The 144,179-nt window shown below is 44.6% G+C and overlaps 2 protein-coding genes across 2 annotated transcripts; one reads left to right on the forward strand and one right to left on the reverse strand.

Annotated features, from left to right (window-relative positions):
- The first annotated feature begins 17,696 nt into the window (after positions 1 to 17,696).
- On the forward strand, positions 17,697 to 93,127 carry HDGFL3 (HDGF like 3). The gene is made up of 6 exons (XM_080809281.1): positions 17,697 to 18,099; positions 66,994 to 67,070; positions 72,950 to 73,088; positions 73,426 to 73,584; positions 77,307 to 77,453; positions 90,703 to 93,127. Exons 1-6 carry the CDS (start codon positions 18,016 to 18,018, stop codon positions 90,706 to 90,708), a joined length of 612 nt encoding a protein of 203 aa, XP_080665407.1. The 5' UTR covers positions 17,697 to 18,015; the 3' UTR covers positions 90,709 to 93,127.
- On the reverse strand, positions 92,598 to 119,788 carry TM6SF1 (transmembrane 6 superfamily member 1). The gene is made up of 10 exons (XM_080809280.1): positions 119,612 to 119,788; positions 114,714 to 114,817; positions 111,469 to 111,566; positions 107,599 to 107,702; positions 106,082 to 106,164; positions 105,363 to 105,484; positions 103,513 to 103,617; positions 101,478 to 101,570; positions 101,168 to 101,287; positions 92,598 to 93,523 (listed from the first exon to the last, which is right to left on the reverse strand). The coding sequence occupies exons 1-10, from the start codon at positions 119,701 to 119,703 to the stop codon at positions 93,332 to 93,334; spliced, it is 1,113 nt and encodes a 370-aa protein (XP_080665406.1). The 5' UTR covers positions 119,704 to 119,788; the 3' UTR covers positions 92,598 to 93,331.
- Positions 119,789 to 144,179: the final 24,391 nt, after the last annotated feature.

Below are 144,179 nucleotides of genomic sequence, written 5' to 3' on the forward strand. Positions count from 1 at the left end.
ATAGTACCTTTAGTCCCTCTGTTGGCAACTTCTTCCTGCTTTTCGAACAAGCATTTTCACTTTTTCCACTAAGCCGTTTCAATTAGGTAGCCAGCTGGGCCCCACAGATGAACTCTGTTTTGGGGTGAGAGGAAACTCACACACCAGGAGGTTGGGATGAACAGAGGTTATCTTGGAGGCTGTTGACAAAGATAAACAGGTTTATCACCTCTGAAGCTGGCAAAGGTTTTAAAGACGGGTGTCTGTGAATGTGTCGAGAAAGAGGCATGTTCCGACCAGTCAGAAGGGTCCGCTGATAAACTTTTGGAGGTAAGGTTGATGAAAAATTCAAACGCACATAGAGCGCACCCTTGAACAACCAGGGTAAGTATGGACCCACTTACACGCGGAGTTTTTTTGATAAATACAGTACTGTAAATGTATTTTCCTTTTGATTTTCCTAACATTTTTTCTATAGCTTACTCTATTATAAAAATACAGTATATAATACATAAAACACAAAATATGTATTAATCAACTGATTCCGTTATCAGTAAGGCTCCCAGCCAACGCTTGGCTCAGTAGTTAAGTTTTGGGGAAGCCAAACGTTACACATGGATTTTCAGCTGCATTGGGGTGGGGGGGTTGCAACCTTAACCCCTGCGTTGTTCAAGGGTCCGTTCTACCTGTAACCCAGCAAATTTATTTTTAGGAATTTTGTTCAAAAGCCTGCAATTGATCCTTAAATGAAACAAGCAAGTTCTAGACCAGTATGTTTAGTACGTTTAGTACGATACTGTTCGTGATTTTTGCAAATAGAAGATGTTAACAGTGAACTAGACAGTGAAATTGGGTAAGGACTAGTGGGATGGGGTAGAGGGGAAATTTTGCTTTTATGTACTTCTCTCTGTGTTAAAATTAACACAAAGATATTACTTGACATTTTTAACTAAGTTTGAAAAACTATTTTTTATTGATTCCAAGGTGTTAATGATGTTTTCCAATGACACCGTCTATTAAGAAAACCAGGCTCAGTCAGTGGAGTGTGCAACTCTTGATCTTAGAGTTGTGAGTTTGAGCTCCACATTGGGTGTAGGGATTACTTAAAAATAAAAATCTTAAATAAATAAACATCATCATCAGATCATTAAGCCACATGTGATCAGAACAAGGCCAAAAATAGAGACCAGGTACCTCTCACCAGAGCTTGCCCCTAGATCGCCAGGAATCCATTAATCAATATTCTTTTGATTAGATTACTTTTTAATCAGGTCCAATTTATTGCTTTGATATGAAAGCACATCCAGGGTCTTTGTAAGACCGTGGACACAGGCCGCCTTCAGCATACTCCTCAGAGCGCGTCTAGCACGCCTGTCTAAAAAGAAAGTCTTCGTCATCTCCCCTTTTCCTTTTTAAGTAGTTACAAACCCTTTCCAGTTGGTTTTGCATGGAAGAGCACCAAAACCTTGCTCCTAACAGTAGGGTCTGCCCAGCTCAGATGATTGCCAAATGCAAATGAGCAGCCCCTGAGCCACATTCGGCTCCTGCCTATGTTTCATTGTCCCACAGGGTTCTGGTTGCTTTTGTTTTGTTTTGTTTTGAAACATTAGAAGCCATAGAAATACTTGGACCTCATTCCAGTGTGGTCACAATGAGTTGCGGCCAAGCATCCTTTCGGAGAGCCCCCACCACAGCCCCCACTGTTCCTTTTCTCACACCTAATTTTTCCAGCTACTTCTTGCCTCTCCCTGAAGCCATTGGAGTATAACTGGTTTGGTAAAAAATCCAACTTATTTTATTTTTTACTTAAACGAAATTTAGCCCATACCTCGCTGGTTCCTAAGTACTTACAGAAAGTAACCCTTCCATGCCCAAAATAACCTTATGAAAATGATACTCCTATCAAGCCCATTTTACAGAGGAGGTAACTGAGTCCCGGAGAAATTAAGTAACATGCCACAAGTCACTCCGCTAATGAGAGGAGGAGCCAACATTTCAGTGTAGGTAGTCTGGCATGCTTTTAACCACCACTATGAGAAATAGTTTTATTTTTTTCTTCTTCTCTGGGGAAACCCCTTTCCTACTAGCTAGAAGACTCCTTCTCAAACTAATTCCCTAAATTCAGGGAATTTTGTTGGTTTTTTTTTTTTTTTTTTTTTAAGATTCAGTGTAGTTGCCTTTAATGTGTCAGTCACATATCTGACTTCGAGCTCCCTCTCCACCTCTCCAGCCCATCTCCCTGACCGGAGTGGAGGGAAGAACTTCTTCACAAACATCACACCGCCCTCCAGGGACCCTTCCCGGTCCTGCCATCCCCTGTGGAGAGGAAACCTGTACACTACTGTGTAGCAACCTCTCCCAGTCTCCGCTCCCTGGAGCGCACCAGTCCTATGAGTTGTTCCAAGAGCAAAGGACCCGGTGGGTGTATTTGTTTGGGATGAGCTGTGTCCTCTGTCCCCCTCTTGAAGACTCCCGATTTTGTTAGATTTATGGCCCTTCCGTAGATTCTCTAACATAATTAGAAGCTCTAAGAATGCCCACAGTAAAGATGACGTAACGGTGCCTTCACTAAACATTTCCCAGACTTATAGGACTATGAGATTCTTTCTGCCCTACACTGACTCCTGTGCCAGGCACAGACCCAGGACACGGAGAACATTGCCCTGGGCCCTGCCTATCACAAATAATGTTCCGGGCTCCGAGCAAAGTTTCTGTCCATCAGTATCCCGCAACCTAAAACCAAAGGGGACTAAGTCAAAACACGAAGGTCTGTGGGTAGCCCTGCTGTGGTGTAAACGGTAAACACAGACTGGGAGTGTGGAGAACATCTGAGTGGGAGAAGCGCTTACACAAGGGAAGAGAAAACATGAAGTTGTCAAAGCCTCTGGGAGCTTGACTACAATACATTTTTGCATAACAAAATATCTTTTCCAGGTAGAACTAAGCTTCCTGTTTTTCCATTCTTCCGCATTTTGATTCATCCTTGTACTGTGCATTAACAAAGGTACCAGCCAACAGTTGCTCCTGGCCACTGAAGAGCATTTTGCAAGACTATACACGTAAAATGAATCTTTTTTTTTTATTCAATTTATACATATTTTTAAAATTCAATTTATACATATATATGTATGTGTATATATATATATAGATATAGATATAGATATATATACACACTAATATAGTGTATTATTAGTTTCAGGGGTAGAATTTAGTGATTCATCATTTGCATGTAACACCCAGTGCTCCTTCTATCCTGTGCCCTCCTTAATGCCCAGCACCCAATTACCCCATCCCACCACCCACCTCCCCTCCAGCAACCCTCAGTTTTTTCCCTAGAGTTAGGAGTCTCTTAGGAGTTTTCCCTAGAGTTAGGAGTCTCCCTCTCAAACTAATCATAAATGTGTATATGTCCTTAACATTTGTTCTTTACCTTAGCATAAAATAGACACGTTATGCTTGAATGAGAAACTGGTTTATCTTCGTGAAAATATTTTATAAAGATTAGGGCCCTTGAGTGGCTCAGTGGGTTAAGCCTCTGCCTTTGGCTCAGGTCATGATCTCAGGGTCCTGGGATCAAGCCCCGCATCGGGCTCTCTGCTCAGCGGGGAGCCTGCTTCCTCCTCTCTCTCTCTGCCTGCCTCTCTGCCTACTTGTGATCTCTGTCTGTCAAATAAGTAAATAAAATCTTTAAAAAAAGAAAATATTTTATAAAGATTAATTAAAGTTCAAATTAAAACATTTCGGTTTTATACAAATAAGTACGTAGCATCAAAAATTGTGGAGGGCTGTTTTTCCAAACAAAAAAAAAAAAGAAAAAAATATACAGAGGACCAACAGGTGCTTGACAAGGTGCTCAGTATCACTAATCACTGGAGAAAGGTGGACCACCGTGAGAGATGAGAGGTCCCCTCACCTGTCAGACGGCTAATATCAAAAAGTAAAGAAATAACAAGTGGTGGGGGAAGGGAGCCCTCCTGCGCTGTTGGTAGAACGCAAGTTGGTGCAGCCGTTGTGGGAAGAGTACAGAGATCTCTCCAAAAATTAAAAATAGAACTACCCTGTGATCTTGTAATTCCACCCAATGATTGCACCTAGTAATTACCCAGTAATTCTGGGTATTTCTCTAGAGAAAACAGAATCACGCTCTCAGAGACGTCTGTACTCCCAAGGCCATTGCCCCATTATTCACAGTAGCCAAGATGGGGAAACTACCTAAGTGCCCACCAACGGATGGATGATTGCAGAAAACGTGCAGGACGTGCGTGTGTGTGTGTGTGTGTGTGTGTACACACCAGAAAATAATTCACCCATAAAAAGGAAGGAAATGCTGTCATTTGCAACAACATGGATGAAACTTCAAGGCATCATGTTAAGTGAAATAAGTGAGGCAGAGAAAGGCAAATACGGTATGATCACTTACACGGGGCCTCTATGAACCTGTGAGCGATGCTGCGGTGACTATGGGACTACAGATATCTCCGAGAGAGTCATTCTGGGTTTGTTCCCGAATCTAGATATTGCCTAGAGAGTATTGCTGGCAATTACAGTTGTTATCGTCCCAGGAGAGCGGTATTTCTCCCCAGTGGAGTAATTCTTTAAAATCACCCAAGAATTATGGTGATATATCACAGACATTAGTCATGTCTAATTCAAGATTATTACCAATAAAATGCATGTTATACGAATCTCGTTTTTGCTGAAATGAAGACAAGGAATTACAGGTCATGGAGTCAATACAAAACAATTGATTAACCGTGTATGCCCTTAGTTTGTTACTCACCCAAACGTCACTGGACCATCCACAGAACAGCCAGACGTGCACAATAACAGTTATATTCATTATCTTTGTTTTTTTGTCATTTTCAATCACTTACAGACCATAGCTGCTTACACATTTTTCATTGTTATCCTTTTGAAGGTTCATCTGCCAAAATAGGGGGCAGAACGCATTTCATCTGAAAGTGTGTTAGCCTGATTTATAAGTTTTTAAATATTTTCACTTGATACGTGGCTTCACTTTCTACTCTCGCCCAGGGTCTCTCAATATTAAGAGCAAACCTGCTTATGACTGTCCTAACGGGCAGTTTTCTGCAGAACATTCACTGGGGAAGAGTTAATGTGTAGACATCGAAGGTCAGAAGTACCGTTTCTGACTCTTTTCCGTGTTCCTCTCACCACCGACTTCTCTCACTATTACTTTTCTCTTCATCAAACTTTATTTCCTCCACAGTCACTAGTTTTCCTGATTGATTCATGGACTTTTCTTTCAAAATGGCCATCATTAGCCTCAAAGCCTTTTGGTCCTATGGTGAGTTCCTGGGTATACGATGCTCTTAATTCGATGTTCTGCATCATCAGCCAAGGTCCCATGTTGCATCTTTCAGCCCCAGGTGACTTGTATGTGTTGCATATGTCCCCATCGTGGTTTTGGTACCCGTGGCAGATGTTACTAGCTAATCACAGAATCTTGATCCTGGATACAGTTTCGGGAAGCATTCTCCTGCACAGTTAGGAAGCCATTACTAATAGTTTAGAGTTGACACGGTGAAACCTATCAGCTGCCCTTGGCCTAGAGCTGAGTCAGCTTGTTTAACAGGTGCTGGGCATCCAGGAGTGAATGGAATTATTTCTCTCCTTGAGAAGTTCAAAAATTATTACTAAGTGGCCCTTAATGATCTGGAAATTTATATACCTTCTAAGAATTAACTCTAGTTCTTGAAGTCACTTTGAAAGCCAGAAATCCCCTTCATTTTAAATGGAGTTGATTTTGGAATTTTTAGCCATGGTCCAAAAACCCAACATTCATTTTGTTTTATTAATATTTTATTTTTTAAAATAATCTCCGTACCCAATGTGGGGCTCAAACCCACAACCCCAGGATCACGAGTCGCCTGCCCCACTGACCAAGACAGACAGTTTATTTTGGAATAAACTTGGTTCAAATATGGAAACTAAAAAGATGTGGAAAAAACACAGGAACAGTGCGATTAATTGTGGAAAGGTGAGCAGAATTGTGTGAATACTCCCCCAGATGGAGAAAAAGAATATAACCAGCCCCCAAAAGTCTCTTGTGCCCCTTTCCTATAATTATCTGCATCTTCCTTCCTAAAGGTAATTGCTGCCCCAAATTCTAATACCAAAGGTAAGTTTTGAATTTTTTGTAAGTAAAATCACACAGTATTGATTCTTTCTTGTGTCCGGCTTCTTTGTCCAATATTATAAGGTTAATCGATATTACTGCTTGTGATAATAATTTGTTCCTCCTCATTCCTATGAAGTGTCCGTTATAGGACTATTCTTCGGTTTATCCAACTGGATTGTTTCTAGGTTTTGACTGTTAAGAAGAATGCTTCTAAGAAAATGCTTGTTCATGACTGTGGTTGCACATATGTTCACATTTGTATATCTAAAGAGTGAATTTTTTTCATCTTTAACTTCAGTGTATCCTATCTTAAACTTTAGTAAATAACGACAAATGGTTTTCCAAATGGGTTGGACCAATTTATACCGCTGGGAGCAGCATCTGGAAGCTTCCATTACCCCACATCCTTGGCAACACTTGATATTGTTGGTACTTTTAATTTTAACCTTGCAGGAGCATAGTGGTATTTCATTGTGACTATATGTTGCATTTTCCTGATAACTAATGATTTGAGAAGCTTTTCATTTGTTTCCTTGTCCTCTGTCCAAAACCTTCTGTGAAGCACCTGTCCAAGTTTTTTAACCATTTTTCTTTTGGGCTCTATTTTTTTTTTTTTTAAAGATTTTATTTATTTATTTATTTATTTATTTATTTATTTATGTGTGTGTGAGAGAGAGAGAGAGGGAGGAGGGACAGAGGGAGAGGTGCAGCCGACTTCGTGCTGAGTGCAGAGCCCAAAGCAGGGCTCCATCCCAGGACCATAAGATCATGACCTGAGCTGAAATCAAGAGTCAGACACTGAACCACCCGAGCTACCAGGCACTTCTGGGCTGTTGCTTTTTCTTACTGATTTGTAGTTCTTTTTCATATTCTAGGTATAAGCCCCTTCATGATTACTTGTCTTGCAAATATTTTCTCACACTCGATAGTTTATCTTTGTACTGGCTTAATGTTGTCTAAATTTCCAGTTTTGGTGTATGTCAGTGAATCCAATCTTTCCTTTATCGTTATTCAGGGATTTGGGATGAGGATATCCTATTTAAGACAGTTTTGCCTATCCCGTATTTGTTATTTTATTCTTCTACTTTTCACATTTAAAACCAAAATATACCTGGAATTGATTTTTGCATAGTTTTTTTAGATAAAATTAAAGAAATTTTATCGACCTAGCACTATTTATGTAAAAGGCAGGACTTCCCCCAAAATGTATTTTTCTCATAGGTCAAATATCCGTATATATGTGGGTTGGTTTCTCTAATGGTTTTGTCTCATTGTTTATTTATCTTGGTGCTAAAACTTCACTGTCTTAAACACTTCACCTTGATAAATACTGATATCTGATAAAGTAATTCCTCCAAATTTGTTCTTTAGTGTTGTGTTGGCTATGCCTGCCTCTTTGCCTTTCATATATGTTTTAGAATCAGACCATCATTTTCCACACACACACACACACACACACACACACACACACACACATTCACACACACGTGAAATCGTTGGGCTTTTAATTTGGTTTGCTTGGGATCCATAGATCAGTTTGGGAAGGATTAACACATTTATAATGTTGACTCTTCCTATCTAAGAAAATAGTATCTCTTTCCATTTAGTCTTCTTTTATTTCTCTAAAAAATATTTTATAATTTTCTGTGTAAAGTTCCTACAGATCTTTCATTAGATTTACTCCTACGTAGTTGATTTTTTTTTAACACTGTTGCAAATGTAACATTTCTAAAATTTCATTTTCTAGTTGTTTATTGCTGGTATACAGAAATGAGATTGATTTTTTTCTACATTGACCCTTTGTGCAATGACATTGCTGAATTCACTTAGTCTACTACTAATGTTTATCAATAGATTTATTTAGACTTTCTACATACATAATTATGTCATCTGCAAATAACAGTGTTTTATTCTTTTTTTTTCTTACCTTATTTCACAGGATAAGAATCTTGAAAAGAAGCAATAACAAATATTCTTGTCTTGTTCCCAATCCTAGGGGAAAATTTCAGAATTTCACCACTAAGTAGGAAGTTTGTTATAAGTTTTTAGTAGAAACCCTTTAATCCATTAAGATTCCCAATCTATTTCTAGTTGTTATTTTTTTAAAATGCATGCTGAATTTTGTTATTTTCCTGCATCTCTTGAAAGAATCATGTGATGTTTCTCCTTGAATCTATTAATGTGAATGATGTTGATTGATTCTCAAATGTTAAACAACCTACATTCTAGGCTAGATTCAAATTTGCCAGGATATATTATTATTTTTGTATACACCAAGATTTGATTTGCTGATATTTTGGTTGAGATTTTTTTTTCATCTATATTATAAGAGCGATTGGTATGTACTTTTCCTTTTTGGTGTTGTACTTGTTGGGTTTTAGTATTAGGATTGTGTTGGAGGGTGCCTTGCTGGCTCAGTTGGCAGAGTGCGTGACTCTTGATCTCAGGCTGATCTCTATACCCGTACAGGGTATAGAGATTACTTAAAAATAATCTTTAGGGGCACCTGGGTGGCTCAGTGGTTTAAGGCTCTGCCTTTGGCTCAGGTCATGATCTCAGGGTCCTGGGATCGAGCCCCACATCGGGCTCTCTGCTCGGCGGGGAGCCTGCTTCTCCCTCTCTCTGCCTGCTGCTCTGCCTGCTTGTGATCTCTCTCTCTGTTAAATAAGAAAAAAAAAATCTTTTTTTTTTTTTAAAGATTTTGTTTATTTATTTGACAGACAGAGATCACAAGTAGTCAGAGAGGCTGGCAGAGAGAGAAGGAAGCAGGCTTCTCGCCGAGCAGAGAGCCCAATGCGGGGCTCGATCCCAGGACTCTGGGATCATGACCTGAGCTGAAGGCAGAGGCTTTAACACACTGAGCCACCCAGGCGCCCCTAAAAAAAAAAAAAAAAAAAAAAAAATCTTTAAAAAAAAGATTGTTTTGGCCTCATAAGACGAAGTTGGGAAGTCTTTTCTCTGCATTTGTGTGAGATTGGCACTATTTCTTCCCAAAATGTGTGGTATGATACACCAGTAAAGCCATCTAGGCTTGTAATTTTCTTTTGAGGGAGATTGTATTTACAGATGAGATTTCTTTCTTTAGCAGATTCAGGATACTCACATTTCTCTTTCTTCTTGTGTCAGTTTTGGTAAGATATATTTTCCTAAGGCATTGTCAGTTTCATCTAAATTTTCAAATGTATAGGCATGAAATTTTCTATCTTCTGCTTTTTATTATTTTAAATATCTGTAGAATTTGAAATGATGGCCCTTTTTCATTCCTCAGTCTTGACAGAGGCTTATCCATTTTAGTCCTTCTGGAAAACCAGCCTTTGGCTCTGTAGATCTCCTCTATGAGATATATATAGATATACGTGGGTATGTGATGATATATATATAGATACAGATACAGATCTGTGTGTGTGTTCATGTAGGCTCCACACCCAGCCTACTCTATTCCCAAGCCCAACTTGGGGCTTGAACTCAGGACCCTGAGATCAAGACCTGAACTGAGCTCAAGAGTTGGATGCTTAACCAACCGAGCCACCCAGGTGCCCCTATCCCCTCTATGATATATTTTTACAGCTTATTAATTTCTGCTTTTTGTTATTCCCTCCCTTCTCTTTTGTTATTGGGGGGGTTTACGTTTTTGTTATTTTTCTAAGTTCTTGAGATAATGGATAAACCATTGTTTTTTATCCTTTTTTTCTTAATATATGCATTCAAGACTTTCTAAACAGCTTTAGCTTTATCTTAGAAGTTTAGATACATTGTGTTTCCAGCATTATTCAGTTCAAAATGTGTTTTTATTTCCGTCGTGATTTCTTTCTTGACTCATAGGTCATTTTTAATTAGGCAACAAAAATATTGTTTATTTCCAAACATTTGGGAATTTCCTAGTTTCTCTTTTGCTGTTGATTTCTAGCTTAATTTCACTGTGGTCAGAGAATATACCATGCCTAATTTTAAGCCTCTGAAAGCTGTTGGGGCTAACTCTATGAGCTAGCATATGGTCAATTTTGGTAAATGTTCCATGTATATTTTAAAATGCTGTGATTCTGTAGATATTTGGTACTGAGTTACAATAAGATTATGTTTTTTACTTGTGTTATTGAGCCATCAATCTTTTTACTGATTTTTTATCTACTTGTTCTATCAGCTCCCAAGAAAACGATATGGAAATCTTCCATCATGATTGTGAATTGGTTTATTCTCCTTTTATTTCTGTCAACTTTTTGCTTTATATATTTTTGAGGCTGTGTTATTAGTGTATACAAATTAAGAATTTTATTTCTTCCTGGTGAATTGACCTTTTATTTTTATGTAATGTCTCTTTATAGCAGTATTTTTCCAATTGTGGCTATTGACATTTTGGGCAGAATAGTTCTTTGTTGGAGGGACGGGGTGCCATCCTGGGTCCTGTAGGATATTTAGCGGTATCCTTGTTCTCTATCCAATAGATGCCAGTAGCATCCCCACGCCCAGTTGTGACAATCAAGAATATCTCTGTACATTGCCTAATGTCCACTGGGGGGCAAAATCACTCCTGGCTGAGAGGCACTGATCTACAGCAATGCTTTGTGTCTTCAAGTCTATTTTGTCTGAATTAAGAATGGCATTTTCTATTGGTATTTGCAATAGAAAAACTTCTACTTTCAACCTTTCAATATCCCTACTTGTGATGTGTCTCTTATAAGCAGTATTATGTTGACGGATTTTTTTTAATCCAGTCTGACAATCTTTTTTTTTTTAAAGATTTTATTTATTTATTTGACAAAGAGAGAGGGATCACAAGCAGGCAGAGGGGCAGGCAAAGGGAGAGGGAGAAGCAGGCTCCCTGCTGAGAGTGCCGGACATAGGACTCCACCCCAGGAACCTAGGATTATGACTTGAGCCAAAGACAGATGCTTAACTGTCTGAGCCACCCAGACACCCCCAGTCTGACAATCTCTTAATTGTAATTGAAGTATTTGTCCCTTTTGCCTTTAATGTGATCCCTGTTGTTTGGGTTTAAGTATGTGATATGACTATTTGTTTTATATTGAAGCCATGTTTTATGTTCTTTGTTATATCCCTGTTATGTTATCCTGTGTTCTTTTTCTCTCCTTTCCTGCTTTCTTGGGTTCTGTATTATTTTACTCTTTTGCTATCCTTCCCATTAGTTGAGCATTCTTTTATTATTCTCTTAGTTGTTGAGAGGTCACAACGTGTATCTTTAACTTATGAAAATGTAATGTTAGTACTTGGGCCACTTTCTGTGTTATTACCTTAATACTTTCTGTATTAGGACCTTAGACCTTTTTATTCCATTTCCTTCAATCTCACACTTTGTGAATTTTTATTTCTCCATAAATAGAACCAAAGTAATTCATCATTTCTTAATTTCATACAGTCACTGTTTATTTAGACTTACTCGAATATTCCTGTTTTCCATTGTTCTTCATGTCTTCCTGCGTCTCGCTGTCTCCATCTGGAATTATTTTCTTTCTGCCTGACTGGCTCCCTTTAGTCTTTCACTTAATGCACATCTATGATTGCTGAATTCTCGAAGTTTACACTTGCCTCACAATTGTCTTTCTCTTTTATTTGAAAGACAGTTCGCTTGGTTTTGGGATTTCAGGTTGTGGTTATTTTCTTTTTTGTTGATGAATCAGTTATCAGTCTTTTTGCTGCACCATTGAAGAGAATGTAGTTTTGTGTTTGCCTTCTCTTTGCCTATGGGTTTTAATTTTACTAAAATGTTCTTGGGTGTGGTTTTCTTTGTAATTATCAGGCCCTCAAAATACTTTTAAACCATGGTTTAATAACTTTCGTCAGTTTTATTTTTATTTTTTTAAGATTTATTTATTTATTTATTTGACAGAGAGAGATCACAAGTAGGCAGAGAGGCAGGCAGAGAGAGAGGGGGAAGCAGGCTCCCTGCTGAGCAGAGAGCCTGATGCGGGGCTCGATCCCAGAACCCTGAGATCATGACCTGAGCCTAAGGCAGAGGCTTAACCTACTGAGCCACCCAGCTTTCGTCAGTTTTAGAAAATTCTTGGCCATCGTGGCTTCTGATACTGATTCTATCCCATTCTCTTTTTTACCTCCTCATCTGAGACTTCATATTAGACTTTCTAATCATATCTCACAGATGGAAAATACCTTATAAATATCAACTAGTATAAAGCTGTTGGGCTATACTATGTTATTTTCTGGTGTTTTTCCTTTCTTTTTATCTCTCCGGGCTTCAGTCTGAGTATTTTTCTTTGTGGTCTATCTTCCACATCACTAGCTCTCTTTAGCGGTATCTAACCTACTATTAAACTCTGCGTCGGTTAGTTATCTCTTGCTACATAATAACGTACTCCAAAATTTTATGGCTTGAAACAACTGCCACCATTTTTTTGCACATGGTTCTGCAATTTGGGTAAAGTTCAGGAGGGACAGTATGTCTCTGGGCTAGACATGCTGTGGGCTAGAGTAGCTTAACTGGGGTTGGTGGATCCAAAATGACTTCAGTCACATGTCTGGCACTTCAACGAGGGAGACCGGAAGAGTTGGGGACTGGCCGACGTCCCCTCACTGTCTCTCTGCATTCTTTCATTCTGTGGGGTCTCTCTCCGTGTGCCCTTCCCCTCCCATCCCAGCAGCGTATTTGTAGGTATTCACATGGTAGGTTGGAACTCCATGAGGGTGAAAACAGAAGCTGCTACCCCTCTCAAAGCCTAGAACTAGAACTAGCCAGGCATTGTCTCTCCCACATCCTTCACCCACTGAGTACCCCGTCAGATGCTTGGACTCAGATATCGTACTCTCCCCAGACTCCTGCAACCCTGCTCTGTGTGGCATGGTCTTCACTCCTTCCCCAACCTCCTGGTTCTCCATGGCTCCTAGACCTAGGACCTAGGACAGAGACAGGTGCCTAGTGCTACTCAACAAATATTTTTTACAATAAACAGAGAAAAGAATGCAAACTGGATGCAGTGCTCTCTTCGGCAGCGCCATGCTGATATTGGAACCAGGCTAGCCAAAATGGTGGCCAAAGCTGCAAATTCTTCAAGCCTCTCATGTCTCTTACATCTTGAATCTCCGCCCCCACAAAAAGCTCAGTAACTCACTACGTCCTCCAGTTTGCTCTCAGCCAGGACAGGAGAGTGAGAGGGTGAGCGTGAAAGTAGTCACAATGGAGATGGCCTTTGGACTCTGGGGGTCTGGGCGTAGAGTTCCCAGGGCCTGAAACAATCCTCCTTTCCTTCTGCAAATGATTCTAGGTGGCTCGGGTAGTATCTTCAGAGACCATACAACACCTCTGGATCAGAACCAGGGTGGTCTCTTCTCCTCGCCTTAGTGGCCTGAGTATAGCAACGCAACTGACCCCAACCCTTGACCCCTACCTTGTCCTATCATGTCCATGTTGACTTTAATGGTTCCTTCTGCCGACCCAGAACGGTCCTGTGCTCACCGAGGGGGCGTACTCGGTCTCACCGCAGGTAGTACAGGACAGCCCCTCCGCTGACTCTCAAGAAGGTGTCAGTATGTGATAGCCCTTTCTCTTTCAAGGAATGTGAGACCAGCTCCTCGGGGACACTTGAAAGACGACTCTAGTGGCAATAGTAGTAGAAATGAACTCTGACGCAAAGTGCAGGGAACTCCCTCGGACACATGGGTGTGTGTGTGTGTGTGTGAGATTAAAACCAAATTTTCCTAACTCCCTTTCCACAGTTCTTTCCACCGCACCATGTTAACAACAACCACCACCACCACAAATATCACCAAGTAATATTTAGTGAGTCCTTACCATTTGCCGGGCATTGTTCTAGGTGCTTTCCAGATATAACCTCATACGTAATTTGGGGAGAAAGAATCGATTTTAGGCATCAGAGAGTGGGTGGAATCTGGGGGACAAATCTGAAGGAACTATCGGAGTTTTATTAGGAACTTGAGTCAAGATACGAAAGGTGAAGGTGAAAGCCAGACGAGGTCAACAAATCGTGTGGATGTGTGTGAGCGAAAAGAGGAACAGCAAAAAGCAGACCAAAGTGCCAAGAGCAGGGCGAAGCAGTAGCCCGTAGGGATTTTAGGATAATAAAATCAAAAGTGATCAAAGGATGTTGATATTATTATCATTTGTGAATTGAGTTCTTTCCAAGTTTCAGAAGCAAAATTAATGTGTTCTATTCTGACATAGCAAAGAGACCAGCTCTTGGGGCCAAACTAAAATAAAATACATCAGACTCTTAATGGTCTTAGTGGTATCTCTAAAGGGTTAGTTATTATCTGTTAAATATTTGAATAGAGCATTGTTCTGGAATCGCCACAGGAACGGGCCTTTGCATAAAAGCAGAGGAACCAGTCTGAAAGCCCTGTGTGCAGTGAAAGCCACAGGGCAATGCTTCAACCCCACAACGCTGCGTCGACAAGGTGGTCTGCACCCAGCCCGGCTGCGGAGACAGATGGGCTCTGAGCCAAACGCACGAGGAGATTCCCAGGACCAGCCCGAAGCAGCCTGGAAGGGGATCCCCTGTGCGCTTGTTATTGACGCTGCCTCGGTCAGGGCACCACAGGCAGGCAGACGACGTGTGCTGAGCCGTGAGACCAGGCGTAGAAGAAACCCTGAAACCAAAGCCTCGCTGGGAGAAATCTCTACATTTTCAAAACAAAACAAAAACCCTATCAACAATCCCCTCTTTGGCCTTTGTCTTCAGCCTCTCCCTTGACTGCTTCTCCTCATTATAAACTCCCATTTCTCCAATCTTTGACCAAGTGGCCAGTCACAGCAGGACAAGTCACCCTTCATGCATTCTTGAGAGACCTTCTCTACTGCCGGGAATGAGGTGTCTACACTTCCTGCCTGTCACTCACGTGTCAAGCCACTGCTCCCTGGTTTCGTCCCATCACCGTTTCAGTGACACAGTTCCCACCAAGGTCACCAAAGACATCTCAGTCACCGGATTCAGTGCGCCCACCTCCTGCCTTAGCTCCCTTGACCTTCCTGTGGCATCTATCTGGACAGGTCCCACCTTTTGGAAATTTTTTTTTTTTTCTTTTCTTTTTGGCTTCTCCAGCACTACTCTCCTCTTCTTTTTCTGCCTGACCCTTAAAGGTTCATGTTACCCGGCTCTATCCTTGGCCACTGCTTTTCTTATTTGATGCAGTCCCCTGGGAACCTCCCACAGGGTTTCAACCGCCACCTGTACATTAACGTCACTCAAATCTCTACATTCTGCCTCGCCTTCCTTCTCTAAGCTGTACATTCTGCTGCTCACTAAACACCTCTTTCTGGACGCCCCACGGAAATTTCGACACACAAAACCACTCATTATCTCATCCCCAAATTGCCCTTTCTTCATGGATTTCCTCAACTGAGTGCCAAAACGAATCATCCTGTTGCTTAAGCCAGAAACCAGGGAATGGTTTTTTATTTCTTCTTCCTACCCAGTTGCCACCCAGTGAGTCACCAAGCCCTGTCTCAGCCCTTCTGTCTCCTGGTGAGACCACCCCCCCCCAAACTGAGCCTGTGCCTCTAGAATCTGACCCTCAAATCCACCCCCACACTGGCCTCCGGAGTAATTTGTCTGGCCCCAAACCACTGACCACGTCCCTCCTCTGCTTAAAGTCTCCCGTGGCTTCCAACTGACAGCCTGTCTGTTCTCATTTCTTCCCTCTCCCCCGTTGCCACGCTATGCCCACAGGGAGGCCAGACTGGAGGAGGCAAGCAGCCAAAAGCTAGGGCTTTGGCAGCTAATCAGAGGGATTTCGGTTTGACATATGAGGATATAGGAACCGTTCTCAGGTTCATGAGCAGGGCATGATGACAGATACACAGGACAGGTCATAGAAGTGGGAAACACGTTCACAGACTGCTAGGAATCGAACGTTGGTGTCCTCCCCAAACTCAGATGCTAAATCCTAATGTCCCATGTATTTGGAAGTGAGGCCTTTGGGAGAGGATCAGGTCATGAGGGTGGAGCCCTGATAAATGAGATTAGTGCCCTTATAAAAGAGACCCCAGAGACCTGCCATGCCATGCCCTCCTCCCCCTCCTACCTGTGGAAGAACCCAGAGTAAAGACTGTCCTCAAGAAACCAGGACGTGAGGCCTCACCAGTGGACAGACTCACCAGCACCTTGTTCTTGGACCTCTCAGCCTCCAGAACTGTCAGAAATCATTCCCCCCTCTACGGTATTTTGTTGTAGCTGCCCGAAGGGACTGACGCTGGCTACCACAACGGAGAGAAAAGGACCTAGACTGGTCTTCTCCGGTGAGAAAAGAGGACAGGTGAGCCTGCGGGACCCATGGGGGAAGGCGTGATATCTAAAAAGGAAAGTCACCAGACACAAGTAGTAAGGAAACGCATGAGTAGGTCACGTCAAGCACTAGGAACAACGTCAACAAGCCTCAGGAAGTCTAGAGACTTCAAAGCCCCATTACTGGAAGCCCAGCACCAGGAACAGGAGCCGGGGTTGGTCTGCCAGGCAACACACACACACACACACACACACACACACACACACACACTCTCCAAAGCAAGCGAGGGAGGCAGGTACTGATGGAAATGAATAGCTTCTATAAAAGGGAAGAGGAGGAAAGCTCAGAAGAGGGGACAGGTGCGAACGGGAAATGAAGGCCACAGGAAGTAGGTGACACTCAAGGGCTGCGCCAGTGACTTCTCACAGGTGGGCTTCGACGTGATGGAAGAAGCAGATTCATCATTAGGCAGACTGAAGACACGTTGTCCGAAATGTTGCCAGGATTGGAAACAAGTGACCCGCCAGAGTTAAGTCCCTTTCCCCAAACTACAGGCCTGCGAGACCCACGCATTGGAGAAGCACGACCGCGCTTGGACTCCGGAGTCCTGTAGGTCCGCGTTCGAATCCCGCCCGTGCCGCCAGGCAAACGAGAACCACCGCCCGTGACTCCGGCCGAAGAGCCTGCCCTCGGTGGGCCACAGTGCGTTAGTCAAGGGCAGACCCGGGGCGAGGACCCAACGAGGTCGCCGGCTCCAGAGCGGGGCTCTTTGCAGGCAGCCTGATGCGCAGGGCAGCGGGTCCCCTCGCGCAGCCGTCCCCCAGGCCTGCAGCGCCTTTGTGCCCCACTCACCGGAGCGCACCCGCAGCAGCGGCCCGCGGGGGGCGGCCAGGCGGGGGCCGGGCGTGAGGCCGGGGGGCGCGAGGAGGTGGGGGAGCGCCCCCCTAGAGCGGCGCGGGCCGGCGGGGAGGGGGGCGGCCAGGTGGTGATTGGCTGGGCTGCGGCAGGCAGCTCCCGGCCCAGAACAAAAGAGAGCGGGCGGCGGGCGTCCCCCGGAGTAGGCGCTCCCGCCCGCCCCGCGCGGGCTTCGGTGCTGGGGGAGGACGCGCCCACCGCCCGCCCGCCCGCCCGCCGAGCAGCCGGGCTGGCGCGCTCGGTTTCTGGGCGAAAGCCGGCCGTGTACCTAGGAATTAACCGGCCGGCGCGGGAGGGGAGGGGAGCGGGAAGCGGGGCGGGGGGGATGCTGAGCGCGCGCGAGAACAATAATAAGATCGTGTTTGCGGTCGCTGCCCGAGGAGGAATTCGGAGGAGGCGCGAGGCCCGGCGCTCGCGCCGCGCCCGGGAGCCCGGGAGGGAGGCCGGCGGCGGCGGCGGCGGCATGAGGCAGGCGACGCGGCGCCTGTGAGCAGCGCGCGGCGGCGGCGGGGACCTCGGCGCGGGCGAGAGCCGAGCGGCCGGGGGCTCCCCTCCCCCGCTGCCGGGCCGTGATTTGCCGGGCCTGCTGCGCCCCCCGCCCACCCCTCGCCTCAGCCGCCGCCTCGCCGCTTCCCCTCGTCGGAGCGGCCGCTCGCCCGCCCGCTCGAGGCCCGCGGGGAGCGCGGCGCAGTCCGTCGGCCCACGGGGGGGCGGCCTCCCGGCATCTTCGCGGCGACCAAGGACGACCGGGGGAGGAAGCGGCCGGGATGGCGCGTCCACGGCCCCGCGAGTACAAGGCGGGCGACCTGGTCTTCGCCAAGATGAAGGGCTACCCGCACTGGCCGGCCCGGGTGAGTACGGCGGCCGCGGGCGGGCCCGCCCGCCCACCATTTTCCCCTTCATGATGGCGCGCCCGCCCCCTTCCTCCATCCGCCTCGGCCCGGAGCCCGGCGCCCCGCAGCCCGGGCGCCCCGAGCCGGCCGCGGCCGAGGCTGGAGGCGCGGGCGGCGCTGCGCACGAAGGCCGTGCCCGGGCCGGAGGCGAGGGTTCCGGGCCGCGCCCGCTCCCCGCGAGGGCGGCCATCCTTCCGCCCCCTCTGGAAGGCGGCTCCGGCCCGGGCAGGCCCGCCGCGGGGAAGCCGGGCAGCCGCGGCGCGGGGGCGGCGGGCCCGGGCGGGAGGCAGGGCTGCGGGCAGGGTCGCGGGTGGGCCGCCGGGTCCCGGGCGAACGTCGGGGCACGTAGGGGAGCGTGATGCAAATGGCTGGCGGCGGGCCGGCGGGGGCCGCGGCGGCGAATCCTGGAAAGGGCTGGTGGTCATCCAGAGGCCAGCAGGAGCCTCTTGGCAGCCGTTCCTCCATCCCTCGGCGCCTCCTTCGCCTTCCAGACTTGTTGAGTTTCCCCTGAGCCCCGCCGGCCGCATCATTGTCCTGGCGTCCGCGCCTGCCCGCCGCCCGTCGCTCCGCAGACCCACCCGGAGTAGCCGGGAGCTCGCGGCCCGGCCCCGGCTGGTGGGTCGGCGAAGCTCCCGGTGCCTTTTCACCTCCATGTTTGTTTTAGGTCGGATCCCAGACCTTCGCCTTGGCCTCCCGCTACAGCCCACAATAGCTCTCTCCTCCAGGTCGTGGCTGGCTCTTTCTCTCGAAAGCATCTGCGTGTAATACACAGCCTTAAATTTTTTTTTTTTTTTTTAAATCGGGCCCTTTGGGCGAGGAGGAGATCAACACTGCCGTGTGTGCTTTGTGTCTTAAAAATAAACCCCGTTTACTTTTGATTTTTATGCTAGTTGGCGGTTAGTTGTTTGAAAGGAGAAATAACCGTGAAAAGGAGGGTCAGGGCATCTTGGAGGCTCTGTTGGTATCCTTGGGGAACAGAATAGACGTGGGAAATACTGGCATAAATAAGAGTGTGAGCTCTAAAATGTTGTATTACAGTCAAGTGAAGGTAGCTAGACCAAGGGGGGAAAAAACCACCCATTCACAAAAGGAAGTGACATCACGGGTGGCCAGGCTGAAATTAGTGAAGTTGAAGTAATGGGTGGACATAATCACTTTTTTTTTTCCTGTATTTAGTTCCGCGATTGTAAAATAGAAAAAAAAACAAAAACACAAAAAACAGTTGGCCTGGGAATTGGGGGGCCTGGTACTGGGTTTGGGCTCTGTTATGGACTAATCATTTCAGCTGTCTGAACATCCATTTCTGAAACTATAAAATTATCATCTCTAGGATTCCTTCCAATACTAACAACCTCCGGTTTCAAGTGAGGTTCAGGTTCCATTAGGCTGTGATAATAACTTTGGAGAGTCAAAAAAAAAAAAAAAAAAAACCAAACCAAACAAACCAAAACTTAAAATTTCATTAACAAGTTGCTTACTTAGGTTGGCCTCTGTAGTAATTTTGAAACAAAAAAGTGCAATAGAAGTAGTCCTAGTTCTATATTTAATTGCACACGAAATTCCTAGAAGTTGTAATTCCAAACCAAGGCAAAATGGAAAATAAAATGAGGAAACAGAATCAGGTTGTTAGATAAAATAAGTACAGGAAGGAAAAATCTGTGTCTCTTCCCCATTTAACATAAACTCCTCAAAGAAAGGACATGTATTTTCTTTTTTATAAGATGCTATTTTATAGTGAGTGGCATGTTATAATTTCCAAGGAAAGGTAAGGGTTAGAAAAAGATGTGAGTCCCTACTCTGGTAGTTACCATGTTGTATGCTCCATGGATGTTTTCATGTTACTTCCACTCCAGGTCGCTAAGGCATTATCCCCATTTTACACCTAGCTGTAGATGATGTTACAAAATGCTAACTGGAAAAAAAAAATCCTACTTCTTCATATTTCAAATACTGTCATTCGATATGAAGGCGGTCTTGTGGGGATTAGATTCTGTATGGCCCCAAGGGATCAGACAGACCTAGAAGGAAAAACATGGGGGAGACAGATTTTGGGAGGACTCTTCTGTCAAAGAAGGTCCATGCTTGAATGGAGAAGCAACTTCCCTGCCGTAGGGAAGCTGTTGGGTCCTAGGCAGCCCCTTGTGAGGAATGTGGGCCGAGAGGATTCACTCCTCTAGCAAATTTGGTCAGGTTGGATTCCGCTTTTGGCCGCCCTTCATACTTTGTGATCTTAGGCATATTCTGTAATCTTTCTAAGTTTTAACTTACTAGCCTGCGAAATAGGCATAATTCTCACCGCATAGATTCAGTGTGTGTAAAAGTACCAAGCAGCTGTGTTTGGGTGTTCCTACCTTTTTTCCTTTTTGAATTTCTGATTTTCCCCTTGTATCATTACACTGTTTTTAATCTTCAGCTTTTGAGTAGATAGGTTATTTTTTCCAACCTTTTGTCATGAATCATTTCAAGTGTATAGAAAAGTTAAAACAATTGTCCTGTGAACACCTTTATATCCATCACTTAAATTCTACAATTAACATTTACCGCACTTGCTTTATCTTGTGATTCATGATCCATCCCTCTATCCATACAGCAGTCCATCTTATTTTAATGCATTTTAAGGTAAGTTGCAGGCATCAGTATAATTTACTCCTAGACACTTCAGCATGCATTATCATTAACTAGAGGTCAATATTTTTTATAGATCCTTTTTCTTTCTTTCTTCTTCTTCTTTTTTTTTTTTTTTTTTTTTGCCTTTTGAGGTAAAATTTATATAAACTGAAACACATTTAAATGTACCATTCAGTGAGTTTTGATTAATGTATACGCTGGTATAATCCAAACCCCTTGTAAGATATACGGTAGTATCAGTACCCATGAAAGTTCCCTCGCGGCTCTTCCCAGTTAATTCCTGTCCTCTTCCCTGTTCAGATGCACTATATTAGCATTCAGTAGCCAACTAGCTGTTTCTAACACAATATATTTTATATTGCATATGACTTAAAAATACAAGTTTTATTTGTACCTAAGGATTAACTAGCTTGATATTAAAAATACTTATGCTAAAATAAGAGTCTCTGAACCCTATTGATCATGTGCTCTATTGGTAAAAATCCCTAATATATATGAATTTACTTTAAATTATATCTCCATGTAAAATGCACTATTGCTACCTACATTGTAAAATAAATACAAAAGAAAGCAGATGACAGATGATGTAATTTATGTTTTAAAATTCTTATTAGCAAAATATTGATAGTAATAGATTAAGTCTGTATTTTTAAAAATAACTTTTGGAATATTTTTTGCCTGTTTCTTGTGAGATCTGACTAGATAGTCAGTTTTTCTAAAGAGATTTTCTATAATAGAACTGTCAGCTGGGCCATTTCCTTGTTTGCTTGTGCTTACATTATTGGTATTATCTTTGCAGGACTCCTTTTAGCCACTTGTTCATTTGGCAAGAGTTCATTTAGAAGTGAATATTCCATAATTTTGTTCAACCAGGCACTCCCAAGTGGCAGTAAATCACAGTGTGCCCAAAGTAAATAAATACAACCATCTGAATAAGGACACTGGTGTCCATTTATATGTTAAATATCTGTAAAATTTACTTTGTAGGTAAGAGAATAAGAAACTAAAATAGAAATTGTACTATTTTCTTCTCACACCCTTCCCCCAAATTATCTTGTATATCCTCTGAGGTGTGAGCACTCTCTGTATGTTACCCCTGCTATGAAAAATGGAAGTAAAAAGCAAAGCAAAACAAAAAAGTCGCCCAAACTCTAGTATTTCAACCAAGAACTCTTTCTAAATTTAAAAACCTTATGAGATCTCTCCAGCGTTACTAATAGAAGAGTAAATTGATAGAATCACTTGGGAAAACTGGCCCAATCTACCATAGTTAAACACACACCTATCTTGTAATTGAGCAGTTTGTTCTAGGCATATACCCGAGAGAAGTGAGTGTTTATGGCCACCAAAAGGCTTGTACAACAAGGCTCACCTATGACAGCTTTATTCATCATAGCAGAAGATTGAAAACAACCCAGACGTCCATCAGCAGGAGAATGGCTAAACCAAACCGTAACGCATTCATGCGGTGGCATACTGCTCAGCAGTAAAAAGGAACAGACTACGGAGGCCCTCAAACATAGGGCTGTATTTCAAAATTTGGGTTTGAGTGAAAAAAAGCCAACATGAATAGATTCTGTGTGATAGCATGACCATCGAAAACAGGCAAAAGCTGGATCAGTTCGTGGTGGGTGGAGGGGATGTTACAGACTGGGAGGAAGCTCTGAAAATGTTCATTATCCTGATCTGGATGTGGACACACTAAACCTTATCAGACTGCACATTTAAGATTTGCACACTATCCTGTGTGTAAGTTTTACCTCAATTTCATACTTTGTATGAAGTGGGAGAAAAGAGTCTAACACTTCAGACTTCATGGATTGAATTTGACCATTCTTAGCTTTCAGTGAGAATTTTATTTTTTCTTTAAGGCTTCAATGCTACCAATTTGCATCTTCCTGTTCCCTTTTGACTGAGAAACTTCATTTACTACACAGCTTTCTGTTTACGTTTCTTTTTAGTTCTGGTTTCTGCCTGTCTTTGGTTTAACTGTATTAGTTTTTCTAATCCTTTCATGCTAAATCATTGCTTGTATTTTTAATCTAGCTCTGACTTCTTACCTGATAAGTCGAGAGCTAGATAAAACATTTGGGGGCGCCTGGGTGTCTCAGTCAGTTGGGTGTTTGCCTTCAACTCAGGTCACGATCCCAGGGTCCTGGGATTGAGCCCCATATTGGGCTCCCTGCTTGGTGGGGAGCCGCCTTCTCCTCTCCCTCTGCCCCTTTCCAGTGCTCCTGCTCTCACTCTTAATCTCTCAAATAAATGAATAAAATCTTTAAAAAAAAAAAGGCACTTGATCACCATTCTAGGACAGCTTGAAGAGCTAAACTCTTAGCTAAGCTTTTACTGAGCACCTACTGTGTGTAAGGCACTGTGCTAAGTATAGTTTTTCATTTTTCTACCAACAGATTAAATTTTCAACAATTTGAAAATATTATAATTACATAATTAAAGCTTCCATACTTTTTTTTTTTTTTAAGAGTTTGTTTATTTGACAGAGAGAGAGGGAACACAAGCAGGGGGAGTGAAGAGGGAGAAGCGGGCTTCCCGCTAAGCAGGGAGCCTGATGCAGGGCTTGATCCCAGGACGTTAGCATCATGACCTAAGCCAAAGGCAGACGCTTAACAACGGAGCCACTCAGGCTCCCCTCCATACCTAAACACTGATTGAGAATCCTTAGTTCTGATCCGTAGTACTTTCAGTTTCTTTGCTGTTGCTAAACTCTGAACCTTTATTTCTGGAGACCAAGCTACATCATTTCAGGGAATGACTTGAGACTTAAATCCTTTGTAATCTCAACATGAAGTAAGATGTTTATATTCCTGTTTCTTTGGCATGAGTCCAGAGTAGCCCGTCATTGGTTCGTCCCTCAGGTGGAGTGGCAGGGATTCATTCAGCCTTTCCCTGGGGACTATATTCATGATGCTGAGGGCCTGGCACGTTGTCTCATTTTCTTCTGCTTAAATCTGGGAACAGATAGGCAACTTAAACCCTCAGTATCAATATGTACATTTGCTCCCATTTCAACCAGCTGAATCTGTATTTCTGGCACGTCCCCTTCGCTGTGCCCTAATGACTCCTGTTTCCCCGGGATTTGGAAAATGTTAATTCTCTGAAGCCAGGTTTCTACTATATGAGATTGTGTTTCATTCTTTTGGAAAATGACTGATAGTTTAAAATTATATGACTGTCTTGAAAATATCTATTAGCATAAGAAAAACATCACAGGCTAGTAACTATGGTAAACCTAATAGGGGAAGAGCCCAAATGCTCCTGTTTATTGGAGAAAGTTACCTTCTGTTACAGAAGATTATCCAGATGTTGAATCAGAATCCAGTCTACTTGAAGCCGTGATTAGTCCACTGCCAAAAGGCTTCTTAATCACTTAGAGCCTTGCTTACTGGGAGCATGGTCTGTGGACCGTTAACCTGTCAAGGACCAGATAGGTGCAGAAATGGAAAGTAAGAATTTAGAAAAAAATTTTTAAGCAATCTGGTAGAGTAACTTCATGTTTATGAATTTAATTTTTAAAATGAAGTTTATGTTTTCTGTGACTTTATTTTTCTACTATTTCATCTTTCATGTATTTTATAAAAATGTCAGTCTGTAACAAATTAGAAATTTAAAAAAAAAATGTCTTTCACCACAGAGTACTGACTACAGAGGATCCTTAAAGGTCAGTAGTATTCCTTGCATCTAAAACAATCTGCTCATACGATAAACTTTTTTAAAAGATTTTATTTTGGGGACACCTGGATGGCTCAGTTAGTTAGGCATCTGACTCTTGACTTCTGCTCCAGTCGTGATTTCAGGGTCATGAGATTGGACCCTGCATGGGACTGTTTGCTGGGCATGGAGCCTGCTTAAGACTCTCTCCCTCTCCCCCCAACACTCTGGCTCACTTGCTTTTGCTTGCTCTCCTAAAAAGAAAAAACATTTTTTAAGTAGTCTCTACACCCCACAGGTGGCTCGAACTCACGACCCCAAGATCAAGAGTCACTGTCTCCACTGAGTCAGCCAGGAACCCCTGCTCATATTGTAAACTATTTTAAACTGTTTTCAGCTATTTAAAAGAGAATGGATTGACTTTTTAAGTATCTCATCTGTGTAAAAAGTTTTTATTACTTAAGTAATAATATTCATTGCAGAAAGATTACTATCCCTCTGCCTTGTCATAAGCATCATGAATATGAACCTACATGTATAAGTACATCATTTTTGTAGTTCTCTACAGTTTTGTGGCCTTTTATCCCCATTTAAACACTATATCTTAGGGAACTTTCAATGGCAATGAATATATTCCTATAGCATTTGTAATAGCTGTCTGGTAATTTATGGTATAGACCTATTTGTTATAAATTATAACCGGTTCCTTTATAGGTACATTTAGGTTATTTCCAGCTTTTTTTTTTTTAATTTTTAAAGATTTTATTTATTTATTTGACAGAGAGAGAGATCACAAGTAAGCAGAACAGCAGGCAGAGAGAGAGGGGGGATGCAGGCTCCTTGCTGAGCAGAGAGCCCAATGTGGGGCTCGATCCCAGGATCCTGAGATCATGACCTGAGCCGAAGGCAGAGGCTTTAACCCACTGAGCCACTCAGGCGCCCCTATACAATTCAGGACTCTGGGATCATGACCTGAGCCAAAGGCAGAGGCTTAACCCACTGAGCCACCAGGCCCCCCAATTTCCAGCTTTATATTATAAAATAATACTCAGAGAAACATGCATTAAGCTAAATCATTAGTTAACTTCCTCAGGACAAGTCTCTGGGAATTTCTCAGTCAGGTGGCATGTGCATGGTTTAAAACTTTGGATTTACACTGTCACATTGTCCTCCAGAGAAGTTTTGACTGTCTTACCCAGTAGCAGAATAAGAGAATACCTGTTTCCATACATATTCATTACAAGTAAATTTAAATTTTTAAATTTAAAAAAAATTTTTAAAGTATTCATTTTTAAAAATTTTTTAAAATTTTAAAAAAATATTCATTACAAGTAAATTTAAATTTTTAAATTTTTAAAAGTATTTGTCAGTTTAATAAATACAAATATTTAATTGAATTAATTTATTTGTTTACATGTTAGGCAGAGTATATACATATATATATCATATGTGACATATCAAATCATGTATCATATATGTCTTGATTACAAGTGAGGACAAATATCTGATAAAGATAAAGAAAACCAAGACTTAAGAAATTCACCTAAGGTTACGTACTAAGTAAGTGTGTTAATCCCAGATCATTAAGAATGTCACAGGAACATAAGAAATGTGATGACAAGAGTAGGTAAAGGGACTGAAGACGCATTTGGTGGTGCGTAAGACCATATATGTGTATATGTAGTACTGAGAAGCGGCTGGGAGGCCGGCACTCTCATGTCCGAGAACATTTATTGTGACATTATTATATTATTACTATTTTTTATTATTATATATTATTATTTTTATTACATTATTTTTCTCTAGTCTGTATCTCTTTGCAAGCCCTTTGACACAAGGCAGTAAAAACCAAGTAAGGTATTAGTTATGCATACAGAGAAAGCAGAGACCCGTTAAAATCAATTCCGAGTGAATAGTATGGTGTTGACGTAGTGTAGGTTCTAAAACCTTTATGTGTGAGAGGATACATACACTTTGAATACCAGGTGGAGCAGTTATGAGAGTTACTGGTTCAGTAGAGCCTAGAAGCTAAATCTTAAGAACTACTACTAGCCACTGTATTCTTAATCCCTGTAACAGCATCTTCCTGTGTTATTTCACTGCCATTCATACATGTAATAGCTTCTCAGCCATGTTAGTAGGTGAATTTTTCTATTCTATTTTCTTACCAAATAGGAGTTTGCTGCATTTAGTCAGAAATAGCTGTATAGTCACAGGGAACCACACAGAGGTAAAAAGAATGAAGTAATCTGGGTGCCTGGATGGCTCAGTGGTTTAACGTCTGCCTTTAGCTCAGGTCATGATCCCGGGGTCCTGAGATTGAGCCCTGCATTGGGCTCCCTGCTTGGCAGGAAGCCTGCTTCTCCCTCTCCCACTCCCCCTGCTTGTGTTCCTGCTCTCGATGTCTCTCTCTGTCAAATAAATAAATAAAATCTTTTTTAAAAAATGAAGTAATCTGATAACTGGTGAGTTTTAAGCCTTTAGAAGGGATATCCTCCAGGTATCTGAGTAAGATTTCCTGTGATGTTGGAGAGAACAGTGACACCAGGAGTTAAAATACACATACTTCATTCCACCACTGTCTTGGCTTGTCAGGTTTGGACATCTTTTTTTATTATAGCCTCTTTGTAAAATAGGGAGGATGATAATTCTTATTTTCTTTCTCATTTTTCCTTGGAATCAAGTGTTGAAATGTACATAATATAAGTTTGCTAAAAGGATCATAGACCATATATGGGGAGGTGTGTGTGTGTGTGTGTGTGTGTGTGTGTGTGACCATATATATATATATATATATATATATAGTCTGCCTAACTTGTAACCAGACATTAATTCAGTTACAGATTTGTGTTTATTAATACCACAGTGTCATATAGGCCATATACCAAAGTCCTGCAGCTAATATCATCCTCAGTGGGGAAAAACTGAGAGCTTTTCCCCTAAAGTCAAGAACACGGCAAGAACGTCCACTATTACCACTGTTGTTCAACATAATACTGGAAGGCCTTGCCTCGGCAAACAACAAAAAGAAATAAAAGGCTTCCAAATCAGCAAGGAAGAAGTCAAGCTTTCACTCTATACTCTATACTCTGGTACTCTATATAGAAAACCCCAAAGGCTCCACCAAAAAACTGCTAAAGCTGATACATGAATTTAGCAAAGTCTCAGGATATAAAGTCAGCCTACAGAAATTTGTTGCATTTCTCTGCACCCGTAATGAAGTGGCAGAAGGAGAAACCAAGGAATCCATCCCATTTACAATTGTACAAAAAACCATAAGATACCTAAGAATAAACCTAACCAAAGAGGTAGAAAATCTGTATAATGAGAACTGTAGAACATTAATGAAAGAAATTGAGGAGGACACAAAGAAATGGAAAAACATTCCATGCTCCTGGATTAGAAGAAAATATTGTTTAAATGTCTATACTACTCACCCAAAGCAATCTACACAGTCAGTGCAATCTGGATCAAAATAACACCAGTATTTTTCACAGAACTAGAACAAACAATCCCAAAATTTGTATGGAGCCAGAAAAGACCCCAAATAGCCAAGGTAATGTTGAGAAAGAAAGCAAAGTGGGAGGCATCACAATTCCAGACTTTAAGCTGTATTACAAAGCTGTAGTCATCAAGACAGTGTGTACTGGCACAAAAACAGGCACATGGATCAATGGAACAGAATAGAGAACCTAGAAATGAACCCTCACCTCTGCAGTCAACTAATCTTCTACAAAGCGGGAAAGAATATCCACCAGAAAAAAAGACAGTCTTTTCAACAGATGGTGTTGGGAAAACTGGACAGAAGAATGAAAGTGGACCACTTTCTCATGCCAAACACTGAAATAAATTTAAAATGGATGAAAGACCTAAATGTAAGATAGGAAACCATCAAAATCCTAGAGGAGAAACAGGCAGCACCGTCTTTGACCTTGGCCACAGCAACTTCTTACTAGACACGTTTCTGGAGGCAAGGGAAGCAAAAGCAAAAATGAACTATCGGGACTTGATTAGGATAAAGAGCTTCTGCACAGCAAAGGAAAGAATTGACAAAATGAAAAGGCAGCTGCTGGAATGGAAGAAGATATTTGCAAACGACATCGGATAACAGGCTAGTATCCAGAATCTATAAAGAACTCATCAAAATCAACACCCCAAAAATAAATAATCCAGTTATGAAATGGACAGAAAACATGAACAGACATTTCTCCAAAGAAGATGTACAAATGGCTAACAGACACATGAAAAAATCCTCAATATCACTCATCAGGGAACTACAAATCAAAATCACAATGAGATACCACCTCATACCTATTAGAATGGTTAAAATTGGGGCGCCTGGGTGGCTCAGTGGGTTAAAGCCTCTGCCTTCGGCTCAGGTCATGATCCCGGGGTCCTGGGATCGAGCCCCGCATCGGGCTCTCTGCTCGGCGGGGAGCCTGCTTCCTTTCCTCTCTCTCTCTTTGCTACTTGTGATCTCTGTCAAATAAATAAATAAAATCTTAAAAAAAAAAAAAAGAATGGCTAAAATTTACTCTGGAAACAACCGATGTTTGTGAGGATGTGGAGAAACGGGAACCCTTTTGCACTGTTGGTGGGAACTCAGACTGGTACAGTCACTCTGGAAAACAGCATGGAGGTTCCTCAAAAAGTTAAAAACCAGAGCTGCCCTGTGACCCAGCAATTGCACTACTAGGTGTTATCCAAAGGATATTAAAAATGCTGATTTGAAGGGGTGCATGCACCCCAGTGTTTATAGAAGCACTATCAACAGTAACCAAATTATGGAAGGCACCCAAATGGTGCTTTACACACACACACACACACACACACACACACAGGAATATTACTCAGCTGTCAAAAGTGAAATCGTGGGGCCCATGGGTGGCTCACTTGGTTGAGTATCTGACTTTGGCTCAGGTCATGATTTCAGGGTCGTGGGATCAAGCCCATGTTGATCCACTAAGAGTGGAGCCTGCTTCTCTCTTTGCCTTTGCCCCTCCCCCTATTTGTGTTCTCTCTCTCTCTCAAATCAAATCTTTTTAAAAAAGGAAATCTTGCCATTTGCAATGATGTGGATGGAACTAGAGTGTGTTATGCTAAGTGAGATAAGTCAGAGAAGGACATATACCATATGATTTCACTCATGTGGAATTTAAGAAACAAAACAGATGAACATAGGGAGGGAAAGAAAAATAAGATAAAAACAGAGAGGGAGGCAAGCCATAAAAGACTTCACTGTAGAGAACTAAGGGTTGTTGGAGGAGAGGTGTTGGGGGGGGGATGGGCATTAAGGAGGGCACTTGTGATGAGCCCTGGGTGTTACATGTAAGTGATGAATCACTATATTTTACTCCTGAAACCAGTATCATGCTATATGTTAACTAACTTGAATTTAAATTTAAAAAATTGTGTTTATTAAATTTCTATTTGCTTTCCCTTCTTTTTCCGTAGGAATCATGTTGTTAAGATGAACCAAATCTAACAGTTACCTACCAGGAGAGCACCAAACTCCTTGTCATACAGTGGTAGAAACCTAGTAAAGTCTCAGTGGATGTTCTTGTAGTTGGCAGGTGTCTTTCAGTAGTTTTCTTGTGGCTTTATAATACTGACTTTGCTCTAGGCTCTGAGCATTGTGGGCATTTCCTCCCTCAGATTCCCGAGTGTGGTGGGCCATTTCTGGAGGTTCAAGCTTAAGTCTTTGGGGGCAGACTGAACTGGACTGCGTTGGCACACAGAAAGGATCTGTGAGAAAACTACTTTTCCCACTTGAGCACAGACACTTGAGCTCTGAGTGGACTCTCTCAATCTGATAGTCTATAAGGCTGCCCGGAAGTAGATGTTATCTAGTTGTCAGAGTGGAGAGAGTCCATGCTAACAACGAAGTCGCCTCCACGGGGACTGGAAAATTCTTGATAACATTAACGTCTCAGTTTCTGTTGCAAAATATATATAAGATGAGAGCTGTTAGAAAGGCTGGATTTGTTCGGTTCAGAAGTGGTTGCCAATATAAAAATGAGTGTCACAGAAGATTCAAAAATTTTTATGTAGGAAGAAATGTCAAAAAATAAACTCATGTCTTCAGATCTGTTTTTCCTTTTTCTCTGTCCCTGAAGTAGAACTTTTGTGCTAGTGGCATCTTTAACTTTGGAGGAAATGCATATTCAGAGGGAATGGTATGACAGATCCTTGGTTCATTTTTTTTTTTTTTTAGAGTTACATATGTTGACAGATTGAAAACTAATTCCCTCTAGACCTCTGTTCGACTTTTTTTTTGAATTTTCTTTCTTTTTTTTTTTTTTTTTTGAATTTTATTTATTTATTTGACAGACAGAGATCACAAGTAGGCAGAGAGAGGAAGGGAAGCAGGCTCCCAGCCAAGGAGAGAGCCGGATGCGGGGCTTGATCCCAGGACCCTGGGATCATGACGTGAGCTGAAAGCAGAGGCTTTAACCCACTGAGCCACCCAGGCACCCCTCTGTTTGACTTTTGAAATGAGATCAACTACTTTCAAACAAGACATAAGTGTTCTTATTTCCCCTCACTGAACTGCTACATGAGGATTCCGTCAGTAATTTTGAAAATGTTTATTTAGATCTTGAAAATGAGTCATTGTTGCTGATTGATTCTGATGCAGTCTAGTCCGGTGGCTTTCAGACTTGTACTATAGTAAGAAATAAAGCCCGTAGTAAGAAATAACTACTAATTTCATACACACACACATACACACCAGTAATAAGTTTTCACCAAATCATACTATATGTGATGCATTCTGATATTTTTATATTTTTATTTTGTATAAAATCAGGTTGCAACCCACTAAATCAGTTTCACTTCCTACAGTTTGAAAACCACTGGTCTGTCTGGTCTGTTAGGCCAAAGGGAAATTAATCTATGTGAGTTTTATGTGTGTGTATATATATATGACAGTAGTTGGATTTTTTTTTTTTAAGATTTTATTTATTCATTTGAGAGAGTGAGAGTATGATCCAGGGGGAGGGGCACAGGGAGAGAGACAAGGAGATCCCCTGCTGAGCTGGGAGCTCAGTTCCAGGACCCTGGGATCATGACTGGAGCTGAAGGCAGACACTTCACTGAGCCACCCAAGCGCCTGACGACAGCAGGAGTTTTGAAACAAGTTAGCAGTCCTGAGCATTTGATTTGTGCTGTAGCCATGGTGTGGTACTTTCTGAGGTGGGTGTAGTCTTGGGACTAACGTTTCTAGTGGTTCTGTATTTCCTTTTAAATCACTTGTCTAATCAAAAAGAGACTTCCTTGCTATTATTAGATCAGCCTCAGTAGAGAGAACCTAGTCTTGATGGTAGTAAGGCATTCTTCGGTTTCCGTAAAAGGTGCATTTCTGAAAAGGTGTAGTAAACACAGTTTAGGATCTCACATCCGGCTGGTTCACTCACACAAAGTAAGTACACATCTGTTAGAAAACACCCCCACTGTACCGAATGGAAGGATCCCGGAGCTGGAAGGATCCTATTAGGTTAATCTTTGTGCTATGCCAGATCCTCCAAGCTCTGCTCGTTCTCCAGCTCAGTCCCTCTGTTGCTGTGGGGGTCCGCTGGCCCTACCCAGTGGGAGGCCAGGTGGGCGGGGAGAGACAGAGCCTGTGATAGAGTTATGAAATATGATGGTTTCCACTGTTTGTTTTTAATAAGCTCCTTGTCTGGGCGAGGATTTATTTAGCTACTAGGGATCGGGTAACCCAGAACAAGTGTGTCCCTTGTTTTATATTGCGCTAAGAGCAAATTACAGAAGTAGAGCAGTTCAGCGGAAGTGGGCAGTTGGAGCCGCCTGCTGGAGTGACACGAGAGGATAGTGACAGGGGATGCCTCCTTTGCCCCAGTGCACTTGTTCCTCCCTCAGTGTTACTGTGCACTCGGAGTGAGCCCGGGACCTCTCCATGTCCTCTCGCTGCGTCCACTGCCTCTCCTTACCTAGATTTCACGTCCGAGATCACTTGGACTCTCCCACCCTAGTCTCCTTTTCTACTTCGAGACATCCTAGAAGCCCCTTCCTGGGTCATCCGTATAGTCTGCCCTGTCTGCTCCAGCGGGGCCTCCTGCAGCCAGCAGGCCGTCATCCCAAAGGGCACAGCCCAGCCCTGCCGCAGATCGCTTGCTTCTAGGTCCTCAGTGCCCCTGTCCATCCTTCTTGGGTGTTCCAACATCCCTTTACTGCTCTCCAGCTCAGATGTCTCCCGCTCGTTTTCAGCACATCATTTTACCTTCGTATTCCGTATGTTCATTTTCAAGGTGCAGTGGAAGAGTGAGGGCTTAGTGGGCAGAGGAAGTCACGTCTGCATGGTGCCTCTGTCCCTCAGCAGACAAATGACCTTGGGTAGCTTACCTAATCTCTTGGCCTCAGTGGACTCTTCTATAAAATGGAAACAGTAAGGACTTGTTTTCCGGGTTGTTTCAAGGATTTTGAACATAAACAGCCTGGAGTTTAACATGATTAAAAAATACTTGTTTCCCTCCGGTTCGCCTGTTCCCTGTGCTCCTTACTAAAACCCTCCTCTTTCTTGGTTCCACCCTTTTCCTTCTTGCCTGCAACATTCAGTAAATATTTTTGGAATGTTTGCTATGTCTCAGGTGCTCTAATAGGTCCTGGGAGTAAGGGACTTCAGCTGCCTTCTCCCCTCCACTCGCTCTTTCTCTCCTGGCCAGAAATAATCCTCTCTCCCGTATTCTAGGCACTGCTCCCTCTGCTTTCCTTGGTAGCCAGGCTTCTTAAATAACTGACCTTACTGTCTTTCTGCTGCTTTCCCAAAGGTCACCGTGATCTCCCAGTCCAAAGAACACATTTCAGTCCTCCTTTTTTGCCTCTGTGGAATTTAATACTGCCTTTAAAAAAATTCTTTTCTCTTGGCTTCCTTCCTGTATTTCTCTTCTCGAAAGGTTCTTCCACTTCTCTGACTGTGCCTTTGCAGGATCTTCTTTGTCTTCAAGCCACCATTTAATATCTTCTAAACCCCGTTTCAGGCCCAAAATCAACTGTTGTGGGCTTTAGACCCATCCATCCATTTACCATCTCAACAGCTCCATCTAGCCATCTCTCGGGTACCACAGATTCATTGTCAAAACGAATCTAGCTGCCCCTCCCCACCTAAATATTTCTGTTTCCGTGAGAGATTACAATTCAGACAGTCACCCCAAAAGACAAAGACCTCGATTATCCCAGGTGCTCTTTTTCCCTCATCTCCCACATTTTACTGGTCACTAACGATGTCTAGATGGCCATGCAAATGCAGGCCTGCTGGTCGTTCAGATAGAGAAAAGTGGTGTGAAATCTGATTCATCACACAGCCCACAGCATAGTAAGGATGCTAAATGCAAGAGAACCGAGACATACTCACATTGTAAACAGGATATAATTTCAGTAAAATAATGATATTAAATTGACATCATTAGTTTGGATTTTATTGATGTTACTTCATTTCTACTTAATATATAAATTAACCTTGGTTTTATAGTATATGGTTATAATATATTGTTGCTATATTTGAGCATGTTTTAGAACATTATGATAAAATTTTATGACAGCTGGGGTTCTACAAGATTTTGTTCCCTTTAAAAATAATTACAAACGGGGCGCCTGGGTGGCTCAGTGGGTTAAGCCTCTGCCTTCGGTTCAGGTCATGATCTTAGGGTCCTGGGATCGAGCCCTGCATTAGGCTCTCTACGCAGCACGGAGTCTGCTTCCTCCTCTCTCCCTCTGCCTGCCTCTCTGCCTACTTGTGATCCCTCTCTGTCAAATAAATAAATAAAATCTTTTAAAAAAAAAGTTTAAAAATAATTACAGGGGTGCCTGGGTGGCTCAGTGGGTTAAGCCTTTGCCTTTGGCTCAGGTAATGATCTCAGGGTCCTGGGATCGAGCCCTGCTTCAGGCTCTCTGCTCAGCAAGGAGCCTGCTTCCCCCTCTCTCTGCCTGCCTCTCTGCCTACTTGTGATCATCTCTCTGTCAAATAAATAAATAAAAATCTTAAAATAAAAATAATTAAAATTGCCCCTTGAACAGTAAGGGGGTGGGAGTTAGGGGCAATGACCCCCATGGTCAGAAACCCAAGTATAACTTTTGACTTTCCAAAAACTTAAGTACAAGTAGCCTACTGTTGACCAAAAGCCTTACCAATAACATAAACAGTTGATTAACACATATATATGTTTATTCTTATGATAAAATCAGAGTATTGTTAAGAAAATGATAAGAGAAATTACGCTTACAGTACTGTATTAGAAAACCTCACATCATATATATAATGTGGGCCCTTGCAGTTCAAATCCATGTTCAAGGGGCAGATGTAATTTAAGATGCCACGGATTAAGAGACCTCAACAAATCAGAATGAATTTGTGACAATGAGGGACCTAGAGAGAAAGACATATAAGGACATAATCAGGGATTTGAATGTTTAGTCAAAGAAGGAAAGATACATGCTGATAGTGATTTTCAAATATTTAAGGGACTCACATGCAAGAAGAAATAGGAAGTGTGGGATAGCAGAAAGAGCGTCTACTTCGGAGCCAAAAGTATAGGTTCAAATGAAGCTCTACCACTTGATGATTGTGGTCTTGGGCAGATTACCTAATCTCCCTTAGCCTCGGGTTCCTTTTCTCTGAAGTGGACTTGGTATCACCTCCCCCCACGAGGTTGGTGAGAGAACTTAGTACCTGACACATAGTTGAAGCTAAGCCAATATTAGTTCCTTCCTTTCTTGGGTAGTTTTTAAAAGGGTGGAACTAGAATATGGGATAGAAATTGATCTAAAAGTAGGCTTATTGCAAGGAAGAACAGTTAAGAGAAAGTCTTAGGACTAATAATCGAGAACTTATATGCCATTAACTTCATCTGTCAGCACGTAACCCCGTGTGATTCATGTTGATGCCCCTTCTTTACAGATGAAAAACCTGAAGTTCAGAGAGATTTTAAGTATCTTTCCAAAGATTGCCCAGTTACAGTAAATGATAAACCTGATCCCTGGCTCTAGAGCCTGTGCTCTGAACCACTACAGTGCACGGTGTGTTCTGTCTGTGGCAGTGCATGTATATTCAGCCACTCACTCACTCAATGCTGTTTAGTGAGCACCTACTCTACTGCAGGCACTGTCCCCCACACAGGCAGAGTGCCCAGTACAGAACATGACAAAGAACCTGCCGTCCAGTGATTATTCTCTAAGGCAAGAAAATAGTTGAAGGGGACAGGAAGTGCTAGCAGTGGTACAGAATGAAGAGAGGATCTTGCTGTGTTTTATGTAAGAATGTTCAGGAAAGCCTCTCATAACATGGCATTTGAACAGGGAACCGAAGGAAGGGAGGAAGCCCTGTGGATATTCATTTTAGGTAGAGAAGAGCAAGTTTCTCATAATTAATCTTTTTTTTTTAAAGATTTTATTTATTTGACAGAGAGAGATCACAAGTAGGCAGAGAGGCAGGCAGAGAGAGAGGAGGAAGCAGGCTCCCCATCGAGCAGAGAGCCCAATGCGGGGCCCGATCCCAGGATCCTGGGATCATGACCTGAGCCGAAGGCAGAGGCTTTAACCCACTGAGCCACCCAGGCGCCCCTCATAATTAATCTTTTTATGAAGAATAATTATTCTGAACCATTTTCACTTACTTGTTTTTCTAGATTGACTTTAGCAATACCTTGAGTTTCAAGAGAAATCACAATGGAATTTTAGTTGGAAGTAAATTAAATTGTAAATTAATAGGAGAAATGGCCCTTTTTCTGTATTGAAACATTGAAACATGCCTGCCAGAGGTATGGAATGTTTCTGTTTTTTTTTCTATCTCAGTAGAGTTTTGTGGTTTTTCTTCCTAAAGGATCCGCACAGTTTAAAAAAATTACTGGGTGATGTTTCCTGTTGCTGGTGCTTTTATAAATGGGATCTGAGTAGCTCAGAACAAGCACCTTGGTGTCCCCCTGACATCGTAGCTTTCTCCCACACCTAGTGTGCTGGCAAATCCTCTTAATTCCAACTTCAGAGTATGTGCAGAATCCAAAACTTCCACAGCCGCTATCCTTATCCAAGCCAGTATTGTCTCTTAAATATGTTATTTGAGTCAATTTCTAGCTGGTCTCCCTTTCCATTCTTGCGCTCTGAAGATCTGTTCTCAGCGGTGTGGGCACTGCCACATGTTAAAACGAGTGGACATGCAACCTCCTCTCTTCTCTGCTCCAGTCCAGCCTGGGGCCTCCTCCCTGCTCCTTAATGTGCCAGTCATGCTACTGCCTCAGGGACTTTGCCCAGGCTCTTCCTACATCCCTCCCAGACCGCTTCTAAGTCTCTACGTAGGCGCCAACGAGAAATTTTACCTTCCGTTTAAAATATAACCCCATCTTCATCCTTGGCTCTGATTTTGTGTAGCTCTTTATTTACATTCTTATATACTAAATAATTTAGTTATTTAATAGAGTTATTTTTTATTTTATTTTGCCCCTTGGTTGTTGGTGTATCCTTAATGCCTATAACAGTGCCTGGCTCACAAAAGAACTAAATATTTGTTGAAGGACTAAATTCAGTCTTTTTCTTTTATATTTTTCAACCTGGTCTCTGATGATACATGCCAGAGCTTTTTATTTTTACTTATTTGTCATCCTGCTATACTTTATTTTTCAAAAAAGATTTATTATAGAGAGTGAGTGAGCGGGGAGAGGGGTAGAGGGAGAGAGAATCCTGAAGCTGGCTCCTGCTGAGTGTGGGGCATGACACAGGGCTCGATCCTAGAACCCTGAGATCATGACCTGAGCTGAAGTCAAGGGTCAGCTGCATAACCCCGAGTCACCCGGGGGCCCCATTCTACTGTACTTTTTAATTCTGTTTTTCTAGTGATATGCTTTTTCTTAAATCGTACGCAGATAATTCTTTTGTCTTCTCTGTTTCAATATTTGTTAGGTGGGGTGGGAATTCTCATAATATATTAACTAGAACTTTCAGGACAGTGTTAAGCATTGGAGATAATTGACGTTCTTGTCTCCTTGGTTTTTAGGAATACGTCTTATTTTATTACTCTGTGGTTTTGTCTGTTTTCAGATAGATAGTCTTTATCATGTTGAAATATTCTTGTATTCCTGTTTTTTGAGGAATTCTTATAAAGAAGTTACATTTTGTCAAATGCCTTTTGTACCATCCATTGTAATAATCACAACATTTTCTCTTTTAGCCTTTGTATTAGTTATTATAAACAGATATTAAATGTTAAATTGTACTTGCGTACCTGGAATTTACCTTACTCTGTCCCAGTATGGATATGTGTGTTTCTTTTTTTGTTGAGATATTATTCAGATACCATAAAATTCACCCTTTAAAATGATGTAATTCAGTGGTTTTTATTACATTCACACCTTGTACAACCCATTGTTGCCAACTCCAGAACATTTTACCACTCCAAAAGGAAACCCTGTGTTCATGAAGCAGTCATTCCCCATCTACCCATACCCCTGCCGATCACAAATCTACTTTATCTCTATGAATTTGCTTGTTCCAGATATTTCATTGAAGTGGAATCATAGGATGTGTGGCCTTTTGTGTCTGGCTTCTTTCACTTAGTGTCCTGTTTGTCCGTATTGCATCCGTGTAGAGCAAACATCAGTCCTTCATTCCTTTTCATAGCTGAATAACATTCCACTGTGTGGATATTCCACATTTCTTAAAATCACTCATCAGTTGGTGGGTATCTGGGTTGCTTCTGCTTTGGGCTGTTATGGATATTGCTGTGATCAACATTCATGTTACAGTCTTTAATGTGGACTTAATGTTTTCAGTCTTTTGGCCATATACCTATGAATCGAATGGCTGGGTCATATTATTACTCTATATTTGAAAAATTGCTGGACTCTTTTCCAGTGCTGCTTCCTACATTACACTCCCAGTAGCCTGATTGCCCTGGCTGAACCTCTAGTACAGTGTTGACAAGAAATCAGAGTGAATGTCCTCATCTTGTTCCTGATCCTATGGGGAAATTTTTAGTGTTTCACCATTAAGTATGATGTTAACTAAGGTTTTGTGGTTTGTTTTTTTTAATAGATGCCCTTTATCAGCTTAAGGATATTTCCTTTATTCCCAGTTGGTCGAATGTTTTTATCATGAAAAGATGTTGTATCTTTTCAAACGTTTTTCCTGTGTCTATTGAGATTATCATGTGGTCTTTGTCTTTGGTTCTATTAATATGATATATTGTATTGATTGATTTTTGATATGTTGAACCAACCTTACATTCCTGAGATAAAGTCTTTGTGTTATGGTACATAATTAAAAAAATAATCAAAACCAGTTTTATTAAAGAAGTTTGAGTCATTTCCTTCCCTATCATTCTAGCTTTCCCAGTCTGCCATTGCACATGGTTGGTACACATGACATTGAATACTGATTGACCCTTCTTAGATGTTGTTCCATGAACATGAAACCCAATAACAGTGCTAACCCATTAATCTTAAAAGTGTTCTCTTTTATTGGATGTTTCTCCTTGTCAGTCAGTCGGTGTCTAGCTCATTCCCCTCTGTTCAGTAGAATTAAATGCTTTCCCCATTCCAAATAATGTGCTTGCAAACTGTCTTCTATTTTGGTCTTTCTTCCTAAAGGTGAGTTTATTTCCTTCATTTCTTAAATGATTTGGTTTAGTTTCTTTGTTTTATAATGTTCTCTTATGCTGGAGCAGATTCTGGTTTTAGCCAATCTGATTATTTTCCTGTCACTTTTTATAACCCTGTCCCCTCATGCAACTACCAGTTTGTTCTCTGTATTTAAGATTGTTTCTGTTTTGTTTGTTTTGTTTTTTAGATTCCACGTATATGTGAAATCATGTGGTATTTGCCTTTCTCTGAGTTATTTCACTTAGCATAATACCATCTAGATCCATCCATGGCATTGTAGATAGCAAGATTTCATCCTTTTTTATGGCTGAGTAATAATGGTGTATGTGTACCACGTCTTCTTCATCCATATGTGTTGGTGGACACTTGGTTTGCTTGTATGACTTGGCTAATGTAAATAATGCTGCAGTAAATACAGGGCGCATTATTATCTTACCAAATTTCATTTTCTTTGGGTAAATACCCAGTAGTTTAATTACTGGAGTCATAGGGTATTTCTATTTTTAATTTTTTGAGGAACCTCCATACTGTTTTCCCACAGTGATTATACCAATTTACATTCCCACCAGTAGTGCATAAGGGTTCCCTTTTCTCCACATCATTGCTAACGCTTGTTATTTCTTGTCTTCTTGATATGTCTTGATATGTCTTCTTCTTGTCTTCTTCTAGCAGGTGTGAGGTGATCTCTCATTGTGATTTGGATTTGCATGTCCCTAATGACTGGTGACACTGAGCATCTTTTCATGTGTCTGTTGGCCATCATAATGTCTTTGGAGAAATGTCTATTTGTGTCCTCTGCTGACTTTTTAATCAGATTTTTTTTGGCTGTTGAGTAGTATAAGTTATTTATAAATTTTGGATGTTAACCCCTTATTACATATATCATTTCCAAATATTCTTCTCCCATTCAGTAGGTTGCTGGTTTCCTTCTCTGAAAGCTTTTTATTTTGGTGTGGTCTCAGTAATTTATTTTTACTTTTGTTTCCTTTGCCTGAGGACACATATCTAGGGAAATGTTGCCAGTGTTCAAGAGGTGACTGTTTTCTTTTAGAAGTTTTATGGTTTCAGGTCTCACATTTAGGTCTTCAATCCATTTTGAGTTTATTTTTATGTATGGCATAGGAGAGAGGTCCAGTTTCATTCTTTTGCATGTAGCTGTCCAGTTTTCCCAACATCATTTATGGAAGGGACTGTCTTTTACTCGTTGTATGCTCTTGCTTCCTTGGTCATAGTTTAATTGATCATGGAAGTGTGGGCTTATTTCTGAGGTCTGTATTCTGTTAAATTGAATTGTGTGTCTGTTTTTGTGCCAGGGCCATACTGTTTTGTTATAGTGTATCTTGAAAGCCAGATTGTGTTATCTCCAGCTTTGTTTTTCTTTTTCAAGATTGCTTTAGCTATTTGGGGTATTTTGTGGTTCCGTACAAATTTTATGATTATTCGAGTTCTGTGAGAGATGCCACTGGTATTTTGAAAGGGATTCATTGAATCTGTACATTTCTTTGGGCAGTTATGGACATTTTAACAATGTTAACTCCTCCAGTCCATGAATACAGTGTGTTGTCTTCAGTTTTTTTTTTAATCACTGTTTTATAGTTTTCACAGTACAAGTCTTTTCACCTCTTTGGTTAAATTTATTTCTAGGCATTTTATTTTTGGTGCAAATATAAATGGGATTGTTAATCTCTCTTTTGGTGCATCATTATTAGTATATGGAAACACAACAGATATTTCTGTATATTAATTTTTTATCCTACAACTTTACTGAATTCATTTATTCTAGTAGTTTTTTTGATGGAGTCTTAGAGTTTTCTCTATATAGGTCCTCTGCAAATAGTGACAGTTTTACTTACTTTTTACCAATTTGGATGCCTTTTTTTTTTTTCTTTTCTGATTACTGCTCTAACATTCAGGATTGTGTTGACTATAAGTGGTGAGAGTGGACATCCTTGTCTTGTTCCTGATCTTAGAGGAAAGCTCTCTTTTTCACCATTATTATATTATATTATATTATATTAGCTGTGAATTTGGCATAAGGTTCCTTTATTATGTGGAGGTATGTTCCCTCTAAAACCACTCTGTTGACACTTTTTATCATGAATGGTTGTTGGATGCTTTTCCTGTATCGAGATGATCATACGGTTCTTATCCTTCATTTTGTTAATGTTATATATCACATTGCAGATACTGAACCATCCTCGCATCCCTGGAATAAATCCCACTTAATCGTGGTGAATGATCCTTTTAAAGTATTATTGAATTTAGTTTGCTAATATTTTTTGGGAGATATTTGCATCTGTGTTCATCAGAAATGTTGGCCTGTAGTGGGTTTTTTGTTGTTTGTGTATTTGGTTTTGTAATGTCTCTGTACAGTTGTAGTACCGTGGAATAAATTTGGAAGCTTTCCTTTCTCTTCTATTTTTTTGTAATAGCTTGAGAAGAAAAAGTATTAGTTCTTTAAATGTTTGCTAGAATTAAACTGTGAAGCCATCTGGTCCTGGACTTGTGTTTGTTGGCATATCATTTTCATAGTAATCTCTTATAACCCTTTGTATTTCAGTGATGTTGGTGGTTGCTTCTCTCTCGTTTCTGACTTAGAGTCCTCTCTCTTTTTTTCTTGATGAGTCTCGCTAAAGGTTTATCAGTCTTATTTTTTCAAAGAATCATCTCATGGTTTCGTTGATCTTTTCTCCTGTTGTTGTTAGTCTCTACTTTGTTTATTTCTACTCTGATCTTTATTATTTATTTTTATTATCTTTATTATTTATTATTATTATTTCCTTACTTCTGCTATGGGCTTTGTGCTTTCTCTGATTCTTTAGGTGTACGGTTAGGTTGTTTGAGATTTTTCTTGCTGCTTGAGGTAGGCCTGTATTGCTATAAACTTCCCTCTTAGAACTGCTTTTGTGCTTCCCAGAGATTTTGGCTGTTGAGTTTTCATCTTCATCTCTCTCCCTGTATTTTTTATTTCATCTTTGATTTCCTTATTGACCCACTGGTTGTTCAGTAGCATATTGTGTAGCCTCCACATGTTTGTGTTTTTTCCATTTTTTTCCTTGTAATGATTTCTAGTTTCATACCACTGTGGTAGAAAAGACACTTGATAGGATTTCAGTATCTTCTTAAATATACTGATCTATATTAAATATACTGATCTAATGCGTGATCTGTCCCAGAGAATGTTCCATGTGCACTTGAAAAGTATGTGTATTCTGCTGTTTGGGGATGGAAATGTTCTGTATATATCTGTTAAGTCCATCAGGTCTGATGTGTCATTCAAAGCCACTGTTTCCTTATTGATTTTCTGTCCGGATGGTCTGTCCATTGATATAAGTGGGGCATAATTCTTTTTTATGTTACTGGATTCAGTTTGCTAGTTGGTATTTTGTTGAAGATTTTTGCATCTTAATCATAAGTGATATTGATCTATTTTGTTGTGATGTCTGTGTCTGGTTTTGGTATCAGAGGGATATTGCCCCCCGCCTCAAAAAATGAGTTGGGGAATGTTTCTTGTCTATTTTTTGAAAATTTATTTCTGTAGTATTTATGATAGGATTATGTACTCTTATTCATCAGAGAGACATAACACTGCATCCTAAATGAACCTTACCTTACATTTTGTTCTATTGCTTCTTCACTTACTACAGATAATTTTAAGTCTTTAATGAAGAGTTGGGATGCCTGGGTGGCCTCATCGTTAAACATCTGCCTTCGGTTCAGGTCATGATCCCAGGGTCCTAGGATCCAGCCCTGACTTGGACTGCCTGCTCAGCTGGGGGTCCACTTCTCCTTTTCCCACTCCCCCGGCTTGTGTTCCCTCTCTCACTGTGTCTCTCTCTGTCCAATAAACAAATAAAATCTTTTTAAAAAGAGAGAAGAAAGTTAAATGATAGTACCTCCTGAGACAAGATTTAAGATGACTTCCAGTATTATTATATTGTTGTTGTGTTATTTGGGGGGGATGGATAAGAAAACTAAAATTCATTGATCTTTTTGATTGAGTGATTTGCTCGGGGTTACAGAGCAAATTAGTAGAAAGAGCTGCTCTAAAATCCATTTTCCTCTTTACTCACCTTAATGGGATGAGAGGAAGAAGAAGAGGACATGTGGAATTCACAGTATTTTGGCGGTTAGGGAGAAACCTGGTTTAATTTAGAAAATTAAAAGTTCAGGTAGGGAAAGGATCAAAACCAGACTTGGGATGAGCTATTTATGTGTTTTTCACTTTCTTTTCTTTTTAATTGTGGCAAAATATGCATAACATAAAATTTACCATCTTAACCATTTGTAAGTGTGTAATTCAGCAACCATCACCACCATCTAACACTCCTCTCATCTCACCAAAGTGAAACTCTGTACCTGTTAGACAGTAACTCCTCTCCCTTCACCCCAAGCCCCTGGCAACCACTGTTCCACTTTCTGTCTCTATGAATTTGACTCAGTACCTCCTATAGGTGGAATCATACGGTACTTGTCATCTTGTGACTGGCGTATTTCACTTAGCATGATGTCCTCGTGGTCTGTCCGTGTTGTAGCATTTGTCAGAATTTCTTCCTTTTTAAGGCTAAATAATATTTCATTATATGTAGTACCACATTTTGTTTATCCATTCAGACATTGGTGAAAACCTGGTTGCTTCCACTTTTGAGCTATTATAAATAATGTTGCTATAAACATAAGGGTACAGATATGTCTTTGAGACTTTGCTTTTAATTCTTAAGGGTATGAGTCTAGAAATAGAACTGCTAGATTATATGATAATTCTATTTTTAATTTTTTGAGGGAATGCCATAGGGACTTTTTTCATAGGAACTATATATACCATTTTACATTCTCACCAACAGTGCACAAAAGTTCCAATTTCTCCATATCTTTGTCAACACTTGTTATTTTCTGGATTTTTTTTTCCTTTAAGATTTTATTTATTTGTCAGAGACAGAGAGCGCACACAAGCAGGGGGCTTGGCGGGCAGAGGGAGAAGCAGGCTCCCTGCTAGGCAAGGGGCCAATTGCGGGACTCAGTTCCAGGACCCTGGGATCATGACCTGAGCCAAAGGCAGACTCCTCACCAATTGAGCTGCCCAGGAGTCCTGGATTTTTTATTTATTTTATTTTATTTTATTTTTAAAGATTTTATTTATTTAACTGACAGAGATCACAAGTAGGCAGAGAAGCAGGCAGAGAGAGAGGAGGAAGCAGGCTCCCTGCTGAGCAGAGAGCCTGATGTGGGGCTCAGTCCCAGGATCCTGGGATCATGACCTGAGCCGAAGGCAGAGGCTTTAACCCACTGAGCCACCCAGGTGCCCTGGATTTTTTATTTTATTTTATTTTATTTTTTGGTAGTTGCCATCCTAGTGGGTGTGAGATGGTATCTATGTCATTGTGGGTTTGATTTGCATTTCCCTAGTAATTGGTGATTTTGAGCATCTTCTTGTGTGCTTGTTGGACATTTGTATATCTTTGGAGAAATATCTGTTCAAGAACTTTGCCCATTTTTTAATTGGGTTGTTTTTGGCTTTTGAGTTATGGGAGTTCTTTATATACTCTGGATGTTAACTACTCATCAGAAACATGATTTGCAAATATTTTCTCCTGTTCTGTGGGCTGCCTTTTTATTCTGTTGATTGTTGTGCTTATTGTAACTTATTTATACAAGCAAAGTTCAGGACTCTGAATGAGATGTTTTCAAGATAGTGAAATTCTATGGTAGCACATGTACAGCAGGCAAGAGCTAGGAAATTAGGTACTAGGGTCATTGTGATTTGTGTTATCGTATGCATAGACTGGAATAAGAGAGGAAGTTACTGACAGATAAAAACGTAAAACTAGGGACGCCTGGGTGGCTCAGTGGGTTAGAGCCTCTGCCTTCGGTTCAGGTCATGATCTTAGGGTCCTGGGATGGAGCCCTGCATTGGGCTCTCTGCTCAGCAGGGAGCCTGCTTTCCCCTCTCCCTCTGCCTGCCTCTCTGCCTACTTGTGATCTCTCTCTCTCTGTCAAATAAATAAATAAAATCTTCAAAAAAAAAAAAAAAAAAGTAAGACTAAAGGCAAACCTACCTAGTTTGTCCAGGCTTAGCCTTAGATGAGGCAGTTGGATAGAATTGAGAACAAGGAAAACAAGATAGTGTTTAGAAGATAACTGTGACTGATCATCTAAGTGATCAAATGAGTTTTTGCATAGATAAGGTGGTCAGGATGGTTCAGCTAAGCCACTACCTTTATTTGTCAAAAACAATCATATTTTAAGACTAAATATGGTAGGGGTGCCTGGGTGGCTCAGTTGTTAAGCATCTGCCTTTGGCTCGGATCATGATCCCAGTGTCCTGGATCGAGTCCCATATGGGTCTCCTTGCTCAACCTGCTTCTCCCTCTCCCACTCCCCCTGCTTGTGTTCCCTCTCTCGTTGTCTCTCTCTCTTTCTCAATCAAGTAAATAAATAAAATCTTTTTAAAAAAAAGACTAAATATGGTTTATGGAGCACCTGGCTGGCTCAGTCAGTAGAGCACACAGCGCTTGATCTCAGGGTTATGAGTTTAAGCCCTGTTGGTTGCAGAGCCTGCTTAATGTTTAAAAAAAAAAAAAAAAGTCTAAATATGGTTTAATTTTGTTTTATACCAAGAATTAATTGAAATTTTCATGTGATGAATTTCATCCCTGAGGCAGAAACTAAAGGAAGGAGTTTGAGAAAATTAACCAAAAAGTGTTGTATTTTGGGAACACTATTGTGACAGGAACTAAGTCTTGTTCTCTGCTTGTAGAAATATAACAGTTTGCTCATTGTGTTTTGTTTTGTTTGTATTTTATGGACAATTACACCGAAACCTGAGAAGTTATCATTAGTTTCCTCATCAGCGTGCTCGCCATTGTCTGCTCTTCACCGTGGCGTAGGTTGCTGTGCTCGCGCTGTGGCCTGCCTTCTGCCACTAAGTATTTGTTGAGCAACCCTGTCAGGAGCACGTGTCCATCAAAATTTGTTTTGTTTCGTTCCTTGCTTTTGTTTTTTATTTTTACATTGGTGTTTTTGGCAGAAAGACAAACTATCTTCCCATTTTTATCCTTAAAAATAGATAGATTACAGTAGAATGCATTTTGAACAGATGGTTCTAAACCTTTACAATCGTAATGCTACTACAGGTTAAATTTTTGAGGCATTTGGTGAGTTATCATACTTGTCCATTGATTCAGTGCTTTTGTCTCTCGTCTGGTATCCACAGTCCAAAGCGCAGGTTCCTTCCCAGAGGCATTCAGGGTTAACTGCCGCTATCCTAGATACGAAAGCGTGTATTTCCTTCCTTCAGCCTTTCTGCTGTTTCTTCCCTCTTCCCAGGCTTTTTAAAAGTCCTTCATGCTATGCCTTATGAGAGAAAGCCCTTCTTTCTGGTAGTCTACCACATTTGTGTTTCTCAGGTGTTTTTCCAGGGAAGAAAAATAGTATGTATATAGTGAGTCTCTTAAATAAAAAGGCCAGAGTAGAGAGTACATGGACACCCCAAATAGCAAGCAGAATCAGTGCTCCAGAAAAGAGCCAAATAGAAGACAGACTCTGCAGAACGTATCTAGAAAGCAAAAAAAGTTAGAGACAAATAAAATGAGCATCAAATAAATATCTTTCAGAGAGAGTCAGCTTGCAGACATCATGGACTCTAGCAGAAGACAGGACAAATCAAAACTAGTTATCAGAAAAAAAAAACCTGGCTATCAGAATTATAATGAAACTTTGTAGACTTTAACAGGGAAAAAACCCAACTCTAACACTGGAGATAGATAAGGTTTGCCACATTTTGGACTAAGACTTTGGTCAAAGTCTTATATCTTACATTAAACTTGTAATTCTGTATGCTTCTAATCAGGCAGTGGAGTGCAGACAATGTATTAGCTTATTGAGATTAATGATAAAAACTATGTTGAGATTTTGATTGGATTTGGATTATATCCATGGATTAATATGGGGAAATTGCTATTTTATAATATTGAGGTTTCTAATATGTGGTCTTTTTCTCCATTTATTTGGGCTGGCTTAAATGTTTTTGAATTGCTTTATAATTTTCTATACACATCTATTTTAGATATATTCTTAGGTATCTTATACTTTCTGCTGCTGTTATAAATGTATGTTTCTAAATGATGTTTTCTTTTTGTTGCTGTCCTTTAATATGGAAGGATGGAAAGCCAAGACAAGATGTTCTAAATAGAAATAACATGGTGAGACTTAGCCTACCAGATATCAAAATGTAGAATTCTTCAAATGATAATTAATAGTAAATTACGACAACATTTGTCTCAGGGGGAGATGTGTTAAACAGTAGAACAGAAAGATAACTTAGAAACTGGTCCACAGATTTAGGGAACCATGATACATGACAAGGGTGGCATTGCAGATGGGGGGAGGGGATGTGGAGAGACTATCATGAGTTAAATATCTGTGTGTTCACGATATAGTTTCCATAAGAAATTAGATCCCTGTTTTATACAGTGTACAAAAATCATTTCTACATAGATAAAAGTGTGAAAAGCTTTTAGGGCATATGGGGAATATATTGTGTCCCTAGAATAGGGAAGAATTACCTGTCAAGACACAGAAAGAGCTATCCATGAAAGTAAAGATTAATAAATTTGAGTATATTAAAATCAAGTGCTATGTTCAACAAAAAAAGTTCCTTTAATGAACTTGAAACTCTAAGCATGGAGCCCGACGCAGGGTTTGATTTCTTGACCCTGAGATCAAGACCTGAGCTGAGATCAGGAGTCGGACCTGTAATGGACTGAGTCACCGGGGTCCACTGACTCAGCATTTCTGTTCCTAGGTTTACACCCTAGAAACACATAAACATGCTCACTAGAAGATGTATAACAAGAATATTCATACCAGCATGATTCATAATGGGAAAAAGAAACTTGGAAATAACCCAAATGTCCTTTGACAAAGAATGGAAAATTAAGTTTTGGTATATTGACGTAAGAATATTATACAACATTAAAAATGAATGAGCTACAGCTGTGCGTTGGCTGCTTTCAGCATAGGCAGGCTAGCTTACAATGATCAGTGTCAAAAAATAAGTAATAAACACTTACTAATTGGTTTAAAAAAATAACTTACTGAATTCCTGCCATGTGCCAGACAGCGTTTGGGGTGCTAAGGATTTTGTAGTGAACAAGGTGGACAAATTTCCTATCCTCATGAAGCTTACATTTTAGTTCAGAGGGGACAGATAAATAAAGTAAGCAAAGCAATATGTAACTTAATATAATTCATAAAAGCTGTGGAAAAAGATGAAGCAAGGTAAGAGGACAGCATATAATTTGATTTGTGTGTTTGTGTTTCTGCAGATTGAGGAAGGGTTTTTTGAAAACGTAACATTTGAAAAGAGTTGGATGTCCTATGGGAGAGAGTGTTACTACTTTCTTGGGGGAAAGTAGGAATGAGCCTGGCATTTAAGGGAGTCGAAGAAGCCAAGTGTGAGTCCAATAAAGAGCCAGGACTAGGGGAAGAGGGCAGGAGAGGAGTTCAAGGGCATGGACAAAATTCATATCATGTAGGGTCTTACAATTTTAGTACTAAGTTTAGGGTTTTAAAAAATATGGAAAGTCCTTGGAGAATTTGGGACAGAATGACATAATCTGAATCATGTTTAGAGTCTGTACTGATTGTTGGGGGCAGAGGTGGGGGATTGGGAGGTGGATACAAAGGGCCCAGTTAGGAGGCTTTTGTTGAAGTGCAGACATTAGATGATGGTGGGGTAGACCAGAGGTGGGGGGACAGCAACAAATACAGAAGGAAGTGGCTAGTTCGGTGATATACTGGGGGGGTTATAATTGGAAGGATTCAGTATTAGATGAAATATATCTATATGGGAGAGAAGTAAATCAATAAAGACCTCTTGCTTTCTACTGAGAGCAGCTGGTTGGACAGTAATACCATTTACTCACCTGGGGAATACTGAAATGTAAGCAGGTTGGGCCATAAGGTTAAGAGTTTGTTTTTGATCCCTTGAATTTAAAATGCCTGTTAGACACCCAAGTATGTGAGTGTGAAGCCCTCAGAAGGGAGGTCTAGAGTTCAAGGGGTAGAAATACGGGATTCATCAGCATACAGATGGCATTCAAAACCTTGGAGTCCAAAGAGACCACTGGGAGGGTGAGTGTAGACAGAGAAGAGGAGCTAGGAAAGGAGGCCGAGAAGTGGATGGGGGGAGAAGGGGAAGGTGCCTTGAGACGTGGTGTCCAGGAACTCAAAAGAAGAAAATGGGTCAGTAGACATGCTATGTAACAGAAATATATATTTATAATAGAAATTACAGATATCAGGTTAATATATCACAAGTGAATAGTAAAAAGACAGTCTTATGTAGAGAAATGCAAAAATGATCTGAATAGGCAGTTCACTAAAGGGTAAGTCCTAATGGCCAGTACACCTATGAAAAGATGCTTAACCTCATCATTAATCAGGGAAATGCAAATTTAAAAGAACAGTAATACCTAATGCTGTCAAAGATTGGAAGGGAGGTCGTTTTCATACCTTAGTGGAAATGTGAATTATTACAGCCTTCTTTGAAAGCAGCCTGGCAATATCTGTTAAAATGAAAAATATCTCTAATCTATGATCCAACAATTTCACTCCTAGAAATCTGTCTCCTGGAAATAGAAGCACCAGTGCATAAAAATCTAAGTATGTTTACTATAGCCTTTTTAAAGGGCAAAACCACTAAAAATAGGGTAAATGCCCAGTCCCTCAGGGAAAAGTTTAATGATTATAGGTTATCCAGTCATTGGATTATTATGCAGCTGGTTGAAGTCAAGGACCTTGAATGATGCAGACAATTTTATAAAATATGATTCATTGTGTGTACACGTGTCTCCCTCTTTCCAGAAAACCTTCTGCCTGTGTATACATTTGTATCTATATGAAGGTAGAGAAAAGCATAGTTCTAGATAGTTCTTGTCTGGGGATAAGTAAATCTGAGGGAGATTGTGGAGGTAAGTCTCTACTCATTCATTCACTCAATAAACAAACACACTCATCTCTGTTTAAAAGAAGAAGGATCCCCAGGATAAAATCGTTTCCGTGATATATCCCATTTGTGTAAAGTATATGTGCCTATATATAAAGATGGGGAAAGACAGTCACCAAAATTATAATCCTAAAGTATAATTAACTTTTTTAAAAATAAAATGCTAAATTGGGGTGTACTTTCACCATTTTTTCTCCTTTCAGTGCTAGTTCGAATGGAGAATCTTGATATTGACCAGATAAATTCCATTTTCAAAAGAATACTTTTTATTTTTATTTTGGTAAGAATAATTTCTAAGTAAATTTACAAGATTAGTACCATTTTATTCCCTTCATTAACTTCTGTTAAACATTCATCTTCCTCTTGTTTTCTTAGCTTTCGGTCTTTAACCAGCAGTTTGTTTTGGGTATAAACTAAGAATAGAAATTAGAACAGATTAGTGCTCAAACCCACAAGTAGCTATGTTTAGTTGAGTGATACACCTCACTGAATATCTGAATCATGAGCTGTATGTATTTACTGTATGTATCTGTTCAATAGGTATGAAGAGACTTTCATACCGTTCAGTTTTAGAAAATATATATTTTTCCCTCTCTCTCTTTTTTTTTTTTTAGATTTTATTTATTTCTTTGACAGAGATCACAAGTAGGCAGAGAGGCAGGCGGAGAGAGAGGAGAAAGCAGGCTCTCCACGGGGCAGAGAGCCCGATGCGGGGCTCGATCCCAGGACCCTGGGGTCATGACCTGAGCCAAAGGCAGAGGCTTTAACCCACTGAGCCACCCAGGCGCCCCTGATATTTATTTTTTAAAATATTATGTATTATATGCTTTTTAAAAAATTTGAGTATAGTTGACACACAACGTGACATTAGTTTCAGGCGCACAACGTATTGATTTGACACTCTGTACCTTATGCGGGGCTCACTGGGACTGTAGCTACCACCTGTCACCATAGAACTCTATTACAGTATCATTGGCTATGTTCTCTGTGCAACGCTTTGTATTCCTGTGACTTACTCATCCCGTAACTGGAAGCCTGGACCTCCCACTCCCCTTCACCCATTTTGCCCGCCCCCTGACTCCCCTCCCCTCTAGCAGCCATCAGTTTGTTCTCCGTATTCATCGTGAAATCATACAGTGAAATCATAGAGTATTTGTTTTTCTCTGACTTACTTGACAGTATAATTCCCGCTGGTCCATCCATGTTGTCACAAGCGGCAAGATAGCACTCTTTCTATGGCTGAGTCTTACTGCCTCGTGCCTGTATTACTGTGTCTTTATCCAGTCATCATCTATCGCTTTAGACACTTGACTTGCTTCCTTATCTTGGCTATTGTAAATAGTGCTGCAGTAAACACAGGGGGGCACATCTCTTTTCATGTTAGTGTTTTCATTTGCTTTGGGTAGATACCCAGGAGTGGAATTATTGGATCATATGGTAGTTCTATTTTTAATTTTTTGAGGAACCTTCACAGTGGCTGCACCAGTTTGGGTTCTCACCAGCAGTGAGCCACATCCTGGCTAACACTTGTTATGTCTTGTCTTTTTTGATTCTGACCATTCTGATAGATGTAAGTGTATTTATTGATTTTTACATTGAGATTAAAATGGACATCATGATGGTCATTAATTATGTGAACTTCTAGAGCAGTGTGGGAGCCTGTGGATTGGGAAGCTACCATTTACAGAAGATTGGGGCTAGCCTGGCTGATTTTCTCTTAAGTCTTATCTTCATGCGTTACTTGGTATTCATCTTGACAGGTCTCCCACCTTTTTTGCTCTTCCTCTCTGTGATTTAACTGCTGTGTCGTCTTGCCTCATTTTACTTACCTGGAGCTTTGTTTTGCTTCTGCTCTGTGTTCAAAGCCATTTTATGATGCTAGCTAGCATCATTCCTGTCTCTTTGGATAAGGTCCTGTAACTATTCTGGTCACTCTCTGCTAATGAAAAGCCCCCAGATCAGTTCTAGTCACAAAAGCAAACCAAGTTCTGTAAGGAGTATGCTCAATTCTGTGTGATAATTTAAAAGTTCAAACTTTATTTAAAGCCAAAATTTCACCCTTCCAAAGAATCTTCTAACTCCTAAAGTAACTTGGCCTACTACAGTGGGAAGGAGGAGGGGTCGGCTACTTTTTCTGACTTTACCTGACACACTCACTGCTCTTCCAGCATTCTGCAGCCCCCGAGGCAGGAAGCGGAGCAGAAGGTGGCAGGACAGTTCTTACCTGACTATGAGTGTTGTGAGGCGGTGTTGATGCTGTCTGGACTTAGCAACTGTGGACAGCTGATCGTTTTGCTTATGAATTCTTTTGCAGTTTCTTCAGAGCTGCCCAGTATTAATTATCTTTAGCCACATGACACATCTCTCCAAAACTTAGTGGCTTAAAACAACACATGTATGTTTTCTCTCAGTTTCTGTGGATCAGGAATCTAGACATGGCTTACCTGGATCCTCTACGTCTGTGTCTCTCACAAGATCAGAGTCATAATAAGGCTTGACTCGGGGATAGATACGCTTCCGAGCCTACTCCAGTAGTTGTTGGCAGTATTCAGTTGCTCATACGCCAATGGCCCAACAGCTTCCTTTCTTCACGAGCTATTGGCTAGAGCCTTCCCTTGGTACCTTGCCATGTAGGCTTCTCCACAGTGCAACTCACAATATGGCAGCTGGCTTCCTTCAAGCAAGAGGGGAAGAGTCAAAAAGATGGAAGTGACAGTCTTTTGTAACCCAATCTTGGAAGTTACGTCCTATCACTTTTGCCATATTCTGTTCATTGGAAGAAAGTAACAAGATGTAGCACATCCTTGAGAGAGGAGTACACAGGCCATGAGTACCAGGAAATAAAGATCATTGGGAGCCATTTTAGAAGCAGCCTACCACCCCACCACCAGTATTCCTAGGATTATCTCATTTTCACTTTCTTGATACAGGCAATTGTGTCTCTTCTTTGAGTAGTCACTTACAACTCCCTCCTCCTTGGACATCTTTCGGCTTGGTCCCCTCACCTCCAGGTGGCCCTCTTGAACGGGATTTAAGACAACCCCATACTATCTATCTCTAGCTAATGGTGCATGGAAAACTTGCATCCTTAACCACAAGAAAATTGGGGGGTACAAGCCAATCCCAGTGTAATCATCACCCATTTCAGTCTGCCACGAGAGCAACCACCAGCAAATCTGTACTCTTTCTCAAGATTTCTTAGTCTTGAGTCAATCACTGGTCTTCTATGACTCTAGTTCTAGAAGACATATCATAAGCTCTTCCAAGTGGTCTTGTTGAAGCTTTTTTCCCTACATAAAGGTGCTAGGGGAAGGGAGAGCCTTTTATCAACTCTGTTTACCTCCAACTTTTTTTTTTTTTTTTTTTAATTTGGCTTGAGCTAAAGTTCACAAGGAGTTTTTGTTTGGTTTGGTTTGGTTTGGTTTGGTTTAGATTTTTTATTTATTTGAGACTGAGAGGACGAGCAGGGGAGAAGAATAGAAGGAGAGGGAGAAGCTGACTCCATCGGGCTCCATCCCAGGACCCTGAGATCATGACCTGAGCCAAAGGCTCACCCGACCAAACTACCCAGGTACCCCTGCAAGGAGTTTTGACCACATTCTTGGATCTGCAGCTAAAACTGACACTCAAGTAGTCCTTATTGACTGCCTGCTGCTTCTGCTGTTTGCTTTCTTCCTAATCCTTTGAAGGCATTTGCTTTGGGTGGTTGCTTACAGTAACTACTGTAACAAGAAAAATGATTACCAATTTATTAAATCAAACAATGGAATATAATAGAGAAGAGATGGCAGAAATATTAATAATGAGAAAGGGAAGGGAAGAAGATAGGAGAAAGCACTAGATACCTTATTTGGTTTCAGATTAGAATAAATAGGTAAATATTGTCTTAATGTTATTGTGTAATTACTGTTGTTTTAATAGTGTCCTTGAAATGTTTGAGGCACTTGTAGGATTAAAATTGAGATATTTGAGTTTAATTCATAGAATAAAGGTAAATATGAAGAGAGAAAAGAGGCATAAAAAGCCAAATATTATACTAGAAGCATAGATGTTCTCCATTTAGACCCATAAATAAAATCCAATGTAATGTATGTAAGAGACTGACCTAACACAAAATAATGGGAGGTAAAGATTACTCCCAAATTGGAAAGATCTATTTATCAGACCTGAACAGAAAGAAGACAGTAATTTATATCAGACAAAATAAAATTTAAGGGAAAAAAAGCAGACAGTGCATATCACTTTATATTGACAACATAAAGCCCAATGAAATTGACACCAAAAATAAAAGATGTGCCCGAATTGGCATAAGTCTTGTGAATTGGATTCACAAGTATCCAAGTATTATTTTACATGATTATCTTTCTTTGAGATTTTTGGTGAGGAAAGCAGGGTTTGGAAGATCTGGATGAAGCAATGAATTCTCTTTCTATTAAAACATGCTACCTAAATCTTTGTGTGTAATTATGAAAGTTTCACTGGTGGAGAACCAGCCAAGAACCCTTGCTGGGGAAATGCAGAAGGCAAGGGTAAAGTTCTACAAGTACCGTTTCCTAGGAATTCAAACTGGGTTTGGAACTGGAGGCTTGTGCCGAACCCCCTTTGCTGTGGGAAAAGACGCTGTTTCTATCCAGTTAGACAAGGTTCTCGTGGGTGTAAAGAAGTCATCTTCAGCTGACATTGATTTCTGAGTCTGAGAAGTTTAATCATCCAAGTATTCTTTACCCAATAAAAATTCCATTCTGCAGTTGTTTTTTTGAAATCAGACTTTCTGGGGCAAGCCCTAAGCATTTATAGTTTGATTGATTTACTCTTAGAAAATTATGTTTTGGTTTGTTTTTAGTTTCAGAAATGTAGTTCTGTAACACTACCAGTCCTCTTACCCTGATGTAACTAGCAGTGATAGTTGGCAATATATCCTTCCTAATGTTTTCTTACGCTTATGTAAGCGTTTGTAGATAGATAGAGATAGGTAGATACAGATACACACACACGTAATTTGATGCAGTTACCATTTTCTCATTTGCAGCTTGCTCTTTTCACTTGTCCTTGATAATGCTGCTAGCTTTCCAAGTCAATACATACAGATCTTGGCTATGCATATGCCTAGTATGGCTGCGGCATCATTTAGTTAATCATTTCTATACTGATGGCCCGTTAGTTGTTTCTTCTTTTGGCAGGAGAACTTCGGTGAACATCTTGGATTGTTTATCTTTACGTGCTCCTGCTCTTCTATAGAATAGATTGGATCCTAGAAGTAGAATTGCTAGACATGTGGTATGTGTGTTTTTAATTTTGTGATATATGAAATCATATCTACTTCTTAAACGTTTGTAGCAATTTATATTTCATTTATGTAATCGTTTATGTGGGTGCTGATTTCCCCACACTTAAAATTGAGCACATTTCTGGCTTAAGAAAATAATTCATTATAACCACAAAAGTGATACAAGGGAAAATAAGAGAAAATGTTTTTGTAGTCTTGGAATAGGAAAGGCCTATTAGGCAAGATATAAACCCATAAACCCTAAATAAAAAGATTAATAGCTTTTACTATATTACTATATAAAAATTAAGAATTTCTGCTGGCCAAAAAAAGTGTTGCAGATGAAATCAAGACAAATGATAACTGAGTAAAAAACACTTGTAGGGTATGATAGAAAAAGGGCTGAGAGGGCACCTGGATGGCTCAGTTGGTTAAGTGACTGCCTTCAGCTTAGGTCATGATCCTGGAGTCCCAGGATCACGTCCCATGATGGACTCCCTGCTCAGCAGTGAGTCTGCTTCTCCTTATGACCCTCTCCTTCTCTCTCTATCTCTTTCATTCTCTCTCTCTCTCTCATAAATAAATTTTTTTTTAAAAATCTAAAAAAAAAAAAAGGAAAAGGTCTGAGATATAGGTATGCACAAAATGAGCTTTTACAGACCAGTGGAAGCATGAGTATTGGACGTGGAAAGGCAGCTTATAGAAAACATAAAACAAATAACTCAACATATGAAAAGATGTCCGACGTCCTCCATAATTAAGAAAGGGCAAATTAAAACAAAGCACCTTTTTTCACATAGCAAATTGAGATCACCATTATTAGTGAAGATACAGGAATATGGGCTCTTGTATGGAAGTATAATTGGTACAGCCTCTGTAATTGACATTTGGGTGGTTTAAAAAAATTCTTTTTGAATTGTTTTTAGCTAAAGTATGTACATAGTTTTACAAACCAACCTTTGCTTATAATGAAGTACAACAGTTTCCTTTCTCATCTGAATTTATTGACTAGACAGTGTCTGTTGACTTTCTATCTTAAAAGACAAGGATATAATGGGGCGCCTGGGTGGCTCAGTGGGTTAAAGCCTCTGCCTTTGGCTCGGGTCATGATCCCAGGGTCCTGCTCAGTGGGGAGCCTGCTTCCCTCTCTCTCTCTCTGCCTGCCTCTCTGCCTACCTGTGATCTCTCTCTGTCAAATAAATAAATAAAATCTTAAAAAAAAAAAAAGACAAGGCTATAACCAACTTGGTCTACTACCCCCTTGTTATCTCCATTCTATATATTTTTACCAAAGTATTTTGACTATACAGAAAAATTAAAATATAAAGTGAACACTGTATACCCACAACCTAGATTCTACAGTTAAAATTTTCCTAGGTTTTATCACAATTCTATCCTTCTAACAATCTCTCTATCCATCTATCAATCCACTTTATTTTTTATGTATTTTAAATTAATTTGCATAGAATTTCATCCCATACACTTCAGCATGCATATAATTAACTGGAATTTAACATTTATTTACATTTTTTGAGGAAAGTTAATGCACAGTGAATGCCTAAGTCTTAAGTGTTTCATAGGATGAATTGCGATGGGTTTATACACCTACGTAACCCAAATCCCTGTCAGCATATGTGGTATTGCCATCGTCCCAGAAAATTTTCCCACGCTTCTTTCCAATCCCTAAGTCCCCGAAGTTAGCAATGTTAAGATTTTTTTCATCATAAAGTAGCTTTTCCTTTTCTAGAACATCATATAAATGGCATCACGCAGTATTCTTTCATGGTAAGACTTCTGTCATTTAACATGTTTTTAAGATTTATCCATGTTATTGTATGATTATCATGACATCATGTTTATTGTTGAATATTATTCCCGTGTATGAGAACACCGCAGTTTGCTTGGCCACTCTCCTGCTGGTGAAGGCCTGGCTACTTTCAGGCCGGGCTCTTGTGACTAAAGCTGCTGTGTACCTCCTCGTACAGATCTTTGTGTGGTCATGTGCTTTGATTTCTCTTGGATCAGTGCACGGAGTATTGTGGCAGATTGGTGTGTTAAAAGATCATCACGATAGATTCCGCTTCACACCGAACAGAATGGCTCCCACTCGTACTCTCTCTCACTCTCTTTCTTTCGAAAATAAATAGATAACTCTTAAAAAACGAAAAACAACAACAACAACAAAACACGTTAAGCAGAAGAGGCCAATAACAAAGACTTCTTCCCTTTTTAAAATTTTTATTATTATTATTTTTAAATTTTAAGTTGAGAAACAGGCAAAACTGATCTCTGGTGACAGAAATCCAGAAAGTGGTTGTCTTTGGTGGGTCTGCAGTAATTGGTAGGGAGGATGAAGAGGCTTTCTGAGATGACTTAATGTTATATACTTGATTATGATGGGTTATATGGGTCTATGATGTATCAAATTCTTATTCACTTAAGATCAGTATAATTCACTATATATATAAATTTTTACCTCAATAAAAGTGAAACCTAAAAAGCAAGTGTATTTCATACCTTTTCAAAATTGAACCCATGTGGACAGTTGCTTAGGAGACTGTGGGAACTGAGGGAGAGTTGAAGGAATATGCCATATTTTTAGACATTTCAATTTAAAATGTGACTTCTGAAATTTAAAAAAAAAAAAAAAATGAGGACCTGGAGGCTTAAGTGAAGATCTTCTATGACAGTCATAAACCAAATCCCTTCCTTTTTAGAACCCGAGTTTTTCCAGTTGTCAGAGACTGGCCTTCCCTAAGGTGTACTATGAGGGTGAGGGATGAGTTAATACCCAGCACATGCCCCGTCTCCAGAATCAGCAGTCCTAATGAGGGTCTGCAGTTAGTCGTCCAGCCTACCCCCTAGAGAGCCTACCACAAGGTTAAAAGCTGCATTCTGAGTATATCACGACCTCTCAAAATTACTTATAATTCTTTCAAAGATAAAATTGTCAAGGTTTCCAAAGTTCTGTGGAGTAAAAAACAAAACGTCTATGAAATTGCTCTGTCAACTAAGAGGTGATGGTTTTTATGTAATTAAAGATATTAGGGACTGCTTTTCTAGAGATTTTTTTGAATTGTTATTTTGGGAACAATTTCCATATAGTCACGCTTGTGATTCTTTAAGAGAGTGTTATTTTCAAATACTAAATTGATGAATAACCTGTTTATTAAGCCAAATATAGTCACATTTTAAGAATTCTTTCCCCTTTATCTTGTGCACATTTCTCTTTTCTGTAATGTGCTTTCCTCATTTTACCCTGCAGTAAATCTCTTGACTAATTTGTAGAACTCTTTATCTAAAGCCATTTTTAGAATAACATCACAAGTTTTTTTTCCCTCTCTGTAATTTAACTTCATTGTATACACTTTGATACCTAAAATAGTCTTTTTTTTCTCTATTCTTTTCATTATTCTTTTCTGCTAGCCCCTGAAATCTTTATTGGCATACTCAGAGACAAGTTTGCTTGTCATTCCTTTTTTTTTTTCCTTAAGTGTAGAGACTCCTTTATGCTATAACCTCAGAATAGTTTTTTCTTAGTAATCTGTTATTGAAAGTGTTCCATGATATGCTTTCTCTTCTCCATCGCAGTTGGAGCCACTAATTCTCGCCATGTGCAAGTGTAGGTTTCTTCATGTCCTAAGTCAATAAGGAAACCTTGGTCCTCAAGGAATATTTATTATGCATGTATCAGGCACTGTTTTAGGCATTTGGGCTACTGTGTAAAGAACACATTTCCCCTGCACAGAGATTATATTCTTTTTTATTCTTCTAAGATTTTATTTATTTGTGAGAGAGAGTGAGAGCGTGCACGAGTGAGTACAAGCAGTGAGAGCAGCAGGCAGAGGGAGAAGCAGACTCCCTGCCGAGCAAGAAGCCCGATGTGGGACTCGATCCAGGACCCTCGAAGGTGGACGCTTAACCATCTGAGACACCCAGGTGTCCCAAAGAGGTGCCGTTTTTAACTGGGTTGTAAGGAAGTCTCTCTGAGGTAGCATATGAGCAGAGATTTGAACAAAGTAAGGGAATGGGCCAAGGGCATTTCTGAGAGAAAAGGCATTGCTGAAGGAGAGAGCTTGAGTATGTTTGCCTACCCTTCTGACTCTTAGGACCCCTGTACCCCAACCCCCGACTGCTGTGTGGACTACAGTGATCAAAACCAGTAAGCTGCCAGTGTGGACCCCTCTACCCCTAGTATCCCGATTCGATTCCCCTGATGTTGGTTCCAGGGCTTTCATACCCTCCTGTTCACCCTGTTGCTGAAAGAGGGATTCCCACCGTATGGTTATGGCAGTGCCTTAACACACATCACTGGACAGATGAACTACGCCGCAGCTTATTAATTACATGAACTCACATCCGAGAGGAAGAGGACACCGCGTGCCATGCAGGGCCATGTCGGGGTTGCACTGAGGAGGAGAGTGAACGACCAGGGGCAGTGGGAGGTGGGCTTCGTAGTATCAAGAGAGTGGGGCTCCCACGGAAGAGTGTGGTGGCCTTGTTTTCATCATTTGGAGGGCTGGCAGTATTGAGCTTCAGGTCTTAGACCACAGTCTGAGCAGAATAATTTGTTTCCCGGAAGTACTCTGATCTCAGTGGCATCATGAGAGTTCTCAGAGAAGATCTGATCCCTTGATTAAGATAGGAACTTAGATTTCTGAAAATAATAATGACTTAAAGAAACAATGTTTTAAGTGAACATGGAAGATGGTAATCCAGTTTTTTTTTAAGAACCATAATTCTTTAGCAAGGAACTTTTGTTTGTTTAAAAACAAATTTAAGGATATGACAGTATAAATTCTACGGAGTTACTAGGAAGTCTAGTGAAATACAGCATCTCTGCTAGCTACGTGAGTTATTCTGAGAATACTGGTTTTGTTTTGTTTTGTTTTTTACCACATCTTGTTAGGAACAGACAAGATACTCCAAGACCCAGTTTGTTATTTTAACAGAGAAAGCCAACTTCTTGTTTTATCTTAATAAATATTCTATATTAATGGATTTATAAGCTCACCCTTTTTAATCTTATGAATAAGTAATAAAAAATGAGCCAGTTATATCAAAAAGACAAAATAACAAGTGTTGGCAAGCATGTAGAAAAGAGGGAACACTCATACCCTGTTGTAAGAATGTAAATTGGTGCAGTCACTGGAAAACAGTAAGGAGGTTCCTCAAAAAACTGAAAATAGAAATACTGTACGATCCAGCAGTTCCACTGGTATTTAGCCAAAGAAAATGAAAATATCAATTTGTAGAGATCTAATGCATCCCTGTTTATTGTAGCATCATTTAGAATAGCCAACATATGGAAGTGTGTGTGTTAATAGGTGATTGGGTAAAGAAGATGCAGTGTATGTATACGGTGGAATATTACTTGCCCATAAAAAGTGAACCATTGCCATTTGTGACAACATGGGTAGATCTGGAGGGTTTTATGATAAGTGAAATAAGTCAGAGAAAGACAAATACCATATGATTCCACTTTTATGTGGAATCTAAAAAACAAATGAATAAAACCCAGAAACTTATAAAATTGAAGAGACTCATAGGTAGAGGAGACTGTTGGTTACGAGAGTGGGGAGGGGTGGAGATGGGGCAGGCAAACAGGTGAAGAGGATTGAGGGTACAAACTTAGTGACAAGTCATGAGATGTAAAGCACCAGGTAGAGAGTCACTAATATTGTGGTCACTTTGTGTGGTGACAGTTGATGACTTACTGTGGAGATCGTTTCATAATATTTAACAGTGTTGAATGGATATGATGTATATGTGAAACTAAGAGGATATTGTATGTCAGTTATAGTTCAATTAAAAAGAAGAACAAACTGAACCAGCTTTGGCAACATTTTAATATTTCATTGCATATTTTTAGACTATTTGTAGTTATACTGTCCCAACACAAGTAAACTTTCCTTTCCACAAACCTGTAGCTTTCAGTATTCCTTGAATATTGGGTTTTAGCCTTCTTAATCCTCTCCCACATGCTGGAACAACCCAGATACTTGACCTCAAGTACAAAACTAATCTTTTCCCATTAATAAGCAAAACACATCCCATTACCTTGCCTACCTGGTTACACTTCTGTGCCACGATTGTTTCTAAGTGTAGTCTCACTCCCCTTTTTCATAATTTTTAAAAATATTTTATTTATTTATTTGACAAAGAGAAAGCACAACCAGGGGAGCAACAGGCAGGGGGAGAGAGAGAAGCAGAATCCCACTGACTAAAGAATCTGACATGAGGCTCCATCCCACGACCCTAGGACCATGACCTGAGCCAAAGGCAGACTCTTAAGCGACTCAGCCACCCAGGCACCACCCCATTATTTACAATTTAACCAAAGTAACTAACCTCTGTTTCACAGAGAGTCAGATAACTTGAGGGATTGTCATATATAAGTGTTTTAACAAACCGTCAAAGCTCACAGGCAAACATAACACACATATCCTTTCTCTGCCTTCTTAGACTAGCAAAAATAGTCACCACATAAGATATAAAAGTTTAAATTCTATATATTTTAAAACTACACATAATTACCAATGTTTCAGTATTTTATTTTATTTAGAAATTATTCAAGGATTCAAAGATTATCCATTAGTTAATTCAATATGATACTAGTCCAATTCCTAAAGTTAACTTTTGGAAATTATGTTTACTCTAACATACCACAGAATATAATTACCATTGATATAGAAAAACTTGTCAGGAATATAATTCATTTACGTTTTCCTTAATTTTAACATTATATGGAAGTAATATTAGCTTGATATCAGATCTGTTTAAGAAGTTCCAATGTAATTAGTGTCTTCATGAGAAAACCAATCCAAATTTTACTTAAGAAAATAAACATTTGCTTATATCACATTCTACAGTGATTAAATCCACACAAAGTTGTTTTTACACCAAAATTATCACCAGTCTGATTTGTTCACTTTGATTACTTAAATTTGGATTTTTTTATGTAGATGCCTCTGACCTATCAGTTTCTGTGAGAAGGATTTTTTTCTTTTTTTCTTTTTTCTTCACCACATTGAACATAATACAGTACTCCTTTAATAAAAAACAGAAATGTTGACATTTTATACATTTTAAAGATTTTGTTTATTTATTTGACAGAGAGAGAGATCACAAGTAGGCAGAGAGGCAGGCAGAGGGAGAGTGGGAAGCAGGCTCCCTGCTGAGCAGAGAGCCGGATGTGGGGCTTGATCCCAGGACCCTGAGATCATGACCTGAGCCGAAGGCAGAGGCTTAAACCACTGAGCCACCCAGGCTCCCCAACATTTTATACATTTTAAAGCATTAGGAAAACAATCGTGCATTGTTGCATTTTTGTAGTTTCGGTGCGAAAGTCCTGCAGATAAAGTGAGACATATTAATCACAAGAAATGAAGGCAGTCCGCCCGCAGGAACCACATCAAGAGCTGGAACTCTTACAGTGTAATTCAGAATCAGCTGGAGGCTTCTTAAAACATTGATTCGATTCTTGGGCTTAACTCCCAAGGTGTCTAAGTCAGTTGGTAGTTCTCTGGAATGAGAACTAGCATTTCTAGTGAGTCCCCAGGAAACACTGAGGGTGAAGGTCCAGGGATGAAACTCTTAGGTTTTCTAGGAAATAAGAGGTTGCCTTCTTGCCATAGGGCTGTAGACATGTAGACTTCAAGGGATAGAGGCTTGGTCTCTAACTGACATCCCTGAGTCTCTCTCTAATGATCAAAGCAGACAAATAAATAAAGAACAATAAGGCTACCATATTGAACATACTGTACATTCACTTTTTTTGGTCCTGAGAATTCATAGGTTTTATATTCCTTCATATTATATATTTATAATATAAAGAAACCTTATGTTTATGTAATATGTGTATTTTTATATTTTTTTCCTTTATATCACATTTTTGTAAGTCATACTAGTATCTGCAAACCAATAAAAAGAGCCCTTTTATTTTAAGAAAATTATATATAACTTGTTAAGACCCTTTTCTGGGTAGAAAAATGTTTCAAAATCACAAAAGGAGGGGTTTGTACTGTCAAGTACAAACACAGAGAGCTTGTGGCTTCAGGTCTACAGGTTCAGGTCCAGGTTAAAGGAGGCACAGAACACACACATTCACTGATCTAGGTCTCCAAAGGGCTTTTCTTCTTTCTAATAGAAGCCAGACATTCTTCTGCAAACGAAAAGACTAATACACCAGATTTTTTTTTGCCATGTCATTCCGAAAGGCAAGAGGTCACCATCATCCTGTGATAGGGCATAACATTTGGCTGTGTACAAACCAGAATCAAAACCAAATATAGCCAGGAACCAGAAACAAAAGTAAAAATACAAAGTACAAAGTCAGGAAAACAGAAACAGTAGAGAAAAACAAACTCTGAAGATAAAGTCCTGTAGCTACTTGCCGTTCACTATGGGAGCCAAAAAACAGTGCCTGGGAGGTACATTTTTTAATTGGTTCAGGAAGATGTATCTACTTGAACAACTTGTTACTCCAGAATTGCCAAAGTCTTAATTTTCAAAAGAGTTAAAAACAAAGATTCTCAATAAAATGCAGTGAGTAACAGCTTCCTGGTGGTAAGGCCAGTTACGCTCTTTTTGACAGTATTTATTACAGGGACACAGACTCAAATATTCCAGGGGGCCAGGTAAACAATATAAATAAGGAACACAAGCATTTACATTATCTAGAAAGCGGTGGGCGTGTAACAAACATACTTGAGGCCACATACTTTGTCTAAAGGTGGCAACCATTGAAAATGTTGGCAAACTGTCACCTTGTGGGAATTCTTGCTTATCCCCGTCTTTTATATTTTTTTGACAGAAGCTATTAACATGGATTTTAATGTGAATCTTCCCGTTTTAAAGTGTTGGTAACTAATTCAGTTAAAAAAACAAAAAACCCTGTATGAGCCAAACAAAATTTATTTTCAGGCCAAAAATGGCCCAAGGGCCATCACTTTGCGACCTCTGCAGTAGATGCTACTTATGTAACATTATAGCAAAAGAAGAGTTTAACCAAAAGTTGTGTTTTTGTTGGAAAGAAGGTTTTAAAAGATTTCTTTTTAAATTGTATACTTTCAGTTTTTTTTTATAAGAGTGACAAAACAGTATGCCCACCGCATATTTAACACGTATTTCCATTTTAAGTTCCATTTTTTGGTCCATTAAAAATACAGTTATTCACTTTCTGGAGATCTATGTCACAACAATGAATATTGTTACTACTGAACTATACGTTTAAACATGGTTAAGATGGAAATTTTTATGTTGTTTTTCTTTTTTAAAGATTTTATGTATTTATTTGACAGAGAGATCACAAGTAGGCAGAGAGGGCGGGGGGAAGCAGGCTCCCCGCTGAGCAGAGAGCCCGATGCGGGGCTCAATCCCAGGACCCTTGGATCATGACCTGAGCCAAAGGCAGAGGCTTTAACCCACTGAGCCACCCAGGTGCCCCATAAAATTATGGGTTTTACCATATATTGCCACACACACGTATTATTGAATGTTTAGTGAATTGATTCAAATTAAATTAATTCATTTTAAACTGTCTTTGTAGGGCAGTATTGAATATTACAGGGTGGGATGGGGGGGAAGCCTGGAGACAAGGAGATACTTAGACCGCTAGAGCAGCCTTGTTGAAAGAACGTGAGAACTCGTTCAGGGAACTAAATTTACTAATGGGAGTGGTGATCAATTTGAGAGACATTTCCGGAGCTGATCTGGGAGAATTAGATGAAAAACTGAATATGGGACTTGAGGAGATAATAAAAAAGATGAAGGTTTCTTTCTTAGTAACAGATTATACCAATAATTAAGATTAAGAAAAACAGATTCAAGGGAAGTTAGTTCCTTTTTAGACAAGCCATGGTGATTTCAGGACTTGAAGGAAATCGAGAGGTCACCAAGTGCAACCACCTCATTTTACAGATGTGGAAGTCAAGGCCCCAAGAGGTGAGGTGATACCTTTGATGTCGCAGTTTAAATCAGAAGCAGGACTTTACATGTTCTAGACTCGAAGTTCCCCTTTCCTCCGCACACACGGTGTGTGTTCTGACACGGGCTTCCTCCGGTTCCGGGTGAGCGTGTGCTGGTGCCCTCCCCAGGCTGCCGCCGTGGGTGAGTGAGGGGGGCCTGCACAGCTCCTCGGGGGACCGGGCACCACGCCCTGCCTCTTGCTCTCTGAACTGCGGTTGGGCCCCTTCTCCTCTTCGTAGGCTTCCTTCAGCTTGAGCTGCTTGGAGGACCTGTGAATGGAAGTGGTTTGTAGCCCTCGGCAGTCTCCTGCCTGCAGGTCGGTGTAATCCTGTCAGACTCGTAGGAGTTCAGAGGCGAGGCGGGGGCTGCAGATGGAGATTTGTGAGGCAAGGACCATTTCCTGACACACTGTAAGGAATTACGGATGTATAAGTATATAATAGCTAAAGGGTTTCAACTTTATCTTACTAGAGGACCTCAAGCCCAGCTATACGTAGGAATCAGTAGGTCCCTGGGGGAGGACTGAAGTGTGTGTGTGTGTGTGTGTGTGTGTGTATAATATGTATATTTTAAGATTTTATTTGGTTTATTAGCACGAGCAGGAGGAGCTGCAGGCAGGCTGCGGGTGGAGAGCTCGATGTGGGGCCCTATCCCAGGACCCTGAGATCATGACCTGAGCCAAAGGCAGACACTTAACTGAGCCACCCAGGCACCCCCAAAGTATGTTTTTTTTAAAGTTCCAGAGGTTTCATATGCACAGCTAAGAATGCTATAAGCAATGAAAAGTTATAGAAGGATTCGAAGCAAGAAAGTGAGATAATCAAATGACTGTTTTAAAAAGTTTCTAGGGACACTTGGGTGGCTCAGTCGGTTAAGCGTCTGCATTCGGCTCAGGTTCTGATTCCAGGGTCCTGGGATCGTGTCCTGTGTCGGGCTCCTTGCTCAGCGGGCAGCCTGCTTCTCCCTCTGCCTGTTGCTGCCCCTGCTTGTGCTTGCTTGCTCTCTCTGTCTGTCCCTCTGACAAATAAATAAAATTTTTAAAAATAAAAATAAGTAGGAGGTAATGCTAAGGGCTCCGGAGTGGCTCAGTCAGTTGGGCATCAGACTCTTGATCTCAGCGCGGGTCATGATCTCAGGGTCATGAGTTTAAGCCCCATGTTGGGCTCCACGCTGGGGTGGAGGCTACTTAAAAAATAAAATGAAATTTAAAAAGATAATTCTAGCTTAAATGGGTGGTAAGAGAGACTTGCAAAAGTCCAGGCAAGAGATGATAATTTTTAATGACAATATATTTCACGAGTTAATTTTCCATAATAATTCTCTATCTTGTAGCATATGTTTCTGGGTGTGTGTAAAAATTCACTGTCATCTCCAAAAGGTGCATCTTTTGGGTTTTTTGTTCTTAATACTACTCTTTTTAACTATTTCACTAGGACAGATTCCCAGCAGCAATTCTATCGAGTCAAAGGAAATGAGTAGTGTTGGCTCCTGGTTATGTATTATAATGGTTATAATCAATTTACAGTGTTACTCTCCACATGGTGGGCCAAATAGGAACTTTGGAATCATTTGTAAGATTCAAAAAAGAAAAATTATTGGGATTTTGATAAGAATAATTTTATTTTGAAATTATCAGAACAGTGTTTATATCATGCTTATGCTATTTTATATGATTTTACTGAATATTTAATAACTAAATTTATTTTTAACAGATTGATGAACTCCCAGAGGGAGCTGTGAAGCCCCCAGCAAACAAGTATCCTATCTTCTTTTTTGGCACCCATGAAACGTAAGTCAACAAAACAACTTAAAGCTTCAGCAGCTCTAATTTGGCTCTACTAGACTACGATGTTTGTACCTGTTCTATGACATTTTATATGTTATTAAAAGGATCACAATTATATAAAATTACCAAGCTTAATAATGTAGTTTTCTTTTTTTTTTTTTTAAGATTTTATTTATTTGACAGAGATCACAAGTAGGCAGAGAGGCAGGCAGAGAGAGAGGGGGAAGCAGGCTCCCTGCTGAGCAGAGAGCCCGATGTGGGGCTCGATCCCAGGACCCTGGGATCATGACCTGAGCTGAAGGCAGAGGCTTAACCCACTGAGCCACCCAGGTGCCCCAATAATGTATTTTTCTTAATGTGAAGATTTTTCATTGATTTTGCTTTCGAATGTTATTTCTGTGTAAATGTTGGATATCACCCAGAATCTCCTTTAGGACACTTAAGTTCTAGGGTATCTCCTTACCACTAGCAGTAAATTTCTTCTGTTGCTCTTGTACATTTCCTTTTAGAGAAACTTCATCCATTTATATATCATACAACAAAGTTATGTTGTTTCAGGCTCTTTCATTTTGTTGAACCCTGAAGCGAACATACCACCTTAATAAGGTTTTTAAATTGCATTGGTTAGAATACAGGCTAAACTGCTAAATAAAGGAACCTGAAAATGCAGTGTCTCAAATAATACAGAAAATTCTTTCTCTGAAACAATTCAGAGATAGGCAGGTAGATGGAGGTGAGTAGACTACTGCTGTGCTCCAGGGACCCAGGTTCCTTCTGTCACATTGTCCTGTCATTGCCTGGAGTGTTGCTCCTGTCTGCTTACTTAAAAGCAAACAAACGAAACGGGGCTTAGCAGCATCTGTGCATCTTACAGGTAGAGGGAAGGGGAGAAGAGAGAACATGAAGAACAGGTAACTTCTTTGTAAGGAAATGACAAGGAAGTTGCATATATCACATACACTTGCATTCAGTGCAGTGGCACAGACTGGGTCATGTGGCCACATTGCTGTCAGGAATTGGGAAATCACCCGCCAGCTGGGTAACTCTCAGTGGGGAAACAGTTGGAAGGAGTAATCCATTAATAAAAAGAAAGAAGACAGTAGATACTAGGAGACGGTTGGCAGTCTTGACACAGTGGAAATGTTTGTGGTCCGTCAGAGCAAGGACATAATAGAGTAGGAACCACGGATGTGGGGGAAAGCGAAACACTGTCTCTTACAGTCTTCAGGTTCAGGGCCCTCCCTTGTGTTCATTTGAAGTAGTAGAGCCAGGCTCGAACTTCTTAGCTTGCGGTCTCTGCCACTCTGACATCTTCATTCTGACCTGGAAAGAGCTAGCCACTGGGCGCCTGGGTGGCTCAGCTGGTTGAGCATCTGACTTGATTTCAGCTCGGTCATGATCTCAGGGTCGAGAGATCGAGCCCTGCCCCAGGCCCTATGCTCGCCATGGAGTCTGCTAGAGATTCTCTCTCTCCATCTCCCTCTGTCCCTCCCCGAACTCATGCTCCTTCTCTCTCTCTCAATAAAAATAAATAAAATCTTTTAAAAAATTAAAACAAAAATTTAAAAAAGAGAGCTAGCCAGGGGACAGAAGGCCCTTAAGACATATTTATTTCTTGGCTTCATGTGAGACATGAAAGTTGGTTTTATTTTCTTTTGTTTTTAATCTAAAAAACACTGTGTAGGGGCGCCTGGTGGCTCAGTCGTTAGGCGTCTGCCTTCGGCTCAGGTCATGATCTCAGGGTCCTGGGATCGAGCCCCACATCGGGCTCCCTGCTCAGTGGGGACATGCTTCCTCCTCTTTCTCTGTCTGCCTCTCTGCCTACTTGTGATCTCTGTGTGTCAAATAAATAAATAAAATCTTAAAAAAAAAGACACTGTGTACATACTATGCACCATTACCATGTTTTCTTCCATAGAGATTGCTAGAAAGCTTAAAGATTAATGTTTAACCTATAATAAGTGCAAAGGGCTTTATGATACATATTTTTCTATTTGCTCCATTCCTGTCTCCAGTTTACATCTATACCATTACTGTGCTTTTTCTCTAGGACCTATTTCCAAATGATTGGATTGTATCCCTGGGACCAGGCAGGCTTTAATAAAAAAGATTATCACATTTCCACTATATAGGACAAATCAACCATTTACTGATATTATGTGGTCACTTGTATTTACTTAGTAAACATTTTCTAGGCATTCCTTAATGCACTGTAGAACTAAAGAGCTTGCCACCTGGTATATTGCTGGTGAATGTAATAGGATCATTCCAGTGAACAGTGTGAAGGGTTTCACAGCGCTGTTTTTTACAGCATCCTTAATGGAAGCCAGTGGCATCGTTCCAGGCCTCAGTTCAGTGAACGTGGTTCTGCTACCAAGGAGAAGTATCACACAGTCCATATGTGAGTTTTTTGCTGGTGTGATCATCCAGAGGTAGATTTTTAAACGTCTAGAGGAAAATGAACTTCACAAAACCAGCCGTGAGTTCAAGTTTCAGCAGAGTGTGTATTAGTATTAGGTGCCCCGAGCCTGAGACTGTACGCCCGGCACTTAGCCAGTGTTCAGCCTCTCTGCGGAGGCGGAGATCATGTGGGGGCGGCTTACTCCTGTGGGCACAGTGCCCAGCACAGTGCCTGGCCAATGGTCAGTGTTTAAAGTAATCGTTGATGGGCGAAATTAAATTAAAATGACATAAAGGAAAGGGGGAAAAGTATAGGAAATGTGAGGCACTTCATAAGAAAGCTGTGTGCTGGTCAGCCAGAGGAGCACCCCCAAGCGGACTGGAGGTTTCCTCAGAACATCGCCTTGAAATTATTCTGGTGCCCAGACAGACAGGTCGTCGAAGCCCCCACTCTCCTCCATGTAATAGCCCCGCAGGTTTAGTTCGGACACTTCTCAAGGTAGCCTTAGCCTGGAGGGAAACCATCTACAGAGCACAGAGCTGTGAACGGTTTTGTTTCCTGGCCCACGCTTGAAGACTTGTGAAACATGCGGGGCCGCTGACCAGTTGGGAGAAAATTTGATGTGCAGAATCATCTTTCTATAATCTAGGGGAAAACAAGGTTGTGTGTCAAAAATACGTTGTTATAGGACAGTTCCTGCAGGGCTCTTGTTTCTGGCCGCAGCTGCGATGGCCACTGGAACCGTGAGCCCTGCCTCAGAAAAGCCCAGGCAAGCTCTGCTTAGCAGCGGCAGCTCATGGGCCCTCAGCAGCCTCGCCCACAGCCGATTCCTACACGCGGAGTCCGTTGCTGGAGGAAGGTCAAAACCATAGTCTAATTAGGCCTGACAAACTTACCAGAAAGTCAGAAGGACATACCTAAAGTCCATTTCTTTTCTCATGTTCCATTTGTCACACAAGACCGTGACGACTTTGATTAAAATGTCCAGTAACCTAATAAGTTATGTCTGGATTCAACGAGATAGAATCATGTTGACCGAGCAATTAAAGGTCAGGGGAGTCTTGGTGGTTGGGGTCAGAAAGCTTCCCCAGATATTTTTGTCAAATTTAAGTTTTTTATCAGCTAGGCAATGAGGAAACCAGTACTAAGAGCCAGTCAGAAAATGGAGTGTGTGTGTGTGTGTGTGTGTGTACACATACATACATACATACATATACATATATATGTATGTATAAAATATATGTATTTTGGTGGGAAACAAAGTTTGTTGAGCACTGGCAGCAAGCGGTAGTACAAAGCTCCTGAAGAGGGAGGGGACCCAAGAAGACGGCCCAGAAAATGGAATTGACAAAGACCGACAGTGCACTGTTACCTCAGCTCTCAGAGCTTTGATATTTCCAGCTCAGACCTTTCCTCTGAGTTCCAGAATCACGTCTCCGGCTGCCTACTTGACCTCCTCACTTGGATGTCAAACCAGGGTTTCAAACTTAACATCTCAAACTGAGCTTTTCACCTTCAAGTCTTGTTCTCTCAAAAATCCTTCAGTTCGGTAAATGCCACTCTGTTCTCATTTCCCAGCCTGACACCTTGGAGACAGCCTCACCTCCTTCCTTTCTCTCACATGGCATCTCCAGCCCAGTAACAGTCACGTCGGCTCTTTCTTGAGCACGAGTTCAGAATCCAGCAGCCCCTCGCCCACTGCACCCTGCACACCCTGGCCCGAGTCACTGTCATCACTCCGGGGGGCTGATGGGTCCCCCTGCTTCTACCCTAGTGCCCACTTCTTTGGTCTCTTTTCAGCTCAGCAGCCTATTGATCCTATTAAAACACAGATCGTCACGTGTTTTCTCAGACCTTTCATGGTTGCTTATCTGACTCTGAGCCTCGATAGCGGCCTTCAAGGCCCCACATACTCTGTACCCCCAGCCGGTCCCCTCTCGGACCTCCTCTCACCCTGCTCTCACTCTAGTCACGCCAGCCTCTTCGTTTCCTCAGTACAGTAGGCACTCCCACCTCGGGGCCTGTCGTACCCACTCTTCCTTAAATGTGCCCCTGTCCCAAGAACACTGCCCGGCCTGCTTCCTCACCTCCGGGGCCAGGGAGGCCTTCCGCGATCCGTGTATCTGAAGCGACCACATGGCACCCCCAGCCTTGCCATCCCCCTTCTCTGCATTCTTTATGTTGGCACACAGTACTGTGCTTTCTGCTCTCTGTGTCTGTCCAAACCCTGCTCGCCCTCCTGGCACATGTACTCCATGAGGGCAGAGGTTCTCATCCCTTTGTCCCCGTGGAATCCACAGCACGGCAGCAGTGCCTGACCCTTCACGGGTGTTCGGTCAGGTCTGTCGGACAGAAGGGTCTCTGAATCTCAGTTTGAAATGTAAGCTTCTTGGGTGTCCGCCAGGATGTGGGCCTCTCCCGTCTCATTCACCAGCTTGATATGTTGTAGGTGATACTGAAGACTCTGGTCTGAATGCTCAGATCTCTTAGCTGGCCCCAGGATTTATTCGAACTCATTTTCTTTTTCTGGTTATGATTAAATTAGGATAAAGCTTAAGGGGCGCCTGGGTGACTCAGTGGGTTAAAACCTCTGCTTTCAACTTGGGTCATGACCCCAGGATCCTCATCAGGGAGCCTGCTTCCTCCTCTCTCTGCCACATCTATGCCTACTTGTGATCTCTGTCTGTCAAATAAATTAATTTTTTAAAAAAGCTTAAATTGCATAACATTCTATGTTTGCTACATCTGACTTTTTTCTTGTTTATGCCTCATTAATCACTGAAATGATTTTTTAATTTATCGAAATAATAGTGAATAAATATAGTAATGTGATACATAGAGTTAAAGTCACTTTTTAAAACCAGTGTTTGTATTTTTACTATAAATCTCACAAAACCCTTATCTATGGAAGATTAACATAAATAAGTCTTAGTTTAAGGTGATGATATAAGTGGTCAGCATTTGGACATCTTTAAAACTACATGTGTTTTAAAAGTTTTAAAACAAAAAATAAATGCTAATTTAAAAGTAAAATCCAAGTTACATGGTCTAGAGTTGCTGGCTTATATAGCCGGCCATTTTTTTCTGCCTAGAAGTATATTTATAAACTTTTTAAGATTGTATTTATTAGAGAGAGAGCAAGAGTAGGAGCCGGGGGTGGGGAGCGCCAGAGAGAGGGGGGCGGGGGAGGAAGCAGACTCCCTGCTGAGTGTATGAGCCCAATACGGGGCTGCATCCCAGGACTCTGAGATCATGACCTGAGCCGAAGTCAGACACTTAACTGACTGAGCCACCGAGGTGCCTTATATATTTATATATTTATATGTAATCTGTTTTATGATATGTGCCCAACTCAGAGGTTTATGTATACTTTTAATTTGTTTATTAAAATATACTGTGACACCTTAGTTGGTACTGATATTAAAAATAGCTTGTATTTGAAGGTCAAAGTAGCAATTTTATTTCTGATCTATCTCTGCAGTGCATTTTTAGGTCCGAAAGACCTTTTTCCATATAAGGAATACAAAGACAAGTTTGGAAAGTCAAACAAGCGGAAAGGATTTAATGAAGGATTGTGGGAAATAGAGAATAACCCAGGAGTGAAGTTTACTGGGTACCAGGTAATGATTTGCTTCATTGTTAGATCTCATTTCTTTGGTTTTTAACTCTCTTTGGGGTCTTTCTTACATGTCCTTTGTACTGGTAGTTACCTTCCATCTATTTGAAATCAGAATTCTTTTTAGCTCCAGTAACGTTTTGGATTAAATATAATTCTGTTACCCAAGAGGGTTCAAGTCAAGTGGTCACGGAAAAATTGAAGTTGACAGTCCTTTATTTTGAAAATCTTAAGAGTAAGCTGAACCTTTTCAGGTTAAAATAGAACGATTCTTTTCACAGTCTGTATTCTTTACTATTTTTTTCAAAAATGTAATTAGCCAATATCTTGCTATTTCTTAGGCAATTCAGCAGCAGAGCTCCTCAGAAACTGAGGGAGAAGGTGGGAACACTGCAGATGCAAGCAGTGAGGAGGAAGGCGACAGAGTAGAAGAAGATGGAAAAGGCAAAAGAAAGAATGAAAAAGCAGGCTCAAAACGGAAAAAGTCCTACACTTCAAAGGTGACTGAGAGCCTTTTCCATTGTTATTAGTGTTACGTGCATATTCTGTAAGGTTTTAGATGACTCTTAATTCATTCCTTGGGCGCAGGGAAGTATCCTAGCTCTGGGGACCTCTGCCTCCAGAGACAGTAAGATAGCCAAGGGGAATAGGACAGGTAACCTTAGACGTGAGGGCATCTTCAGGGCTGATCTGGCACTGAAAATACCGCTTCTCAGTTAGAGAAGGACTGTTCTTTTGTCGAGGGTTCAAGAGTAGGTGTGCCTCCTCTAGGAACCTCCAAATGAACTTGGAAGAATTTAGGAGTATAGGAGACCCGGTACCATTCACAACAAGTCTATGTAAAGAGAAAGATCTACTCCTAACCTGTCTTTCTGCTTTAAAGACTCTGCAAATAATAAATATAAATTAAGAGGGGCTCTGAAGGCAGTGAGTGGGAAGAGCATGTAGTTCAGATAGAGTGGCCAGGCTTTTCTGAAGAGGCAGAGTTCATGCCGAGGCCTGAAGAAAGAGGAGAGGAGGAGGGCTGGATGGGGCAGAGCAGCTAAAATCTGAGGCGGGAAGTGTCTGGCATGTCCTGAATTGAAGGAAGACGAGCATGGTTGGAACATCATGACCAAGAGGGAGAGAGGCAGGCAAAGGCTAAGTGACTGAGCCTTTGAAAGAATTTGGATTTATTCCCAATGTAATGACAGTTTATTGAAGGCTTTAAACAGAGGCGTGACATGATCTTAGATATACACACTGAAAGTGTAGGGTTTTCATACAGTAATTTAGACATGCAGTTGAACAAACTATGAGATTGTAAAAATTGTTCACCTTTAGAAACTGAAAGCAAGATAAATACATCTTTGAAGACCAGAGATTGGTACAGGTTCCACTGTAATTGGTCTTTCACACGATTGACTACTTGGGTAAATTATTTCCCTTTAGATTCTGGTATTTAGTGACTGGCCAGGCTTAGGCAGCTCCTTAAAAACCAAGTACCAGGAGCTGATTGGATTATCAGCATTTTATTTTACCATCTATAAAGTCCACCCAGCTGCATACAGGTTAATTGTGTGATCGCATATTACTTCCTGCGTACCTAATGAGAAACGTGGTATCTGCCTTGAATGGGGATAAAGTTTGCAAATCACAACAAAATAATTAGAATTTTCCTTGTCAGACTCTATCTTCCGTTGCATTTTTTCCAAGATGTTGGTTGTTTTGTTTTGTTTTGTTTTTAGTATTTTGGACTTCACTTAAATACCCAATTCAATTGATATTTTTAATTTATGATTGCCTGCTGAGCTGTGTGATGTGTTGTACCCTTCTAAATTACGTAAGCTACCTGAGGTATCTGAGGCATTTGTTAGTGTGGATATGCGGCTTTTCGGTGTCATTATTTCCTCATTTGTTGTGAAGACCAGAAGTCATGGGGCTCAGACCTGATGTGGTTATATCATTTTAAAGCAGTGAAGGGCTAAAGACATACTTTACTTACTAAGGTTTACCTATTTTAGATTAAGGAATCATCTTTTCTTTTTCTTCCAAAGATCACAAATTCCATGATCACTAAAGAACCATGATTTTTAAATTTGACTTTTTACTATTTTATTTATTGTCGAGATAAATTATGCACAAACACAAAAATTTTGGAAGCGCATAAATGATTTTTAATTTTTAGTATTGACTGAGAAACTTAGCACAGTGGTTCTTAAAATTGCACACGCATCAGAATTACCTGGAAGGCTTATTAAAAACATACATTGCTAAGCCACTGCCTAAATTTCTGTTTGAGTAGGTCTTGGGTGTGTGGGTCCGAGAATTAAATTTTCAGTTAAGGCTGATGCTGCTGATCTGGGAACCAAATGTAGAGAAGCACTTTCCTAACATAATCTCCTTTCCCCTGGGCTTCCCAGATGTTTCCTTTTTGTTGAGTATGGTTATCTTTTTTTTACACCTTCTTCTTAAGGTTGAGTATCTTCCTTGGCCACTGAAAACCAGTGGTTCACAAACTTTTAACTGCATCTCAGTCAGCAAGCAGATTTGAAGGAAGTTATGTGTCTATCTCTTTGGCAGTAAGTATATGAATGATTCCTATCTGAGCCATGACAGGTGCTGGTCAGAATATTTTACACACACATTATTTACTGTATAAAGTAGGGCAGGTCAGAGAGCCTCACAACACTGGTGATGATGCTAACCCACTAGTCATCTTAGTTAAAAAAACAAAGGTGGCAAGAGTTGGACCCCCAACCAGTTCAAGACTGTAGTGCTGGAACAGTTGGAGGGTACTTCCCCGGAATTACAAGAATTGCCGTGATCTGAGTTTGCTAAGAGCTTTGCAGCGTTACCAAATCTAGCTGGGCAGCCAGATTTCTTCGAGTACTGAATGTGACCCTTGAGCAGAACTTCTGTACTGCCCTAATTCTGGTCCGTGTGCCCAACGATAGCACTTACAGCTTCACGATGGGGTTGCTCGTTAGGATCGTTGGTAAGCATTGTGAACTGCAGGGAGTTGTGTGTTACTACCTCGAAGAAGTGTAGGCCAGAAACCGTTACTTGAGAATTACTACCTAAAGCAGTTACTACGTTTCAGTAACTTTACTGTATTTACTAGGAAAACAAAAAGTAGTTTGCTTCCTGTATTGTCATCCTTGATCTTAGCTTTACCTGTAGACACTCCACATTTGGATTATTAAATCTCTGCTTTTCCTTCCTGTAAAAAGTAAAGATGACCTCATTTTAAACTGACATTTGGGCTTGGTTGGTGGTTTCAGTTAAGTAAAATAGAAGCAGTGTAATTACATGCTCCATCACGTAGCTAGAAGATACTTTCTCTTTGGAAGTTGGGTTTAAAATATTGATTGTCTGAGGAAGCTCCAATTTGCTAATTATTTCTGGAAGACTGAAAGTGACATGGCTAAATCAGTTTTGCCTCAGCTCTTATTTGCCGTGTGCTTTAAGATTCTTCAAATTCTGGAGAGGACATGTTAGTGAAATGGTTAAAAAAAAAAAAAAAAGTGAAAACTTTCTTAAAGGTGCACAGCGGGGCCGGCTTTTGATCATTTTAATGCTTTCTACAAAACAGCTTTGGCTGTAAACTAGAACTGTATTTTCATCTTCCTTAGAGTTCATCTTGATTTCAAAGGCAAGGTGATAAGAAAAAAGGGCTGGTTCCCTTGGGCTCTTCAATAATCATCCGTAATTTAAAAAGATTAAAGTTAGTTTCTATCACATGGTGATATAAATGTTTTCTGCTCTTAACCAGGCAGCTTCAACAGGTGTCCTAACATGAATATTCATCTATTGTCTTAGCTAGTTCAGCTCACTCTCCTGAGACCTGAGTTTCTGCTGTGAAATTCGGGGAAGCCTTCTAGCCCAGTAGCCCCCAAAGGTGGCACTGGGCTATCCATCTGGCTGTCATTCATCCTTTGGCAGTGCCCCGGGGACATGAATCTTTCTTTTCTGCTTTTACCATTGCACTGCTGAAAAGAACGAACAGGTCATCGAGTGCACCTGTACCTCCTTTTCCAGCTGGTTACACTGAGGCCCAGTGAGGTGACACGGTGTGCCCCGGTCACCTGGCCCAGTCTCGGCACACCGCACTGTGGTGCTGGTATGTCTTGTAGTGAGCCCCATGATTGGATATAAGTCAGCCACTTGTGTGTTTCTTACCTACACTTGTGCATTGGAGTTGTGCTTTTGACTATAATTTTTAACTTGTCCAAACGTTTAGAAATCCTCTAAACAGTCCCGGAAATCTCCAGGAGATGAAGATGACAAGGACTGCAAAGAAGAGGAAAACAAAAGCAGCTCTGAGGGTGGAGACGCCGGCAATGACACAAGGAACACAACTTCAGACTTGCAGAAAACCAGTGAAGGGGTAAGGATGGCGCGCGGTCTCGCGCTTCTTCTAACTTAGAAGACCGGGTGCTTCGGAGCCGCTGCCGGCTGCCGGCAAGCCCTGTCCCCGTAGACGAGTGGACGCAGGGGCCAGCAGCCTCGGGGGGGTCCCACACTGCTCCTGGGTGCATAATGATCCAGAGCACAAGAGAGCGGGGGTTTATGCCTGCCTCTCAGCTTGGACTCTAGGAACAGGTCTTTTCTTTTTTAAACTAACTCCAGCAACTTGATAGTCTTTTAAAAAGGAAGGTGGGCAATATTGAAATCATGAAATGTCACCTCAGAATTTTATAATTATATTTCTTTTATTATAATTGTATTTCTTTTATTATAAGACGGCACGTGCACAATAGGGGATTTTATACTATGGCTTCTTTCCCAGAAGGAGTTTGTACTTTAATGTCCCCATGGGGACTTTAAATATTTAAGTATTCCAACAACACGTGAAGACTGGTATTTAAAGTACGGAAGGGGAAGACTTGTCCACTTTAAATTTTGTTAACTCTTGTCTTAAGGTGTAGGTGACGTACAATAGCGTATGACTTTCAGGTACACAACAGTGAGCCCACACTGACAGACGATACTAAATGCTCACCGTGATAGTCTGGTTCCCATCCATCATCATACCCCGTTACACCGATATTACCGTCTCCGTTCCCCATGCTGGCCTTTGCATCCCTGTGACTGACCTGTATGATGAAAGTTGGTACCTCTCTGTCCCCTTCACCTGGTTCACCATCTCACCCACTCCTCAGCTCCTCCCTCTGGTAGTAACCAAAGTCTGTCTCCTGTAGCTGGGACTCGGAGTTTTGTTTTGTTTTGTAGATTCCACGTACGAATGAAATCGGATGGTATTTGTCTCTCTGTTTGACTTGTTTCACTTAACATGGCGCCCTCTAGGTCTGTCCACGTTGTCACAGATGGCGAGCTCCCGTTCCTTTTACAGCTCAGTAACCGCCCATTGTACACGGACACCGCGTCTTTATCCGTTCACCTGTCGCTGGACGCGTGGGCTGCTTCCGTATCGTGGCTGCTGTAAATAATGCTGCGGTGAACAGAGCGGAGCATAGATCTCTTGACATTGGTGTTTTCATTTTCTTCAGATAAATACCCACGAGTGGAATTGCCAGTATTTCTCACCTTTTGGGGACCCTCTCTGCTACTTTCCACAGTGGCTGCACCAGTTTGTAAACACCCCCTCCAGCAGTGCGCCACGGTTTCCGTTTTTCCGCATCCTTGCCAGCACTCCTTACCTCTTTTGGATTCCAACCATTCTGACAGGTCCGAAGTGATAGCTCACTGTGGTTTTGATACGTGTTGCCCCGGATGAGAGGTGGTGAGCATTTTTTCATGTGTCTGTTGGCCATGTGGATGTCTTCGATCTTAACTTCTGTTAACCTCTATTAACTTAAAAGTGTTAGTGAAGGCACATTTTGCCCCTGGTCATTTTCTGTTTGTCTTTTCTCTGTGAAGACGAGTGGGACAGTGGCAAATCATTTTGAAACAGGAATCCACAAAATACATTGTTATTGTTGTTCTGTGAGGTTCTGGTCTCAGCTGAACCGTACTGGGCTGTTCTTGTCAGTACTGTTTACCTCTCGACTCCTTCTTCATGCCGTTATCCAAAGTCACTCCCCAGTTGTGATTCTCATTGTTCGCTCATCCCTCTTAGCCACTCAGCTTTACTCTATCCTCTGTGTATCGTTCTTCCCTTGACCTCTTTCCAGTAACGAGTCCTCTGTCGTTACCTTTGCGAGTAGTGCTCCTGGGAACAGTCCTGTTAACAGTCACCAAAGGCTTGAGTACCTGACTTGTTTGATTTTTTCTTTATCGCACCTGCCGTCTTCATCCCAGCTGGCTTCAGTACGCGTACAGCAAAACCCTCACAACTTGTCTCCCTTTATGAACTCCCTTCTGTCTGCATGTCTGTGCCGGAGGAAGCAGTGATCTCCACCCGTATTGCTCAGAGTGTGATCGGTGGGCAGGTAGCATCAGTGTCACCTGCAGGCCTCTTAGAGATGCAGAATCCCAGGCCCGATCCCAGGCTGTGCGAATCATTTTGACTAACGCCCAGGTCACTCACATGCACGTGAAAGTCTGAGAAGCATTATTCTGCACCTGTCTGTTCCCAGGGTCCAGAGTTTTGTCTCCTCCTCCTCCTTTCTCCAAGGCCTCACCCGGTCAGTGGTTACCTGTCATCCTGGACCTTTATCTTCTTTTCCCTCTGCCTAGAAACAGTGTTAGGCGTCCCTTCCCCCACGTATCCTACTCTTTGCGCTCTTCTCTTCATCTCATCATCTTGCCTCCGGTGTCTGTTCCCTCACCCCCTCCTGCCTTCCTCCAGGCACTCGCGTTGCTTCGTCCCCATTGCATGGAAATCGCTCTTGTAAAGGTCCGTGGCGATCCTCTCATTGCCAGATGCAGGGTCAGGGTCGTCTTTAGTTTTTATTTTGTCTGTGCAGCATTTAAAGCCACTAGCCACCTTCCCTCCTGACTTGGCCTCCAGGTCACCGGCCTCCAGATCACTCCTGCTCCTGCGTCAGTTCCTTCCCAGCGCCCCTTCCTTCCGTCTGTCTTGGTGTCCTGCTGTTCGGAAAGCCTACCCTGTGTTCATCTGCTCCCCGCTCCTGGTTTCAACCATTATGTATTACTGGTGACTTCCCACCCTGTATCTCCTGCATTGTAGACCCATTTTCCTAATGGTTCATGAAGCCATTTCAACTCAGATGTCTTGAAAGCACTTCAGAAGATACTTGCTGTTAGAAGCCGCAGCAGCAGCAGACTCGGAGTAGTGATGGCTAATGTCTTCCTCTGTGCCGTAGACTGTGCTCAGTGCTATCTGTGCGTTGTCTCACTTGATTCTGCACAAATCCCAGGATGTATCATCTCCATTTGTACCTGGGGAAACTCAGGCTGGAAAGACTGGCCCAGGGTCACATAGCTGGTGAGAGCCTGACTGTAAAGAAGGAGCCTGAGATCCGTTCATTTATTCATTCAGTTTTTGTTTAAGTTGAAGCACAGTTGACACATGTTACAGTAGATTCTGGTGTACAACATGGTGATTTGACAAGTGTGTACTTGCGCTGTGCTCATCACGAATGTAACCACCACCTGTCAACACACAGCACCAGTACGGTACCATTCGCTGTATTCTCTCTGCTGTACCTTGTCGCATACTCATTCGTTCCAGAACTAGAAGCCTGGACAAAATGAGCCCATTTTGCTCATCCCCTGGCCCTCCTCCTTGTGGCAGCCATCCGTTTGTTCTCTGTATTTATGGGTCTGCTTCTCTTTAGATCCCACATAGAAGTGAAATCATATGCCATTTGTCTTTCTTTGTCTCACTTAATTCACTTAGCATAATCCTCACTAGGTCCGTGCGTGTTGTCACAAATGGCGAGATGGCCTTCCTTTTATGGCTCAGTCATCTTCCATTGATACCGCATCTTTATCTGTTCATCTATGGATGGACACTTAGTTTGTTCCCGCAACTTGGCTTTTATAAATAATGCTGCAGTATACGTAAGAGTGCATATATCTTCTTTTCTTTTTTTTAAGATTTATTTATGTATTTATTTGAGAGCGAGAGTAGGGGGTTGGGGAGTGCGGAAGGAGAGAGCAAGAGAGAATCCTCAAACAGACTCTCCCTGCTGAGCGCGGAGCCTTGCGTGGGGCTTGATCCCAGGACACTGAGGTCATGACCTGAGCAGAAATCAAGAGTTAGCCATTTAACTGAGCCACCCAGGCACCCCGTATATCTTTTTGAATTAGTGTCTTTATTTTAGTGGAATTACTGGATCATGTGGTAGTTCTATTGTTAATTTTTTAAGGAATCTCCGACTGTTTTCCACAAGGGCTTCACCAGTTTACATTCCCACCAGCAGTGCACGAGGGTTCCTTTTTCTCCACATTTTTGCCAACACCTGTTGTTTCTTGTCCTTTTGATATCACCATTCTGACCAGTCTGAGGCTATCTCCTTGTGGTTTTGATTTGCATTTCTCAAATGACTAGTGATGCTGAATATTTTTTCATGTGTCTGTTGGCCATCTGGATGTCTTTGGAAAAATGTCTATTGAGGTCCTCTGCCCATTTTTTAATAGGAGTATTTGGTTTTTCTGGTTTTGAGTTGTATGAGTTCTATATATATATTGGATGTTGAGTTGTATTATATATAGATATATATATCTATATATAAAATATATATATGTACATTAACCTCTTATCAGATACATCATTTGCAGGTATCTTCTCCCGATCCATAGGTTCCCTGTTATTTTGTTGATGGTTTCCTTTGCTGTACAAAAGCTTTTTATTTTGGTGAAGTGTCAATGGTTTATTTTTGCTTTTGTTTCCTTTTTCTAAGGAGTCACATCTAGAAAAATGTTAAGCCTCACGTCCAAGATGACTGCCTAGGCTTTCTTTTAGGGGTTTTATGGTTTCAGGTCTCAAATTTAAGTCTTTAATCCATTTTGAGTTTATTTATGTGTATAGTGTAAGAATGTGGTCCACTTTCACTCTTTTGCATGGAGCTGTGCAGCACCATTTATTGAGACTGTCTTTTCCCCATTGTACATTCTTGCCTCCTTTGTCAAAGATTAATTGACCATGTAAGTATGGGTTGATTTTTGGTCTGTCTTTTCTGTTCCATTGATACATATATATCTCTGTTTGTGCCAGCACCATACTCTTTGATTAATGTAGCTTTGTAGTATATGTTGAAGTCTGGGATTGTGATACCTCCAGCTTTGTTCTTCTTTCTCGAGATGGCCTTGGCTATTTGGGATCTTCTGGGATTTGGGATTTGGGATTTTAGTAGTTATTTGTTCTAGTTCTATGAAAAATGTTTTGGTAATGTGATTGGGAATGCATTGCATCTGTGGATTGCTCTGGGTAGTATGGACATTTTGAGAATATTTGTTCTTCCAATGAGATAGAATACCTTTCTGTTGATGTCATCTTCAGTTTTTTTCATCAGTGATTTATTGTTTTCAGAGTACAGGTCTGTCAGGAACTTGGTTAAGTTTCTTCCTAGGTATTTTGTTCTTTCTGGTACAACTATACGTGGGATTACCTTCTAAATTTCTCTTCCTGTTACTTTGTTATTAGTATGGAGAAACAACAGGTTTCTGTATATTAATTTTGTCTTACAACTTCACCGAATTCATTTATTCTGATAGTTTTTTGGTAGAGTCTAGGGTTTTCTATCTGCTATATCACATCATCTGCCGATAGTGACAGATTTACTTTTTCCTTACCGGTTTGGATGCCTTTTTGTTTTCTTGTTCAATTGCTGTGGCTAGGACATCGGTACTACATGAATTAAAATGGCAAGAATGGACATCCTTGTCTTACTCCTGATCTTAAAGGAACAGCTCTTAATTAGCTGTGGGTTTTTCCTATATGGCCTTTATTATGTTGACGTATGTTCCCTCTAGACCCACTCTGTGCAAAGTAGATCCTTTTATTTTTAACCCACTTTTAATAATACATTTGTCTATGCAAAAGAATATATATGTGCTATAAATTTAATATGGTATTCTGATGAATATCAGTAACCCTACCACTCAGCCTAAAACAGAACAGTAACTTACATCTAATTCCATACTCTTCCCTTGACCCATCTTCTTCCTACCCAGAGATAATCACTAGTGTTGTATTATTTCCTTTCATTTTCAGAATTTTTGCTCCTATCTAACATATCGGTATATCCTTAAATAATACATTGTTTAGTTTTGCTCATTTTTGAGCTGTTTAAGCAACAGTGATGTTCACTTGCTTGTGTGCTTCCAGGAGCCCCTCACGCGGTTGTGTGCGGAGTAGCTTGTTAACTCTCCACCGCTGTGTGACACTCAGCCTTACGAATACACCACACTTGATTCAGTCTCCTCTTGACAGACATGTTGGTTGTTCCCGGGTTTTCACAATTCTGAACTGTACTGCTCTGAACACTCTCCTGTTCGCCTCCTCGTGCACAGAAGCTAGAGGGTCTTTACTGCACACGAGAGCTGGCCGTGCCAGCTCAGGAGCTCACGGTTGCTGACTTTAGAAGAGAAAGCCCAAGGACATCCCCAAGTATCTGGGCCAGTTCACACTCCGGCCATCTGCGTACGGCTTTCCTGAGACTGACGTGTCCTTGTCAGACTAAAATTTTGCTTATAATCACGAGTGTAAATTATAGTCTTAGTTTGCAGTTCTTTGATGAATAGTGAGGTTGAGCTTCTTTTCACTCGTTTATCTGCCATCCAGGTTCCTTCTGGCATCTCCTTGATTTTGTATTTCTGCCCATTCTCCTATTAGACTATTTTTGGTGACTCATTTGTAGGACTCCTTTACATATTCTGGATTCTGACTAGTGTGATTGGTCATGTGCATTTGTACATATCTTCTCCACACTTGTAGCTTGTCTGATTTTTTTATGATACCTTTTGGTGAACAGACTTTCTCTCCAGTAAATGTCTCAAACTTTTCTTGTTACGGTTAGCATTCTTCTGTCTTGTTTAAGAAACCTGTCCCTTTCCCAAGATCGGAAAGATACTCTCCTGTATTTCCTTTTAAATTTGTAAGTTTTGTTTTTAACATTTTAGTGTTTAATCCATCCGGAATTGATTTGGGACTATAAGATGAAGTAGGACTATTGCCTTTTTTCCCCACAGAATAACCATGGGAACCAGAACCATTTACTAAATTGTTCCTCCTTGTGCTCGCTTCGGCAGCACATACACTAAAATTGGAACGATACAGAGAAGATTAGCATGGCCCCTGCGCAAGGATGACATGCAAATTCGTGAAGCGTTCCATATTTTTTAAAGAAAATCTGCTTATGGCACAATTTGCCTCAAGTCCATTCCAAGTTGTATATTTGTTTTCCAATAAAAAAAATTACAATTAAAAAAAAATTGTCCCTCCTTCCCTCTCTGACCTACAGTGTCATCTCTCACAGCCATGGGTCACTCTCTGGGTTCTCTGTTACGTTCTTTCGGTCAGGATCATACTTTTCTTAGTTATAGTAGCTGTACAATGAGTCCTGATGCCTTGTACGGCTAGTAGACTAATCTTAAACTTCTTTTCAAATACTTAATAGTCGTGGTCCAAGAGAGAGAGTCAAGAGGGGCTTTTTTTTTTTGATGAGAGAATTTACAGCCCATGTGCTGGTAAGAATGATTCACATGAGGAACGAATGAGCATAAAATGGTAATGTAGGAAGGAGTTGCCGAAGCAGTGCTCTTCAGAAGACAAGGAGGCGTAAGATCTAGAGCACATCTGGAGGGCTACCTTGGCTCCCCTGCTGAGGTGGGAGGGAAGGCAGGTAAGTGGGTACTTAGTTAGGGTGAGAGCTTGTACAGGTTCTCATCTGATTGCTTCTGTTTTCTCATGAAGTGAGGTCAGCATTTGAGAGTTGATACCGGGAAGCAGTGTTAGAAATTTCAAGAGAGAGAGGAAATGGGACAAAGTAGTCCCCTAGAAGATGAGAAGAGTGGATAGACTTGGGGAATGAAGTGAGGGCTCACTTGAGGTTAGTGGCCGTGACTTAAAGTGAGAACAGTCGTCAGGATGAGTGTGCGATCCTCTCCAGGCGTATTCAACTGTGCAACCATGGAAAGGCAGAGAATCGAGTGCAACTAGAATGGAGGCGGATGGAGGCAGAAATGGATTTTGTGCAAGGAAGGGAGCAGTTACAGTGATGGATCATTGAACCAAAATATGTTTGGAAGGAGAAAAAAAGGCATGAGGAAGAGAGTGGGTCAACAGATTTTCAGTATCAGAGAATTATTGGAGGTAGAATCCTAGCTAAAGAGAGAGAGCCGGGGACAAGTGGTGATGGAAGAGTGCGTTGTTCCATCAGGTTGTGGAAGAGCTGCGGTGGTGGTCGCCCTGCAGGTGGGGCTGGTACTTGAGTGGGACATTTCACTGGGTGAGCGCCGTTTGTGGCACAGGTCCCTTGACGCCTGCCTGCAAAATACCAGACAGCCTCCAAGTTCTTAGGACAACCAAAAATGCCTTCATAATTCCACCCCCCAAAACAGTGACTTAAAACCATGTTTGCAAATACAGTTGTCCCCCCTTATCTGTAGGAGCTATATTGCCAGAGCCCCTGTGGATGGCTGAAACCGTGGATAGTATGAGCCCCATATATACTGTATTTTTACCTACATGTATGTGCCTATCATGAAGCCTAATGTGTAAGTTAGGCACAGTAAGACGGTAACAACAGTAGCTAATAAAATAGAACTACTGTAACAATATCCTGTAATAGAAGTTAAGTGAAAGTGACCTCCCTCAAAATACCTCCTGTGCGGTACTCACCCTTTTTGCTGTGGTTGATGAAGGGAGATGACAGAACGCCTACGGGATGAGATGACGTGAGGAGAGTGACGCAGCCCCTGTAATGGAAGCTACCGCTGACCTTCTGATGGAAGGAAAGTCAGAGGGAAGCTCGTCTGCTTCCCGACCACAGCTGACCAAAGAAAGTGAAAGTGCAGATCTGTGGGGGACTCCTGTACTTCCGGGGCGTGAGAAACACTTGCCTAAGAACTAGCCATGGGGGTGAGTGACTGAGCGAGGGTGGAGGAGGAGAGAGAATCAAGGCACCGAGAGGTCAGGGTTTTGGAAAGACAGTTCTACACGGAGAGACTTCCCAGTGGTGATGATACCCAATGACAGTGGGAGTAAGGAGTAGCCCCGGCGGTGTGGACGGGACTGCAGGCAGGAGGGGCGGCAGTTCAGAGCTGGGAGGACTGGGTGGTCGGAGGAGAGCACAGGGGAGAGGAGGAACGGCTTAGGTACAGCGGTGATGTTCAGGAAGGACACCTTCCCCGCCTCCGGGCCCGTGGTACAAGAGCTACCACGGGAGGCCTGCGGGAGAAGCAGCAGCACCGTCCTCAGGGAGTACTAGGTTTCTGTTGGAACAAATTTGGGGGCAGAATAGCCGAGAAATGCAAGTTGGGAATATGGGAGATTTGCTTGTGGCTGTGATTTCCAAGGGGCCTGGTGGAAGAGTTCAAGGAATCTGGGTGGGGGCAGGAGAGTTGAAGAGATGAAGTCGTAGACTAACATGGACACAGCTGACTGGGGGTGAGCATGTAGGAAGTGACGGATGCCCAGGAGCCCGTCTCTGGTAACTACAGTAAGTATAGGCCATAAAGGTCTCGAGGCAGATGGTGTTATGGTTATAAGTACTGGTGAGGGAAGGAGAGAAGAGGTTCTTAGGAGGAACCCACAGACTTCTGGGGACCCCTTTACTTCCAGAGGCTCTGACAACATCCTCGCTCCTGACAGTTCGAAGCATGAGGCAGAAAAGGGCAGGCTCCAGAACACTTGGAGCGTCCCTTCTTGATCCACGGAGCTGTGAAGTAGTTACTCATCTTTGTGACGAGAGGACCGTGCACCGATTGGCTTGGGCCTGCTGTGGCAATGATGCCGTGTAACAAATTACCTCAAGATGTAGTGGCTTAGAACAGCATTTATTATCTGGTATTTGCCGTGGATCAGGAATCCGGACAGGCATAACTTGTTAAGCCCTCCATCTCTGGGTCTCTCCAAAGCTGCGAAGAAGGTGTTAGAGGCTCAAATCATTTTGAGGCTCAGCTGGGGCGTTGGTCCTCTTCCAGGCTCACTCAGTAGATGTTGGCAGGATTCAGTTCCTCCCTAACTTTGGCCAGAGGCCCCCTAGGTTCCTTGACACGTGAGCTTCCCCCAAGGCAGCTCCGTCATGCCAGAAAGCCTCATCCGCAAGAGAGAGTGCTAGCAAGACAGAAGCCAGTCCTTCGTAATCTCATCTCAGACGTGACATTCCCATCACTTTTTCCTCATCCTGTTCATTAGAAGTAACTCACTGAGGTCCTGCCCACAGTCAGGGGGAGAGGGCGTTACACAAGGGTGTGCTGGAGACCCTGTCCGAAAGTCACCCATCCCTGAACCAACCACTGATGATTGGGACTGGGACCAGTCAGTTTCTCCCCACTCCTGGAGCTGGAGTCAGGTCCCCAAACCACAAGGCCACACATAACAGCAGGGAAGAGCAGGGGATCGAATAAATACTGGGAGGACAGCCGCTGCGCTCGCTGTAACCACTCCGCAGTGTCCATGCTTTTATCCTTCCAGCCCTGACCTTTCCTTTCTGTAGTAAGGGGCTGTATCCTTAGTCTCCCCGGTGCCCTCAAGATCAAGTCCAGACTCCTTACTTCGGCAGATGTTGGCCTTCGTACTCAGATCCCAGGTTATCTGTGCAGCCTTCCTTCGAACCCTGTACTCAGCATCTGCTCAGCCAGTGGTTCATCAAACTTTTTGGTCTCAGCACCCCTTTAATTCACTTATAAGTTATTGAGGGCCCCAAAGAGCTTCTGTTACACCTGTGAGCATTTATTTAATGAGGAATAAAAACTAATTTTAAGATATTTATTAATTTGTAAAATAACACTCAATATAAATAACATTTTTATGAAAAATACATTTTTTAGAAAGTGTTTTGAGAAGAAAGACACTGCTTTACATTTTTTTTTAAGTTTTTATTTAATTTTTTTCGCAGCCTCTGTACCCAGCATGGGGCTCGAGCTCACGACCCTGAGATCAAAGAGTCACACGCTCTACTGAAAGCCAGCCAGGTGCCCCATAATGTTTTGCATTTTAAAATTTCTTTAATGTCTGGCTTAATACGAGACATCAGGGTTCTCATATCTGCTTCTGTTTTCAGTCTCTGGTTGAGTTATATGAAGAAATGTGGCCTCACAGAGATACGTAGTTGGAAAGTGGAGATACAAGTATTTTAATAGTTTCTTCAGATCATTGCGAATGTTCTTCTTTGATATTACACCAGCTCTGTGAAAGGTTATATTAGCCATGTGCAGTCTGAACTTTTTGTATTCTGCTAATAAAGTCCGTTGGACTGTCTGGCACTTTGAATAGCTCTTACCCATTTGGAAGATATTGGTTCCCCGAATTAGTTGGGTCTTCCAAATCTTTCATTATAAAGTTTTGTGGGTTTTTTTAGATTTTTTTTTTATTTATCTCTTTGACAGAGAGAGAGATCAGAAGTAGGCAGAGAGGCAGGCAGAGAGAGACGGGGAAGCAGGCTCCCTGCTGAGCAGGGAGCCCGATGCGGGGCTTGATCCCAGGACCCTGGGATCATGACCTGAGCCGAAGGCAGAGGCTTTAACCCACTGAGCCACCCAGGCGCCCCTATAAAGTATTTTTAATCACATTTTTAAATACCAGGTATATCTTGTCAGAAAAATCCTTATTGGGAAGTCTTGACTGTAGAGGACTAAGTTTTCCAGAATTCTGAGTTTCACTTAAAAGCTCAAGTTTCATCATTGGCAACAAATACTTCCAGTTGTCTTCCTTGAGGGAATAGGCTCATTTCACTTACTTCTGAGAAAGCGTCCGAATAACCGTAGTCTACCTGTCATCGTTTTGTCAAGTGACAGTGGTGCTCCGAGCACCATGTCCAGGATACGTACCATTATGAATCAGCAAGACGGTTTTTGATGTGGAGATGCAAATAGAGTCGTGGTGGTATATGACAAGTTAAAAAATGGATTTGTAATTCGCTTTTTATAAGCACCCATTCGACAGTACCTGTTGAAAGACACCCCCGCCCGCCCCCCCCCCCCAAAATCCCATGTCCTTACAGTTGTGGTCACATTCTGGTATCGCCTTTTCTTTGTTGGGAGCATTAATTCTATTCCGAGGCAGCTCTGGGACCATCCGTCCCAAAGATGTTCTTCAATACAGTTTGAGTCGTTGGTACTATGAATGTTTCACCAGTGTCCACACAGATTTTATTTCCTTTCACACTGGTATTAGTGAAAAGACATTGTTAAATAAATTCCTTTTGTTTATAATTTTTCATTGCTTTAAATGGGTGTCTTCCTCCTTCACAAGAGAGGAAAATCCCCCAAAGTCTGTGAGTATAATCATATCTAGTATTTTTATGTGTTAATAAATAATTAGGAGTCACTAGTCACTGCATTTTGCAGGTTCACAGATTTGAAATATGATTTTTATTTTTTATTTTTTTAGTTGACTTTCTCATTCAGGTAGGAACAGAGCAGGCTGGCTGTAAGAGAAGTGTATTTCTTTTTTTTTTTTTTTAAGATTTTTTTTATTTATTTGACAAACAGAGATCACAAGTAGGCAGAGAAGGGGGTGGGAAAGCAGGCTCCCTGCTGAGCAGAGAGCCCAATGCAGGGCTGATCCCAGGACCCTGAGGTCATGACCTGAGCCCAAGGTAGATGCTTAACCCACTGAGCCACCCAGGCGCCCCAAGAAAAGTATTTCTGCCATCTTGAGGCTTAGTAGCTTTTCCTGTTTGAAGGTCCTGGAATTATTTATATATGGCATAATGTACACTATAGATTTGGACTATACATGTGAGAACATACCCACGAGCGAGTACTCATGAGCTCACACGAGTGAGTACTCATGAGCTCACAAGCAAGTTCATTCACTTAGCAAAGGAAAGAATGGAAACAGGCTGTTTTAGGAAGAAATACAGGGGCCCAAAATCCCTCTTTCCTTTGTCCCTTGAGAGCATGGGGAGTAAGGGGAGTAAGGTATTTGGGTTAATGATGAAGAAAACAAAAACAGCGTCCCTATAAAGAAACGTAACCTGGTAGGATTTATGGTAGGACCCAGATTGAAACAATTCTTTTCTGAAATGGAAATATTTTGTCACACAGATGCCATCTAGATTTTAAAAGAAATCTAGACTTCCTTTCTTATCGTACATCTTGATTTTGTTAAATCTTGTATTTCTTCGAGCCATATGTCCCAAGTAATTAAGTTATAAATATTATACAGAGTAATTTGCATACATTCCAAATGCTTTTCAAATTTGAAGCAGCTTACCTTTCTTTCTGACACCACAGTCCTCACAAAGATGGATTATCTCAATTTCTCCAGTGACTTTATCCCAGCAATACATTGTCCTGAGCTGTACGAGTGCACGCTACTGCACTCTGTCCCTGCCAGACAGTAGACAGAGTTTATTGTTTTGTTTCCTTTTTTTGAATGGCACACTACAGATGCCCTAGCACCTCTTTTAGCTTGCTGAGCTGACCGGTATCAAGCACAGCCTCACCGGGCCGTTCTTGCTGAGTATTGGTAATGCTGCAGTACAGATTAAAATCTCAGAAAATCCCATTTATTATGTACTTTACAGGTACGGAGCTTTTATCGTTAATGTCCCAAATCATCTAAAGTCTTGTTTTCTTTCTTTTTTTTTTTACAGACCTAACTACCATAATGAATGCTGCATATTAAGAAAAACCATAAGAAGGTTATACATTTGGTTGTCTAATAATCTTGGATTTGATATGAACCAACACATATTCCTTGTTGTCATTGACAGAACCCCAGTTTGTATGTACATTATTCACATTCCTCTCTGTTGTGTTTGGGGGAAAAAAAAGACATTTTAGCCTTTTTTAAGGTTATTGATTTAATTTCATGTTATTTGGTTGCATGAAGTTGCCCTTAACCACTAAGGATTATCAAGATTTTTGCACAGACTTATACATGTCTAGGATCCTTTTATCAAGGCAGTTATGTTCATCATTCTCCTGCCTTTACTCCACTATCACCAGACACTCCATTAAATATAAATTAGCACTTTTTAAAAATGACCACTCAACATAATGCTTACGGGATTTCCTCTCTGTGACAGAACCCAGGAACCAGTTCCTAAACACATAATGTTGGCACATTGAAGATGAAATTAAATTGTCCTTCAGTTTTGAGGCCATGTGTAAAGTTTAATCACATTGTAAAATATCTACTCCGTATTAGAAATAGCTAGTCGACAGCTTATACTTCTCAAAACTCATATTGTTACGTACACAAACTCAGTTTTTATATGTGAAGTTAGTGAGTCTTTTGTGTTATTCCAAAATAAAGGCAATGATTTATTTTTTCCCCAATGCCAATACAATTTGAGCTAATCACTCAAGGTGGATAATTTACATTTTAAAGCTGGAATCAGCAGTAGCCCTATGGGAAACCAGACCAAGCATTGACTTTTAAATGAACCATTGTTTTCTTTTGGAACTAGAATTAGAATAGTTGATATTCATCCACAAACCATTATTATGTGTACATTATTGTTGCTATTGTGATAATAGAGAATTTTATTTATTTTTATGCCAGCTTATATTGTGAGAACACATTTAGTCAGTTTGGGTTTTATCAATCCTGTTATGCTTGTCCTTGGAACATCTTTCGCGTATTCGAGGTTTGTAGTTGAAAAGTTTACTGTAAAAAAAAAAAATCAAAAACAAAAAAATGTATTGTTTTTACAGAATAAATTTATTGGAATGTGTACTGGGAGTAAGATTTGAGGTTGTAAACAACGAAGTTAGTGTAATTTGGCTTCATCTATGTAATGTGAGGTATTAATGTAATTCATATATTAAAGCAAAAATTGTTAACAGCAAGTTGACAATAGAATCAAGTGCAGGTGAGGGTTTTCTTTTCCTTTCCTTTTCTTTTCTTTTCTTTTTTTTTGCACACTGTCTGGGTGTTAAGTTTCTTGTAAACGTGGAGGAGGGAGAGGAATGGCTACATGATTGCTTGCACGTCTCAGATAATATTTACCAGCTCAGTGGACCCTAAATTCGCACACTTGACATTATCCATGCATTGATTTGGACTCCCATTTCTTTTTTGTTTTCTTACTGTGGTGAAGAACTAATAAATAACAGTGAAGAGAAAATGTGAGCTGTTCTGAAAGCCTGAGGCCATTGAGGACAGAGATGGTGCTGGTGCTGGTGGCAGCGCGCCCAAGTGGATGGAAAGCACCAGTCTGCTTACGCCTCTAGGGCGCACGGATTTTTAGTTTGCTTCTCTCGCTTAACAAATACCAATTTTTCCCTCTATACTCATAATTCCAAATATGAAAGATTCATTAGAAGATAAAAGGGATGCCAATCCAGTTCTTTCTCCCTTAGAAGTACTTTTTAGTTTTGAGTGCTGTAATTTAATTTTAAATTAACAAAATTTAATTAATTCATCAGAAGTCCTCTTCATTGCTCACACTAAAACATAAGGAGAATGTAGATGACATTTTGAATTGGAACATGTAACTGACAGATTTTTAAAATAAAAACCCTAGAGACTACGAAACTGTTTCTGAAAAAAAAAATACAAAATGTTTCCAGTTTAATAAGATTTGTTTTCATAAAAGGCCAAAAAAATTTATTAAAAATATACACAGAAATACAATAGAAATATTTCCAGTCACCGATAAAATCAGTATTCATTAAGAGTAAAGATAAAGTTATCGATCTCTCCTTAGCTATTTAGGCTCACAAAAAAATTTTAGTAAAAGCAATTTTTAAAACAGCAGTGAATATAATAGACTTTCCTTGGGAAAACATTTTCAAATAACATTTTAAAATACTGTGATGATTTGCTTTTTATATTGAGGTTAATGACGCATATATGTCTTATATGCAAAAAGTATCTCTCCAGTATGTATTTGTTGTTTTGAATTTTTTAATATGCGTAGGCCATATTCACTTTTGAATAGTTTCATTTTCATTCTCACTATTGTAGGAGCTAAATTGTAATTGTTTACAGTTATATTTAATATGTGCAAACAGTATGGAAATAGATGGTCAAGTTTATTCACAGATAATTTTGAATATATTTCTTTAAGCAAACCGTTTCTCAACTTCACTTTTCCTTCAAAGAAAGAAAATTTTACCCACACAAAACGATATGAGAGCTCACATACAGTGCAGAACAAGAATTTATGTATTCTTAAGTATTCCTGTATGAAAAGGGAGTGAAATGGGACAAAATATCAGTACCAGGATAACAAAAGTCAGTGATCTAGCGAGGAAGAACATGAAACAGTATTTTTATTCAACTTTTTCATCTGCCTTTGTTTTTATAAAGAACTCTGGTTTGTAGATACAACGATAGGCCAAGAGTTGAGGAAGAACTCCATATGCTATGTTTAATGCTAGAAAAAGGGTTTTCGCTTCTTCGGGGACTCTGTAGACATAAGCAGTTCTAGCATGAAGAGAAGCACCGATGTGAGAAAACTGAGCCTGTTGCATTTAAAAAAAAAAAGGGGGGGGGGTAGGTAAGCATGAATTCTGTGTTCAGTTGGATTCACAATGTGTTCTGGGTGATTCATTCAGACCCTGCTTCCTGTGCCCTCAAAACCAGTACTCAAGCAATCCATAGTCTTCAGTATTTCATTGAATTTAGGGCCAGTCTTAACATAACTGTTCAAATAAAGTAAACCTTCCTTAGCGAGGCTTTATCATGCCGGCTGTTTATTCACCCATCCAGTGCCCCTTACCAAACATCAGTGGCTCAGTTTAAAAGAAAAATTGAGCAAAATCTCGGTGGTTTTTTTTTTTTTTTTTCTAATTTGCATTCTGGAGATCTATATAGGCCGTCACTTGTGGCTTACTAAATGTGTTCCAATAAAGATGAAGAAAGTACAGAGTTTACAAAGTGGAAATATTTTTAATACAGCTATTTAAAGAGAAGCACTGAGGACCTCGGCGTCCTAAATCAGTCTTTGACCTGTTCGCTGCAACAAGAGCTCAGAGCCCTTTGTTATATATTTTTTGTTTGTTTCTTCAAGCACCGGTTTTTTATGCAACTTTAAAAATACTAGTATGTAGGGTTGTCACCAACTTGGATGGGGGTAGGACTGTGGTTGCTCTTTATAAAATGGCAAATGTACCTGCCGGCAACCTTTTCAAGTCGAAGTCTAGTTTATTTAGAAGTAGATCCGGTCCCGGTCAGCATCATCTGGGCTAGAGCTTCCGGTTCGTACGTACATACTTGTTATAAATGTGCATTCAGGATGTATCTTTTTTGATACTTTTCGTAAGCACAGGGGAAAACTGTATCAGAAAAGGCTTCCAGTGAGGATTTCTCAGGGTTCTCATATCGCTACAGAATGCAACCCTGGAGTGTGCGTTTTCACATCTCACTGAAATCTAAACTGTATGTGAATAAAGGATTGGAAATTAAATATATCCAAGTGATGGATTATTAGTTCATCAGGATCAAAGTGAAGAGAGAAGATATTATAATCCAAAGAAGTCACAGAAGAATAATAAGAATGAAAAACTAAATAATTTGCTTCAAACACGTATGAGTTACCTTACACTTCCTTCCGTATGAGATCAGTCTATTCTGCTATGTGGTTCACAGATAAAAGTGTTCCTTAGCACCTGACTCTATCGTGGGAAGAAAAGGACGCGCTTTCATCGGCGGCATGTGTATGGATTTCTATCCGTGACGGGTGCTTTAACAGGCTACATTTTTACAAATTACTGGTACATGCTAGGGACCTCACAGTACAGTTTTGCTACTCTCTGGAGATAAGAAATTAGTGTGGTGTGTTACCAAGGACGAACACAGAAACTGTGTCCACCCCTGCGTTATGACCCAGGAGGCTCTGGGAGGGCTCGGCCCCCAAGCACACGTCCCCCAGGCAGATGCCCAGACGGCACCCCGCAGATGGTAAGCATTCCACCTCCGGGCCCTGAAGACACAAGACCTTGCGAGTTAAGGGCACTGGAGCGGCTGCCCGAAGAAGCCGCTCTTGGGCAGTTCTAGGAACACAGACCAGGAGCTTGGCCCCTGTTGCTGTTTTTCTCTAGGGCCTCTTTTGAGTAACACTGTTTTTCTGAATAATATAACCAAACTTCCGGACTAGAGGCCAGATACGAATCTTGATCTTCAGAAATGTGGGTTTGGCGTCTCTGTCTTTAAAGACGCTTGTACACATGACAAAAATCACCAGGTTTGGGGAAATGCCAACCATCCTTTGAGAGATTAATAGGAGCAATCATGCCGACTTGCACAGGGAAACCTGCAGGAGAAGTCAGTGAATTCCGTAGGCTCTTTCCCTGCACTCCCCAGTGCAGTTAATACCTCATTTTCAAAAGCAGCAAAATCATGGCAACATTACAAAATGGTCATGTCCTTAGATTAGATTGTAAGCCCACCGGGCAGGTACCGTGTCTAATGTTTCGTGCGGCACCCCTCGCATTGTTAGAGCTCAATAAACATTAAACAACAATGGTCTTGTGACTGTCAAAATACAAAAAGGTTCTACAAAGCACTTCTCTATTTTTATACCTATTTCGGTAGGCCTGTCTTCTCCAGAATTATTAACCGAGGGGTACAGATCTACGTTCCTAATGCAGAGAGGCGGCTGCAGGTGAGAAGCCTGGGGCCCGTAACCCGCGGTTTCTGGCACTGCCTGCAGCTCTAACAGGTGTGTCTGCAGTGGCCACACCTCCCTCTGAGTAAGCCCCCAACCACGGCTTCCTTCCAGCACCTGTGCTGTCCCCTTTCCAGAGTTCCGAAGTTTAAGAAAACCTCGATCTCCCCGGAGCACGGTTTCCTCCCCGAGCACACAGCTGCTGAGGGCCTGCACAGGCGTCCTGCGTGATGCTGCTCCCAGCACATGAGGCCTGCCGACGGCAGGGCCGAGAGCGCAGCCTGGCACCTGCTGGCTCTGGGCTCCGTGTGGCTGAGCTGTCACCCAGGCTCACAGGTACAACTTGTGGAGCCCAGACATTTCTGCCAAATTCAGTGATGTGACATTGAGCCCCTAATCTTTCTTGCCATTCTAAACCTGCTTTCACCTCAAGTACATTTCAAAGATAGGCTTTGATCCTTTTTTTAGTGGATGGTTAGAATGGAAAATGAGGCAAAAAAAAAAAAAAGGCAAAGAATGGTTAAATTTTAATAACTCCCTTTTCTTATATTTAGAGACAACATGGAAAGGATGACTAAAAGTCATGATCTTGAATGCAGAAAGGAGAGGTGAAAGTTATCCTGTATCCACATAAGTATCATAGGCCAAAACTGATGTGAGTCCTGGGACAACAGCCAGGCTATTTGGCCAATACAAATATGAATAGTTAATCCAGAACTATGTCATTTTTTAGGGTTTTCTGTGCAGCACAGTCCAGGGGTTAAGAACATTGCATCTGAACCAGACGGCCAGTGTCCGATCCCAGCTCCACCAGCAGCATGACCTTGGGTTAGGTATGTAACCTTTTTGGCTTCCTCATCTAGAAAAGTCGGATAATAATGGAGCCTACCTCATAGGGGTTGCTATGCCCGCTCAATGAGCTGATCTTTGTGGAGTGCTTAGGACAGTGCCAAGAGAATCACCTGTTCGTGGTCTGGCATTCTCCTTTGCTGACAACTCAGGTGGGCTCTTCTTTTTTAGATCCCCTTGCTGACCTTTTGACGATTTCAAGACAGTCTGACTCTAATCTTAATGCTAAATAAAGATGTTTACCGATGAATTACACTGGAAGCAAACTATTAAATTAGAATTTGCATTAGTATTCCCAATTATCCATGTTCTTCTGAAATCTTCCAGGTTTTTCCTAATGGTTTCCATAAGGGAAAAACATAAAATTCCCCTTCAGTAGGGTCAACTCTACAACCAGATTCTCCACAGATAAGCTTCTAGACCCGTCTGTGAGAAAGGACACAGCACCCGCTGTAGCCAGGGAGGGCGAGTGAGCAGCGAGTGGGAAGGGGCACCGACCGCCCCACCCAAGGGGGCACTGTTCCTGCTTCCCGGGCTGTAGGTGTCCCTGGACGGGCGGCGGGCTCCCTGCCAAAACCCACTGGGAGTCCATCCCAAATCTCTCTCCCAGTCCCTCTGATCTTTAGGTAATAACATCTTTTACACATGGCTTCAGATGAATGAGTCTTTGAGCGACACAGCGCGCTTCCTCTCCAGACTCCTGTTGGGAATCTTAAACCAACAACAAGAACAGCAACAAAGACCCACGGCGCTTTCTGTGCCAGGCCCTGGTCTAAGCCTTGTGCACAGAGGCCCTCTTTCAGTCCCCTCCCAGCGGCTTTAGCAGAAAGCTCCTATATTATCCTCACTTTCACAGCAGAGGAATCCAAGGTCGCCAAGGTCAGGAGCTCCCCAGGGATAGGCTGAGACACGACACAGTCTCTCCAGAGATTGTGCTCTTAACCATACTGACTAGATTGTTTTCTTCTAATGCTCAGTGATATTTTAGCAGAGAAAAATTCTTCAGTTGCTAGAAGGTACTAATAATAAGTGGATCTAAGCAATCTGGAATACTTTTCAAACTAGACTTGAACTTCAATCCTACAATAAGAATTTTATAGGAAAAGACACTTGAGTTATGAATAAGTCCCCACTGGTTCTTTGGTGTAAAATGTGACCTGGTTTTAATTTAATTTGATTTTCTTTTACTTTTTCGTAAGATTTTATTTATTTATTTGACACAGAGAGAGAGAGAGATCACAAGTAGGCAGAGAGAGAGGGAGAGGCAGGCTCCCTGCTGAGCAGAGAGCCCGATGCGGGGCTCGATCCCAGGACTCTGGGATCATGACCTGAGCCGAAGGCAGAGGCTTTAACCCACTGAGCCACCCAGGTGCCGTTTCTTTTGCTTTTTGATTTATGTTTTTGATTTTTAAAGACTGCAGATTTTACAGATTCCTACAGGATCTGAAATCAGGGACCCCCAAAGGACTTAACATGTTTTTTCCACTGACTTGTACTGATCTAGAAATTTTTCACTTTTTTTCCTATTAAATCAGAGTCTTAGGAGTCCACTAGGCCTTTCAAGAAATGCAAACTTTGATAAAATTAGTGGGATCGTGAGTGCATAAAGCTTCTAAACAAGGAATGTGGCAGTTTTAGTAGGCGAGGGATGCGAGTTGGGTTATGGAGGGTGTTTTCTGTGATCAGTGCATCAGATGCCCTCCCAAGACAAGAATTCGTTTTGTAAGCAAGTATTGGCTAGGCCGAAAACCAGTTACATAACATTCTCATCGCGGGCACTTTGTTTCCAGGGTGATTTATAACTTTTCCTTTGGCTAAACTCTGGAGTAGCTAGATACTAAGGCCCAGTGCAGAGTCATGGGATGGTCGGACACCCAGTTCTCAGACGACGCCATTTCTGGGTGGGGAGACACCTGCTCCTGGCACTTGCAGGATCTAGTCTGTAGCCTCCGGCTACCTTGTCGCACTGGGCTGTGGTGGACAAGCCGAAGAGTTCCTGCGAGGCCCGGGCTCTGGCTGAAGCCGCTAGAGCTACTGCCCAGAGCTGTCTGCCGGCCCCCTGGCCTTCGCAGGAGCGCCGGGCCAGAGCTGCCGGGGCTGGCTGCAAGCCTAGCCCTCACCAGCAGCTACAGTCCCGGGTTCGTCTCAGTGCTGTCGCTTCAAGCACGCCCCCCGGCCCCCAAGGTGTGACCTTCCCAAGCCTCCTGACTGCCCCCTGTCCACCTGACTGGGTCCAACAGTGGCCTCACTCTTGTTAGCCTCCTCGACGGGGACGGTCCGGGTTCTGCAGCGGGGCCTGCTACGGGGCAGACGCAGGTCCCCAGGCATGGAGAGGGGCCGTGACTGTCAACTCCGAGCAAGCTAATCCTTGAGGAAGGGGCCGGTAAGAGTGAGGCTGGTGGGAGTCCCTCTCTCCTGGGCGGCACAGGAGAATGAGGCCGGGAAGGCAGAAGCCAAGGTTTACTCTGCCCTGTGACCTGCTGCAGCTCCGAAGCGCCCTCCCGGCCTAACGCGGCCTAACCCGGCCTACCCCGGCACTCGTGGCCCCATTCCTGCGTCCCTGCCTCCCATCCCCGGGGACTCCCCGGCTCCTCTGTGCCCATACAAGGTCTGGCTTTGTGCCAATGGGTAGGACTCCACCGTGGCTAACGTCTGCGTAAGAGGAAGGATACGGGTGGAGAAGAACGTGGGCACTGGGGTCAGACGGGACTCCAGGTCCCTGTTCTGCCATTTAGTAACTGTGACCCCAGGCAGGAAACAAGCGGCCCTGAGCCTCCGCGTTCTTACCTCTAAGTGAGGCTTTCAACACCAACAGAACCGCAGGGCTTGTGCCGTGTGCATCACTCCGAGCCTCCTGGGGCGCACAGGAAGGCCACAGGACCTGCTTCCCTTGCAGTCATGTTGATGCCAGGCCCGGCTCCTGAAAACACCCCCCATGCCCACTGCCCGAGCAGGAAGGAAGACTTGACTGTGCTGAGCCACTGAGTATTTGCTATGCCAGCAGGGCACACAGCCCGGCCTCACCCAGACGAGTGAGCAGAGTACTTGGCCTGCTTTGCCTCCCACCAAGTAAGGAGACGAGCGCGCGGACCACCGCGGGGCCAGGAGCTGTAAGCAGCGGGTGTGCGACTACTCCGGAGACACAACTAACTGCACCTCGTGACCTGCTACACAACTAACTGCACCTCGTGACCTGCTACACGTAGGGGTGAGGGCGTGGCAAGGGTTGTTTGAGGGATGGGGGACGTGGGGGATAAGGCGTAGGGAAGTTCAGGAGTGCTGTTTTAGACACCAATTCCAAGACAGCCAAGTGAAAAGCCTGAGTTTAGGATTCGGTCTAGGAGTCTGGGAGCAGCTTGGCCTAAAGACAGAAAATTAGAAGTCAGCTTATAGGGGCGCCTGGGTGGCTCAGTCTGTTAAGCATCTGCCTTCAGCTCAGGTCATGATCGCGGGGTCCTGGGATCGAGCCCCGCATCAGGCTCTGCTCAGTGGGGAGCCCGCTTCTCCCTCTGCCCACCACTCTCCCTGCTTGTGCTCGCTCACTCTCTCTCTGACGAATAAATAAATACAATTTTTAAAAAGTCAGCTTAGAGTTGGTATTGAAAGATACTGGCCTGAGGAATCGGCTGTTCCGAGGCCTGCAAAGAGAAAATAGTAGTTCTCTTCCGTCTTAAGTCCTTCAAGGAAAGGACAGGAACCCTTACTTCCAGACGCTGTGCCAACTTTTTTGATACTAATATTCTAATTCTGCAATTGAGAATTACCTCAGACTGGAAGGATTTAGCTCAAAGTGTTAACCCCTGACTACCACAGCTGTTTTCCAGCCTGTAAGCGCCAGGGCGTTATGCTGCCGTCCCACACCATGACCATGACTGACTGTATGTGCTGACACTTTCCAGATGAGCCTCATTCTGCTCGAAAAGAGCAAGATGCAAGAGTGACTCTACAAGGTAGATTCATTTGTTTCTTTTTTATTTGTAGTGAGAAGGGAGGAAAGATGAAATTACTGAATAATTTTCTTCCCTGTTCACAAGATCAGTTAGTCTTGCCAGCTGTTACCTTGTAAAAATGTTCTCTGAGTAAGAATGCACTTCCATAGATAATTTTATTTCCAGTTCAATGAAGTAAGCATTCACTGAACGCCCGTTAAGTGTTCCGTGCTAAGAGGCCAGGGGCTGGACTGAGTAGTAGGGGGGAAGGAGAGGCATGACTGGGAGCAGAATGTTCTCCAACCCAGTTTCCCTGGCTCAGTGCGGGGTAGCACAACAGAATTCTGACATGTTTGGTGTGAGATAGACACCTTCAAGGTGACAGCTCTCCATTCTTGTTAGTAGCCATGGTGTTCAGAGACGGGGAAACCGCCCCAGGGAACCAGCAGGACTGGGCGTGTGACCTGGGACAGATCGCTAACCTCCCTGGGCCTCAGCTTCCTCACCTGTACAGCCGGGTGACACACTGCCACATGGTTATAGCGCGATCTGAATGAAATGCATATGCAGAAACTCCTCCCAAGGCACTGGGGAACCGAAGGGGACGCATCTAGGACCTGCTTCCCACCCACCTGAAACACCAACCAGAGATGTTTCTCGGATTCCCGACAAGGACAGCCAGACCCCCAACGGACGCTGTGAACAGAGCGTATGTTTAGTACCTGAGCTAGACCTCCAGCGTGCATCAGTGTGATGTCGGGCATCCAGGAGCATCCAGGAACCACCAAGCCATAGAGCGCAATCACGAAGTAAGGGACAGAGTAGAACAGATACGCCAGCATCTGCATCGAACAGAGAAATAACATCGTCAGCAACTTCACAGTCAGCCCCGCCTCACGAAAAGCACAAAAGATGAGCGTTTTTTATCTCTGAGAATATTCACTCCCGTTTCCTACATGGGTCCCTGTGTTCCCATTCTTAAAGAACCGAACACCCATGTTAGAAAGACCATGGGCTTCATAACTACTTGACCTGGATTTTGGGATAAGCAGCGGGATCCTTTAGGTAGGGCTCTTGAAATTGCGTGTAAAATCGGCAGAGCTCAGCCGGGCAATCCAAAGCAATCTGGGAACAAAAACAAATTCATTACATAGTTGCAATCACGTTTGCTGGGAGGGCTTAAGTTTCCAGGTTCAGCCACAGGCCGTTTTAACGGCATACGGTAGAAGCTCATCAGTAGCAGGGGAAAGAAAAGCCATGGTCTGCAGATCTGCTCCGAGGAGACGAAGAGGTTAACGGTGGAGCAGGAAATACCTGATGCCCTATCCCTGCGTACTCCGTCAGTGCCTGGACTCCCACTGGCCAAAACACCGCTCCCGCCAGATGACCACTTTCACTTTTTCCGGGAAGAAATAACTAGCCAGCTGTTCTGTGCAGGAAGAAAAGGACATTGCTAGCCCAAACTCCACTCACTGTGCTTCACGGAATTTAAAACACAGCCGCCTCCGCTCTGCAGCGCCTCACAGAGCACATGGCCTCCGGGGGCAGTAAAGGGTGATCTGAAAGCAGGGACCTGTGCGAAGCCACGTCCCGTGTCCGCCTTGAGAGGGAGCAGAGCAGAATTGGTCGCAGCAGACTCCTGGCCACGGAAGACACCGTCTCTCTGGCACATCACCAGGTCCCCTCTGAGTCACCTCCCTCCTGCATTGTTCGTGTCCTTGGTCATAAATGTCCTGCCTAGATGACATCTGTGAACACGGGCCAGTGGCAGAATGGGTACAAACAGGCCCAGGCAGGAAAGCCCATCTGCAAAAGTCCCGCCCCCACGCCCACATCTTCCTCGTGCACAGAGGAGCGGACACGGCTCTGCAGGGATACAGCCGGGGCTCATTTTTGTTGTTGCTCTTCTCTTCTCTTTAGGACAGGAAACTAACCAAGGAACAGTTTTAAGGTCGCCTGGCTAGCTCCGTTGGTAGCATGTGCGACTGCTGATCTCGAGGGCCTGGGTTCAAGCCCCATGTTGGGCGTGGAGATTAGTTAAGAAAAACAAAACAGTTTTACTGCTCTGTACTCTGAGCAAACCCTCCGGCCCTGCCTTCTCCTTTACGTCCCCTCCCTGTGCCACTCCTCCCATTAGCTGACTCGAGTCCTAGAAATTTCTAATGATCTACTGCTGGAGACCAGAGCTTCTTGCTCTGAACCCAGCCAGCCACACAGAGTGTATGGTTCAAGGACCCCAAGATAGTGGGTCAGGGGCTCACACTTGCCACTCGGCTCCCAGCTGTTGTGCAAGCCAGCAGGCTGAGAGCAGTCATTGTCACTGAAGCTGAGAATAATTACTCATATGATGCTGGCCGATGAAATTCGTTTCCACTAAGAACAAATCATGGCACTCCGCATTGCGAAGGATCATCCATCAATAAAGATCGTAATGAGTAACCCTATGTGGTGAACACTTACCACATATAAGGCCCTCTGTAAGTGTTTGATGTTTATTCTCTCATTTAATCTTCAAACCAGCGCTGTAAGGTAGGTGCTGTTACTTTACAGCGGAAGAAACTGAGGTCAGAGAGGTTAAGTCATTTTTCCAAGGCCACACAGCCGGTAAACAGCCAGGACCCTAACTCCTTGCCCTGGACCACTCCTCACTACCCTGTCCCTACTCCTGAGAACACAAGACAGGCTCTGTGCCAGTGTCACTGGCGTCTTCAGGTACCACCCTTCCCAAAGACAATGACATTTAAAGCAGAAACAGCAAAGAAACCAAAAGAATGAGACTCTACTAGCTCATTTTTCAGGCACCCTAACATCGGGGAAGGAAGAGACTTCTGGGCAGGCTTAGTCCAAGGAGGCAAAGGAGGTGCACGTGGCAGCCCAGTGCCCCCCAACCCCCGAAGGAGGAAGGCCGGAGGTCGACCTGGCGAGCGGGAGAGCGGCAGCAAGCCGGGCCGGGTTTTGTCGGGGCACTAGGAATCCTGATTAAATATGTTTTTCTTTAACGTTCCTGTGATCTGGTGCTCGCTTCGGCAGCACATATAATAACGTTCCTGTGATCTGTTATGCTTACCAGTCCTCTAAACAGACAAAATCCAGTTGCCAGGAGGAGACACACGACCAGCGTTAAATCAAACGGTCTTCTCATCAGGTCCTTCGCTTGGGCTTCGTGAATGACCTAAAATAAGAGTTCGTAACCAATGAGCAGGCCCAGAGCGCCGGAGAAGCATCAGAGATCTACGGACGCCTAAGTGCTCTGGTGCTGGATGGTGAGAGAATTCTCTGGATGGGGGATTTGCGTCATAAACCACTGGCCGCCCAACCTAGGAAAATCGTGTCCCGCCTCCTCTCTGCTTCTGCTCTGCTCGTGTGAAACGAGGAGATGGGGCGGGGCTGTCTTGAAGGGCCCTTCGCGCTCTATGATTCATTTTTTTTGTTTTTTGTTTTTTTTCTTGCAGTAACAGTTTTGTGATTATAAATGTAAGATACATTCATTTTAAAAGGTAAACCATAAACCCAGCACATTATTAGGAGCCACTCTGTGTTTCTGGAGATACCCGTCTACTTACCTATCTGATCTACATGTATTCTTTTTAACAAAATTATGACTTTATGTATAACCAATTTTGTATTTGTTCTTTTGACACGTAACATCTACCTATTTTACAAGCACTTTCCCACATTACTAAAACCTCTCCTGACACGTCGTGTCACGCGGAAGCACCACATTTCAGCCCTCCTCTCACTGTCAGACATTTGGGCATTTGCACCGATAATGTGATGACGAGCAATCCTGTATGAAAATCTTGACTGCATCTCTCCGACGACCATCTGAGGACAGGGCCCTCGATGTGGGATTACCGGGTAACGGGGTTAAATTTGCTAAGGCTGATGACAGCACCAAACTGCCTCACGGAGCGAGTGTGGATTTCTGTTCCTGTCCGTGCTGTGTGACGATGGCCATTTCTCCCTGGCCATCGCTGTGTTTGGACATTTACAAAATGATAATGAACAGTTTTCTGTGTCTCACGGCATGAGCGGTGTTGACACACTGATGCGGAGTCTTTGTTAAAAGCGGTGGAGCCCAAGGCCGTGGGTGCTTCCTGCTGTTTAACCACCACCTCATTCCTCAAAGGGATGTCAGTGTGTCACCCTGAGTGTGCACAGCAGGTGTCTAATTGTTTACAAATGAGGTTTATAAATTACAACGCATTTAATCAACTCCACTAAGTCTTATAGTCAACCGAATAATCAGGTTCTGAAGATCGCTAGTAATTCACATTCCGTGTATCGCTTTGCTTTAAGGATCTTGCTTAAGGGTCTAATACCTTATAAGAGGAAAAGAAACTTAGATGTCACTAGCTTAGAAGTGAAGACCTTAACGGAGTACCTGCCCGGCCAGCATTGCTTCACCTTGACCACCTTGGCCGTGAATGGAAGGGAAGTGTTTCAGAAAACATCCTGTAGCCAGTCTCCGGATGCCTGGATCCCTTGGTAAATTAGACCCTGTAGCTGTGTGTGCCGCCCTGCCCAGCAGGACCCCTGCAGCCTCCCCTTGGGGCAGTAAAGGCACTGGCTTCTCTGCAAGGAGTGCGCAGAGGCTCAAACACCAGGCCTTTTAAGAGCCCCAGACAAACCACACAGTCCACGCACTAAAAGGATCTGATGGGAACAGCCAGTGTGACAGGTGGCACAGGGAGTTCCAGAAAGCCCAGCCCGTCCGGCTGAAGCAGATGTGTTCAGACAGAAACAGACCATCTCTGCCACTGTAACTAAGGTGTGACAAGCGCACAGAATCGACACAGTCAAACAGACTGCCCCGGATGGTCCAGTGCACGGAGGCATAGTTCGAGCCAGTAGCCAGGAGATGTCGGTGAGCCCCGTGAGTTTGGGAACGGGTTACAGTTAACGTAATAAAATCACCTTTGAGGGATAATTATAATTTTCTGATGGCTGATTATAGATTCTGAAACCAGCCCAGACAGGAAGACAAGTATATGGTATGCTTAAGATAAAGGCAGGGCAAATGCGGGTTCCATACTTCCCTATTTAAAAGAAAGAAAAAAAGAGAGAAAGTCAAAAGTTTGCCAAAAAAGCATCTCTAAACACCGGTAACATTCAGGACACTCACCTCAAGTAATTTTAACACTGTGCTGTGGACCAGACAATATTCTTTATGAGACCAAATACAGGTCAATTTAAAACTACAAGGTGCTCCTTACCAGCATGTCCTAGCTACCGTATCTTTTAAAGAATATTTAATATAAGGCCCTGATTGTTTACACACATTAAACGATAACCTCTTTCACGTTAGCTTTTGAGAGCCTTAATACTCAAATACATTTATCAAATGTGTCAAGAGTTACGTATGATGTAAGAAATATTTGCACACTGCAGGTAGCCACAGACACAAATACCCCCTCTAAATCCTAAATTTCAGGAGTTGCTGATTGTCTCATCGATCAGTGTACACTCCTGAAAGTTGCTCAAAAGCATTTCTTAACAGGTGAGATGACGGAGGGGAAAAGGAAGAATTCAGCATACCGCTATCTGGTAAGCTTGGAATAACAACCAAGACAGCTTCTCTGTCTATGAACATTGTTTCAGAAGAGGAGAATGAATTTTAAGGTAAAGTTTCTTACCCACAATGTTTCCTGGCACGAAAACGACAATGCTCATGATAATAGATCCAACCCAATAGAGGCCAATGGTTCTATAACTCTCCCTGCAACGAAAAAATCTTGGCTTAGTGCACTCGAGTTAGGATACAATTAGCAAAAAATGACCCACGTGATTAGCATTATCCTAATTAGTGAAGTGTATGAATCGCAGCTTACTGAATTGATAGTAATCAGTCAACCCTGAGGGGCCCTAGTGGTCAAATTTCATCCTCATCTGTGATACCACAGAACCCTATTTGTGTCCTTTTGAATAGGAAGTACGCTTCTGCCCTGATCACCTGTGAAACTACAACACAGTCGGTCACCGTCCAGGGAGGCCTGCGTTTCACTGTGTCCCGTGACGCTCACGGCAGGGAAGGAAAAAGAAGGTTCGAGACAGAAAGGAAATCGGACCCATGCTTTAAGGCATTGTAAGTATGAGTAACGGGATGTTAAGTGGACTTTCCCTGGTGTCCGCAGGGAGATTCCCTGAAGGGGGGCAGAGGGGGCCACACTGCACTTTCTGCCCTGCCCCATGCCCCAAGCCAAGGGCTGCCACTTCCCAAGAGGCCAGTTCACGACGGCTGGGACTGTCAGCAGGACCGGCGAGAACCTTCCCAGCAGAGATTCTGTAATGGAGCCAAAGAAGCCCTGACCCACTCCTGGCCACCTCCAAGCAGAGCCCAGGCATTCTCAGAAATACCTGATGTGCGCCCTGGAGGCTTGGGAACGTTCGTGAAGAGACAGGCTGGGACCTGGAAGAGCCCCAGAATGACTAGAGCTGTCCCTGAGCTCACGACTGAGGGCGCAGAGGTTTGGGGCAGGCGGTGGGTCGAGGTGAATTTCCACCTCGTCTGGGCAAGAATCCATCATTTTCCCCAACCTGGAGCCGCAGGGAGGCCTGGGAAGGTAGCCGGGCTTGAGAGGATCCTGCCCCAAAGGGTACACGCTCTTGGGGACAGGGACGCCAGCAGAAAGCAGCAATGGGCGTGCCCCCACGGGCAGGGAAGTCCCACGAATTCAGCCAGTGAGAGCACTGCTCACGTGACAGCTCTGTGCCATGCAGTGTCCTGGGCCGGGGTCTCTGAAGAGCGCACCTCCGTGCCCCACACGACAGGCCTGGCGTATCACAACCGAGGCCACGGATCCCCAGAAACCAGAAATCATCACGTAAGACTGCCCCTCGTGCCTCAGCTCCACATGCGTGAGCATGCGAGGAGCCCTCTGGAGACGAGACTGTCCTTCCAAGACAACAGTCAGAAGCGGAAGGGTCTGCCCAAGCTGTCCCCATGGCTGGGGATCATCCAAAGGGACACGTTCAAAGGCAACGGTGCCAAGGAAAGACCTTGTGTTGACTCCGTCTAGCCTGTGTCCCTGGAGCGTATCTCCCCATACCTGGGTACCTGTTCGTGCCTTTGCCCCGCCTGTGGTTTCCTTACACAAGCCCGTCTCGGCGGCTAAGCTGACACAGGGACACACAAGCGGACGGACGGACTTACTCCCACGCGATGGCCGCCACCATCACCAGATACATCAGATAATGAGCGGAGCCGTCCCAGTAGCAGATCATGTGCCCGTAGGCCGTGTTCAGATACGGCTCACCCTAAGGAGAGAGTCAGAGAGTGGTCGGCTTTCAGTCGGACGCAGACAGCCCCGCACACACCGGCCCGGACTCCCGAGGAGAGCGGAGCAGGGAGCTGGCTTGTGTTTGTCCGCAGTGATGAACCGAGGCCGAGTCCCAAACTTCACCCTGAAGCCGCCGTCGCTGGAGGTGCCCGTGGGATGGCCCTGAGCCTGCCTGGCCATCGTCTGACGCGTTGGGTGACGCGCGTGGGCGGTGACACAAGGCAGGTGACATCACGGGCAACCGTGGTAGCACAGCTAACTCACCGAAGCCGAGTCAGATCTGTGACCAGGTGCATTGGCTTTGGCCAGAGGGGCTGCAGAGGGGACCCTGCCCGCCCAGCCACCAGCTGCCCCGCGTCCCTCATCTGTGTGCCGATCCCCAGGCTCGTGGGGCTGAGGCTGCTCCGCACCCGGGCACTCAGACAGACAGACGGGCACCCCACCCCCCCTCAACCTTCCCAGCCATCCTATGGGACACACACAACTCAGTCCACTCTACACACGAGAAAACAGGGCTCCGAGGGGTGGTAGGACCGGCCTAAGGTCTCATGGCAGCACACCATCAAAAGCCACACTTCTGAGAAATTAATTTTATCAACGTGAGATTGTGGCATGCACTACGTTTCCCTCCTCCAGACGGCTCGCAGAAAGTCACGGTCTAATTCGCAGGGGGTTTTAGTGTCATTCTGACACCCCCTCGTTCTCCTTTCTCCTCTCCTCCACGTTCATGCTCTCCTGCCTTGTGTCCCCCCCGAGACACCCTCAGTCCTGTCTGCAGCAGCCAAGAGGGGGCCCCACTGAAGCCTCACGCTCCCGGGGCAGGGACAGCCCTGTCATCTGTCCCCACGAATCAGATGGAATGAAGACCGTGGAGGAAGTGGCAATAACACAGCAGCTGGACTTGTGTGTCCATGCCTGGCCCGTGTCCTCTCTCTCTGACGTGCTCTGGCTGGACAATCCAATCCAATGTCATGACTTCATTTCCCGCCGACACACCTGGCCCTCGGAGCCGGAGCTGGCCTCTCCCGGCAGCCGATGGGCGTCTTGAACTGGACGGCCCACGGGCCCTTCCAACTCCCTTGAACTCCTTTCACTCCTCAGCTGCTGCCCTCTGCCAAGCCCAGCACCAGCCTGCCCGGCTCAGAGCCCCAGGGCCAGCTCTGTCATTCCTCTCCTCTGCAGTCTGTGGGCAAGTGCGGTCAATTTTCTCTCTCTGAGCTCCCCACGGGCCACCCTCCCTCTCCGTACGGCCCCGTTCAAGCCCTCGGTGCCCCTCACGGAGCCAGTCCCACACGGTCTCTCTGCCCCCTCCTCTCCAATCCACCAGCCAAACGAAGGGTCATGGGGCCTGGTTCTTACCACGTCGCTCTTGTGCTCAAAAGCCTCCCGAGGCTGGGTGTCGCCTGCAGTCCCGGCCCTGCCTCCCCCATCCGGCAGCCGGGCGCCCAGAACCTGGCCCTGCAGACCTGCCCAGAGCAACACCCCCTCCCACCTTCTCACACCCTTTGTGTGTGCCTCACCGCTTGCCACCGTCACCAGCCCAACGTCTGCGCCCTTCAGCAGCCACCTCGTCCCCAAAACCTCCCCGTCCCGGACTCAGGAGGTCCCAAGCTCTCCAGCTCCTTCGCCTGCCTCTTGGCCTCACGAGCCGCTGAGTTCGGGGCTCTTCTGACCATGGCCTCCACTCGCTCCGGCCTTGGCCATCTTAGCGCTCCCCCTTCTCCCCAGCAAGACTTCAGGTACCGTGTACACTCCGAAGGCCCCCGAACCTCTCCGTCAGGAACGGTCCTCAGAGCTCGAGACCTCCAAAGCCCTGCCAACGGAGACATCTGCCGGGCTGTCCCTCCACCACCCGCAACGCGACATGTGCCCAGCTGAACCCCGCGTCATCCCCGCACACCTGCTCCCGGGCTGACCTGGGGAGACCCCTGCCGTTTCTCACCTCCAGGCTCTCGCTCAAGCCGTCCCTTCCCCTTGGAGGGCCTCCACCCGCCTCGTCCATCTGGAAAATGTTCACCCTCCAGTGTCATTGCCGTTTAAAACACTGCTGGAGCAGCGTCACTAAGTCAGCGGGGACTCCCCTGACTGCCTCCAGCCGCAGCTCCTCCCCGCGGGCAGACCTTGCGTTCTGGCCCTTGGCTTTGCTGGGCCTGCAGACGTGGTGCTGTTCACACGCTGCCGGTCTGCGGCAGCTCTGCGCCGCGAGTCTCTCGGGGCCGTTCCTCCGACGGCACTGGCCCGCTTTGTGTCTCTGGGTCACGGTCGGGTAATCCTGACGATATTTCAGACTTTTCCATTATTATATTTGCGATGGTGATCTGGACCGGTGACCTCTGATGTTACTACTGGGACCGTGTGGGCGCCCCACGCTCGACGGCGACTGTTGGGTGGGGTCTGACTGCTCTGCCTCCCTGCCGCCCGCCCTCTCTCTCCCTGTCCTCAGCGAACTTCACTGTTGTCGTATTCGAGGAAACTGTCACAGCCACCCCAACCTTCAGCAGCCACCATCCTGATCGGTCAACAGCCAGCGGCTTCACGGCAAAGACCCTCCACCAGCAAAAAGATGAGGACTTCCCGAAAGCTCAGATAATAGCAAGTTTTTAGCAAAAAATGTATTTCAATATTAAGGTATATACGGGTTTTAGACTGTAGATCTCACACTACAGCATCGTGTAAATATAACTTCTAGATGCACCAAGAAGCCAAAAACTTCACGTGGTTTGCTGTGCTGTGAAATGTGCTCTCTTGCGACCGTCTGGGACCAAACCCTCACTGTCTCCACGGTGGGCTCTGACTGCCCAACTCCTGTCTGTGGGACAGAATTCCCCCTGTAATCCCTCGGGTTTAATAACACCAGCATTTTCCCCAAAGCAGGAGGCAGGATGTCTTCTTCGACCGTCTCCCCATCACCCCCAACTTCTCCCTGAGTCCCATCTCCTCCAACCACTCAAAGCCTCTGGAATTCATCCCTCCTCCCCTCTCCTCTGCTTTGCTCTGCCTAAGCCATCCCCATACCCTTGCCGGCCCTGCAGAGCCTCCTGACTCGTGTCCCAGCTCCCAGCCCTGACAGTCCCCGTTAACCCCATCCTTCCCAGAGCTGACTGCATCGTTCCCTGACTTGAAATCTTCCCTCAAATGTGAGATAAAGTCCAAATTCCCTTTGCTTAACATACGAAGCTCCCCATTGTTTCAAACAGAGAAGACTGTCCTTTCCTGTGTGACCTTGAGTAAGTTACTTAACCTCTCGGGCTGGATTCATCACCCCACGAAACAAGGAAAGAGGACTAGCTCCCTCAAGGGCAGGTAGCCCTACAACACGATGACAGGGCGGGAAGGATCTTCAACACCACGTGGCTCCCTTCAGTGCCTCGGTGTTCTCTAACACATGTAGGAATGGCCTGGGCTTCTGGATGTGGTAATGTTTTAATAAGACACCAAACACTAAACGCCTTTAGAGTGTACCATTTATATTAAATAGAAGCAAAGGAGAAAGGTAGTGGACCAGGTGTGAGGGAGGAGGGATCAGACCCAACGCTGAAAAGAAGTGCCTCCCAGGATTTAATCCCAACTTTCTGCCTCACTCTCCACAGGAATAAACCACCTACGTCTGTGGCAGTAAATGAAGTACCACGGGTCCTACCCCCTTACACTAAATGCAGGCATCTCCTCTGTCATCTCTGAGCGACGGGACGTGGGCGGCCGACCCTTCGGCGTAAGGCTAAGGTCACAAAGCGATTCCCTACCTCTCTCAAGTAGTGCGTCATGAAGCCGTCAATGATTCCGTCCTGTTCCAGGCCTATGATGAGGCTCACCACGCTGGTGAATCCAAACACCGCATACACTAGGGCAAAGGAAGAAGCCGTTATTTATGTCTTTATCTCTCTGCCAAGTAAGCTCTACGCCCAGGGTGGGGCTTGAACCCAGAACCCCCGAGATCAAGAGTCAACACGCTCCATGCCTGAGCCAGCCAGGTGCCCCAAGAAAGAAATGGTTTAAAAAGCAGCAGCTCGGGAGGCAATGATGTAGAGCTTGGCAGTCACCGAAAACAGTGACTTGGGCTCCCTCTTTCCCAGAAGACACTGCGGGCACCGTCGAGGTGGACTAACAGAAGGACCCTCCTGCACAGAAGGACCCTCGCCCTTGTCATGGATCTCCATGTCGTTGCCAGAGTGCTCTCTGAGGGACACGCCCCGGGGGGACAGAATCACACACTCACCCACTAACTCTGTGCCACGGGAGCCTACCTGGCCACCCCGTCCACCCTCCACAACCTCCCAGTGGCTGCCGTGGGCCACACCCGCGTCCCCCTGCAGCCAGCTCGCCCGATGCTCGCCTGTTCCACACTGAAGAGCCTGAAGACCGACAGTGACCAACGGGCAAGTTGGAAGAAGAAAGGCCGGTGATTTTTAAAATGGGTACAAGACGGCACAGCGTCTCAAGAGACTCTCACTCAGGTTGTGAGAATCTCCTAAATGGCCCACGAGCTCCCAGCAGCCACCAGCTACGGAACGATGCCTTTTACACGGCAAAGGGTCAAACTTAGTGCGTGTTAGTTTATCAACAAGGCTGCATTTTCAAGCTGTATCCCATCAGAAGCCATGGGGCAGGCACGGGCAGGACAAGAATTTGAAGGTGGACAGAAGAACAGCCATGACAGAATCAACGGGAGGTCACTTCCCAGAGAAGGGGAGCTGGCCTCACCGAGTCCGCAGCCGCAGCCGCGGCGTCCGCACCCTCTCCAGGTTGCCAGGCCCACGCGTGCACCCTGCCCTGCAGACCCGGCCTCCCCGTGCCCTCCTGGGCCTGTGCTCCAGATCTTGCTGTCAGGATCAGCCACCAAATGTCCCCCAAAAAGAAAGCACTCCGCATCAGCTCACTGAGGCTGACAGGGGTGTCCTGTGCTGGGTCTGAGGCGACCAGCCCGGCCCCAAGGATGCAGTGTGCCCAGGCTGGACACAGACGAGACCAGAGGGCTGCGGGTGTCGGAGCAAGCGTGCTCAGCCCTGGGGGGCTGGGAGAGACCCAAGTCAACTAAGCGTGAACTCCACGGGGTGGGTGGGAAGACAGCAGCAGGAGACCACTCTGGAAAGCTGGGCTGGGGTCAGAGTGCAGGCAGGTGGTGTGCGGCAGGAGAAACGATGTGGGCCTTGAACTCGGGGCCAGCTCCTCTACCCCCTGGTTGTGCAACCTCAGACAAGTCACATCATTTACCCAAGCCTCGGGGTCTTTTACACGCAAGGTGGGAGAAATTCATTACTTACAATGCTTTCCCTCCCCACCTTTGCCAAGACCGCGGTGGGCAGAGAATATTCCCCATATGCCATTGATGATGGACGCAGCCACACGACTTGGTTTGGCCAGTGGAGTCTGCATGGAAGTGACAATGGCCACGTCCCCGTCTCCTCTGCCATGAGAAAGGCCCACCGTGGGGAGCTGCTGGTCCAAGAACAAGGAGACACGCGGGGCAGCTCCGGACGTGGCCCACAGCCTGACACACAGCAGTCCCAGCCAATGGGCAGCCCCATGAGCACGGACACTAAATGTTTACACCCAGGACTGGAAACACCGGGAGAGTCCGTCCATGGACGAATGGATGAAGAAGATACGTGTAAACACAACGGAGTATTACTGAGCCGTAAGAAAGGAGGAAGGAAGTCCTGCCGTTTCCAACACCCTGGTGGACTTGGAGGGCATCACGCTAAGGGAGACGAGTCAGCAGAGAAGGGCCGAGGCTGTATGGTCTCCCTCACGGACGCGGAACCCGAGCAAGCCGAGCTCACGGGAACAGAGGCTGGAACGGTGGCTGAGGGGCTGGCGAGGGGGCACACGGGGAGATGCTGGTCGAGGGGTACAGACCGACAGCGACAAGATGAGTAAGTGGTCAGTGCGGCGACGGTGGTGAACGAGACCGCACTGTACACTCAGTGTTCTCAGCACAGGCCATAGAAGGTAATGATGTGACGTGAGGGACCCTACGGTGAACGACCTTGTCGGGGTCACCGTCTCACAGTGTAGCCATGTGTCACACCATCCCAGGGTAGCCCTTACACCCGCCCAGTGTCGGACGTCAAGTGTGTCTCAGCAAAGCGGCGGAAACATGGGGGACGTCTGTTGCTGCTGCAGGACACCGAGGTCTGGGGGGTCTGACCCGCAGCCTCACCAGCGCAGACACGGAACCAGTGAAGGCCCAGCCCAGCTCCCAGAAGGGGAAGCGCTCAAAGGCGGGGACGGCTCTGCAGGCGCAAGGAAAAGTCTGGCTTCCGGGGTCAGAGACAGTCTCACTGCATGACCTTGACCACTCTATGACCTTGACCACCTGTCTCAGTGGCCCCGAGCCAGCTTCTTCATCTGTAAGTGGAAAGGACTTGTTGCGAGGATTAAATAAGCTAATACGGCCCCAGCGCCCCCAGCGCCCAGCGGGGGCCACACCAGGCACATAGTAAGTGCTTGATCGGGGTGTTTTTATTTACGTAATGTACATGTGTATTTTTCAGGCACTGCTTAAATATTCGACTGATATCATTGAATGCAGCAACCCCCATGGGGAGCATTATTATTTTCCTCATCATGCAAACGTGCGGACCAAGAACTGTACAGCTCAGCTCCAGGCCAGGTGGAGGGAGCGGCCAGAAGCGAGGCAAAGGCAGGAAGCCCGGGAAGGAGCTACTGCAAGAGTCGAGGGCAGAGGTCAGGGCACGGCTGGGGGTGGGGGCAAGGAACAGAGGGGCCTCCTGCCTGGCCCTGGCATTGACCTTCTGCCATGATCCCCGCTGGGGAAGGGTGGGGTCCACGGCCCAGAGGAGGTGTTCGTCTCGAGGGGAAGACTGTTGCCCTGAAACACTGCTGCTTCCTGCCACCTCCCCAGTGGGGCTCAGGGTACTGGAGGCGGACGACTTCTTCATGCGGGGGGGGGGGGGGGTCATGAGGAAGGCGCAGGCCCGAGCGCTGCGAGGGGGACACCAACCGCCTCCCGCCCACAGAGACGTACCATAGAACAGTGGGTCCCGGGGTGGTTTTCTTTTGACCAGGACACGAGCCAGCAGGGCCACCAGGAACAAGATGAGGGCAGCAACCCCCACGATTGTCCAGGAACTGCAACAACCAGAACAGGGAGGCGGTCACTTATCGAAATAAACATGTGGATGCGTGGAATTTCCTGGCTGTGAACGCTCTCGCCCCCACGTCTGCCTCTGCCTCCAGTTCCAGTGCCGCAGGCTTAGCTGGGTGGGCCTGCAGCCCTCTGGCCCCTGCGGGCCGCCCGTGTGACTTTCAGGGACTGGAAGCACCAGCTCCTCACTCGTCCCAGCCTGCGCACCTGCACCCTCCGCGCCATCCCACGCCCCCTGAAGACGGTCCCTGCCCCACCCCCCCCAGCTCACCCCCGCACCTCCAAATCCTGTTCCCCGGTGACTGACAGGCCTAACCGCTGAATCTGTCGCCTCTCTCAGGGCCGGAAACCCTCGAACTGCGCTCCAGGGAGCACAGAGGAGTCTCAGCTACACACACCTTCCAGAAAGACCAGGAGGAAGGGCCCCAGGCCACGTGTATAATCAAAGGGACCAAAGCATAAGGCCGATCCAAGGAGGGAGGAGTTTGGGCCAGAGCTGCGGCCCAAAGGAAGGAAGCCAGCTCCCCACACCAGGGCCAGCAAGCCAGAGTCCAAGCCCACGCCCCGAAGGTAAGGTGAGGCTGGGGTGGGCACAAAAGACATGATACCAAGGAGACCAGGGTCCAAGGCCCCTTCCCCACAGGGCAGCTCTAGGACGTGAGGCTCGGTTGTGTTAGCAGTCGAGACACCTGCAGTCTAGGACCCCCTTTGCCACCAACCGACTGAGCAACTTGAGAAAGCCATGTCACTTCATCACCTGCTTATAACTCACTTTAAAACACATTAAGGATAAAATGCATCATGTACCCATGCGGGCCAGGTACTGTGGATAAACGGAGGCCATCCGTCCCTGTCTCACGGAGGGTGCAGTCTCAGTGGACTCTGAGCGCTGTCACCCAGGAGGTCACCTCCAGTCCTGCAGAGATGCGCTCGCTCTCACACCCCGGCACCCAGCAGGGCTGGCAGGGCTAGACACCGGATCCCGCGGCGCTCTCCAACGGCCCGCTGCACCACGGCCTCCTCAGCTGAAACCCCATCCGCACCACCACAGCCCAAGAGCATCTTTTGGATCACCTTTGCTATATGCCCCTGGGGCTTCTGGAAAGTACCGTCCTTAGTCACAGCTTCCACGACCCAACAATACCAAGCAACAGCTGAGGGGCAAACTCATGCCGAAGCTCGCTCCGCACCCCTGCAGCCGGAATGGGTGTTAGAAACCTGCCCCCAGCGTAAGAGAGCTCAGTGAGGAAGTGAGGCACCCAGCCTGCAGGTAGATGGGCCCCCAGGAGACTGGTCGCGGGTGCAGGAGAGCTGTATCCCCAGCACCTGCCCCCAGGCCCACACAGAGTTAGGGAATGGGCTCTGGGCCTCAGGAACACCCAGATTTCCAAATGCCGTCCTCCACCTACAGAATCAGAATCTGTTGGGTTGGGGCAAGGGAATATGCAGCTTTTTTTTCAAGATTCCTGGATGAGTATGACAAAGGAAGTCTGCCTAGGAACTCCTGTTAGGGTATATAGGAATTAATGAATGGATGAAGGAGGGAAGGAGGGGGAGAAGCCAAGAAAGGAGAAATGGATGGATGGATGGATAGATGGTGGATAATGAACGAATGGACAGATGGTGGATGGCGGATGGATGGATGGGTGGATGGACAGATGGATAACAGATGGTGGATGGATGATGAATGGTGGATAGTGAGTGAATGGATGGATAGATGGACAATGGATGGACGATGGATGGATATATGGTGGTTGTATGGATGGTGGATGGTGGGTGGCAAACGAATGGATGAATGAATGAATGAATGATGTATGGTGAATAACGGATGCTGGGATGGATGGATGACAGATGACGGAAGGATGACACACTTCTATGATAAGAATGAGGATGACTGTGTCAATGTCCAGGTTAGATGCTGAAGTAAGAATTTCTAGTGGTGCACATCATGGCTCCTCCTGTAGAGATAAGCCAAAAGAGCAAATGATGGACAAGGAAGCTGATGTGGGTCAGGAACATGATGCTGGACCGAAGCATCCCGTGAGAAGCGAAGAGGTCCGGTGTGCTATGTAAGCTGACAAGCACTTTAATCACAGCCCGAGGCAGGTGGTGGCCAGGAAATGGCCCCCATCCCTGCTCTTACAAGGACCTATGCACCGTCGCACAGCGGGCACCCTCGGGGGAGTGTGAGGGTCGTGTAAACTATGCTCTCACGATTGCCACCTGGCAGAAGAGCAAGGAGCGAAGAGAAACCGGGGCCGCGGATTCCGTGTGCATCCCAGGGACCACCCAGTGCAGGACCGGCTCAGAACCGAGAGAGAAGGATCTGGCAGGACTTGGTGGGGGCGGGGGCTGCTGAGACACAACAAAGGGTGAAAACTTTGCTAGTCTTGGACTGGGGGCGAGGGGGTTACTGATGCCCTTCCACGAAGGGACGTGTACGGGTGAGCATGAGAAGAGAGAGCAAGTGCGTGTGTGTGTGAGAGAGAGACGATGAGACTGACTGATCCTAACTCTTTCCTGACTCCATAACCTGCCTTGCTTTTTCTGGTTTTCAGGCTTTCGAAAACGGCCTGGTGGGAAGGGAGCTGCAACTAATCCAGCTGATTCAGCCCTAACCGCATGCCGGCTGCGCACAAGGCCCCGGGCTGGGCCAGACGACGCCACGGTGAGCTGTGGCCTGGGAAGGTGTGTTCTGACCCGGCGAGGGAACTCTCGTGGGAGACGCGCAATCCCAGGGGGCCAGGTAGACCGAGAGATCCTGCGTCCTTGGAGGGAGGGTCTGGAAAACGCGGAGGTGGCATGGTACCCGAGGCTATCAAATCAGGGATGGCTTCCACAGTCAGGTCGGGGAGGAAGTCCTCCCAGTCAGAGGGAAGAGCATGAACCAGGGCAAGGAGGCAAGGGCTGGGGCAGAGAAGCTCCTGGGGGAGGCTCTGGAAGGGCCTGGGGTGGGGAACTGCAGGGAGGAAACAGATGTTAGCCCAGGCCTGGGGCCAGTGTGGAAGGGGACGTTGGGAGGGGGGAGTGGAGGAAGAGGACAGAGGAGCCAGAGGTCACTGGGATTTTACCCTGCAGGGGGATGGGAAGAATGACTGGAACCAATTATTCAAAACTCTGCGGGCTTAGCGATGTGCTCAATACTACAGGGCAATACATAATTCAGTGTGTGCTTAGTAAATGCCATCACCATCCTGCCAGGGGCTGAGGCCAAAATCTCAGAGTCATCCCCAAACCCTCTCCAGGACATGCAGACCTTCAGTAAGCCGCACTGCTCTCCCTCCCAGATACCCTGCACCCAGCCAGCACGCCCCTCTCCTCCCTCTGCTCCCTGTTCCCCTACCTGGAAGTCTCTGTCCCCACCTCTTCCCATGCCCACCTCCTGCCCCTCAAGTCACCTCCTCCAAGAAGCCTCCCCGACCACCAGTCACCTTCCCAGTCACTCATGTCACCCCATTTTTTGATGTCTGTTTCAATACTCACTTCCCTAACCTTTCCTAGCTTGTCCATAGCTATATCCCCAACACCTGGAACAGTGTCAAGCACAGACTATGTCCTCAATAAATATTTGTTGCACTGCGCACAATGCCACTGTGGACACTGTATTCATAGACATGTGACATCTGCTGCCCAGAGCTGCAGCTCCCAGGAGATGTACCCCGAGATGGGGTCAGACCAAGGGCAGTCACAGCCAGTGTCCAGGCAGTGCTCCGTATGGATGGGGGCCATCTGGATAAGGCTGTCAGCAAGTGGTGGCCCCAGCAGAGAGAGAGAAGTGGGGAAGGAAGTCACCGCCCTGGAGGCAGACCCTTATCCCCAGCTCAAGGACTGGAGGGGGTTCGCCACGTGCAGACTGATGCAATTTCCTCAGCACCAACTGCTGGGGGAAACCTAGAAGGTTAACTTCTTCACCCCCACGGACAGCAGGGAACACCAGCAGGCACGGAGGCCTGGCACCTCTCCCACCATCCGGGCAGGCCCGCAGCTGCCTGGTGCAGGGTGGCGAAGCCCGGGATCCCTCACACCAGACTGAGGCGGGGCTTTGAACCAACCCATCTGTGGCCTGTCAGCCCCACCCATTTCCTTGGCCTTGAACTGCTCGGCCTCCCTTCCCTGTGCCATCTTACCCCGCGCCTCTACACCAAACGGTCTCTTTGGATCCTGACAATAGGATACAATTACAGGCCATTTCACAGACCAGAAAACTGAGGCCGCGCCACACGGGTCGTGCCAAAGGCACGCCTAGAACCCGGGTCTTTGCTTGTCGGCCCGGGGCTATTTCTGCTAGTCATTCACAACAGTTTCTAAAATTAATAGGAAACGAGAACTATGTGCGTGTCCATACATGGAAACGTCCCTGTGAAATGCGAAACGAACCCGGCACAACCCGAGGGAACACCGCCACGCTCGCAGCTGCCGGCGTCTGCGCCCCCACACCCCGGCCCCTGGGCTCAAGGGCAGGGGCATTGCCTCGTTGACCTCCGTCACCCCCGACACCCGGGCCGGCGCGCGCGCCCCGCACTGGGCTCCAGAACCGCACCGAACGGCCGGGAAGCCCGCCGGAGCCCAGCCCCCCGCCCTCCCCGGGCCCGCGCGCCCCCCGCGCGCCTCCCCTCCCCCGGCCCGGAGCGGGGAGCCCCCGCAGGCCGCCGGCCCCAGCCCCGCGGTTGGCGGCTCGAGCCCCATCGGAAAAGTTGCCGGGGGCTCGCGCGGCGCCGAGGCCACTTGGCCGCCCCCCCCCCCGCCCCGGCGCCGCCCCCCGCCGCGCGCCCACTCACTCGTGCTGGGCCGCCAGGTGGTTGAAGACATAGGTGACCGGGATGGCCGAGAGGGACAGCACGAAGACCCCGGTGGCCGCAGAGGCACTCATCGCCGCCGCCGCGCCGCTCGCCCTTCAGCGCATCCCGCGCGGCGCCCCGCCCCAGCTTCCGGCAGCGCCCGCGCCCCTCGGCCGTGCCCTTCGGGGCGTCCCGCGCCGCGCCCTCAGCAGCGCCCCCTCGGCGCGCCGGCCCGCAGCCGCCCGGGAGCGCAGCGCCGCGGTGCGGTCCCGGGGGCCGCCCTGGCCGCGCCCCGGCCCGGGAGCGGCAACAGCCCGCGGCGCGGGACAGGTGTCCCAGGGGCGCGCGCTCTGCGGGAAGGCGGCGGCGGCTTGGGCGGCGGGCACGGCCGGCCGCGGATCCTCGACGACCGGGAGAGGCTCTGGGCCGCGCTGCGGGCGGCGGGGGTGGGGCGGGGGGTGGAGTCAGACCCGCGGGCGCGGAGCGGGAAGGGCCCCGCGAGATCATCCACGTGGGGAGCCCTAGGCCGGGGGGGGGGGCGGGAGGCACGATGATCCCGAAACCGTGGATCGTGCCCGCGAGCAGCCGACAGCGGGCAGCAGGCACAGCTCGGCGCAGAGAACCCGGGTCAAACCCGGCTGCTCGCTCGCGTGCCGCTGACCTGGGTCAAGATACTCTTCGGTCTTTTCCCTTCTCTGTCCAATGGGAACAGCGCGCGCAGCGCAGAGGGCGAGGAACTGAGCCGGTGTGTATGGATTGACCCCCCCCGCCCCCCCGCGCCGCTCGGAACACCGGGGTCTCCTGCAGTTCCCGTTTCTGGGGTTTGAAACTCACCCTGGGGGAAACGCTATGACTTGAGAGACCAGGTAGCGTTCCGGAGGTGCGGGATTCTGCAGGACCGGAGGTGCGGGGCCCTGCGCGGGGAACGAGGACTGGGAGGGCAGGGCTGAGGGCTCAGACCGCCGTCAGACAGTCCATTACCCACCCGTTATCGAGAAGACGGGCGCCAAGTATGCCCGAGGCCGCTTGACCGTGCTGGGGGCGAGGTCTCAGAACCCCTGGGACTCAGCCTGGCATGGTCTACTGTCCCGGGAAAGCGAAGGACAACGAGTGCCAGACAGACAGCAGCCCGGGCAACCCGGAGAGGGGAGCTGTACTCAGTACGAAGCCTGCAGCGGCCCAGGGCCTGACGGCACCATTCGGCTCCTTTTAGAGAGGACGACGGAGATGAGCCACAGAGAGGCTGTGACCTACCCGCTCTGGGGCCACTGCGCTTTCCCAAGCCAGCTCTCCTGATCCCCTACCCCGGTGCTCCCCGGAGGCTTGGGTCTAACTCTGAGAACATAATGATAAAACCTTGGCCCACATCGTGACACAGCCAAAGTTTTTCCCAAGAGACATCCTTACCTCTGACCTGAATGTCACCCTCTTCCACGACTACTCCGAGTGTTTGTCACTCTCCTTAAACTCTCTCTTCCTCCAGACAACAAAACCCCCTCGGAGCCCCCCACTCTCCTCTCAGCCCATCCCTGAGGCCAGCCCAGCCCCTCCCTCACCACCCAAACTGCCCTGCATGAGTTTTAACTTCTCTCTTATACCTTGAACCCCTCTGGCTACCCTGGGTCCCTCCCCTCAACCTAGGCACACGCATGACTGCGTCCCAGTGTACACATGGCTCCCTGGGCCGGTGGCTCCTCTCCATTTGCCACCTTCTCTCCTTTCTCCCGCACGCTCCATTTTAATGCCCGGGCTCTGCTGAGAGACCCCAAATTACAGTCCTCATGCTGGCATCTCCCCTCAGCGCTGCCGCATGGGCGTCCCACAGGCTCGTCACAGTCAACGTGGCCAAAATGGATTTCCTCACTGACCTCGAGACCAGCTTCCTCTCATCTGGTGGCACCACCCCTCACCCGACCGGCCAAGCCAGACGCCTGGGATGCACCTCAGTTCCGGCCGATCCCCCTTCGTCTGGTTACGGCAGCGCTGCCGGCGCTCCCTTCCAAATACTTCTCAAGTCTGCGCCCCAACATCTGTCCGGGGCTGTCTCCCGTGTCCTGCCCCTTCCCTCGTCTCTCGGGCTCTGATCCCGCCAGTTCTAGAAGACATCACCTGACCCCCATCCTAGGCCTCCCTCCCCCCGCATCAAGCTTTGCTTTCTTCAGAGCACTTCCACTCTTCCAGATTAACTTGCTTACGTGTCTGCTTTCTGTTCTGTGTCTCTCTCTCCGTTATGATGTAAGCTCGGCGAGGTCAGGAACGCACCTGTCCTGTTTATAGTTCTATTCCTATCACTTACATTAGCAGAAGAGGTGCTCAAGAAATCTTTGTTCAGTGCATGAATGCTCAAGTCATCATTGTGCATTGGAAATATGTGAGCCGCATGTGCAATTTTAATTTTTTTTTTTTTTTTTTTTTAGGTAAACTCTATACTCAACATGAGGCTTGAACTTAAGACCCCGAGGTCAAGAGTCACACGCTCCACCAACCGAGCCAGCCAGGTGCCCCTGTAATCTTAAATTTTCTAGCAGCCACATTACAAAAGAAGAAGGATCCAGGTGATGTTAATTTTCATGATATAGTCTATTGAAGCCATATGTCCAAAAGATTATTGTTTCAACAAGTCATAAGTGTCAAAGATATTGAGATATTTTACATTAAGTCTTTGAAATCTCATGTATTTTACACGTAACAGTATATTCTGTTTCCGACTAGTCACATTTCAAGCACTCAACGGCCACATGTGGCAAGTGGCATCTATACCGGACTCATAGTTCTAGAACTTTCTCCCCCTCTCATACTGACCTGGCTTCAGCTGTGCTCTCTGCTGGCTACTGTCAAGAATGGGTGTGATATTAAATCACTTATAAGCTTATTCAAATGTCCTCAAAGAGTCTACCGTGTTTCTAGCATTGTTCTAAGACATGGTCATGCAAAGATGAATTATAAACACATCTTCCCAAGAAGGCCACAATCTGGTGCGAGAAAGGGATATGTAAACAATTACCATAAAAGGCGTCAAAGACGTATGTACAGCTTGTTAGAGGAACCACCGGTTCTGTCTGGAGGAGTCAAGAAAAGCTACGAGGAGGAGGTGAGACTTGCGCCCAGACTTGAAGAGCAAGTAGAAGCTGGCCAAGCAGACCAGGAACGGGGGGGGGGGGGTGCTTCCCAGGCAGTGGAGACAGCACACGTGATGGCAGAAATGGGTGGGCACATGTCAGTTGGTGAACTTCAAGTCACTTGCTTTGCTTGAAAATACCGGGATGTCATGCATAAAGGGGCTGGCAGGAGGTGAAGGTGGACAGGTGACCCGGGACTCGATCTCGGAAGACCTCAAGTGCAGGGAGCATGTAAGGTTCATGAGTGGGAGAGAGCACCATCTTCAAAGCCCCGCCTGGCAGCTGGCGGGGACCACGGTTTAGAAAGAGGAGAGACAGGAGGCAGGAAGGCGAACTAGGAAGCTAGGACAGCGGTCCAGCACGAGATCATGAGGACCTGAACCAAGGACGTTCAAGGAAGAAAAGGGGCAGATGAGAAAGGTCTGGAGAGGGATCATGAGGGGAGAAAGTTGGGAGGAGGGGGCTGAGCACAGGTTCGGTTTCAGACATGTGGGGCTGCCGGTGCCCATGGAGTTCCCAGGAAGAGCTGTCTCATTGGCAACTGGGGATACCAGCCTGTGGCACCAAGAGAGGTACAAACTACAGATATAGATCTGGGGGGTCAGGAGCCTGGAGATGTGGCTGAATAGCAAGGAGATGAATTCCCTGTCCCAGGAAGAGGGTAGAGACAAAGAGCATAGTAACAGACACGGCCTGAGAGCGGGTGGAGAGCCCTGCCCGCAGCCGAGCAGCCCAAGGGCACGTGAACGCAGTGGCATAGGCATCCAACACCCCAACCTCAGGAGCTGTTCCTCAGAGTCCGTAAGAGACCCGGGGGCCACCGCAAAGCTCAGGTGCTGTGATATACATGTTGGAGATTATGATTTTCTTAATAACAGTTTCTCTTAATGCTGAAAGTGTGAGTGGCCAGAACCCTTGTAGTCGAGGAGCCTGTGTGATGGAAACCCTCCCCAGCAACCTGCGCAAACCCAGTGAAAATAATGTCATTCCACGACACTACCGTACTGGGTAGACTCCAAAGTGTAGTTAACCTTTGAATAATGCAGGGGGGGTAGGGACCCCCTCCACTCGCTCAGTCAAAAATCTGCATATACCTTTTGACTCCCCAGAAACTGTTGACCAGAAGCCTTACCAATAACATAAATGGTTGATTCATGCATATTTTGTATGTTATCTGTATTCTACACTATTTTCTTATGATCGAGTAAGCCAGGGAAAAGAAAACGTTAAGAAATACATAAAGGAGAGAAAATACATTTACAGAACTGAACTGTATTTACCAAAAAATAAATCCACATATAAGTGGATCCATGCAGTCCAAACCCATGTTGTTCCAGGGTCAAGGGTGTTTCCACTGATATTATCTCTTTTAAACTTCACAGCAGGTCTCTGAAGAAGAGAGAGCCCTTTATGGATGGAGAAAGTGAAGCTCAAAGAAGCGACGTGACTTGCTCAAGGTCAAAAGGCTAAGAGAGAGGGTGAACCTGAATTCAGTCGCTGTATCCATGAATCTATGCCCAGTGACTGAATCTAAGTCACCAGACCCACGTTGCCACAGCTCACTGAGCACCACGTTGGACACCTTAGAAATGGTGGATGGACACGTTACAGGCTTAGCCAGCTGCCTCCTTGCTCGGGAAGCTGAGGTCCGGGGTTCTATTCCACGCCAACCGGGAAGTATTAAATTCCCATCTTGAAAAGGGGCCGGCTATGACTTAAACGGTATTCAGACAACAAAGTAGTTTGGTTTTTTATTTTGTTGTGAGTTTGTGTGTATGTATGTTTTTTAGGAGCATCAGTCTCGCAAGCCACGGAGACTAATACTGTAGCTATGAAATTTGACTCCAAGCTTCCTGCAAGCAAGCAAAAATAGACGCATGGAGGTACGCACCGTTCTGTGGTAAGAAAGACACAGGTTTTTGTCGTGTTGATTCAAAAGAATTGACAGATCAGGAATCAACTGAGGCAGCCCTCACCCTGCCCGCTTCTGCCACAGAGGGGAAGTGAAAGCGGAAGCTGAGGGAACTGGGTCATCAGGAACTAAGAAAGCACGTCGGGAGGGTGGGACAGAATAACTCTCCTAAAAGGGTAAAGTGGAAGCCAGCCCACAGGTCTGCTGGCCCCCGGCCCCAGAGCTCTCGTTCTGCACGTTTCGGTCGCCCTTTCTAATCCTCCTTTAAACCTTGTGTTCATGTTTTTATGAAAGGCCGCACACTCTAGAGGAACGTGCAAGGGGTCCTCAAACAGATTGGTTTGTGGGGTGTATAGGGACGGGACAAGTAACCCGAGAGTGACCAAGGTAAGGCTGCTGTGCCTTAATGGGTAGACCACTAGGATCCTGTCCAAAGAAGGCACCAGACAGTGATGAAACCCCTCAGAGAAACCCAAGTCACTCTAAACACTAAGTCACACTCAACACTAGATTTCTCGTTGGTGACCGTGAGTGCCCTGACAAGGGCTGCAGTTAGTGACACGGGTATTTTGGGGTGACGGCTGCTGTCTGTCCAGCACCTAATACGGTGCCAGGCATAGAGCAGATGCCCAATAAATGTGGACTGGAGAGGAAAAGGGGGAGAGGAAGAGGGGAAGGCGGGGTTTAAATTAAAAAAGGAGGGGAGGTGAAGAGATAGAGGGAGAGGGAAGGACAGAAGTCTGCGGGAAAGTGAGAAGGAAATAAATGAAAAGAGCGATGAAGTTAGGATATAACCTGTTTGTCAAAAGGTCTAGTGCACTTGCTGGTTGAGGCCTGGACTGTTGCCCTGGGTTTCCTAGCAACCAAAGCAAGGAAGGAAACATAATAACATTCACAGTATCCATAGGATAAAAACAGATCAGTTGTTCAGAAGAACTCTTCCTCTTAAAGGGAACACTGTGTCATACAGTATGTCCTTAGCAACATTCCTACAATAAATATAGAATCAAATTCTGAACAGTTGTCTCTCCGTACAGCCTCAGTGCGGGCGATGGGCACGGCGCCAGGACCCACTCAAGGGCCAAAAGAACTTCAGCAGAGCAGCCGCGCTCTGCAGGTCCGGCGCGGGGCCGGGCTGCTTCTCGTAACGGGGGCAGGGCTCTCCCATGGAGGCAGAGCATCACCTCACAGGCCTTCTCAAGCCCCCGCAGGGTTCTTCTCCCCTGCCAACCTGAAGCCATCTCCAGCTGGGGTCAAAGGGTATCCAGCAATATCCTTCAGGCCACGCTCGAGGAATATCATTTCATATAATGATGTTTCCATCGAACAAGACCATAGGGAGTTTGAAATTATAGGGGCTGGCAAGAAGGAAGAAATAGTCGATGTTGTTAAGGAAGGACAGAACGTTACAGTTGGACAAGCCAACGGAGGGCAACGTGACGTTCCTGTGTGAAGGAGCTGAGCACTTGGACAAGGACTAATTTCAAACCCAGGGTTGCTGCAGTGTTGACTGCTCCTGGGGGATAGCAGAAAGACCTCCTGGGTTAGGGTTTGGGTTGGACAGAAGTGATTGAAGAGGAGGTACGGGGCTTCCTTGACAGTTCCCTCCCCTACTCTAGATGCCTTTTGAACCTCTGATTCAAGAGGTGACATAAGGGTGCCTGGGTGGCTCAGTGGATTAAAACCTCTGCCTTCAGCTCAGGTCATGATCTCAGGGTCCTGGGATCGAGCCCCACATCGGGCTCTCTGCTCAGCAGGGAGCCTGCTTCCCCCTCTCTCTCTGCCTGCTTCTCTGCCTGCTTGTGATCTCTGTCTGTCAAATAAATAGGTAAAATCTTAAAAAAAAAAAAGTGACATAATAGGTAACATAGAATAATTAACATTATTAACTGGCCAATAAGTGTGTGTATATATATTTGGGGGGGGTGCTTGAATGGCATCTGCCTTCAGCTTAGGTCACCCCTGGGTCAGCCTCCCTGAGCAGTGGGGAGCCTGCTCCTCCCTCTCCCTTGGCCCCTCTCCCCTATTCATGCTTTCTCTTTCTTTTAAATAAATAATAAAATCATATATATATATATTTACGTAGGTAGGAACCTATACAAATATATATATATTTGAGAGAGCGAGAGAGAGCGCACACGCACGTAGTGGGGAGGGGCAGAAGGAGAGAGAACCCCGAGCAGAGCCTGGCACAGGGTTCTATCTCATTGCCCCGAGATCGGGACCCCAGCTGAAACCAAGAGTTGATGGTTCACCGACTGTGCCACCCAGGTTACCCCAATAACTATATATTTTTAAGAAAGAAGAGATAATCCAGCGCTTGAAACAGGAAAGGATACTCCTGGTCAACCGGAAACGTGAAAGATACCTAGAAGACTGTGGTAGCTTTTGCTTCGGTGGCCCCACGAGCCACGCTTGCCACCGTTCATGCCTCGCGGTAGATCCCTACCGCCTGGGCTCTGGACTTGGCGTGTGGCCGGCTTGCTCTGGCCAGTGGGACCTTAGTGTAATCGAAACAGATATCGGTAAGAGCTTACAGGTTACAGTGTGTCCTCTGGGGATACTGTCTTGGAAGCCAGCCACCGTGCAGTGAGGAGGCCCGAGCAGCCACGTGGAGAGGCTGAGCTGAGACCCCAGCCGGCCGCCAGCCCCCACACGGAGGAAGGCTGGTCCAGACCTCCTTACCCTCCCGACATCGGCCCCCCATAAAGCAAAACAACTACGTGGTCAGCCCACAGAATCACAAGAAAATAACACATTTTTGGTGTTTAAGCACTGAAGTTTGGATGATTCGCCGTGCAGCCGCGGGCGGCCGACAGCAGGAAGCAGAGCTGGCGGCAGAGCGGAGGAGGCGTGAGGCTCGCACCCGGGACGCCTGGCCAGGGAGGCAAGGAGCAGGTCCACGTTCAAGTACACAGACACGGGGTGGAGGCGGCTCTGAACGGCGCTCAGGGAGGGGCTGCGCCGCGGACCACCCCGTCGGGCCATCCTTCCGCCTCCGGCCGAGAACACGGAGTAGCCGGAGGCAGGGCCGTTGGTCAGGAGGCCTGCTCCGTGGAGAAGCCGGGCCGTCTGCCTGGAGAAGGTCCGAGGCAGGCTGTGGACCAAGGAACGAAGCAGCACCCTCTGGGACAACTGTGGGAGTCCCTAGCCTGACTGCTTGCCTCTCGTCCTGGCACCCAGAAAGATTTCTGTGTCTGGAACTCCACGGCCGAGAACCCTCAGACGGCTCTGTCGGCCAAGGGAGAGGCCGGGAAGGGGCCGACAAATCTGCAGAGGCTCACGGAAGCTACCCAGGCTCATTCACACGGCCCTTCCGTCTCGTCTGCAAACAGAAAAGCGAGGTTGCTAAATATAGTAGGAAAATCCATAGCATGGAAGAGGAGGGTCAAGTTAAACCAACAGAAAAATTGACCTTGAGGGCACCTGGGTGGCCACTCAGTTAAGCATCTGCCTTTGGCTCAGATCATGATCTCAGGATCCTGGGATCGAGCCCCACATCAGGCTCCCTGCTCAGCTGGGAGCCTGCTTCTCCCTCTCCTTCTGCCACTCCCCTTGCTTGTGCCCCCCCGCCCACACCTCTCTCTCAAATAAATAAATAAAATCTTTAAAAAAGAAGAGGAAGAAAAAGAAAAAACTGACTTTGGAGGAAACAGAACAATTTAGGAAGGAAGAGAGGACTTCATAAAAATTGCAATTAATATCCTTAGAGAAACTTGAGGTGTGTCACCTAAGGGGAAGGAATGGCCATCAGAAGGGAACAGAGAACAAGAGAAAGTTCTTGGAAATTAAAAATGGGATTGCAATAGGAAAAATTCAGTAAGGGGCTGAATAATAATTTGCAATAATAATAATAATTGCGCAAGGCAAGCAGTTGATATAGAATCATGGAATCTTAAAGAATGTAGAGCAAGAAGAAGAAAGAGGAAGATGGTATAAGAGCGCGGAGAAGAACCCAAGAGGTCCAGCGTCAGTCTGATTAGGAAAGAATAGAGAAAGTAGGGAGAGAAAAGTACCAGAGAAGGAACAACAGTATTTTCTTAAGGTCAAGGAATCCCAGAGTACTCGAGACTGAGAAGGCCCACTAAACAAAATTAAAGAAAAAAGACTAAACCCTCCCCGCTAAGTTTACCAACCTCCCTTTCCCTGATCCACTCATTCCCTTTTCCCAGAGCACTTTCCAGCTAGCATGCTGTACAACTTTCTTATCCACTATGCATATAATCTATGACCCGTCTTTCCCTGCTAAATTGTGAGCTCCAGGAGGACAGGAATTTGTTTCCGGTTTGTTCCCTGTTCGGTGAACCCTGGCACCTGCCATCTAGTAGGCGTGAGTAAATATTTGTGTTACATTGAGTTAAAATCTAGATAGACATGCCGAATATAAGCAGATCCTAGAATCTTTGGGATTTCCTACAATAGGAGGAGAAACAGAACTGTCATCTAACATTAACAACAGCGGAGCCTGGAAAATAAGCCAGTTGCTCCCTTCTACATCCTGAGAAACACTGTCCCAATCCATGGCTAGAGACAGACGACATCTGCAAACCTAAATCAGGCACCGGGAAGAGAGGTGCGATTGATCACCAGAGGAACCCAGTGGGAAAATCAGCCATTTCCCCCAGAACAAACCACCAGTAGAAATTCACATCTCAAACAGTGGTATAGAATGGCTATAGTTTCATAAGGGAGAGTTTTCCTCCTACTCTGAATTCAAGCCGCGACACGTAAGTTTCATTTTTAACTCTTAAATGATGGGAAATGTTTGAGTGGTTCACCCTTTTATCACAGATATGTATCTCCTTAAAGGTCCCAGCTGTATTCAGCGTTGTCAGTTTCAATCTTCTGCAACCAGTGAACTCGAAGCCAGGTGTCCCACCCTAGTATAGACATGAAAACCAAGTTTCCAAGTTATTGAAAGGACGCCCTCCCTAAGCTGCACATGCCTTATCACTCACAGACTCCAGGCCCCCAAACGTGGTTTTCTCTTAGCCTCTGGGGGTTTCCCTTACGTTTGTGCAGGTCTTCCCATGTGCTTAAGTGATTCTGTTATATGAATTATATGTGAGTATTTTCAGGTGTTTTTTTAGTGGGAGAGTTTGCAGATGATTTGGTCCAGATAGCTCAGAAATTTAACTTGGAAGAAAACTTGAAAAAATTAAACTGTCAGGTAACAGGTGCCCCACCCCAAAAGGGCATTCTCAGAAATGTGAGTTCTCAAAAAATCAATCTCCCTTGAGCTTTTTCTCAGAAAGCTCCTGGAGGATGTGTTCCACTGATACAGGAACGTGTCCAACGCAGATTCAGAAACAGAAGCTCCAGTCCATGAATAGGGCCAAGGGGTCCCCGGGATGAGGGGCAGCAGCTGTGTAGCTGGAGAACACGCAGCTGCTTAGGGCAGGAGGAAGGCAACTCCAGGAGAGCATCTCTAGAAAATGATGGAATCATTAGGTGGCCGAGTGTTTTGTGTGAAGGTACTTAGGAGAAACAACAGAGTTTGAGGCTGAAGTAGTGAGAGGAAGCCGAAACTAAGCACGTCGTCATCATTTCCCCATAGTAGAAAGTCAATAAATAACATTGAGACCTGAAAAAAAATCACGACATAACAGTGTCAACGTGTTACTTGGAAATATGCAAGCAAAAGCAAACATTGGGAGAGGTTGCCTTTGGAGGTGGAAATCAAGGGTGGGAAAGTCTGGTAAGGGACTCCTGCCTTCATTTCATATCAAACCTTGTCACTGTACTTTCATTCAATACACATATAACTTTGATAAAAATAAATCAGTAAATAGAATGGACATGATAGCATAAGACACAGCATTCATTTCATTGTTGATTTTTGCAGCAAGACAGTTTTGATCCAAAGATAGGCATCTTTGCGTAAGTGTTCAAGAGATGACTCAGTTTTCCAAAGGCCGCTCTTAATCCTTTCATGTTTGGGTCACCATCTTCGAGGCATCCATCACGTCTTCATCTTTGCCACTTTGTTCTTCGTTTATTAATTGGTTTTATGATCAAATTCTCTTTTGTGAATAAGATGCCTTTCTCCGGCATCGCTTTCATCAACTTTGTGAAGTTCCGCAACCCAACAACCCAGGAGACGTGGGCTGACTGCTGGGATAAAAAGCTGTTCTCTCAATGGGCAGGGATAAACTTTGAGGCTAATCCAGTGGGGACCAGTTTCACACTGGACCAGTTCATTAGTGAACATGCTGCAGGGCTGATGGCTTCTGTCACTTTACATAAACTCAAACTGTGGGGTCTTGATTAACGAATAGTCCATAAGAATCCTGTTTGTGGGAAAACTGACTGTCCTAACAGCCACGTTCACGGCTCAGTCATTGGTTCACCACCTGCTTGACTTCCAGCATGGAAGAAACTGGCCTAAAGGTGGGCAGCAGAGAGGAGAAGAAGGAAGGGAAGATCGGTAAGGACTACACAAACTCTACATTTTACCACCGTTCCAAGCACTGGTGTGCAAGAGGAATGCCTGTGCAAACGACACCCGCCCCCCACCCCGGGTAGGGAAGCTAGTGACAATTTTAAGCTGTAGGGGGATAGGTTCTGTTTGGCTCTCTTAGAAGCCTACCCTGAGAGACGCACAGAGATTGAGGTGGCTGAGACGGGGGGCAAAAAGAGGAGAGGAGCAGTAATGGAACCCCAAAAACAAAGGAGTTTGGAATCAGGGCAGATAGGGTGACGGCAGAAAGGACAAGCTAATTAGGACTCGAAATCAGAGTTTGTGGCTACTTGGATGGGAGGGGCAGGGACCAGAGGAGGAATCAGGAATGGCAGCCGGCTGGGGAGAAGGAAAGGAACAGCCGTTCTGTAACTGTTGGAGATGTGAGTTTCTACTAAACTAGGAGGCTCAGATGTAGTGAAACCTGTTGGGTTCTGCTCTAAGGCTCCAAGACGGTCCTCCTCCCTGGGGCTTGTTGCTGCCCAAATAAAACCAAGTTTTAGAAACTAGGAAAGAACTGGGACCACCTTGCAGGGCTGTTCGGAGCAGTTTGAGTTGCAAGTAGCAGAAGATAACTCACACTGGGCTTAAGCCATGAAGACAGTTGAAAATCCGACATGACAAGAATCCCGGTTCGCTGCAGCAGCTCGAGGATGTCACTGAGGACCCAGAGCCACTTTCCGTCCTCCTAACCCCCATCCTCAGCGCAGTGGCTTCTCCCCTTACACTGGTCAACACACAGCTCTTTCCTCTCTTGGCTTCTATTTTTTTATGTTTTTAGATTTATTTATTTTATTTTTATTTTTTTGTAAAGGTTTTATTTATTTATTGGAGAGAGCGCACAAGCAGGGGCAGAGGGAGAAGCAGACTCCCTGCTGAGCAGCCCCCCCCCCCCCGCCGCCGCCTGCCAGCCGAGTGTGGGGCTCGATCCCAGGACCCTGAGGTCATGACCTGAGCCCAAGTCAGGCACCTAACCAATTGAGCCACCCAGGTGCCCTTAGATTTATGTTTTCATTTTTAAGTCATCTCTACACCCCACCTGGGGCTCAAACTCACAACCCCGAAATCAAGAGTCCTAGGCTGCACGGACTGAGCCAGCCCGGCGCCCCTCTTGCCTTTTGTTTTTGACTGGACTGCGAAATGCTTCCCAAGAGCCTGCTCCTGGACTCCTTCCATCCCCCGGGCTGCTCGTGCGCTCTTTACGGACCAGGCGCTAACAGGGGAGTGGCGAGACTCCAACCAATTCACAGATTTTCTCCGTGGCCTGGTCCCTTCCTTGTAGGTGTTGCCGCCCAGATGAAATCTGGTCTTACAGCCTAGAAAGATGAGATAAGAGGTAAGTAGTGATTTTTTTTTTAAGATTTTATTTATTTATTTGACAGACAGAGATCACAAGTAGGCAGAGAGAGAGAGAGAGGAAGAAGCAGGCTCCCTGCTGAGCAGAGAGCCGGATGTGGGGCTCAATCCCAGGACTTTGGGATCATGACCCCAGCCGAAGGCAGAGGCTTTAACCCACTGAGCCACCCAGCCGCCCCGAGGTACGTAGTGATCTTAAGTCATATTTCCTGCCTTCAAGACCCAGGAGTCTTGAAGGGGGACAAAAAGACAAAAAGAAATGACCCAAGTCAGCTTCCTCCGAAACACCCCCTGATAGCGTTTACAGGAGAAGGAAAACAAAAAGGCCTTATCTACGCGAGGCACTTGCCAGGATACAACGGGGCTATTTAAGTTCTTTATGGGAAACATGCCGGGAAGGGGCGACCTGGTGGGGCCTAACCTACGGGAAAGCACGAGCATCAGCTGGGTCATTACCGGAGTGTAAAGCGAAGCTGTTTCCTGCCCCCTCTGCGCACGCAGTGCCCCACGTGCAGCTCTCACGAGCGCTCACGTTCACTCTGGACCAGGGCGCGCCTGTGCGTGATGAGGAAGGATCTGGAGCTACACTGGGCGGCCCAGACTTCTTCGTGTCTCCAGTCTCAAAGTCTCTCGGAGTTTTGGCATTACTAGAAAAGGCCAATCCTGCACAAGATCTCGGATTTCTTGTGAGTTTGATGGAAGAATCCCGACTTTAGTGTTATCTCAGGTAGGTGAACAGCAACGTTGTTATCCGTGTTTGAGAGATGGAAAAGTGGCCGCTTAGCGAGCTGAAAACCTTGCCCACGCTCACCTCGCTAGCAAGGAGCGGGCCAGGACGGCAAGCAAGGCTTGAGGCCTTGCAGCCAGAGCTCCCACTGACGCCGGGACAGGGGTGTGAGCCCATGGCTTCCCTCAGCCCTGAACACAGTTTTACCACGTACAGAACCCAATCGGGCATCAACTGATCTACTGAGGCCACAGGCTAATGTCAAACAACAGATGTTCTTTTCACTTGATTACCAGGATTTCAGCTGTTTGTTTTTTTTTTTTTTTTTAAGCCAGGTAGCAGCAATTAACTTTAGAAGGTGTTGAAGGAAGTTCCAGGGAAGGGCATGTCATTGACTCGGTCCGATGTGCTTGTGGGACTCCAGTAGGTGCATTTCTAGTGGACATTCAGATATCCCAAACCAGGGTTATGCTAAGAAGAATGATCAGGGGTGAAGACAGAGACAGAGGAATCACCCGCATTGGCCGAAATCATGGGAACAGCTGAGGTTGTGCAGAGAGTGAGTTTGGCAGAGGGAAAAGGAAAGGGCAATCAGGTACCAGTGCTTATGGCTGGGGACAGACGAGAGCTCATCATGCAAGAAACTGAGAAGGAAAGCTTCGAGAGGTATGAAAAATAAAAAGCACCAAACTGCAGTATAAAACCCAGGCAGAGGGGCTGGTCCCGTACCACAGCCAGCGAGATTGAATGAAATGTGGATTTGGCAGTTAGAGGATGACCCGTCCGTCAACAGCCTTGAGGTGCTCAGCAGAGTGGGGCCAAAGCCAGACTCTTGCTGGCTTGGGCAATGACAAGAGATAAAGACGTGCCGTGAAGATTCTGTGATAGGAAGGAGGAAGAAAGGGGCCACTTCGAGGCTGACATAGGGTTGAGGAGATCTTCTCTGTTAGGGGACATATGTAAATATTTGTGGGTACCAGCAGGAAGGGAGAGTAGAAGTCTCCAAAAAGAAAGGAGATCGTTCAGCAAGAGAGCGAGGGAATGACCTCAGAGCGAAGGCAGACAAACCAGCCTCGGAAAGAAGGTTCCTTTCCGAGGCGGATGGGGAAGTAAGAAGCAGACCTACTTAGAACTGGGCTAATCTTGTGTCTGTTGCTGGGAAATGAGTAGAGATGGGCAAAGTTAAATGAAATGTGTTCACGTGATCAGGCTGGTCTATACTTACTTTCCTGTAACCGGAGAGCGGCATGTCCTAGGGATGTGGACTCTGAAGCCCAGCCCGCTGTTCTGAATCGCATTTCTGGCCATGACATGCTTTTTCGCGGAAGGTCATATTTAGTTCCCCGCGGCCGTCTCAGCAACCGCTCAGCCTCCGTGGCTGCTTTCAAAGGCTCAGAACATATGGGGCAGATCATTCCGGCTCCTGAACGTCCTTGGAGCCCTAATACTATTTTTACGAACATGACAACAGCTTTGATAAAGGGGGTATCCACCGGACTCACTTTGGTTATTTATCTTATTGTTGATTGCATCAGAGTAGTATGTGAGACAGCCGATAAGGAGAGTACAACTGGACAGTTAAGATAGATTAAAAAGGGGGAAAAGCCCCAACGGTGACAAAAATTTAAAAACTGCCTCGCGTTCCACGGTAATTACAGGAATGTCAATGTCATTTGAAAAATGAGGCACTGTCTGTTAAGTAATCAAAAGCAAAGTCAAATGATCCAACCTATGTGGGGTTGACTTTAGGAAAAGAGCAATACAGAAAGTGCCAGGGAACATTGAAATTGGTTCAGCTCTTTGAATAATTGCTAATGTTGACTGAGCATTTACTCCAAGAGTTCAGCAGCTTGTCCAAGGTCGTGAAGCAAGGAAGTGACCCCGCTGCACCTGAAGCCAGGCAGCTGGATTTCAGAGCCCTTGTTCTTAGCTAGTACTCTATTCCCACAGCAGCTGTGACAGTCTCAAAGCTTAGTGAGCCTTTCGTGCTGAAAACCCTCAACAGACCCAAAGCTAATATACTCAACAATAAGAGACTAAAACCTTTACACCTAAAATCAGGAGCAAGACACGGGAGCCTACTTTCACGACTGCTAGTCACTGTACAGGAAGTCCCAGGCAGAGCAATTACGCAAGAAAAGAAATCAAGACTTCCAAATTGAAAAGGAGGAAGGGGAGAAAAAAGAATAAAAGGAAAGGAGGAAGTAAAATTGGTTTTTAAAGATCTGTTTATTTATTTAAAAATAAATAAATAAATAAATAAATAATAAATAATAAAATAAAAATAAATAAATAAATAAAATTTAAAAATAAATAATATAAATAAAATAAAATAAAAATCTTTAAAAAGATTTTATTTATTTAACAGAAGGATGGAGAGCACAAGTAGGCAGAGAGGCAGGCAGAGAGGGAGAAGCAGACCTCCTGACAAGCAGGGAGCCCAATGTGGGGCTCGATCCCAAGACCCTGGGATCATGACCTGAGCCGAAGGCAGACACTTAACTGACTAAGCCACCCAGGTGCCCCAGAAGATCTATTTATTTGTTTTAGAGAGAGACACAGAAAGAGACAGACAGTATGTGCAACTGGAGGGATCGCGTGCAGAGGAGAGGAAGAGAGAATCCCAAGCGGACTCCATGATGAGCACAGAGCCCGATGCGGGGCTGGATCTCCCAACCCTGAGATCATCACCTGAGTCGAAACCAGGAGTCAGATGCTTAACTGACTGCTCCACCCAGGTGCCCCAGTAAAATTATCTTTGTTAACAGATAGCATCATATATAGAATATCCCAAAGAGGACAGCCACAGAAAACCTATTAGGGCTAATTACTGGATTCAGCAAAATCATCATATACAAGATTGACATGCAGAAATCAGTTGTATTTCTATATACTAGTGACGAACAATCTGAAAATAAAATTTTTAAAAAAATCAATTCCAGGGGTGCCTGGGTGGCTCAGTGGATTAAGCCTCTGCCTTCAGCTCAGGTCATGATCTCAGGGTCCTGGGATCAAGCCCCGCATCGGGCTCTCTGCTCAGCTGGGAGCCTGCTTCCCGCCCCCCCCCCACCCGCCTGCCTCTCTGCCTACTTGTGATCTCTATCTGTCAAATAAATAAATAAAATCCTTAAAAAAAAAATTCCAGTTATAATAGCATCAGAAAGAATAAAAATACGGAGGAATCAATTCAGCCAAGTTGGTGTTACGACTTGTGCACTGAACACCACAAAACATTGCTGAAAAAAAATAAAGATCTAAATACATGGAAAAGACATCCTGGGCTTATGGATTACAAGACTTATTAATACTGTTAAGATGGCAATACTGGGGGCACCTGGGTGGCTCAGTGGGTTAAGCCACTGCCTTCGGCTCAGGTCATGATCCTAGAGTCCTGGGATCGAGTCCCATATCGGGCTTCCCCTGCTCTGCAGGAAGCCTGCTTCTCCCTCCCTCTCTCTGTCAAATAAATAAACAAAATCTTTAAAAAAAGATATAGGAATCAAGACAGGGCGCCTGAGTGCCTCAGTTGGTTAAGCATCTGCCTTCGGCTCAGGTCATGATCCTGGGGTCCTGGGATCGAGTCACACATCAGGCTCCCTGCTCAGTGGGGAGTCTGCTTCTCCCTCTCCTTTTGCCCCTCCCCCCACCCCCTGCTTGAGTTCTCTCTCTCTCTCTCCCAAATAAATAAATAAAATCATTTTTTTAAAAAAGGGAATCAAGACAGTTTGGTACTGGAATAAGAACAGATATAGATCATGGGAATAGTATTGAGAGACCAAAAATAAGTCCAAAAATCTCCAGTCAATTGATTTTCAACAAAGATGCCAGGAGCATTCAATGGAGAAAAGAAATTTCTTTAACAATTGGTGCTGGGACAACTGAATATCTCCCCGCAAAGGAATGGAGTTAAACCTCCACCGCACACGATATACAAACAGTAACTCAAAATGGATCATAGACCTAGAGGTGAAAGGTAAAACTAAGAGCTCTGAGAAGAAAACATCAGGGTGAATCTTCATGAGTTTGCGTTTGGCAAGATAATCCTAGAAATGACGCCAAAACCACAAGTGACAAAAGAGAAACCAAACCAATGGGCTTACTCAAAATTAAAACTTTTGTTCATCAAAAGGCACTACCAAGAAAGTAAGACGATAACCTACAAAATTGGGGAAAATATTTGTAAATCATATATCGGATAAAGGTCTGGTATCTGGAATATAGAAGACCCTTAGAACTCCACCGCAAAAAGGCAGGCCAGTTTAAAAATGAGCAGAGGATTTGAATAGACAAATGGCCGGTGAGCACGTGAGAAGTTGCTCATCGCTAATCATTAGGGAAATGCAAATCAAAACCACGAAGAAGATGCCACTTGATACCCACTAGGGTGACTACAATAAAAAAAAATGGGAAGTCACAAATGTAGAGGATGTGGAGAAATTGGAACCATCCTGCATTGCTGGTGGGAATATTAGACAATGCAGCTGCTCTGGAAAATAGTTTGTCACTTCCCCCCAAAAGGAAATGTACAGGGGCACCAGGGTGGCTGAGTTGGTTAAGCAACCAACTCTTGGTTTGGGCTCAGGTCAAGATCCTAGGGTCCTGAAATGGAGCCCCATGTTGAGCTCTGCCCCAGGCATGAACCTACTCTAGAGCCTCTCTCTCTCCCTTCCCTCTGCCCCTCGTCTCAGCTCGTGCCCACACTCACTCTCTGTCTCTCTCTAAACAAACAAATAAAGTAAATGTAGAATCATCGTATGATCCAACAATCCTTCTCTTAGGTATCATACTCCAAACTCAAAACACACATCCCAGCAAATATGTGCACACAAATGTTCACAGCATCGCTGTTTATAGCAGGTGAAGGGTGAAAACAACCCCAATGTCCATCCACCAATAAATGGATAAAGAAAATAAGGTATATTGATTGTACAACGGGATATAAGGAGTGGAGTACTGGAACGTGCTACCCTGTGTGAGCCTCAGAAAGATTGTGCAAAAAACAAAAACAAAAAAAACAAAAAAAAAATTGTGCTAAGTGAAAGAAGAGCCACAGAGCGGGTGATTTCCTCGATATGAAACATACCAGGCGGGCAGATCCATAGACACAGAACTCAAGGTCCATCAGTTACTAGGGGCTCAGGGGAGGAGGAACAAGGAGTGACTGCTTAATGCACATGGGGTTTCCCTCTGTCGCAACTAAAAACAGATGGTCGCACAATGGAGCGATTATGCTAAACGCCACCAAACTGTGCACTTCAAAATGGTTAATTTTGTGTTCTATGAATTTAACCTCAATGTTTACAATGTATTTACTTAAGAAAGCATTGAGGATGTGCACGAGCTTTTGTTTTGGGTTGATATCTATCAGTATTTGTTGTGTCAGGAATCAAAGCGGGAAATGTAAAGTATCTTTAGGCGTTCAGGGTTTTTGTTTGTTTGTTTTGTTTTGTATAAGATTTTTAAAAATTTGTTATTTGACAGAGAGAGACAGCAAGAGAGGGAACACCAGCAGAGGGAGTGGGAGAGGGGAAGCAGGCTTCCCGCCAAGCAGGGAGTCCAATTCAGGGCTCGATCCCAGGACCCTGAGATCATGACCTGAGCCGAAGGCAGATGCCCAACGACTGAGGCACCCAGGCACCCCTAGGCATTCGTTTTAAAATAAGAACAAAAATGAATACATAGAGGAATAAATATGTAAAATTTTAAAATGCTTTTATGGAAAATAACTTTATTTTCCACAACAGAGATGAGGGAGAAGAGTGGGATTGCTTGACATCTTTAAAAACCTCTCGGATGCCCGGCTTAAGAGCAGACAGCGGAATTCTCTCTTCAGCTTTCAACCTGTTAAAATACCCCACTGTCAGGTAACTTTGGGAGAAGCTCAGCCTGTGCTCCTGAGGCAGTGAGTGTGAGAAGGTAAATTATGTCTCTGTGTTACTGTGAAAGTAGTTTTGACCTCACAGGTCAAGAGCCCCCAAGAACCCCAGGGGCCCCAATCATATTTTAAAACCTGCTGCTGAATACCATACAGGAAGGGACAACTTCATGGGCATAGGACCAGTGCAGTCACACAGGACCCTATGCTAAGTAGGTTTTATGCTCTGCAGTCCCCATCTTTAAATTCCTAAGAAATTTATCTTTGAATTTATGTTTTGTAGGTGAAGTCCAATGGGACGATGGGGCATGCACCAAGGCTTAGAACCTTGGCTCATCTATTGTTGCCCGCTCCTGCTGCCTCCCTGCTTCCCAGGGACCAACTCAAATCACCTATTCCTCCCTGGTGCCTTGGGCCTTCCTGGCCTCCCCTCCCAGCTCTTGCCCAGCATCCACTCTCACCCTCATCCTTGGTGGGGGCCTTGGATTAGAATGGGAAGGACCCAAGTTAGGCACATACACCCCGTGCTGATTCCGAGCAAGGCCTGGCCACACCTGACCTCCCCCAGGAGTGGAAATGCTGTGGTGTGTTCAGCAGACAATCCACAGGGCAAATCCCTCACCCATCCCCAGACCTAGTACCTTCCAGGTCCTGGCACAAAGTTTGCAGTGCCCTTGGGTGCCCATCCCAATGGCTTGGGGCAGCAGGTCCATGGGAGGGGAACATCTCTGACATCACTCAGGTGGCTGGCTGGGGGGAGGACACTGGCAGCTGGTATGGTCCTGACATGCTGCTTGGGGACGGCCCCCGGGGGCACCTGTGAGGTGGATACTCAGCCTGCCAGTATCCCTGTGCCCAGGGATGGGCACATTAAATTAAATAGCAAACAGAAAGCACCAGGACAAATGGAGAGGGGATAGGAGGGAGGGACAGTGGAAAAAACAAAGTTTTCAGTTTGAGTACCTTAGTGGTACTTATTTACTTCCTTTTGGACAAGGGCCTGCATTTTCATTTTTTTAGGGGGCCACAAAGTATGTAGCAGGTCCCGCATATAGTCTCTGAGGAAATAATTAAGAAGACACCTGAGTGTTCTTGCCGTCTGTCCTAATGAAGCTACAAAAGGAAATTATCCTTAGCAAATGAATTCAAAGGGGGAAAGAGCTACAAATAAAGGCACTTTAGCTGTATTCCTTATTATAATAAAAATGCAATCTAAATGATCAATAACAGAACAATCACTGAGAAAAATTAGTTTTTCCTTTACCTTCTAAAATCTGCTCCTCCCCTGCGTTTCTTTCTCTCATCTCTGTCCACTGAAGAGAACTAGAAATAGTAACCAACCCAGAATGAGTCCAACCCAGAATGAGTGAGCTTCCTTAGAGGCCAGAATCTGCTTTCTAAATATATTTCTCACTAAAAGGAACGAAGGTTCCTTAGAGAAAAGGCTGATTCCAGGTCTGGGGCAGCAGATACTCCAAAGCAAGGAAGCTCTCCAAGACGACTGTCCTCGTGTCCTATGATTCAGAAACCCAGCGCTTTGAGCAGTGACTGGCTGACAATGAGAATGCTTAGACACCAAAAGTGAAAACAAGCCCACAGGGATAGGTGGGACGGTGACCAGGGAACATGATGGTTGTCTGCATGCCTTCTGTATTTGAAATTTGTTGGCAAGGTCTGTCATTCATCTTCTAAGATTTATTTATTTATTTATTTGGGCGGGAGGGGCGGAGGGAGCGTGGAACCCAACGTGGGGCTCAGCCTCATGACCCTGAGATCATGACCGGAGCTGAAACCAAGAGTTGGACACTGAACCGACTGAGCCACCCCAAGACTGCCATTCATCTTCTAGATCAAAACCTGGCACGTGGCTGTTGTTTGGGTGGGTTAGGTAAATGGTCGGACGATGAATAAATTGACAAAGTAAGAGAAACAAATTGTTTTACTCGTGAAGAAAGGGATGACGGTGGGCAGTTGCGGTGCCAGGAGACTTCTTCTCAAATTCTGTGCAAATACCTAGGAAAAGTCCTACAACAAACTATTTTCAGCAGCAGTGAAAGTTTACGAGTTGAAAAAAGTCAAAGAAAAATGAACAGAAGAGGAGAGAGCTGCAAATCCAGTCACACTAGGGTCAGAAGTGCTGCCGAAATACAGCTCCTTTGTTTCTTTTTAAGTGATCTGGTCTTTCCAGGGCCCACTGATCAGATGACAAGGAAACAAATGTATTCTAGTCTATTCCAGCACAATTAGTCCAAGCCAGGATTGTGGCTGATCTAAGTGGGGCTACCTCGGAGGCAAAACCACTCAGTCCATCACCCACCCGCCTCTCCAGCTTATCTCTAGTAGCATTTAGGTTCTGGGAAGGGGCCCCGTGGGACCTCAAGATATTGCCACCTCATGCTGGCCCTTGAGCCTGTGTTGGGCTGGTGACCACTGAAGTGTAACTGACCTGGGCCCTGGCTTCTGGTGTCCACAGCTGACCCCTGCGGTTGCTGTCACCCATAGTCCAGTCTTGTTTCTCTTGGTTGGAGCCTGAGGGCTGCTCTCCAGCTGGCCCTACCTCACCTTGGCTCTCACTGGCCTTTGGGCTCCACTGAATCACTACCACATCGTCCATCTGGCCCCTGACCAGGAGGTCCAGGCAGTGGGGTCACCTTACCCTCATCCCTTTAGATCCATGGCGGGGCCGCTGGCTCTCAAGCCTGCATTCCTGGGGGCTAAAAGCAGCCCAGGAGTGAACACGGCATCTTCTCCCTAGCCGCCCTAATTTTAAGCCATTCACCTTGATAAAGAGGCCAAACATTCACCCTTTCCTGCTCTGGGAAGATAAGCCTCCTGTTTTGGAGAGAGAAGGCTATGAGGGAACACTGTGTAAGAGGGAAATAAAACACAACCATTTCTTGTGCGCAGAACATCGTCACCAATACTCAGGCAAACAAAAACCGATCTGAGGAAAATGACAGTAAAAGGAAGAGCCTAAGGAAAAGTTCTTGACTAAACCATCTTGAAGAAATGCGAGCATTTGGAGAACAGATCTCCACCATTTTTTGGAAAACTCTAATGGAGTCTAGTCTTCACTGAAACCTGCACACGTCCTAAATGTATAGTTCAGTGGATGTTCAAAATGGGTTCTACACCCCTTCAGTAACACCCAGATCTGGAAACAGAACTTCAGCAACACCAGAAGCCCCCCTCATGCCATTTCCATTGTTTGGCTTCTCACACCAAAGATTAATTTCTTGGTTCTGGTCTTTACATATGCAGGATCATACATCATATACTCCTTGGGGTCTGGCTCTTTTTAATTCAATAGTATGTTTGTGAAATTCATCTATTCTCTTACATGTATCAATTCATTTTCTGTAGATTTTCATTGCATGAGTATGCCACAATTTATATTTCTGTACTACTGAAGATGAACACTAGCATCTAGTTTTTATTACAAATAGCACTCCTATGGGGCACCTGGGTGGCTCAGTTGGTCAAGCACCTGCCTTTGGCTCAGGGCATGAGGGTTCTGGGGTTGAGTCCCGCATCGGGCTCCTCGCTCAGTGGGGAGTCTGCTTTTGGTGAACGTGTGTACGTAATTCTGTTGGAATTATCCCTAGGAGTCGAATCTCTAGGTCATAGATGATAGGTGTGTTAACCTTTGTGAAATAATGTCAAATCGTTTTCCAGAACCACAACATCAATTTACATCCCCATCAGGATAGTATGAGCATTCTGATTGTTCCGTGTTCTTGCCAACACTTGTTGTTATCAGCCACTTAATTTTTTGCCATTGTGGTCCTGGTGCAGTGGTATCTTACTATAGTTTTAGCTTACATTTCCCTGATGATGGCGATGTCGGAAAGCTTTTCCTGTGGTGCTGACCTTTTGCATTACCTCCTTAATGAAGGGCCTGTCCCAATCTCTTGCCCATTTTGTATTTAGTTAGCTTCCTTTCTCTTATCCCTTTACACACGTGGGATGATAGTCCTTTGTCAGATGTACGTATTCAGATATATTTTCCTAACTTATGACTTGCCTTTTTTATTCTCTTCATTGGCATCTTTTGCTAAGCAGGGGTTCTTAATTTCACTATAAGCCAACTTATTCATTTTTCTTTGGTGAGCGAAAGGCTCTTTATTTCCTTTTTGTGACATTTCTGTCTGTTCCAGTATGTTCTCCTGGTTTTTTTTTTTTTTTTGCTGTAAGGTTTTTTTCAGAGGGAGTCTTTCACATTTAGATCTGGAATAGACTTTGGGGGATCATGTGAGGTCCACCATTTATAAAAGAGAGAAAAGAGGACATATATCTAAGAACAATATCCAAGAACAATAGGCCGGGGTTTAAAAAAGAAGTTGTTGTGAAAGGTTCATAATAGATACATGAAGTTATCATTAGAACAACTATTGCAGTGTCTACATAAACTGTCCTCAGTGTACCCCAACTTAGATTTCTACTTGGTTAACAAGTCAAGCTTCCCTATACACTCCTCTTTATTGAACAACCATTAGTCAGCTAAAAACATAACATTTAGTTCTGTTCTCCTGGCCCAGGATAATGCAAGCTCTAATGGGGTCAGAAGAGGGGGGTGAAGTTTTGACATAAGATAATGGGTTCAGGGAGTCCGTGAGAATTTTGTAGGATCTGGGGTTCCTAAGAATATGGTGGGAAAGCAATAAAGATAAACCGTGCTTTGGTTTGGGGCCAGCCAACGTGACAGATGTTGGAGTGAAGAAACCAGGGCTGTTTGAAGTTACAAACAACAGCTTTCCCGCATTCATCTCCCAGAAAGCTGGATCCAAGGAATGTTCCTGCCCGAGGGGACCTTGGAGATAGGAGAGGTCCACAGGTAAAGGGAGTGCAGACATGATCTCCCGTTCTCAGCCAGATACCTCAGGGCTAGAAATCTCTTTGTTGTGGGTAGACTTGTCCCCTCTCCCAGGCAAGGCACAGACGAAAACTGTGTCCGTCAATCGATTCTCATACGGGTCCGGAAGAGTGACTCGTAGGCAAAGTCAGAAGAAAATGCTCTCTCCACCTGGGGGCAAGGCCTGTCTGAGGAACATCCCCGGCTTCTCTCTCCTCTTACTGAAGAACCGTCTGACATCGAGGGAGGGGGTCGGACGTAAAGAAG

This window comes from Martes martes (assembly GCF_963455335.1).
Source record: "Martes martes genome assembly, chromosome: 7".
In the NCBI taxonomy this organism is placed as follows: domain Eukaryota; kingdom Metazoa; phylum Chordata; class Mammalia; order Carnivora; family Mustelidae; genus Martes; species Martes martes.

Excerpts from the sequence above, each read along its gene's own strand:
- TM6SF1 (XM_080809280.1), bottom strand. The coding sequence starts at position 119,703 with ATGAGTGCCTCTGCGGCCACCGGGGTCTTCGTGCTGTCCCTCTCGGCC. Across the intron at positions 114,818-119,611 it reads CACCTGGCGGCCCAGCACGA|TTCCTGGACAATCGTGGGGG; the intron begins GTGAGTGGGCGC and ends TGGTTGTTGCAG. Across the intron at positions 106,165-107,598 it reads GTGGCGGCCATCGCGTGGGA|GGAGAGTTATAGAACCATTG; the intron begins GTAAGTCCGTCC and ends TTTTCGTTGCAG.
- HDGFL3 (XM_080809281.1), top strand. The coding sequence starts at position 18,016 with ATGGCGCGTCCACGGCCCCGCGAGTACAAGGCGGGCGACCTGGTCTTC. Across the intron at positions 18,100-66,993 it reads ACCCGCACTGGCCGGCCCGG|ATTGATGAACTCCCAGAGGG; the intron begins GTGAGTACGGCG and ends TATTTTTAACAG. Across the intron at positions 73,089-73,425 it reads TGAAGTTTACTGGGTACCAG|GCAATTCAGCAGCAGAGCTC; the intron begins GTAATGATTTGC and ends GCTATTTCTTAG.